At 37.2% G+C, this 143,842-nt stretch overlaps 3 protein-coding genes and 2 long non-coding RNA genes across 8 annotated transcripts in view; 4 read left to right on the top strand and 1 right to left on the bottom strand.

The window, feature by feature from the left end:
- Positions 1–9,246: 9,246 nt before the first annotated feature.
- Positions 9,247–16,011, top strand: LOC127505081 (ERBB receptor feedback inhibitor 1). Its single transcript, XM_051880367.1, has 4 exons — positions 9,247–9,425; positions 12,912–13,103; positions 13,204–13,286; positions 13,571–16,011. Exons 2-4 carry the CDS (start codon positions 13,048–13,050, stop codon positions 14,515–14,517), a joined length of 1,086 nt encoding a protein of 361 aa, XP_051736327.1. The 5' UTR covers positions 9,247–9,425; positions 12,912–13,047; the 3' UTR covers positions 14,518–16,011.
- A 15,177-nt stretch (positions 16,012–31,188) lies between these two features.
- Positions 31,189–91,475, top strand: pax7b (paired box 7b). 2 transcript variants are annotated; one of them, XM_051880877.1, is made up of 9 exons: positions 31,189–31,715; positions 32,640–32,875; positions 33,151–33,280; positions 33,540–33,668; positions 54,321–54,517; positions 63,775–63,940; positions 64,752–64,948; positions 84,743–84,992; positions 89,408–91,475. In XM_051880877.1, exons 1-9 carry the CDS (start codon positions 31,631–31,633, stop codon positions 89,521–89,523), a joined length of 1,506 nt encoding a protein of 501 aa, XP_051736837.1. In that variant the 5' UTR covers positions 31,189–31,630; the 3' UTR covers positions 89,524–91,475. The 2 variants fall into 2 exon arrangements, with proteins under 2 accessions (XP_051736837.1, XP_051736836.1); XM_051880876.1 differs by having other exon boundaries at positions 31,190–31,715; positions 33,151–33,295.
- A 34,017-nt stretch (positions 91,476–125,492) lies between these two features.
- On the bottom strand, positions 125,493–134,860 carry LOC127505499 (uncharacterized). The gene is made up of 4 exons (XR_007927723.1): positions 134,449–134,860; positions 130,341–132,080; positions 128,762–129,153; positions 125,493–125,605 (listed from the first exon to the last, which is right to left on the bottom strand). It is a non-coding gene; the product is annotated as an uncharacterized LOC127505499 (long non-coding RNA).
- Positions 125,603–132,239, top strand: LOC127505498 (uncharacterized). Its single transcript, XR_007927722.1, has 2 exons — positions 125,603–126,674; positions 130,618–132,239. It is a non-coding gene; the product is annotated as an uncharacterized LOC127505498 (long non-coding RNA).
- Positions 134,861–141,021: 6,161 nt separating the features above from the next.
- Positions 141,022–143,842, top strand: part of kcnab2b (potassium voltage-gated channel subfamily A regulatory beta subunit 2b) — a 73,851-nt gene continuing 71,030 nt past the window's right edge. For 2 of the 3 annotated variants that reach the window (XM_051879522.1, XM_051879521.1), the window contains exon 1: positions 141,026–141,242. The gene's annotated coding sequence lies outside the window, so the exon portion shown is untranslated. Of the gene's footprint in view, positions 141,243–143,842 lie in introns of all 3 variants that reach the window. The other variant, XM_051879518.1, reaches the window with a different exon arrangement.

Here is a 143,842-nt window from a genome sequence, read left to right as displayed (position 1 = left end):
TAGGATTAAGGGATGTAGAATATGTTAATGCAGAATAATGCATTAATATGTGTTTTAAGTAAACAGTCAGTTTCCTAGTTATATGGATGTTAATAAGCAACTAGTTAAAGGAATAGTTCACCCAAAAATGAATATTCTATCATCATTTACTCACCCTCAGGTTGTTCCAAACCTGTATGAATTTCTTTGTCCTGCTGAACACAAAGGAAGATATTTGGAAGAATGTTTGTAACTAAGCAGATCTCGCCCTCCATTGACTACAATAGTATTTTTTTTCCTACTATGGCAGTCAATAGGGGCGAGATCTGCTTAGTTACAAGCATTCTTCCAAATATCTTCCTTTGTGTACAGTAGAACAAAGAAATTCATACAGGTTTGGAACAACTTGAGGGTGAGTAAATGATGACAGAATTTTCATTTTTTGGATGAACTACTCCTCTAATAGTGATAGTGTTACCGAAATCTTTTGTACCATGTTTTACCACTTTTGTCTTAACTGCCACTTGACCAATTTAACGCATCCTTGCTGATTAAAAGTATTAATTTCCTTAACAAAACTTACTGACACCAAATTTTTCGAATAGCATTGTAAATACTTAAAATAAACACAAACAGTATGTGTTTCTTAATATTTCTGCTTTTTCAATGTCAGATAAAACTTAGCTGAGTTGTTGCTGGTCATGAAGGGTGACAATATATCAGGTCATTTTAATGTGTTTTTTTTTTTTTTGTGATTGCTCTTATTACTTTAGTTTACTTCACTTTACTTTTATTTGCACATTTTTTTAAATGGTGATCTGCTGCCTTGGTACTAATGTAGATGTCCTTTAAAGCACAACATTAATCTCAATGTTTTACATATAAAACAAGTGCTTTTTAGCAGTCAAAACACATGCTCCAAGTAACCAAATTCCTTATAAATGATCCACAGAAGTTTGTTCTCTCTTCTTATTCCTCAAGATCTGCCTCTTTTGTATTACTCTCTGAGTCTGAGTCTCTGGAGCTCAGCCTAAAGAAAAAAGGCACTTTTCGAGGAGATTAATGTGCTGGTCTTTTCTTCACATACTGCGGAAGCCTCCCCTCTGGGTGAACAAACCTCATGGCCTCTCTGTTGCCTGGAACCATGGGTAATTGAGTGACCCGTCCTTCTATTGCCGTATCCCAGGCAAACAGCAGTAATTACCTCTTTCTTTTCTACGGTCCAGCCTAAATGGCCTTTCATAGTTTCTGTTACCATGAAATCATTTGTTTTTTGTCCTCAAATCATTTGCTACTTCCTAGCACACTTATTCAATTAAATGACTCCCTTTGTCTCAGTTCCCTTAGCATCCTGGGAAAGTGTGCGTGACTTGAGAATGGATGCCCTTGTATTCCTGTGACTGGAGCTCAGTGTTTGTGTGTGTGTGTTTGTCCCAGACTCCTCTTGAGAGTGGCCGTTGTGATTTTTGTAAGCTAAAGTACTTTAATGAAAGGGGCAATAGATAAGCATTTTGCCTCATGTTTTTGTTATCTATATAATACAACCACTTTTTGAATGAGCAGCTGCTTTGGTATAAAAATACACATCTATACTTCCGTTTGCTCTTTGGTCCTGCTTGTCGTGGTTGATAGTGCCGCACTTACTGTCCCCGCAGCTGCTCTCGCTGCTCAAGGTCACATTCAAGTGACTCAGAGACATAGGAAATTGATCCTCCTCTCAAGCAAACCTGCTCATTCATTGAAAAAACTCCTGTGTAGATTTAAACTTCCTTTTCATTAAATTTTAAAAGCCTAATAATATGTTTTTGTATGTTAACAAGATGTTTTTTGTAGTCGTTGGACTTTTGTGTGTTTTGCAAATGGCAGTCTGACACATCCCAACAACCTTTGTTCAATACCCAGAATATGATGAAATGCAAATATTTCTAAATCAACCTTTGGGACTATTTAAATGTCCAACTTTGGTACCATTTGTCTTACAACATATCCGGAAAGTGGGGCTGTTTTCAGCATGCATGAAATGACAATGAGTAATACTTTTACAGCATTAATCCTGGTTAATTTTATCATCTACATATACTATGTATAACATTTTAAGTTATTTAAACAAAAATGAATAAACAACCAACTATATATGTTATGTATGTATTTACTATGTGCAAAAGTTTGGGGTTGGTAACATTTTGTAAAAAAAGTCAATTTTGTAAATGCTCACCAAGGTTGCATTTATTTGAATGAATACAGTAAAAAGTGTAATATTGTTAAACATTATTAGAATTTAAAATAGTTTTTCATTTCACCATTTTAAAATGTAATTTATTCCTTGATGCAAAGCTGAATTTCCATTTCTCCAGTGTTTGGTGTCACATGATCCTTCAGAAATCATTCTAATATGCTGATTTACTGCTGAAGAAATATTTATTATTATCAATGTTGAAAACAATTGTGCTGCTTAATATTTTGTGGAAACCGTGATGCATTTTTTCTGGATTCTTTGATGAATAGAAAGTTCAAAATAACAGCATTTATTTGAAATAGAAATCTTTTGTGACATTGCAAATGTTTTTACTGTCAATTTTGATCAACATAAAGGGGTAGTTCACCCAAAAATGAAAATTCTGTACTCACCCTCATGTCGTTCCAAGCCTGTGAGACTTTTGTTCATATTCGGAACAAAAATGAAGATCTTTTTAAATAAATCTGAGAGCTTTCTGTTCCTCCACTGACAGCCTACGCAACTACCACTCCAGTGGTTTAACCTCAATCTTACGTAGTGACGCGAGTGCTTTGTTTGCGCTAAAAAACATAATTCCTCACATTATTTACAAAATATTGATCTGCGCGTTCACGAGAGCACGATGACTCATGCGTGATGTGTTGACGTGAGAGCAGATGTTGTCGCGTGAATGTGCGCCAGAGATATTTTGTAAATAAAGTGGTAAATTGTTTTTTTTTAAAGCGCAAACAAAGCACTCACATCGCTTCATAAAATTGATGTTAAACAACTGGAGTCACATGGATTACTTTAATGATGTCTTTACTACCTTTCTGGGACTTGAAAGTGGTAGTTGCGTAGACTGTCAGTGAAGGGACAGAAAACTCAGATTTCATCAAAAAGATCTTCATTTGTGTTCTGAAGATAAACGAAAGTCTTACGGGTTTGGAACGACATGATGGTGAGTAATTAATGACAGAAATTTCATTTTTGGGTGAACTATCCCTTCAATGCATCCTTGCTGATTAAAAGTAATTTCTTTCAAAAAAAAAAAAAAAGACTTGAATGGTTGCATATAACAACAATAAAGCTCATCTGAGCTTTATTGCTATGAGCTATAACAATATAGTCATTATCATATTCTGAGTAGGAAATTGTGCATCCATCTAACGGCATCCTTGAATTTCCTCCTTTCACTAGATTGTGTACATTGTGTGAGTGTGTCCATACACAGACATGTAGCAGTACAGTGGTGCTATGGAGTGACAGGGGCAGCCAGTGTGTTTGCATGACACCGCCTTTCGAGTGAAGCTCACTGCTGCACTTGGTTACAAAGAGACTTACTCATAAGAAAAAATGCAGTGGGTGATCTGAGCCACCATGACCCATTAAAACAACAAGAGAGAAAGCTACTCAACAGCCCTGTCAGGTTCCTCCACCTAAACTAACTCAAGTCGATCATGTAAAAGGGGTAAAAAAGAAAAAAAAAGAAAAGTGATGGTATATTTGACAGACTACAAAACAATGTCTTTTACAATCAACAGCTAAAACATTGATAGAAAAAACAACAATACAAATTTTATTTTGCACATCTCATATCCAGAGATCTCCTCCCATGCTATAATGTAATTTCCATTCAGTTGTTTTCCTTTATTGCTCTTAGAGATAAAGAGTATATCTGGAGCACGTAATCAGGACAGAGGAAATACTATCAGTCAGCGGGCTGTTCCTTTCTCTATTGCTCTATAGAGAACATGCAAAGGATTCTCAAGCTGCCATCATTCATGTTGTGGAGAACTCAGCCGGAACATCCAGAACAGAGGGTGAAAAGATGTGTACGTCAGGGGAAGCATTCTGTGAATCGACAAAACATGCACTGAAAGCAGTCATCCTTGTAAAACATTTGCCTTGCAGTTTATGGCACGCAGTTCCTCAGTGTACACCAGTGTGCTTCAGATAAACTAAAATAGTGGATATTTTGCATCAGGAGATAGCATTCAAATATAGACTTCCTGTAGAAACGATTTGTGGTTTTCAGATATTGCTCTGCACTGTGTTCGCCTACCTGGGAGCACTTCATTTTGACCACACACCCACAGCTCATTCCCAGAAAGGCCCAATATTCCAGATAAGCTGTTTCTCAAGGCTGATTTTGGGGTTGTTAGAAGGCCCACAGGGTGCCTATTGTTCATGGCTTTAACGGGAAGTTGGTTAAATCTCAAGACTATGATGTTGGATACTGCTCACAATTGCTTGTAAGGTTATATTGTGCGATTGCAGATTTATATGCTTACATTACAGCCAGAGTTGTTATTGTTAAATAAAACTATTAAAAATCATTTTCAGTAACTAAAATAACACTGAAATAAGTTATAGATATTAGATGAAAAACTTTAACAGAATTAGAACTACAGAACTAGAACCTTGGCAACTAACGGAAATATATACATTGTGTTCCAAATGATTATGCGAGTGACATATCAGTAGGATTTTAGTACAATAAACATTCAGATTTTAGTTTTTCAAAGAAAGTGTTTGTTTTATTTCTCATATCTTTTTAAATAACTGGTATCAATCTCAGACAGGTTTGGTAAGTAGTTTGCCAGGTCTTCTTAGGTAAACGGAAAACCTACGTGTTCCACATTATTAAAGGCCCACTGAAGTGCCTTGGAACACGCAGCTTTATTCACTGTGTTGACGTAATTTCCAATGAAACAGGAAGACAGGGCGGGATATATCTAGAAGCTCCTCCCCTTTTTTCAAAATAGCCAGTTGCCTAGATCACAGCTCAGCCAGAGCCATTGAGCTCGTAAAACCCAATAATCTCTAACTGTTTCTCCACCATATTGCTTTAAAATATAGCATTGTTTGTAGAATTTAAATGTGTCAGAACGTTTTGTGGTCTGTGCCGACTCGCGCGTATGATCCGCTCTGTGCTCTTGTGTCTCTGGACCGGAGCAGACTGTGCTCGTGCTGCGGCGGTTCACGTGACACTAACGCGAAAACGGACTTCATTCGGGTCAATGGAATCGTTCCCTATCCCCTATATAGTGCACTATGTGCCATTCACCATATAGGAACTAGTAAACGTATGAACAAATGACTGATTTCAGCCGTAGCTTCAGCATCTGTTTATAGTGTAGGAGGAGGCGGGATTTCAGATTCTAGAGAGCATTTGATTGGACAGAAGATTTGATGAGAAGCTGAAGTCTGCGGTGATGTCATGAAAATCCAAAAATCCTCATTTCAGCGGAACTGAGAGACTGTAAGTTTTGAATGCTTATATCTCCTAAATGCGAATTTTGTCATTGTTTTGGAACACACCAGCTTATTCATAACCTTAAGGCTAACATATTCATACTAAAAGCTAAAAAACTTACATTTTGATTTCAGGGGGACGTAAGCAAATCACAGTTCTCATGCAATATGGGGAGGAAGAAAGATCTTTCTGAAGATGAAAAGTATGAAATGGTGCAATGTCTTGCAAAAGGCATGAAAACAACTAATATTTTGTGAAATAGAGATTGTCAAACTGTCTAAAGATTTGTGAGTGATTTAGAGCACAGAAGAACCTGGCCAGATAATTAAGGCTTATTAAGGGAAGTTTCTTTCAAATGAACTGTATTAAAAGGGCAGCAATAAAAAAAAAGCCACTTGAGCTGCAAACAGGTATTTGATGCTGCTGGAGTCTCAAGAACATCTCCATGCAGACTGGCAGTTGTGCATGAAGTTGCTTTTTGACACCCTCAGAGACCTTAAATGGACCTTCCATCTCACTTTCCAATATTCCAGCCTAAATCATCACCCGCTAGCTCCTTGCTGACATTGCATTCTTGTTGGAACGGGGTGGCCACTCGCCAACCATCCAGAAATCCATCCATCTGGACCATCCATTGCAGCACAGTGAATATAACTGTTTAAAAAGGAGCCTTCATGTATTTCTAAACTTACTGTAATGGAGAGGTTCTTGAGACTCCAGTGACTCCAGACTCTAGCTGCTCTTTTAATACAATTAATTTGTTTGAAAGAAACTTCCCTTAAAGGGGTGGTTGATTATGATTTCACTTTTTTAACTTTAGTTAGTGTGTAATGTTGCTGTTTGAGCATAAACAACATTTGCAAAGTTAGGATGCTCAAAGTTCAAAGCAAAGGGAGATATTTTCTTTTAAAGAATTCTCTGTTTAAGAACTACAACAAACGGCTGGTAGGGACTACAACAAAAAATCCTTTTCCCGGATTAGTGTCATCACTAACCCTAAAATTTACATAAACCCCGCCCCTGAGAACACACAACAAAGGGGGTGAGGCCATGTTATTGCAATACAGTAAGTCGTAAAAACAAATGCAATAGCATGTCGTAAAAGCAAGATGACAACATAAGTTATAACCGTAATTAAACTAAACTATACCTGTTCTATCTTCATGCAGAATATATTCTCTGGCTCTGTAGGATCTTACAACAGTTCCCACATGAGTGATTTATAGATTATCATGACAGAATATGCTAATCAATGACTTTAAGATAGTTAACTTCACATCAGCTACATAAATTCATCAACTAACCATTCAGAAACATCCTGTTGCATTCTACATGTTGTCACTTCTTCTTGAGTTTCTCCATCATTGTCCGACTTTGGTTTGAACATAAAAGGCTGAACAGTTTCTGACATTTTAAGTGAGTCTGCGTGAGGTAATCGGCACTGCTAACAAGAGCTCTTGAAACTCCGCCCTCTTCTTGAGAGCAGCAGCTCATTTGCATGTAAAGGGACACACGCAAAAACGGAGCGACAAACTTAACCTGCTATTAAAAATTATCTGTGGGGTATTTTGAGCTAAAACTTCACATACACACTCTGGGGACATCAGAGACTTATTTTACATCTTGTAAAAGTGGCATTATATGACCCCTTTAATAAGCCTTTATCTGACTGAAAAACTACTTAACAAACCTGTCTGAGATTGATACCAGTTCTAAAAAGATATGAGAAATAAAACAAACACTTTCTTGGAAAAACTAAAATCCTATACTGATATGTCACTTGCATAATAATTTGGAACACAGTGTAAGTTTTAAGTCAAGGTACTAACATTACTAAAATAAAAATGTATTAAAGCTACATGGAAATATTAAAAAAAGTAATAAAATACTATAAAATACTGTAATAGTATATAAGATAAAAATAACACTGATCACAATGAAGACTTTATAGCGGATATAAAATTTTACCATTATTGTCACTGATTTTAGCGATAATTTTAGTTCACTCCTTCCTGATCAATAAAACCATAACCATTTCCTGTTTACTTAGATGACGTAGGGATTGTGTGTTTTCTGTCACCTTCCTTATTTAAATATTTATAAACTTCCTGCCACAAAAAGGCAGTCATGAATGATGTAATCGTTTTGTATAGTGGATGTTGCAGTATAATATAATATAATATAATATAATATAATATAATATATAAAGATTGTCTGTAAACAATTATATTATTATACAGAAATATTCCTAGAGGAACTGTGGGTCAACTTTGATATAGTTATCTAAGGACACTGTTCACATGGGATGCATGACACCAGCAGCTGTGTGGGACCAGGGACAGGAAATGAGTTGACCCTCTCCTTGAGAGATCAGTCCCCCTGTGGCTCCAGCCTCTCTCAACAATCATCACAGGCTTCAGGGACACAAACAGCACAGCACATCAACATGCTGCTGAGGGGGTTGTTTTTCCACAATGATTTACAGTTCAAACATTCATCTGTTAAGTTAGCATGCTGTATTCTTAGCAATGTGATTGCGACTCTGTTTCCCATACATGATTTGTCAGAGTGATTTATTCATCCACCCTTCAGAGTGAATATATGTATGTCTGAGTCTGACTGTTTTATTCAATCTTATTAATGGGTTATGTAAAGCCTCCTTCTGCGACTTGAATGGACGTGATTCATCACACGTTGTATCCCTTTTCTGTAATAGCCCTAGAGTTGTTTGCGTTCTGGAGCAGTGATTCAAAACCACACATCTCCATATGGAAGAAAGATCCAGCGGAAACGTGCAACCTCCACAGAAAATTCCACCCTCACACTCCCACTTACAACGCCCACATGCTATGACAGCTAGACATGCCCACGTGTACCTCCCTATTGCAACTTGTGCATGGGGAAAGTTTAAAGAAACATCTTTACAGTGGTTTGGATTTGAGCAGTGTTGCCAGATCTTTCTAGAAAAACAAGCGACATGATCAGACAAAACAATTGCAAAATAAGTGACTTGCCTCACCAAAAGTGACCCCAGTTTTTGCATACCGCATATTTCTTAATATAATTGATCTGATTTATGCGAAGAATTGCATCTTTCTGAAAATAAATGTTTATGACACAGTTACAAATTTAAGTTTCAGTTTCATTGATGATGACTAAATCTCTCACATGAAGAGACGAGTCGATACATTTCGACTTCGATCTTAAAATTCATTCTTTAATATTTATTTATCATGACAGTTCATTTGAATCATAGGCTTCAAAATGGAAAAATGAACTGTGTCAGCAAATAGTTAGAAGCTATTTCTCTTGCTCATCTTAACACAATCAGAAATTATAAAGAGAAACATCTGAAATTTCACACTGAATAATGACCAAGAGGTCATTTTTGGTTACGCAATTGTATTCTGGAAATAATCCCAGAAAAAGGGGCAACCCTACTGCCCATATTTGGGCTTTATGAAATAAACGAGCCTAAAGTCGATTATAAATGGTAACACTGCATTTGAGCCAACACAACATGCAACATAATGTGAATATTACTTCATTGCTAGTTTATCTCAGTGTCTTAATATAGCATTTATATTCTTATCATGTGAGACTGGAATTTGTTTTTTATAATATTTTTTCCAATAAAGGGAATCAGGGAGTATTAAATAATTTAGAACATATCTGAACCAAAGGTGTTGCTTGTCAAAAGCCCTATAAAAAGTTGCACTAAACGGCGCCTTTAAGACAGTGGGCGGAGCTTACGGTCTGACGTGAACAGTCCTTATAAATAGTTTCCAGCTCGCAGCTTTCCATGATGAAAGCGACAAGTTGAGAGGCAGAATCTTCTACTACACGTGTGTTTTGTTTAATATATTGTGGTGAATGTTTTATGAAGATACGCGGGATTTCTAACAGCACTCGTCTGGCTATACTGGATATAAGAGAGCATAAATAAACACAACCCTACGAAACATTTAACCGGTAAGTAGCTAAGTATTTTAAAGTTGCTTATGTTTTTTTACACGTTTTAGAGAAATATGTCAAACTGTTCAGTGCAATTCACACTGTGTGCAACTCTTTATAGGCTAATGGTTGTTCTTTGGACTGAAATATACAGTATAAGATGAGTCGCACCTGAGTCAGAAAGGGTTTGTCAGTGGGTGTGTTTAAACAGATGTAGAAAACCTGTCCATATATCAGAATGATCTTTATATTCGCAGTACTGTAATGTCGTACTTTACAAGCAGCCCTGCGTCACCCCAGAGAACTGTTTACAAGACAACAGCCAGTTGAGTACGAGCTGTCCCGTGTAGTAGTAGTAACCTAGTTTATCATTTACCAGAGTTGTCTGAACTCTTGCACGTCTTCTGTAGTAATTCATCTCCTGTTGGCGAGTTCTCCTGACGTCCTCGTGCTCAGATCATTCTGCTTTTTTGTAGGTCTATATATTTTCTTTCTTTATATTTTTTTCCCCCATAGGTGTTCTTATTTATTGCTTATAGCCTGTCATGTATGCCTACTAATTTGGAGGGGATGGGTATCTCTTTAGTTATTAATTACAGAAGTGGGAGTGTTGTCTTATGGGCGTTAATGATATATTATTGCATATATTATTATTATTATGTAATTCCATAATTAAGGGAAATAATTAATTAAGGTGAGGTAAGATGATGTATCAAAATATTTTAAGGTAAAAAATTTGTCTGTGTGCAAACACCAGCAAGAATGCCGTTGTTCAGCATGGGAAAAATCAGCATGGATATAGTTATATAGTAGTTAGTAGTATACATTTGTAACTGTGTATATATATATATTTTTTTTTTCTCTCTTTCAAGGAAAATAGATCTAAAAGATAGAAGAATTCTTGAAACAAATCATATCTGAGCACCAGAGCTATATATATATATATATATATAATATTAATATAAAATATATATATATATATATATATATATATATATATATATATATATATATATTAATATAATATAATATGTGACCCTGGACCACAATCAGTCATAAGGGTCAATTTTTCGAATACAATAGATACAACTATTTGAAAATCTGGAATCTGAGGGTGCAAATGAAGTCCTTAGCAATGCATATCCACTCACAAAAATATTTTTTATATATATTTATGGTAGGAAATTTACAAAGTGTCTTCATGGAACATGTTTAACTTAATATCTTAATGATTTTTGGGATAAAAGAAAAAAAAAAAAAAGATAATTTTGACCCATTGGATGTACTGTTGGCTATAATATATATATATATATATATATATATATATATATATATATATATATATATATATATATATATATAAAAAACACAAACATTTTATTATTATTCATTTAAATTCAGATAGGAATCACTGTGTGTGTGTGTGTGTGTGTGTATATATATATATATATATATATATATATATATATATATATATATATATATATATATACACACACACACACACATACATATACATGCGCACACACACACACAGTGATTCCTATCTGAATTTAAATGAATAATAATAAAATGTTTGTGTTTTTTATATATATAATATATATATATATATATACACATACACATACACACACACACTTTTATATATATACATACATACATGCATATGTATCTCCTCAGGAAAAACTAGTTCTGTCCAAATAGGACCTTACAGTGAAAGCTTAATTTTGAAACCTTCTGTAGTGTTAGTTTTGAAGATGTAATTTGCACCACTGTACTATTTGGCATGTTGATGCTGTTCCTCTCAGTAGTGGATCAGTGTGTCCTTTGGCTCCTCTCCCAGTCCCTGCTGGTGACGTCCTACCTCACACCTCTTTAATGCCTTTATGGCAGGGGTTTAACCTCATGGATAAGAGCTGCCTGATGTTGAAAATGCACAGGCACTCACCCCAACGCAAACGCACAAAGAACCATTTGTGCTTTAGCGTCGCATCTGCATGGAGGTCTTTACTGGGAGAATTGACGATTGTTGGTTTCTGCCTTTCACGGTTCTGACTGAGGCAAAGCAGAGGCAGAGCATGTGATAAGTTGCATAATGTAGCCTGCATGGGTATTTCATTGATTACATTCTGACTTGTGCCCGAGCATTCCGGCACATTTCTCACTGAATGGTTTTGTTTTCTAGCACAGATGCTTTATTGTGTTTTGGTGTAATGTCTTAAAGAACTGTTGCATCACCGCAGCTTCATAGCTGAGCTGTTTGTTATATCTTCCTGCCCTTGTAACTATGGAAAAACTGCATATTCATCTAAAGGCACATGTGGCTTTTACAAGACAATGCATTTCTTCCAAGAACTGTAGTGTAATTATTGTTGTTTTTTTTGTCCTGTTTAAATGGGTGATTTAGATTGACATAAATTGCTTCAAGTGGAGATTCTTTTTGTCCGCACAAATGATTACTTTGCAAATGCTTGAAGAGTGATAGTTCCTTTTTGCTATAAGGCCAGGTTTCACGTAAAGTACACTACTGTTCAAAAGTTTGGGTCTGTGTATGTATAGGCCCATATATATTCTCACAATTTTCTTTTTTTTTTTTTTTTTTCTTTTTTTTTCTCACAATTGTGAGTTTACATCTCGCAATTCTGACTTTTTTCCCCCCTCAGAACTGCATGATACAAAGTTGCAATTGCGAGTTGTAAAGTCAGAACTATGGGATATAAACACGCAATTGCGAGAAATTAACTCGAATATAAACTCTCAGTTCTGACTTATTTTCTCAGAATTGTGAGAAACTTGCAATTGCGAGTTATAAAGAATATACAATTCTGAGGGGAAAAAAAGACTGGAAAAAAAGGAAGAATTGTGAGATAAACACGCAATTCTGAGAAAGTCGCAATTGTGAAGAAAAAGTCAGAATTGTGAGAAAGTCAGAATTGCGAGTTTATATCATGCAATTTTGAGGAAAAAAGTCAGAATTGCGAGAAGTCGCAATTACCTTTTTCATTTTTAATTCAGTTGCAGAAACAAGCTTCCATAGTTCAGTGTCACATGATCCTTCAGAAATCATTCTAATATGCTAATTTGCTCAAGAAACTCTTCTTTTTCTTCTCCTTTTATTATTATTATTAATTTTATTGTCAATGTTGAAAACAGTTGTGCTGCTTAATAGTTTTGTGGAAACTAATGCTTTTTTTTTTTTTTTTTTTTTTTTTAAGAACTCTTTAAATACAAAGTTCAAAAGAACAATTATTTGAAATGTTCACTGTCACCTTTGATCAATTCAATGCAATCCTACTGACTCGAATCTTTTGAAAAGTAGTGTATATTATACATATTAAATTTAATTATGGGAGGGTCAATGGAAATTTTAACTTCAACTTTTAATTTGTAATGGTCTTTTTTTATTTTTGGCTTTTTTTCTTACCAAAAGACTGTTGCATTAACAATAACCATTTTAAAATGACTGAAAAAGTGGCCTAATTAACCCTCCTCCCCCCTATGCAGGTTTTCCCATTGCTGTTGGAGAAGTGGAGCACAAGAGTCCTGTCTTGGTTAGCCATGGCTGTATTATGACTTCTGCAGGATCAAGAATAGTGGAGACCCCCGCAGGCCTGAACTAGCCTCCACTCTCTTAAACATTATGGCCACAGCCCAACCATATTGGGATCAACACCATGACCATGACACCATGGATAAGTGAGTGTGAAAGCAGTCCTCAGCTCAACCGACTTGTGTATCATGAGAGATGCTTCTCTAGTTACCAGATTTTGACGCTTTCCATTTTTGTGTTTTGCAGGCTGTTTTTTGGATTTGGTTCGGAGTCCATGGATCACAGCTTGAGAACGTATCAGCAAAACTCTGCAAACGTGGGCTTTGAAAGTGAGTGAGTGCTTGATATTTAATTATATCAGCTATATCACAGTCTGGTGACCCTCTGTTCTTGGAGCATGTTGCGTATGTTTCTCAGGAAGCGTAGAAGGTTATAGGAAGTTGTACGATTGTCTGATAAGTGAATCCTTTGATAAACTCACTATGTTGAGGCTGGCACCATCTCAGGAGATAAAGCCACTGAAATGAAATTTACGACAACATTGAACATGTTTGTCATATGGTAGTGGTCTGTGCTTAAATCCTCATTTTCTTTTCTGTATTTTTCTTCATAGGAAGGACATCTGGCTCCTGTTCTCCTCCGTGTCTGTCTCCCAAGACTCCAAATCCTGCACAGCTGCTGTTTTCCTCCCAGTGCCACCCACCTGTAGGAGACCAGGTGGTTCCATCCTTACAAAAACTGTCTGTTTATGAGAACATACCCCCTTGTTCACCCAGGAGAACGACAAAGCCTCTCCCTCCCCTTCCGGACATAGGCGACCTGTCCTCTGATGAAGCAGAAGACAACGAGGTGGAGTTTTTCTCCATCACCTCGGAGAGCCAGTGTCTGGTGCCTAAAACCTCATCCTTCCAGTACGGCTTGCCAGGGAGGCGCAGTTTTCGGGGAAATGGTCAGATAAACTTTGCATATCATGAAGGGCTACAAGAACATCAGAATCTTTGTGGAGTGAGGCCTCAGTGGGAGCAGGCGGTAACGCAGAACCAAGACAGACCCCAGCGACGGCTATATCGCTCCAATTCTGGCCCTGCCGGATCCTTCAAGGCCACCAACTTCAGGCCAACCAGCTTTCACCATTCTCCCCACAGCCACCCGCAGGAGAAACCCGAAGTCCCACCTCGCGTTCCAATCCGCACTCGCCACAGCGAGAGCACGGACAGCAGGCGGCCATCAGTCGATGACTTTGATATGGACAAACCTCCTAAAGTTCCACCCAGGGAGCCCATCCCTCAGGTCATACCACGTGCCATTAGTCCAAAAAGTCTCCCGATTTACGTCAACGGGGTAATGCCTCCTACTCAGAGCTTTGCTCCCTATCCGGAGTATGTCAGTAAGGCTCAACACAAGCAGAGCTGTGAGGGCTTGCCGGCTCCTCGCAGCCCCTGTATTCTGCCCATCATGGAAGATGGGAAGAAAGTCAGCAGTACACATTACTTCCTCCTCCCTCATCGGCCCGGGTACTTGGACAAGTTTGAAAGGTTTTTTAAAGAGTCAGACTCATAGTGATTGAGCAGTTAGAATCTGAAATTGTTCCCTTGTTTAAAGTGGAAATAAGGATGGCCGGATATAATGGATATGTTGTTAGACTGAACTGATTCTTCAGTGTTATGAATTACTAGTCTGTTTATGGGTTAGACAGTATGTCCTTGGACTACACACGGAGGAAAAACAAAAATAATTGGTTTACCACTGCTGGAAATTGCAGAGCAACTCTGTTAAGTGTCATTTAAGTGTAGGGCTGAACGATTAATCGAAATAGCAAAATTACTTGTCAACAAAAGAGAAGATTTAAGGACTAAGGACTGCCATAAAAGCTAGATGGTTTAATGTTTGAAAATTAAGACAACTATATGTGCACAGCAAACCTGAAACTAACTTTAATTGTATTTTAAAGCTAAATTTTTATCAGAAAATCGTGCTGCCCTATGTATTGGTGTCAATGTTTTTGTTGTTGTTGTACTATTTCCTTACTGTATGTTAAATTAGAGTGTACAGTATCCTTTTATGAAGGAATAGGATGAACTGTGTAACCTGAGTATAAGCTGGTCTTATGATTTTTTTTTTTTTTTTTTTCTTTTTCTTTTTCTTCCACTCTGTAATATGGTTTGGTAAAGGTGAATGTTGGTTTTCCTATTAAGACATTAAGCACGAACAGTATAAATTCAGATATTGCTGAAAAATGTCAACTGACTAGTATTCGCTATAAGAATTCCCTGAATTCCTGATAATTAAAAGAGCTGTCAACATTTATTGGATCATTTTATAAGCTAAGTCAAGGTCTATGCCATGCGTTTGACAGCAGTGAGAAGTGTGGTGATCAAAACTTCTTGTCTACTAATATAGTGACAAATGGAAAGGACTGGGCACAGGGGTTAGTATTCTAGTCTTCATAAGAAGATTAATCCATACTTTTTGTTCTGTCGCTTTTTTTTTCCATTCAGATGTGACACAAATGAATCCATTTGATTTTTATATATATATATAATTTTTTTTTTTTTTTTCTTCTTCTTAATAAAAATGGTACTTGCAGTTTCATTTTCATCTGTTACAAGGGTAGAAATGCCAATGCCTTGCTGTTTGGTGTCAAAATGCAGGACACTGGTTGTAAATGGGTAGTTGGTGAGTGGTATTTTGCTGTATTTTTGTACTGTTTACCATGAAGTTGCTTCATTGAAGCATTTACCACAAAGGAAAATTATGAAAGGAAGTCATGGAAGCCCATGACTGGTCCTGGTCTTGTATTTCATGTATTTCTCACCAAAAGTTGAGCACACTTGTTTTTGGTTAAACTTTTTAATCTTGACATTTATCAGACCAGTAACTGTTTACGTTTCCAGCTACTTATGTTATGTCCATCCAACAAAATGACTGTTTTCTGTGTGAAGGCTAATGTTAACTGACTTTGTTTCATCCGCTGAGGAAACGTGCACTTCTAAAATGTACAGTATTGGTGTAGTTTTTCACACCAGACTATTTAAATAAAGTAACTTATTTGTACACAGATTTCTTGAATCATTTCAATTGCAGTGTGTTGAATTTATCAGCTTTACATTTAAATTTACCAATCAGCATATCGAAGGGCTGAACCGAGATGCCAACACTGTATACAGTATATGATCAGTGAATGATATAGATTTTTCTTTGTTCAAGCCAGTTTGTTCAAGTCAAGCCTGGCACCTGCATTGTCTTATCGGTATGAGAAATATGTTGAGAGGTGATGTCAGCTTTATTGTGATTGCTGTGTCTTTATCTCTGTGCTGTTTGCTCAAAGCTGTTATAATGAGGAAACTGCCAAGCTTTTGGAACTTCAGCCTGAGTCACTTCCTTTAAAATACCACCGCATCAATGTGCGAAATGTTACAAAGAAGTGGAAGATTTCTAAAGTAAGCTGCCTTCAGTGAGTCACTACTGTCGTCTATCTCGGGTTTGTGGTGTGGTGAACTACCAAAATGAGTGCTGTTTCCCTTAATGTAATTGTCACATTGTGTGTGTGACCACATAACTACCAAAAGATATTGTATGTATGCACATGGATTTTATGGTTAACTGGTGTTAACCGCCTTCGTTTAAGTAATAACTAAATATGAAAGCTAAACGTTTATCATTCTATAGCACGTTGCGCCATCTACAGCTCATTAGCAATAGAGTTTTGAATTATGGTGAGCCTTACTGAAACAGTCGAACAGCGCCATCTCTTGTCCTAACGTGATGTGTGCGGAAAAATGGGTTTCCTGCTTAATCCTGTTCTGACAAGCCATTTGTAGCTTCTACCGAAAGGTGTTACACCACATGCCTGTTTGTTTGCAGAAACCAAGTGGTCGTCCACACCAAGTGTAGGCTATTTGTAAACTTATTCATCTATTTTATGTATTTAGTAAGTTTAATTATCATTTAAATATTTATTTAAATGTATTTTATGCATATTTTAATTAAGCATTTTACATTATTATGTATGATATTGAACTCGCATTATACTGCATAAAGTGTAAGCATCCTCCCTTCCAACAGACGTTCTCAGAACTTTGGCTAAGGTTCTGGAAACATTCTTCCAGTAACGTTAGTACAACGTTCGTTCAGTTTTTTCAGGTCTTTAATTATGTTCTTAATACGTTGGCTCAAAAACATTCTTTATACATCGTTCAGGAAATGTCTTTCCTGAAACGTTTGGACGTTTGTCTAAAACTTTTGAAATCTTGTTTCAGAATGTTCAGAGAACAATCAAAAGTAACATTCTCATAATGTTTGAAGAATTAGGCTATAAAATGAAATGTTTCTTTAACGTTCATATAACCAAGAAAAAACTTTTGTAAAACATTTTAAAAAACTGGACGTTTAAATCGTTCAGAGAACATTCAGAAATATCGTTTTCATAACTTAATGGGAACATATAGCTATATAGGTTTATAGTGCATTTGTCTCCAAGTGTGGGTATCTGCAGGTTGGAGTAAGGGGCGTGACGAAAGATGTGGGCGTGGAAGGTGAAGAAAGGGGGCGTGGTCACAAAAGCTGTCTGTCAGGGTATGGGTGGGGTTAGTTTATGTTGTAGCAATAGAGTACCTCAGAGATGACGTGTTTTTGTAGGCCAACCCGGAAGTTAGCGGCGCATGGGTTCCCTCGATCGAAAGCCTATGCATTTTTCCTATAGACTTTTGGAAAATCGCAAAAAATAAGCTCTGTGTTTAACAAAGGGTTATGACACTTACACGTTTTGTCTATCAAGATAATCTTTACAAGTTAACACAACATTTACACATTTTGAAGCCTAAATAAAGTCGTCAGATATAAAAAGCTAACAGTAGGCTATAAACGGACTACAGCACACCATGGTCGCGGATCAACATCACCACCACCAAGCTTCCTCAAACTTTATTTAAAAAAAACTTTATTTAGAAACATGCTCGCTGATTATGATCTGCGCTGTGTATGAATACTTATCAACTTTTTCATGAGAAATGCTGTCCAAATGTCCTGTTTGTCATGATGACGTCTAAAGTCCCCACCAAAGGAAGTAGTCCCTTTTAGCAATCTTTCATCTCTGAGGTACTCTATTCACCTTTCGGCACGCCCATTACTCCGACCTACAGCTATCCCTGTCTCTTATCATGTTTGTTTTTGAGTGTGCCGTGACAAAAATATGAAGAGATCGGCAATTTTGTTTTATATCAGATAGCCTACTGTGAGTTTGTCAATACGAATGTTTTTCTTTAGCAGACAAAAAGTGGAAGACCAATTTCGGAAATTATTACTGCTTCCTCTCCTGCAAAGAATGTAGCAACGCTTCTGCCACCGATTTTAGTGTGCAATGTGCATGTGTTTCAATGCTTGTAAACATGACTGTTTGGATTGAGATTTGTCTAAGGCTAAACTCTTTATCTCCGTAATCACTGTAATTGGACATTTTCACTAAAGCATAGCTGTGAATTTCTACAACTGCAGGCAGCACCCATGACTCAAAGTTATTTCGCTTGATTCTACATCTACGCCGCTAGGTGTCAGCAAATAAAACTGAGTAAGTTTAGGTGATGCTGCAGGTGCACGTGGTTGACATACCATGCACTTATCTGCGTTGGTTTTCAAGTAGCCCCTAGCCTACTCAAGTTACGATACTTTTGAAGGACATTCTACGATCGAATTAGGCTTAAAGGTGCTCTATGTAAGTTTTTGACTACACTAAAGCATAAAAATACCATAATATGTTTGCAGATATTTATTAAACATGCTGAGTTCACATACTCGTTTCTCTGAAAACCAACGCTACAGCCAGTAATTTTACTTTGAAAATTTCTGTTTTTGTTTTGGTCTGTGCAAGATCACACGTTGCCAATTTACTCAATAGTATTTCGCCACCCCAGGTTGCCAGTTGGCGGAAAACACATGCAGCGAATTGCAGCCATGGAAGCCAGCGAACAAACTGGGTCAGAGAACGCAGATTCTACCCGACCTAAAAAGCCTCAGCATCCATCTAAAAATCTCTATGAACGGGAGCATATTAAAACGCGATATCAACTCATCATAAATCAATAAATCAACTAATTATCTTACAGTGTGTAAGTCTCCTCGCCTTCCAATGTCAATTGAGCTCGCTCCTGTTGCGTGTCTTTAAACTGGCAACCCGCGTGATAGTCGAGTCTGAGGAGGAGGGGGCGGGGCAAACAATATTTTGAATTTGGACTGCAGTACCCATTTCAAACACTAGCTGTCATTCTTACATAAAGCGCCTTTAACTGTGCTTTTGTGAAAGTCCACGCTTAAAGGGATCCCGTGGTATTAAGACTTGTATGCGTTACTAGATTTCAGTTGTACCAAAACATACAGATAAAAAGTATCAAAGGCATCAGGGCTAAAGTGAAGAGAACAAAGACGCGGATCTTTAGGAAGTTTTATTCGTCCACATTCTTCACAACTTCCCATTATTTTCTCCTCTTATCTTTAGTAAAACAGTAAAGACTTACATCGCTTCTCTTGTGGCTCATCGACTGAAAATTACAACCAAAAGCAGCACAATGTGGCATCGTATATTATATTCCGAGTTGTTTTGCGGTAAAAATAGCAACGGGAGCCTCAGTAGCAACCATTTGACGTCATCGATATAGAACGCACTGTGCACCTAAACAAAATGGCGCCCCCCATTGTCCAAATATGTCATGGATTTTTTAAATAACGTAAATCTTTCATGGGTTTTCTACTATATATTTCAGTAAGAGACATCATTTACGTTATATCACACGGGACATTTTGTTGTGTGTATATCAGTAAGTTGAATCAAACCTCCAGGTACAAAGATGTTTCTTATATGTAGTTGTAGTTAATGTCTTAAATTAGATTATTTTTGTGAATGATATTATACCAAACTAAAGCTGTTGGGCAAATAAAACAAAGGATAGCTATATTATTATTAGGCTATAAGTTGTCGTTTGTTTTAAAGTTTGTAATTTGTGTTTGTAAAATTTGTAAAAAGTTTTTTCTTTGTCTTTTGGCCAAACAATAGTTTGATTCTTGTTCTCATTCTCTTCTTTCATGTTGCATGTCCACTTCTTGTGCAATCACAATATTATTTCTTTTACTGTATTCAGTAAGGTCACTGTGCAGATAGATGTATTTTTTTTCTTTATCCAGTAGATGGTGGTAAAGCATTGTTTTGTATTTAAAATTCTCATGCTGTAGACCAGGGGTATCCAATCCTGCTCCTGGAGGCCCGCATACTCTCTTGAATAGGTACTTATTTTGAATCATAGGATGGTATACACCCTTCAGAATCTTGCCGGAAGTAGTTGGCCATCCGGGTACTTTTTGCCTACTCTTTTATGAGTACTGTGAACAAAATACTTCTTACAGTGGACATCTTTTGTCACATACTGTTTTTCGCCTACTATATAGTAGGGAAGTATGTGATTTCGGATGCAACCAAAGTCTTACCAGGCATACTAGAAACTTCCAGGTAGAAGTGTTGAGGGAATCTGGAGCTAAACTCTGCAGAACAGAGTTTGGGCACCTGCTGTAGACTGTTAAAAACAATGCTAGGAGAAGAGTGACTATTAATAAAGTTGAACTTTTCACAAAGCATGATATAAAATTATGTTTTGTTTACATTTTCACAGAAATCTTTCTTCTTTAACTACAATTTTAACACTGACAATTTTTAACCTATATTTGTCTGCTACAAATGAGTGAAAATCAGCTATAGCTGCTTATCCATAATGTTTGTAAATTAATATTAAGTACAAAGAGTGCTGTTGATACAAAAGTTATAGTGATTTCATCCTGTTGATAATTTAAAATTGGCCAAACTGATGGTGTTAATACTCACTTTATGTTATGACTCTCTCTGTTCTCACATAATCAGACTTAAAACAGTTTAATCAGAGCAAATGTAACTTAATTATAGCTATATGGCCATGCAAGTTCCACAATAAATACAAACACTATTTAGCATTGATGTACTTAAGGGAAAATTCTAAAAGGGAACATTCTTTCATCATTTACTCACCTTCATGTACTTCCAAACCTGTATGACTTTCTTTTTTCTGCTGAAGAGAAAAGAAGATATTTTGAAGAATGTTGGGAACCAAACAGTTTTGGTTACCATTGACTTCTATATGGAAAAAAATCTCCATACACAAACAAATTATACAGGTTAAAATGACACGAGGGTGAGTAAATTTTCATTTTTTTGTAAACTATCCCTTTAAGGCACATAAAACTCCAAGGCCATGTGTAGTATGTATACATGGATCTTGATAAAATGACTAACATATTAAAATTATATTTACATCACTGATGGCGAACCCCTAGACTCAGTGGAATAGTCACATTTTAATTGCCAATGCATCAATCATTTGAAACTTTTTAATACTCTAAAATATTTCTACGTTGCACTCTTTTGGGAAATTGACATTAAGACATAAAAATAAAGCAAAGTCAAAGCATGCAGTAAACAGAGAAGCACCAGAAGCAATCTCACTCTGTTAATCACCTATTGTGCCAAATAAAGACTGAAGATGTTATTCAACCATACAACGTCATTATCATGCATTCTGTTTGTGTGTGAAAAATCTGCAAATGAATAGAGACTTCAGATAATTATTTAGCAAACAAAATGCATCTTGCATGGTGGATCTGCAGTTCTTGATCAACAAAATGCAGACATTGATCCCGGAGGTGGCTCAGCCCCGCATGAAGGTCTCATGCTCTTCTGGATTCCAAGGCTGTCTGTTCCAGTCATAATCATCTATGAACAAACAACTTAGAGATGCTGGGATGACCTGATAACACTCTGAAAAGCGCAAAAAATACACCACCATACTAAATTAGATATGTTTACAGCGCCTGTGCAAACACAAGACTGTGTGTTTAGTTGGCTTGTTCGCAAAAGTTAGTTTTATTACACACAAGTCCTGTCTGATTGCTATTTTCACATTGCATCTGGTGATTTCTGTCTTTACAATAAAGTGATAAATTGTGATTGTGATTAGTAATGAGTGCTGCTTTTTCAAACAAATGAATATTCACACATTGTATTGAATGATGGGATTATTCACTGTCTCGTGCCAAATATCTCACATTTACAATTTTTAAGGTTAGTCAAGACTGTAAAAGTTTATTTTATTTTATTTTATTTTACAGTCCTGACTGATATCCCAGAATTAGAATTAGTCAAGACTGTAAAAGTTTATTTTATTTTATGTTCTTCTTCAATTATTTTATTTTATTTTATTTTATTTTATTTTATTTTATGTTCTTCTTCAATTTTATATTTTATTTTATTTTATGTTCTTCTATTTTATTTTATTTTATGTTCTTCTATTATTTTATTTTATAATCCTGACTGATATCCCAGAATTAGAATTAGTCAAGACTGTAAAAGTTTATTTTATTTTCTTCTTCAATTTTATCTTATTTTATTTTATTTTATAATCCTGACTGATATCTCAGAATTAGAATGTCAAGACTGTAAAAAGTTTATTTTATTTTATTTTATGTTCTTCTTCTAATTTTATTTTTTATTTTATTTTATTTTGTTCTTCTATTTTATTTTATTTTATATTATATTTTATTTTATTTTATGTTCTTCTATTTTATTTTATATTATATTTTATTTTATATTCTTCTATTATTTTATTTTATAATCTTGACTGATATCCCAGAATTAGAATTAGTCAAGACTGTAAGTTTATTTTATTTTATTTTATGTTCTTCTTCAATTTTATTTTTTATTTTATTCCATGTTCTTCTATTTCATTTTATTTTATGCTCTTCTATTTATTTTATTTTATTTTATTTTAAAATCCTGACTGATATCCCAGAATTAAATGAAATGAAATAATTTTGAGATATTTATATATAAATAGCATCTACCATAACTCCCATCTCTAAAATAAGAATTACAGCCTACTTGAGTTTTGGGGAATTTGGGAAATGTTCTTCTTAAATCAGATTATCAATTGAACTAGCATTTGTGTTTCAGTGTTTGGCTGTAACCTCCATGCTGCTGAACAGTGAATGACACCAAATTGAGACAAATTTTGCAGAGTAATTTGATTGGATTCATTGTCGATGCCCTGTTTAATGCATGCCAACTCACTCAGACTAATTAGGGTAAAAATGAGGATTAAATCAATGTTTAGGCTTTCTAGACATATTGATTTAGTTTAACAATCATGTTTTTTTCTTTTATCGTTGTTACTATGACTGAATTTACTCTGCGTTATGTTTAATCATAAAAATTATAACATTGACAAAAAAATCTGTGAAATGAATAGATTTTAACATCCAGGTTCTTGTCTTTTCAGTCTTGGCCTTTTAAAAAGGAACTTGAGTGGTAAGGTTGGGGAAAATAAGTTGTTTAGATGTTTCAGTCAAAGGTTTTTAAGTTTCAAACAGGAACTGATGAGTCATTTGATAAAACTTGGACACCAGAATATCATACATCCTTTTAATGCCCTCGTTTTTTTTTTTTTTTTTTCCCATAACTCTTCATATGCCATTTTAAAAGAGCAAGTACACACGCAAGGGGCAAAAGTCACAGTTAAGGAGAGCCACAAGGGGCATCAAATGATTCTCTTCATGCACTAGTCTTTCAGATTGATTTAGTGAAACCAATTGGGGCAGCATGTAAAATTGGGGATGTTACTTTCATCTACATGAAACAGACCTCTTTCTTCTCTGACATTTTCTGGGAAGGTCCAGACAAACTGATTATGGCAAAAAACAACCAGTCTATCACATGCTGATAAACCTTGAGACATGTCTTGTTAGAGGAGGTACAACCTCCACGCTCACCGTACCGCTAAACACAGAAGAGATATTGTGCCGTAACATTTTTCTTAGTATTAAAATGTGACACCTGTTTGTTTTTCTGTTTGTTCTATCTGTAAATTTGATTAAAAATGCATTTGAAATGCAATTCTCCCATACAATGAAACTTGAATACCCATTTTCTATGATGATCATATATTTCATTTCTGATTTAAAATTAAATTTAATATTTTGAATATCAAAGTCTCTTAACATAAAAGATCATTTAACCTTTTATGAAAAATCAAGGTTAGTTCATGTGGCAAAATATCATGTGGTGCAGGGTTATTATATCATTAACTAAAACCATAAAATATTTTTGTGATTTAAAATAAAATAAATATAAGCTAGCTACAGCTAGTCTATACAGCTATAGTTGCCAAGGCAACACTTCTAATTTTTGTTTAGTTAAAAGTACTAAAATACCTATAAATAAACTAAAAATTAATAGTGTATAGACATTTTAAAAAAAACTAATAAAAATGACAAAAACAACTAAATTACTAAAACTTTAAAATCAAAGTGAAAACAGAAAATATAAAATAAAATCTAATTCAAAATATAAACAAAAATGATGATACTAAAATAACACTGATGTGGTGTGAGCCTAAAGCATAATTATATTTATGAATAAATAAAAAAATTATATATCCATTATTTGCAAAAAAAAAAATTCTTTGAAAAATATATTTTGTGTTTTTTTTTTTTGAAAATAAGATGTGTACATTAAAATGTATTGTTTCTTTATACTTGTTTGCTAGACCACATGACATTTAAAAACTGTATTTAAAATGGTATAAACGTGTTTTTTTATTCCTTTTTATTGAGGATTATGTGTCACTGATGTGTCGATGACCCATAAAATTCTGTGGTATTGTGCATTATTTTTACGTGATTTTTCCCTTTCTTTACTTCTCCATGGACACTCAAATTAGCCACTGACCCAAATAAGCTTGTAACTTGTCCTAATCACTGTAAAACATTTTCAGCTGGTTAAACTTAGAAATGTAAGTTCACCTGCTGCCTTAAAAATGTGAGTTAACTCAACTTGAAAATAAGCTTTGTTTCAACTCAAAAATAGTCAAGACAACGCATTACTTTAAGTTAAAATTTAAACTTAAAATAACGCATTGTCTTGACTATTTGTGAGTTGAAACAAAGATTATCTTCAAGTTGAGTTAACTCACATTTTTAAGGCAGCAGGTGAACTTTAATTTCTAAGTTTAACCAGCTGAAAATGTTTATACATTTACAATAAATCTTGCAGAAGTTATTTCCTATATTGTTCATCTAATAGACCTCTTTCTACATGATATTATCTATCAGGTTATGAGTGACACAAAGTGATTCCAAATCAGCTCAGTTACTGAGCCTGCCCATGACCCCTGGTTTGTATGTAGTTAATAGTCTCAGTGTATTCAGGTTTAAGGGAGAAAGAAGCACCCCACGCAGCATGACCTTCCTGGTCACGACCTATTCACGCTCACACATGTCCCCCCATCAGACTTCACAGCACTCACCAGCACATGAAAGAGTTGGACAAAGGGGAGCTGGGGAGGTATCATGCCAAAAGACGAGACACAAGAGTTCATAGTGCAGTGGTTTGGTGCTCCATGACAAGATCACATGCTTGGCATATGGAGGCATCCCGAGAGCCTTCATGGTGCGTTTTACGTCTGAATAAAAGATGGAAGGAGAGAGAATAATATATCTGCCATTACCAAAATTAAAATGCCATTATTTTTTTGTAAGATGAGTTTACCTGCAAGAAAATAACATCGCAGACAGTATTTATTGTAGTATTCAAATACAGTGTAACGTTTGAATTTTAAAGTAGCATTTTATTGAAATTAATGTGGTAGTTTCTTCATTGTGTACCTCAATTTAAACAGAAATTTGAAGTATTTTATCGACTGACTGACTGACTAGTGATGGAGTATTAGTTCTGTTTATTTCATGCCTTTTATTTTCATGTTTAATTTGAACCATTTGAATCTTTTGATCTGTTTTTGCCTGAAATATATGACTTACACTATACCGTTCAAATGTTTGGAGTCTGTATGACTTTTTATAATGCTCATGCTAACTAAGCCTGCATTTATTTGATCAAAAGTACAGTAATATTGTGTAATATATATTATAGTGATATTGTGAAATATTATTACATTTTAAAAGAACTGTTTTCTATTTGAATATATTTTAATATGTAATTTATTCCTGATGGTAAAGCTGAATTTTCAGCATCATTACTCCAGTCTTCAGTGTCACACGATCCTTCATAAAACATTCTATGCTGATTTGATGCTCAAGAAACATTTCTTATTATTGTTAAAAACAGTTGTGCCGCTTAATATTTTTGTGGGAATCATGACACTTTTTTTCAGTGAATCTTTGAATAGAAGGTTCAAAATAACAGTTTATATGTTAAGGATTTATGTTATTTGCAATAGTTGAGTAACTATAAAAGCTGCACCAGACCTCATCTGTTTTGCTAGTTATTTTGAAGTATCTACATTCATCTAAGCTATACTGTGCTGTGGAAATGGGCAGGAATGCCTGTGAGAAAGACAGGACTACCTCACAGACATTCCTTCCCTCGCTTTCAGTGATGTATGGGGACAAAATGTCATTACCAAGCCAGTGATTTAACACTCTTAAATGCTTCCAGCTGGAATGTTATTCTGCCCCAATGCTAAAAGTGTCATATGGAACTCAACCTTAGTCTGCTGGGCTTTGTGTGATCTGGTGCACCTGCTCTCTTTCCCTCTGCCTCTCTCTCCTTGCTTGCTCTCATTCTCTTGCATTCACTTCCTTTGCTCTTCTTCTCACTGTACATATAGGGCAGCAATGGGCCACAACACTCGTGAGATATACACTCCCCTCCAAAAGTATTGGAACAGTGAGGCCAATTCCTTTATTTCTTCTGTAAACTAAAAACATTTGTGTTTGACATCAAAAGATGAATATGAGACAAAAGATCAACATTTCAGCTTTTAATTCCAGGTATTTACATCTGGATCTGATACACAACTTAGAAAATAGCACCTTTTGTTTGAACCAGAGCATTGCTCATGTGACCAAAAGTATTGGAACAGATTGACTTAAAATAGATTAAAGTGAATAAGACTTAAAGGGTTAGTTCACCCAAAAATGAAAATTCTGTCATTAATTACTCACCCTCATGTCGTTTCACACCCGTAAGACCTTCGTTCATCTTTAAGATATTAAATTAAGTATATTTTTAATTTTGTGCGCCAAAAAACAAAACAAAATTTATGACCATATCTAGTGATGGCGATTTCAAAACACTGCTTCATGAAGCTTTACGAATCTTTTGGAGCGGCAAAGTCACGTGATTTCAGTAAACAAGGCTTCATTACGTGATAAGTGTTTCAAAATTTCAATAGTTCACCACTGGGGGGCGTGATTTTGGCAGTTTAATACGCGCTCCGAACCACTGAATCCAAACAAAAGATTCATAAAGCTTCGAAGCTTCATAAAGCAGTGTTTTGAAATCGCTCATCACTAGATATTGTCATAATTGTCTTGCTGTCAATGCAGGCCTCTCTGAGCCATCGGATTTTATGAAAAATATCTTAATTTGTGTTCCGAAGATGAACGAAGGTCTTACTGTTCTGGAACGACATGAGGGTGAGTAATTAATGACAGAATTTTCATTCTTGGGTGAACTAACCCTTTAATATTTAGTTGCAGATCCTTTGCTTGCAATAACTGCATCAAGCCTGTGACCCACTGACATCACCAAACTTTTGCATTCTTCTTTTGTGATGCTTTTCCAGGCTTTCACCGCAGCCTCTTTCTGTTGTTGTTTGTTTTGGGGGGTTACTCCCTTCAGTCTTTAGCAGGTAAAATGCATGCTCTATAGAGTTTAAGTCTGGAGATTGATTTGGCCAGTCTAAAACCTTCCACTTCTTGCCCTTGATGAACTCCTTTGTTGTTTTGGCACTGTGTTTTGGGTCATTATCTTGCTGCATGATGAAGGATCTCCCAATCAGTTTGGTTGCATCTTTCTGTAAACAGGCAGACAAAATGTTTCTGTACACTTCTGAGTTCATTTTGCTGCTGCCATCATGTGTTACATCATCAATGAAGACTAATGAGCGCGTCCCAGAAGAAGCCATGCAAGCCCAAGCCATGCCATTACCTCCACTGTTTCACAGATGAACTTGTATGTTTGGGATCACGAGCAGATCCTTTTTTTTCTCCCAACTTTAGCCTTTCCATCACTTTGGTAAAGGTTAGTCTCATCAGTCCATAAAACTTTGTCCCAGAATTTTTGAGGCTCGTTTCTGGCAAATTCCAGCCTGGCCTTCCTATTCTTCTTGCTAATGAGTGGTTTGCATCTTCTGGTGTAGCCTCTGTATTTTGTTGATGAAGTCTTCTGTGAACAGTACCATACCTTTACTCCTGCCCTCTGGAGGTTGTTGCTGATGTCACCAACAGTTGTTTTAAGGTCTTTCTTTACAGCTCTCACAATGTTTCTGTCGTCAACTGCTGATGTTTTCCTTGGTCTACCCATTCGAGGTCTGTTACTTAGTACACCAGTGGTTTCTTTCTTCCTAATGACATTCCAAATGGTTGTGCTGGCTATGGCCAATGTTTGTGCAATGGCTCTGATTGATTTTCCATCTTCCCTCAGCTTCACAATTGCTTGTTTTTCACCCATAGACAGCTCTCTGGTTTTCATGTTGGTTACACATCTAACTATAAATGTAGTCTGCACAGGCAAAACCCAAATCTGAAACTGAGCGCGGAGATTCAATGCTATTTATTGTTTGAATAATCAATATAGGGCACACCAGGGCAACAAAACACACATGTCAGTCACATATTCCAATACTTTTGGTCACACGAGCAATGCTTGGGTTCAAACAAAAGGTGCTTCTAAGTTGTGTATCAGATACAGATGTAAATACCTGGAAATAAAAGCTGAAATGTTGATCTCTTGTCTCATATTAAATTTTTGTTGTCAAACCCAAATGTTTTCAGTCTACAGCAAAAAAAAGGAACTGGCCTCACTGTTCCAATAATTTTGGAGGGGAGTGTACTATGACACCTTTTACTATAAAATTAATGGTTAAGAACCATAAACAGTATATGTTTTGAAGTCAATACTTTTTGCTTGACTGTGTATGCTGAACATCATAGGACATAAAGTCGAGTGAAATCCTAGTGAAAAACTAAGAAAATCCTGAGGAATTAGATTTTTGGTTCTTTATCGCCATCTAGTGGTCTATAAATTATAGTCAAGTCCTATAATTTATGTCAATCGTAGATGACGAAGACGTAATATACAGCATGGTTTTCACATTAGACCAGCAATGGCCACGTGTGAATCTACATAAATTTGCATACATGGCGTGTAGTTTTCCTTGTATGATTCTGGAGAAAGAAGTCAAAGAATGGTCTTCAGGACATATAGTTTTCAGCAAGTGGTGTTTCTCTTGTAGACGGTGTGTTTAGACAATATTTAAATAATATTTAATGCAGGGACATGCAACCTAATTGTAAAAAAAACAAAACAAAACAAAACAAAACAAACTAAAGTTATATTAAATTTAATCTAAAGATTGTATTCGTAGTTTCGGTTTGTGTTCCATTCAGTTCACTAAACTGATTATTGAGTTGGTAAACAACGTGTATTTTAAAAAATTGCATTTGTACTTTTTTTTTCTTTTGTTTTTTAATTTTACTGAATAACATAAAACATATCGACATGAGCCAGGCCATAGGAGCGATGTAAAATAAAAATAAAGGGACACATTAAAGCAAGTGTCTTTGAAAAGTGACAAATATGTCTCCTTTAAACCTCTGCCACAATTAAAGTAGTAGATTTTGTTACAAGCTTCATCTCCTCACTCTTTATAGACTGATATGGTGAATTCTTTGCCCAAATAACTCGTGGCAGTTCTGTCTTGCTCCGATGTCTGTTTAAGAGACCACAAAGGCATTCAAGCTACTGGTCCCTTGGGATGTGACATGCTTAGTCATGTGGAAGTTAGGCCTATGTATTAACCAGCAATGCACACAAATTAACGATACCATTGTTAACATCAAAGCGAAGCTTTCAAGTCATTACTGCATGTATGTTCTTAAAGTTGAATTCCAATGTTCCTGCACATACAGAGACGCCTAAACAATCACTGCTAATTGTAGTTTTGGCAGTGGTTAATCAAAGGGACCCTAAACGTTATAATTCAGTGCGATTCAGTGCTGACTTATAAGAAGAAGAAGAAGAAGGTTGATTTTGATCTGTCAATGGATAGCATGGATGAATTAATGATAATGAATCATCATGATTCAAGGACTTTCAATACCATTAACATTACATTTAAACAATTATATAAATAATAGGCCTATATAAAATGTGATGAAATGTTTAGTAATATTTGAATGTAAATTAATTTCTGATATTAAGAATCATAATGGTAGTAAAGATTTATTATTGAAAATTATTAATAGGCGTTTCGGCTTCAGCCGCACGTTTAAAAGTTTTCTTTTTCATCGTTTAATCTAAAGACTGTCCATTTGTTTGGTAATTACGGTATTTAAATGAGGTTCACGATCATTTGAATCTATTTCTTTACCGCAATACGAATTCTTGGCCTGTCTAAATTTTGTAAATTGTCTTTTTCGTTTAGTGCTGTTGTGTTCAGTTTCTGCTTATTGTTTTTTCAGGTTTTTTTTTTTTTTTTTTAAACTATAGGACTAATACGTTTTTTTCCTTGGGTTTTCCATCAGTCGTGGTGTTAAACTAATGTAAAATTATTAAAAATGACTCTACTAACAATAATTGCAGTGCTTAGGCAGTTCCCGGTTTGAACGTTCAAGTCCTACCGGGAACATTATTAGCTTATCTGTACTTTAATTAAAGGTTCTGTGTTACTGTAAAACAGAACAAATCAATTAGCACAGACACAAGATTTATTTTATTCGACGGACTGGGTAAACTAACCCGTGCGCCTGTTATAGGCTAATGAAAACATCTATATTTGAGTTGCAGTTGTTGGAACGAAAGGCCAAGGCTGTATACATTTGAGAGACTATGAATGAACAAAACACACTTACCTATAATTTTATATGAAAAAAAAGAGAGAGAGAATTAAAGTATAATTATCTAAACAAGTGCTGCTTTATTAGCTTATGACTTTTAGGCCTTGTCAACAAATGGCAAGCGATCAATCAAATGTTTGCATTGTTTTCTGCTCAAAGGCAATCTGATGGAGTGAATGAAAAGCTAGGCACTCCGCGTGTTCCTGCGTGTTTGTCTTACCCTGTGCTTTTTGTGATTGGTCGAAAAAAACTTACTTGTTCCCCTCCATGCCCACATGAATAAAAGAAGACTGCGAGAGCCTATCGGCGCGCGCGACACCCCTCCTACACCGCGCGCTAAAGTTATCCACTTCAACTACTCCCAACCCCTAAGCAGACTTTGTCATCCAAAACTATCAGACCTTTTAAGAAAACACTGCAAAGAATTAAGTAACCTTTGTTCACTCGAGAGCGTTTGGAGTACCCCCTCCCTGGCGCGCGCTGCATCTTGTTCTTGCGGTGGTTATTTTGCTCATGCCCCCCTCCGCACGAAACGACAGTGTTTATCTTTGTTTGATTTTTTTGGAGGTTTCACATCCCCGCGATAGTCTGACTGGATATCAATTTTTCATTTTTTTATTTTCCCCTTTTCGAAAAGAGGACTTAAGTGCATTTTTAGTCATTAAGGAAACATTCATCAACAAGTCTGGACTTGCTTTCGCAGTTTAATCATCAGCCTTACTGTGCCTCGTCATTTATTAAAAGTAGAATGTCATCTTTACCGGGAACAGTACCGCGAATGATGCGACCGGCTCCAGGACAGAACTATCCCCGCACTGGATTCCCCTTGGAAGGTTGGTTGGACAGGTGTAGGGCAGCCTACTTTGTTTTGTTGCAGTTCATTTTTGTAAACAATATCAGGCCTGCAAGATACAGATTTATTGTAGCCAAAAAGGTTTTTAAAGACTTTAAAGTGTACATTTTCACTTGCGAGAACCAAATTATCGAATGTATTTATGTACGCAAAATGTCCGAGATTTCGCTTCTGAGAGTTTTTTCTTTCTTAAAGTTCTTCTTTTTTAGTGGCTTTATTACATTTTGATGATCAGCATGCAATGCGTATTCAGTGCGTCAGAATAAAAAGGATTTTTAGGGCCATTTTGTTGCCGTCTTTAAGTGGTTCAAATAAAACTTTCAAATACTAAGCCATACCCGTCACTGTAGGATTTGTTGACTTGATCTAGTGGCGCAACTGATTCCAGAATTCACAAAGGATCATACTATTAATTGAACAGCATGCGAATAATGAAGCAGGACGCATCCAGGCCGAGAGGACCACTCAAGAGCAATCTGATAAATTACATTAAATGCAAAATTCTCTGGTAGATTTTCTTTCAGTAATTGACAGAAAACACAATTCAAAACAACTTGTCAAGAAATTCAAGCAGCAAGAACATTAAGTTCAATTTATTCAATTTTAGATTTTTGCATCTTATTTTTTTAATTAGAAGAATAAAAATAATGATTTATTAATGTGTTTTGTAAGACAGATTTAAACTAAAAAGTGTGATTCCACAGTTCAAAGTGCTTCTCCCGTATAGGCGATTTGATAGGCTATATTTGCATAAAGATATATTATTATTAGCCTATTATTTTACTTCTTTTGAGGACACTTTTCTTTTTTTCTTATTTTTTAATTTTAAGAGAGTAAAATTGAAGTCTGGATTTTTACTGATATCTAGCCAAAGTTAGATTTAATTCCCATTTCTCTACCGCAGTTTCAACTCCTCTGGGTCAAGGTCGAGTGAATCAGCTTGGCGGAGTATTCATCAATGGCAGGCCTTTGCCAAATCATATCCGTCACAAAATTGTTGAAATGGCTCACCACGGCATCCGTCCCTGCGTGATCTCCCGACAACTTCGCGTTTCCCACGGTTGTGTGTCCAAAATCCTCTGCCGGTATCAAGAAACTGGCTCAATCCGTCCGGGAGCAATAGGAGGAAGTAAACCCAGAGTAAGTTTATTATTGTTGTTGTTAGGCTATTATGCAGGGTATTTTGTATCATTTTAATTGTGGAGCTTATGAATGATTTCATTTTAAATACGTTTGAGAAAAGATGATAGCCCGTAGCCTAAAAAGAAAAGGAAGGAAAGGTATTTATACTCTAGGCACGTTCATGTACAATTTGTACTAAAATTTGTTCTGCTCTCTTTTTTTCCCCTCTTCACCCAACTTTCTATTTTTCCTTCCTGTTTGAATCTCCTCGCCTTCTCAATCAAACACAAAAGCAGGTGGCAACACCTGACGTGGAAAAACGAATCGAAGAATACAAGCGCGAAAATCCCGGCATGTTCAGTTGGGAGATTCGGGACAAACTGTTGAAGGACGGTGTGTGTGACAGAAGTACAGTTCCCTCAGGTGAGGCCGCATCTGGTAAGCAACCCCCTTTTTTATCATGTCCTCCAGCGTAATTTCTATCACAATGATTTTGTACATAATTTAACAAATTGAACAGAAAATAAAAGTAGGCCTAATGATAATTGATTGTTATTTGTAGAATAGCCTAATTATATTAATTGTAAATTACAGGTAGGCCTCTGGCTAATGTTGACGTTATTATTATTATTATTTCCCTACTATAATAATAATTATTATTATTTTTAAATTACCCCATCAGTAAGTTCTATCAGCCGGGTTCTACGTGCGCGTTTCGGCAAAAAAGACGATGAGGACGATTGCGACAAAAAAGATGACAGTGGGGAGAAAAAAACCAAGCACAGCATTGACGGCATACTGGGAGACAAAGGTAAATCATTTAAATTGTCTTCTGATTGTATGCTGAAAAAGCCCACCTGACTACTTGTTTAAATAAACTTTGCGCTTGAGTTTATTGGGATCTGTTAAATCTGCACATTAAATCGGTGTGTGCTTTTTGTGTCAGTGCTCAGCGTCTTTCCCAATCGCTTGAGATTTCTCTGCTTGTTCAACTGTCATTTAGTCATTTGATTTAGTGTGTATTTATACTGGCTCTGACGGATGGTATTTAGGCCTTGATCTATTTGTATAACAGACTCATTTGATTTGACACCGAGGAAACGGTCCCTTGAAAACGGTAACTGACAGATGACCGATGTGGCAATCAATATCAATTACAGCCCATAAGTTCAACATTGCCCGCTGGTTCTCGCGATAATTCGGCACGCTTATTCGCACGTTAACAGACCTTTCCATCTGGCAACGAGTAATGAGCATTTCCCCTAACAACACTGCAATAATACGAATAATTTTAAGGTGGTTTCGATCATTTTTATTTTATTTTTGTTCACTATTTTGAAATAGTAAGTTTGAATAGTTTTTTAGCTATTGGCTAGTCGTGTCCTATGTTTTATCTCGGCAGAAAAATTAACTCAATAAGACAAGAGTCGTATTGTTTGCGTAAAATAATACTACAAAACATTTTCTTTTGTGACAGTCTTTTTTACACTTGAAGATGAACCTCAGTCCAAAGATCTCTGCTTCACTGAAGTTCTTTTGGAGCGAGGAATCTAAAGCAAAGCCTAAAAGCAAGGCTTCGAAAGAAGGAATGAACCCTTCCTTTCACATTCAAAAATCCGTAAAGGGGGGAAAAACTTTTAACAAAAGGCCAAGAGGGGAACTATAGAGAGATGAATTATTCAATACACCCTGCTGGTAGATAGTTTTGTAATATTATGGCATCGTCTGTTGGAATAGAATGAGATTTGGAGGGTGCAAAATGTTTTATTCTTGTTTGGAAATGCCCACTGCTCTTTTTGGAATCACTATTGTGTTTCTTAGCTGACATTTAGAGAGGTGGTTTAGATAGGAGGTGCTCGGCCCGTCATTACACTTATGTTATTTCAACATTAAAATTAATTCAGCATTAATCGGTTATTATATAAGTTCGTCGTTTTAAAATGTTTTTAACGTGGAACAACAAATGGAATGTTTTCATTTTTGAAATATCGCAAAGGGCTTTTCTCTATTTAGAGGATGCGTGCTATTCTGCACTATTTAAAATGGCCTTTAACATGACTGTGTACAATTGATCTAAAATGTGTATTCTTTTCGAAAGCATGTTTGTGTTTACGCTTATGTGTGCTTGCGCGCGCAAACTCAAACCCCTCATACAACCTCTCTGTGGACATTATTCAGAGGCCAGCAGGAGCCACAGCTATTGGATTACGGATATACGAAGTGACAATCCGTGATTAGAAATTTTTGCCATTGCCCTAAACGCTGTGCGTTTAGAATGTGAATAGGCCTATTTCAAACTTATGAATGCATGCATTTCTGCTAGGATTCATGAGTAATTTGTGTAAATATCAGTAATGTTTATTTACATCTCCACATTTGTCTTACATTTTGTGAAATGTCTTTTCACATTTTAGCTTTATACAGCGTCATGCAAACGAGATGGGGCTAAAATGCAATCTTTTTCAAGACTTAAAAAGATTTTTCTCGGGGCTTGTTTCACTTGATCATCGAACTGGCATTTAATAATGTTAAGACTTATTAGAGTTCGTAATGAAAACGTGTCTTTTGAACAAGCGGCTGTGTTGGAGATGGGTGTAATAGCTCACAGGCATAGCAAGAAACTTATTTATCCCCAATCAGCTCTCACTCCTTGAGTTCCAAGCACAACGTTATTTTGAAAGGTTTTAAAGCAGATTAAATTGAGCCTTTTCTTTCTCTTCGCTTTCATCTTTAAACGGCCCTCACCAGCTAGCCTTCGGCACAATTTCTTGAGATTTTACATTTTTCTCACACTTGTTCGTATGTTTGTTTTATTGTATTTTTGGTCTATTTTAGTTGATTTGACGCACAAACACATGGCAAATGAAAGAGACCCCAAGCAGACTATTTGTGGACAAATTGGGCAGTTTTGTATTACTATGGGTGTGAAATTATTGAACAAAGAGAAGTGACTCCTAGCTTCATAACCAAGCCAAAACTCCACTCTTTGTTCATAATCATGCTGGTTTAAAACATAAGTCTGTCTATTTAGTAACTTCTGAAATTAGCTGTCCCCAAAGCTGTCATTTTGTATTTAACGAATTTTCACAGTTGTTGTGCTCCTATTTTTCATGTTCTGACATTCACTGCCCTCCTTAACGCACAGTGTTTGTATCCGAGCATGAAAGGCGGGCGCACATGTGGTGCTTTACTCGACCAATAAATGTCATTTGACCCAGAGAAAAATTTGTCGGCCAATTAATGGAGATTGACTGATTTCCCAATTTGACAGGAGTTGATTAAATCAATTGGCGTTTAGGGGACTAATCCTACAAGAACGAAAACGATCGTTTAAACAAATCGGTGGATTAGGCTATACGGGCATTTCTTACCTGTTAAGTGGTAGATTAGTAAATCCAAAACGATGACTCTTTCAACACTACCACTACAATTAATCACTTAATTCGTTAAGTGACCACGCTGAACGTGAATCGTTTGGCTGGAGAAGAACACTTTCAAAAATACGATATTTATAGAAAAATCGAATAATATCGAATGAAGTGAAATGTTTTGCCGTGTGGCGGTTATTTAATGAATGTTTATTGAGCATTGGTCATTCGTTTCGAGAATTCTGCAAAAGACCAATTACATCGAGAGAATGAAAAGTGTTGGCAAGCGGGTGGTTCCCAGATATTTGTAGAGAAACCAAAGTTATATACTGTATATTTGAGACTTTGAAATAAGCCTCGTTTGAAGAAAGAAGACCATAGGATGAGTCGGGAGACCACTTCAAACAAATCCATCTGGAATGGGGAGAGAGAGAGAAAGAAAGAGAGAGAGATTTAGTGAAAGTATGGGGAAGTTATTTAGCTATTAATATTTTTTCCTCAGGCATCGAGAGTCACTCCATCTGCACTTTCTCGCAGCTATTTGGCTGGGCTGAAATTGAGGGAGACCCAAATGTTGGGAAGAGATAACACAATCATCACAGCCGCGGTCCTGCGCTCTGCATCAATGTATTAAACTCGGATTAACCTCCCCTTTCCCCTACACTGCTATACCCAACACATTTCATTGGAATTTTGATATGGGGGCGTTTTGTAATAATAATAATAATAATAATAATAAAAATAACTGTTATTATGTATACAATACAGTATTCAAATAAATGTGTATTCACAGAATTACAGTTTAATACAAAATAAGTTACAATTAGTTAACCTGCATGTAGCTTCTGGTAGCTAAATATACATTTTTCTTTTCACTGTAGTATAATTAATCAAAGTAAAATGTAATATGTTGAAACACTTCATATTAGCATTTCCTGCTATTAGGCTATTGGTCGAATGCTACTAGCAGCTGTAATTAAAATGCACATAATATGATAAAACTGTTGTTGGACATGAAATACAGTAACAATTCTGCCGATTAATAGAACAAATCTGACGTTTGTATAACCAATCTCTTTGCAAGGTCATCGTCTAATGATGAGACTATATGCTGTGAAATATGCTAATCCAGAGATCATGACACCAGAGCGCCTGTTTAGTGTCAACGGCGTTGCCTCGTGAAACATTTGCAGTGTAACTGAATTACATGCTAGTTAACTTCAGTCCTGCACTTTGCTGAGGAAATTATTTTCCAAACGTTCACCCAGGATGTTCATACAAAAACTAGGCTTGCACCAAATCCAGGTCCTTAATTCGTGGAACGAATCGAATGTCGGAAAATGTCGAATCCAGTAGTTCTGTTTTTCCTAGCATTTTTTGACAGCTTTACACCGCTCTCTTTGAATTCGTTTTGGAATAGTTTTGACAGATTATTTCCGTCTATCATTGATTAAATATTGTATGTGGATTGTTTAATATATAATTCTAAATATTGTGTAGGACACGACAAAAGTAGTCGTAAATATTCGACTCAAAGTGTCTGAATAGCGTCATCACAGCCAGTCTTTACGAATATTTGACGTTAATCATTTAGAAAATGTCAAAAGATTGCGTAAGTCCTCTTGAACAGAATATTAATATGCAATTATTTTCAACAGCTTTGCTGACCTGTTAACCTGGGGCGGATCCAATAGATGCAATGAAGAGGATTTTGTGTGTTTCAGATGTTTAAGGGAGAGAGGAAGAAAAAAATAGAAAGTAGGTGCAGAAAAGTAAAGGCGTCTGGAGGAAATTGAGAGGCTTATAGTCTTTGATCCTTGGGTGCTTTTTCTTATCGGAAACATTTGTGGTGACACCACGACAATGGGAGTTCATCATATTACAGACTGCCAGTGCTGCTTTCAAGACGGCCTGTCTATTAATTAAAATATTTCTTGCCATGTGGGACAAGGACTATCAGTGCACATATAACTATGCGAATGGCTTTTGGATATCAGCTGTTCTATCCCTTTTTTTGGTTAAAGGGAAAAGTCCACTGTAGAAGACATGCAGATTTTTTTTCGTTTCGCAAAGGAAGCGCATAATCCTTTTCCACTCAGTAACTAAAGATCCCCTTCGTTGTCGCCAGAAATAAAATGAAACCAACAAGTTTTCAATTAAGCCCTGACATACCTGCAACCTATGGGATGTTTTGGGCAATCATACAATTAGATGGTCAAAAATGCATGTCAGAGATTTGCACTGTGCTGTAGAGTAGGGGGCATCCTGTTAGACCAGAAGAACAAAACGAACAAACGACTATGGAAAACTCCTGCTGACACTAATAAAAGTATTGGCCTCCGGGCTTCCTATGTAATGTCACAAAAGTGTTTTTGATGCCCTGGACTCACCATCGCTTTAGTGCTGTATACGGTGCCCTGTATAAGTGAAAGAGCACGGAACCCTTGGTGACCCCATAAAGATGTTTCATTCTTTATAGTCCAAAAAGACGTTAAAATACCGTTCGAAATCAGCAACGCGGATTGGTTGCGAACTATATAAATAAATCAAACTAAATTAAGCGAAGCATATAGCAGGCTAAAAGGAATAAATATTCTAATAAAATATTAAGAATGTATCGAGTAGCCGCGAATAAAAACAACACGACTAAATTCTACCAAAATAAACGCATTTCAATCCACACTATAGGATAGCTATACGAAATAAATCATACTGAATTAATGAAAAAAGGGAATTAATATATGTATGCTTTAATTGCCCCTTATGGGTGTTCAATTTAAGGAAAGAAGCAAAGACTAGCAAACGTTCGACATACGACTCGACTTGTTGATTTTCATCTTATTGTTCGTATCGCTTTCAAACCAGCTTTAATGGCCTCTTTGGGAATACAAATATACGAAAAGAGGAGTTACCAAAGTGGAAGAGGGGGGTTTGAATCGGGGGAATTGCTGCCCACTCCTTTACCATGGAGTGTTCAGTAGCCATTCCTTAATCCTTCTTTCATTTTTGCCGACAAATGCCAAGAATCCTGTCTGGAGACCCAATGGGAGACTGATCATCTAACAAAAGGGAATCCTTCCACAAAGAAGGAGTGCCAAACGTGGTTCAGGGCACTCATAAACAGACCAAAGGAAAAGTAACCTTTTGCCGATAGATCTTATAACGTTTTGAGCACAAATTTTGAAACCTATAGGTTCACATATGTGTTTGTGCAAATGAGAATTTGCTCCGGCAGTTTTCATCCACTGCAGGTGTCCGTGTACAGATACGTTAAATAAACACTATTAATGTAGGGTCATTGAATAGACAAAAATAACAGGATGGGCTCAATAAAAAAATGGATGTCGATATAGCCTATTGGCCATAATGTGTTTATTAATTTTTAATTAAAAAGTGAGACAAAAAGTAGGATCCATGTCATATTTTGGAGTGAATAAGGTTGAAAGCTATTTTAAATGAATTTTAAATTAACAAAAATGAAAAAGCAGAACATATTGTCTATTTCAGTGTTGTTCTTGTTTTGTAGTAAACCTTTTTACTTAGAAGACAAAAAGTTATAAATAAAGTAGCCTGCTTGAATTTAAGCTGCTCTAAGATCCCATCAAGATTTGCATAATGCAGGCCATTAATTATCATTTAGCTCATTAATTACTGTAGGAACAAATCTACCATGTGATGTTAGAGAGTTTAAACTATGTTTCAAGGTGCACCTTTATCAGTTTCCTTTAAAAAGTCAGGTCCTCCATTCTTCTGTGAATTAACTTTTGTTCCTTCTGCGGTTTGCTTTTTTGTTTGACCAAAAATTATTCTGGTGTCTGACAGCCCTCTTTCCTGATTTAAAGACAGTCACTTCAAAAGGGAGAAAGAAAAGGGGAAAGCCAACCGTCTGTTATTTTGTGTCTTTGGCCTCTCTGCGTTGGCTATTCAGGCAAGTTGATGAACTCCTCCAAAAGTTTATTAAGAGGAGCAAAACAATGGTGTCTAAAGCCTTTAGGCAGCCAAAAGAGACAGTTTATAAACTAGCTGCCATTGTTCCTCAAAAGCAGATGCATGAATACCTTTGAATGGGCTCCCTCAAACTGACACGATCAAGCTAGACAACAGCATGTTAAAAGGAACTGCCTTTCTTTCTGCTGCCCAGATTTGTATTTTTCCTGCATTAATGTACATCTGCGGTAGGAGGGATCCAAGCTGGACGAGCTCAGTCCCAGTCAATGCCCAAACCCACAGCCCTTTGGGCTGTTTGAAGTAAAGTCCTATGTTTTGCACGCCCTCAGTGGGCTGCAGGTGTCACAAGCCTGAGAGAAATATGGTAATCTAAGAGCAAAAGAAAAGAGTCACCCTCCTTTTGACGTTTTAAACAGAGCATTTTCCAAGTGAATGACTTGAAATTGCCTGTTTGTAGGGTTTGAATTTTGTCTTAATGCAGGCAATGGGATTTATAGGGCTTCCATGTAAAGGTTTAAGGTTTCAAAATGTAGACAGGAGGTGTGTTTAATTTTTCAACTTTAATGCCATATCTGGTTAAATAGCACTGGTTAAAAATAATTGTAAAACTAAATTTTATTGCTTTATTTCTTTCTTATTTGCAATTAAAAGAGCAATTAAATGTTTATTTATTAACTGGCTTAGATTATTGGCAATGTCTAATACTTTATTATGATGTGCTACCACTAAATATTTCAGCTGTGAGTTTGCAGATCAGGCTGAGGCAGTCAGATGTTGAAAACAAAGTAAGGGCCAGATTAAGGAAAGATTACATGGTTAATAAAAATATAAACAATTTTTTTCTTCTTTGTAACTTTATCTTTGTTTTATACTAGCATTCATTCATTCCATCTGCTTGTCTTCTCTTTGTCGTTTTCAAGCAGACTTGTTTACTTGTCCCTTTACACAAACAACATATCATGTCTATAATGAGTTATTGAAGACCCATAAAGAGGCTAGTGAAAGCTGAGGGAGCATGCATTGCTTTCTGTCTGGCACGAGAAGTATAATTGCATTTTCCTCCGGTCCACAATGTTGACTCTGTTTAGACATGAATAAAAGCAATTTAGTTTTGGCTGAAAATGTACTTGGAGAATGCTTTCACATTGCCAGCTCCAAAAACAAGTCTTTCAGAAGCAGAGCAGTGTACACAAACAAGTGATTCCTATGTTTTCCTCATTACTGTTCAAATTTTAGCAAGTTACACTGATGATAAGCTAGTTGTTTTAGTGTTTTGTGTAATTTTGTGCTATGTTTGTAAAAGAATTGATATTGAAAATCTCACTTCATTGCAGCACTTTGTTTACATCAGTATAATTTAGCTGTATCCACTAACAAGTTGATGAATCTCTCTGGGATGAAAATATAACACTATATAGACTATGAGAATATAAGACTGTTGATTTGATTGTTGTTTTAGTCTTGAGAAATAATTTAGTCACTTGTGCTTGACTGTGATTGTTCACAGCTTGTTACTCAGCCTGGCGCAAGATAAAAAGTCAGTACAGTGATATAAGAGTACGCTTACACGACAATGATGTACAAAAACGTTTTTCCATTGAGTTTTTAGCATACAGACGACAACGTTTAATGGATTCTCAAAAACAACTAAAAACGCTGTATTATGCATGCCAGGCCAGTAGATGGCGATGTCACTTTGTAAAAAACACTACACGCCTGAACATGTAATACGTATGCGCATGATGCTACCATTTTCACAAATTTATGTTTTTGTAGTTTAGATGATAACAGTATTAATTTCAAAAACTTGCACTTTGGAAACCGTTTCCAAAAGTTTGCGTTTTCACTTGACTAAGCCCCCAAAACGCTGTTGTTCTGTAAATGAATGGCCAAAATGCATAAAAAGTTTTCTGTTTTTAAGTTGAAAACGGTGTTATGTAAACACCCCCTAAAAGGTCCTTAACCCTAAATATCTCATGGTGGAAGTTAGATTTTCAATCTAAAGACCATGATTACGAATAACTTGGAATTTCTGTAACAAAAATATGCTTAGAAATCTGTCCGGTTTCGATGACTAAAGAAGCATGGCCCATTTTATAGGTAACAGTAATTAAGTGAGGAGGGCAATTGCGCTGCATCAGTCCTACGATTAGTGCCGAACAACATGGTCCAATGGCTTAAAAATCACCATCAGCCCATGCTACTTATGGCCATAAAATTTCTCATTTTATGCTCTTTAGTGGCTTCACCCCGAGACTCTTCATTAGCTTTATTTATAAGTGTGTTTTGCACTCACACAAAGACAATAAACATGTTCCTAGAGTGTTGCAAATCAGAAATTTGCTCAGATTTTTTCCACCAACTTAAATGGTGAATGTGCTGGGCAGTGTGAGAGCTGCAGAGGGGCCAGGCAGCTGTGAGGGAGTCTACCCCGCTCCCCTCTCCCCACACAGGCTTCAAACAGGGCACTTGTCGTACATTTTTAACTAATGGGCTTATTTATGCAGCCATTGTCAGTTTTTCTTCAGGCTACTCTTTCCACATTGACTTTTTTTCTCTCACCCTGCAGTATACAAAGGCAAGTGCTGCTCACAGTTTTTTTGCATCTCTTGATATGAGATTTGTCATTTAAAAACAACTGGGTGCAGCGTTGAGTTATTACGGCCCCCAATGAATTGTGTTCAGCAGGTTTGCACGTTAAGACATCAGAGCCCCTCATTTATGTTATAGGGTCTGTGTTTTGACAGACCGCTCAAAGAAAAGCTTACCTCTTCTTTAAGATGCGCTATATGAAATCACTTTTTCTTCATCTCTGACTATTTATTTGCTTTTCTTTTGGAAATATGATTATGGATTTTCTTTATTATTTATTTATTTTCACTTTTGGCATTTGTATTTAAGCCCTAGGCTGTCCACTTAAAGCTCACGTTGATATATTAAGATTTATTTCCCATAAGCTAAGTCAGTGGTAAAATTGACATTCAGCATTTTTTTGTTTACGCAACTGTTTTATCTCAAGAAGAGACACACGCCACCGCTGTGGGAAAAGCGGATAAAGGCTTTGCATTTAATAAATGGTAGTTTGCTAAGACATAAAGCCATGATAACACAAACATCTTTGTGAGGATGGAATTAAGTTCAGCTGCAGTTTTACTCTAAGTATTTACAGGGAAGGCCTCACATGGAGAAGCATAAAGTTTTCTGCAAATTTACTTTATTGCAGTAATGCAAGAAAACTTTTATCTGAGGCCAAACCATCTCAGCCCCCCCCCCCCCACACACCTTTTTTTTTAAATAGATCTGTAATGGTTTTTCAATTCAGCAATTCATTTGACACATTGACTACAATGGATATTAACAATGGCATTTTGTGTCAGAGCTGCTTCTAATATTTATTTCTGTATGTGGAACATCTAAACATAGTTCACTCAAAAACAGAAAATTCATTTATTCACTCTCATATCATTCCAAACCAAACCTGTATGACTTACATTTTTCTTCCATGAAACACAAAAGAAGATATTTTGAAGAATGTTTCAACTGTTTTTACACTTACAATAAAAGAAAATGGGCCCAAAATGACATTGACTTTCATTGTATGGACAAAAAGGACAGATTATTAGAGTATGTTTTACAAGAAAATAATATTTCAGTCTTTCAAGTTTAATTCACTGCATTACTTGCCATTTCTTTGTAATTATTTGTGAAATTTGCTTGCAATTTCTGAGTGAAAATTGTAAATCCTACATGGCATGACAATGAGTAAATTAATTTTCTGCTTGTAATGTATATCATGTTAAAATCTTACATAGTTTACACACTCTTGTTCCAACTGAAATGTGCTGAAGGATAAATTATGCTCATCTTTTTGGGTCCTCTCTGACACACACACACACACACACACACACACAGTTTAATAAGCTATAGGCATGATAGTTTAAATGGCTGATTTTGTCGTCTTTCTCACCTTTTAGATATTTGATTAAGTTCCACGGTGCTGATTGCTTTTGACCTCAATTAGCGAGATCTCAATCCCAGGAAATGAAAACTCAATATGAAAAAGAAAGAATGAGACGGGAAGTAAATGGACACCTGCCTTTCAGTTTCTTGCAGCTAGAAACTAAATTAGAGCTCTCTCCGGCTTCACTTGACTGAGTTAAGTCAGCACTTCCCACCAAATCGACTGCGCTGCACATATCTATAAAGAATCCACCCCCCCTCAATTGCCTAAAGATATTTTAAGAACCATTTCAGAGTTGTTCTTAAACAGCAATGCAGCGAAATTCAGCTAATACAGCAGAACAGATGTGATCTTCACATTCATGTTCTGTGTGGATCTGATAACTTTAGCAAAACATGATTTCTTTAACATGATGTGCAAAGTAGGTCTTATTATCCTAACATATTCTATCTTCAACATTCTTTATCCTGTCTGTCAATAGTTATAGTTTCGTTGTCAAAACTCCTTTTCAGTCACCACATTCCAGAACTTTCAAAACCCAAGAGACACAAGCCATCCTTAGAGTCTCCCTCTCGCTGTCTTTCTGCACTGCCACCCCCTTTCCACTGCCCTTAAATGGATTCATATTCAGGCAGCATTTTCCAGTGGCGCTTGGGCACAGAGAGTCAATATGTCAGCATTTATTGATGCCCTCGGAGCTGCACAGGGTTGTCAGGCCTCTTTTCAGGCTTAAATGGCCCCCTAAGGTGCGTCTTCTATTGGGCCTGAAAGGCCATGGAGGCCCCCGAGTCTCTCTGTTGTTTAAGGTGAGCACACTCTCACACAGGCACGGTGGACAAAAAGCCCACTGAGCCTTCATACACATGACAAGACCTATAAAAGAGCATCACCCATCACCTCTCCTTCACATCTTCCCTCTCTTTCTCTCAAATGTTTTTGAATGCTACAAAAAGAAAGGAGGGCTAATTGTTTGTTGTGGGAGCCAAAATTACGCCGCTTTCCCTCCTTTATTCCATGGAAAGAAATTAATGAATGTGGAGCAGAAAGCAGGACTATTGTGTTTTGGTTTTGTATGTAACATTTGGTTTCATTCTAAAACAAATCTGTACTCATTACGGTTAACTGTGTTATACTGAATAATAAATGCTATTAAGTTTGAGCCTCATCAGTTTTTCAGCATTGTCAGGTGTTTGATTTATTGATTCATCTTTGGAATAACCCAAATTAATTAGTAACATCACCATTAATGTACTTTTGCTCATACTTATGTGTTTAAATTCCTAACCATAAGTATTCAACTTTGGCACATAACTCTGGTACAAACATAAATGATTAATTAAACTGTGTGTCTTTTTTAAACAAATTTATGATTATCGGACAATAAGGCAGTGAAAACAATCCCTTTGACTATTATTGAAGGAGGGTCCTGAGTCATATGTATGGCCCACAATATCATAGAGACTTGGGGATGTCATCTTTTGACTTGGGCCAGTAAGTAAACCACTTACAGCCAAAATTATATATATTTTTTACCTAAACACCAAACTTTACGTATTCTTTTAGCCAAAAACCTGTTTAAATTTGGGTGATTGGGTTACTCCTTATGCTGTTTAGGGTGTCGTATAAAGATGCTAAACCAGTTGTAGTACAGTTTTTCAGCAATAAGCCACTTCTCGATATTTCTGCTAAACAAATTTTACTTATTGCTAATTTTTGGTCACTGTTTAGAGCATCTATAATGCTAATATGTTTACTTGTTGGACCGTATCCATGTGTGCACAAAATAGACACTGATACAGTCCAAACATGTCATTGATCACTGTTTCGATCAATGATTTCGGCTGAAACCGAAAATTATTTTTTGTTGTTGTTGTGGTCAAATATTTTTGGTTACCAAAATTCAGTGTTGGGGGTAACGCATTACAAGTAACTTGAGTTACATAATCAGATTACTTTTTCAAGTAACTAGTAAAGTAACGCATTACTTTTTCATTTTACAACAAAATATCTAAGTTACTTTTTCAAAGTAACGCAAGTTACTGTTTCACATTTATTTACTGCTGACCTTCAATGATCTAATTCAACCATACTAATAAGCAAAAATGACTTTAGATTACATTTAGAAATAAGAGTGTTGAACTTCCTTCTTCTGTATCCTATTCTTCTTTAATCCAGAATGGCAGCACAGCTGAAAGGTTTGTTTGAGCTGCACCCTCTACTGTACAGACGTGAATATGCATTTCCTTCAGCCTGAGGCTTATTCATTTCACTTTTGGTGTAAAAGGGCCTTAACAATAGCCAAAAATATAACTTTTTTTTTTGTTGTTATTAAAAAACAAACAAGCAAGCCCAGCCCAGGTGAGAAAACGTAACGCAAAAGTAATGTAACGCATTACTTTTCATAAAAAATAACTAAGTAATGCAATTAGTTACTTTTTTAGGGAGTAACGGAATATTGTAATGCATTACTTTTAAAAGTAACTTTCCCCAACACTGCCAAAATGTAGGTGCATCACCAATAGTAACTTCCTAGAACCTCCTTGCATTGCACTGTAAACCTGAATAAGTTGGGCTTATAAGTAAGCAGAACTATCAAGTTTTAAGCTTGTAGTACTCATGCATGATAATTGCTCCTAACTTGAAATACTTAGTTTGCTAACTCATACACTTTGATAGCAATTAACATAAAATATTTAGTTAATTAACTTTTTTTATTTTGAGGTCTTCCAAATCAAATGAGTTATTTACTTCACTGTAAACCCTAAAAAGAAAATTCAAAAAATGCCAACTTGCTAATTTGCTAACATGTTAATAGCATGGTATAACACTTACTGAATGAGTACAGCAACTTAAAACATGTAACTTACCTGCTCTCAAACCAAGCCGCATCCGTCACTTGTCACCATGATGGTAACCCTCTAAAAACCAACATTAACAGAAACTCTTCTAAATTAGCATAACAAAACATTAATCACTACTAAATCTCCCTTATCCATTAATTTTGCACAAAAAAACATTATATAACACTTAATTTTAGCATTTACTCTCCCTTTCGAGTGCCATGAGCAAAGCATGCTGGGAAATAGAAATCCCAGCCCAGTTTCAGTTAAACTTAAGTCTAAATTAAAAGAAAGGAGTTCATACAACTCAAAACAATAAAACAGTTCAGTTTACTTAAAATATATCAGTTCTGTGAACTCAAAAGAAAAAGAAAGTTGTAAATACTCATAACAATTAATTTAACTGAACTAATTTGTTAAATTTAAGTTTGTCCTACTCAAAACAATTAAGTATTTTGAGCATTAGGGTTTACAGTGTGTGGAGACCATTGATATTTTCTTTCGAAAATGGGAAATATAGTTTTTATAGCCTTGCAACTCTTAAATCACAGAGATTGTTTGGAAGCAAGTGCAAATGAATGTGTAAAATAGATCTATACAGTGTTTCATTCATATGGCCCGAGAGTGCAGATATGTTTGGATGACAGTTTGAATGATACAGTAGTTGTAAATTGATCCACATATGAATTTATACCTGTAATAATTTAAAAAATAAATGGGACAGTCATTGCTGTACCTTCACTGTGATTATCCAGTTGGACTCTCAAAGATGAGTATGTGTCGGAAACAATGAGGCCAGTTGTGCGCCTCAGCAAATACTGGACCGACCTGAGTATAATATTGTTTTGAGAGCCAACTCTGATGAAGACAAATGTGTAAATACGTGCTACCATGCTAAGCTTAGTGGAATGTGCAGCTGTGGGCGAACACTTTACCCCAGGCCCTTTAGCTCTTTACACAGAGACTGTGGCAGGAAAGGTTAAGGGGAGAAAGAGCGAAAACGAGGGAATGAAAATAAAAAGACAACAGAGAGGAGAAAGAGGTCTGAGTGTGGCCGTGATGATGAATATCCCATCTGCTCACAGGCTCATCGGTGATGGAAGTGGTCTGAAGGCTTATGTTGGGTGGTCATGACTTCTCTTTGGCCTTAGTCACTCCTCACCCGTAGCGGTTAATCACTGTCCGCCGTGTAGCCTCTCGGAGCCTCTTGCCCAGCTGTCAACAAAAAGCTCAGTCAGGTTGGCTGCATGAAGCAAATCTATGTGAATCAGTTTGAAAGTGTTACAGCGACTCTTCTGGTTCAGTTTCACCAAAGGGCTTTTAATCGAATTCCTTTTCAAGATATATTAGGCCAATTCTCCTCTGATTAACTGCCTTTGATGTGTAAGTGCTACAAATCAGGTTGATCCCATGGGGCACGTTCACTCTTAATAACTGATGGGATGCAAAGAGACAATTTTAAGTTCGGAAAATAATAGGATTTGGGTACTTGTCAGAGCTTGTTTGAAAGAAAACATCGCTCATTTGCTGTCAGATTATCTTGTTCGGTTCGAAATTTATGCCGTGTTTTTGCATCCTTTTGCTTGAAACATATTGAATTGAACAAAACCATGAACCCTGGAGGACTACATGGATAAAGGAGTAATATTCACAGGGAATTTTTAATTAAGCCCACATTTTAAGATAAAAACATTTAATCAGCATTCCTTCAACTTTTTAATAGATTTAAGAGTGTCGTCTTATTGTAATTAAGTGTTCCCTGTTCTTTTCTGATTAGTCCAAAGAGCTTTTTATTTTGTAAAACCCAGTTTTTGCTCTATTTACCTTTTATTCAAAAGCTTTCGCTGCTGTCTGCTCCAGGCCATCTCAGACAAAATGTGTCATACTCAGTTATATTTATGCCGCAGCACATTCGACAGATCTGGGTACTTGCCATGGTCTCATTCGTGTGATGGGACCCAGCATGTCAATCGTGGGATCTCGCAGAGACAAAGATGAGGTCCAGGTTTAGACGCGTATCTGCATCAGCGTCTGTTTCATTTCCATAATCCTGTCCTCATTATACTACGAGTAGGAGAGCGATAGATGCTGACCTTTAGCAGGAGAGTACTGTCAAACTTATTCTGGTTTTATCTGTCTCTGCAGGGCTGGCTGAGGAGCAGCTTGTGGGTTTTCTGTTATGGCAGCTAAATGATTTTGTAATTGTTGTGACAAGGGAAGAATGAGATGTGGCAGAATACATACTCATCAGTCATGCAGGGACCACTGCATCAAGCTTGTAGGCTTTCAAATTGCGTTTCTTAGATATGTCCCCTTGATTTTTATTCATCTGTCTGAAGGTAACAATGTGGGGAAATTGAGAAGTTGATCGCTTGTCTTGAAACAAATCTGTTTTGGTAACTGGGGCTGGATATACACCAATTTTTACAAGTTTGGGGTCGGTAAGATTTAATTTTTTTTTTTAGAAATCATTGTAAAATGCTGATTTGCTGCTCAAGAAACATTTCTTACCAATGTTGAAAACTGTTGTGCTGTTTTCAACCTTCACATATGGGATTTTTATTTCTGTGCCCCTGAGAATACAGTCCCACATATGGGATTAATGCTGCGTTCCAGGCAGGTTTTTGAGCCTTTAAGTCATGACTTCAAACCACGACTCATGACTTTGTAGCGTTCCAGGCGAGTCACGCCAAACTGCCTGAGCGCAAGGAATTGTGCTAGATGTAAACAAACCAGCATGGCGGACCGTACAGGGCTTATGCTCATTTACAATCATTTCTATCGCCAAAGGTGCTTACTCCTTGCTTATTTGAGGGAAATGGAAGAGGAAAAAACGGTGCATAAGGCAAGAAAAGCTGTTATACCTTTTATTTTACGTTATTTGTATATTTGGAAATGTATTTGGTATTCACGAGTTCACACTTACAAATAATCAGATAGTAAATAGTATGAGTAGTACGCGTATTTGGCGTGCTGTCCGAGGAGAGGGCTCCGAGCTCGGTATTTTGGCCCGAACCCAGAGTACTCCCCCCGTATTCTGGTTAGGAAAGTAACCAGGCAAGTGTGAGGAGACGGGGTGGTGGAGGGATGCTGTAAAACTGTTGAGGAATATGGGTGAGTCGACTGTGTCTATATATATGCTTTCACTCATGCTGATTGGGTAGATATGTTGATTACTGATTGCTAACAGCTGGCTGAAATGACGTGATTAGTCAGATTATTTGAACGTTGTTCCTCCCGAATTTTGTTAATAAAACATCATTTAATTTATTCTTGCACTCAATGGACTGAAAACTAGCTAACACTAGAATTGCTGCTGATAATGCATAACATTTGCGGATATGTGTACCGCATGCATAAACAATGCATCTGTAGGGGCTGCCATTGTTGTTTCGCAGGCTATGTGACGTCAGAGCGCGGAACTGGGAGTACATCGATCTAGTATGAGTTCACGGGTGGGAAGTCACGGGGTTGACTGCCGTTCCAGTGCACTTTCACGGGTAGAAGGTTGGAAAACACGGGTTAGGTTGCCTGGAACGCGGCATTAGAACGTTCAGTGACGTCACATAACTGCCAGATTTAAACTGCTTTCGCGCTTTGGCTGCGAGACGGACGCGCTCAGCGCTTGTCATATATCACAACTACGCAGTGTTTTCAGCCACATAATGTTTTTTTTAAGGTTTCAGACATTTAAATACACATAAGCACCAGTAAAACAATACATTTAGAGTTTATAAAATACACACTGATGTAAGACATCAGTGGAAGCAGCAATAACAATCCATTCAAATATAATTTGCTGACGTTTATTCATATCAGACACACATAGTGGGCTTAAGTAACTATAAAGTTTACTCTATTATTCTTCCAGTTCACCAGCCACTTACTCGCATGTATTTCGGGAGAAACTGATGAATCACGTGCTGTAAATCCGACTGACAAACTAAGATGGCGGCGCCCATCTCGCGTTATAGATCGAGATAAAGATCATTTATAAAGGCTTTTAAACTACAAAACACACTCACTTACGCACATTTGAGCATCGGAATATCAGATAGTTGATGACATGGTAAGCAAGTTTGTGAATATTTTAAATAAAAAAGGAAAACAAAATAATAGCGATCCATCTGTCATACAGTGTTATTGTTGCTGCGGTCTGTCACGTGACAAGCATGACGCGTCGCCATGGAAACAATAAGGGCAAACGTTCTAAAATAATGGTCGCCTAAAAAAACTCACTTTGGGGGGGTCAGCTAGAATATTTTAAACTCATGCTTGAAATATTTTTGTGGAAATTTGATGAAAGTTTAAAAGAACATGTGTTTGAAACAGAAATCTTTTGTAACATAAATGTCTTTACCATCACTTTTGATCAGTTTAATGCATCCATTCTGAATAAAAGTAATCATTTCATTAAAAAAAATAATACTGACCACAAACTTTTAAATGGTAGTCAAGTTTGATTTTCTACCACATGTAGAGGGATAGTTCATCGGATCATTTATTCACCCTCATGACTTTTTTTCATTTGGTGAAAATAAAAGATTTTTTGTTTATTTTTTTTGTCCCCATTGACTTTCATTGCATGGACAAGAACTTTCTTCTTTTTGTGTTCCATAGAAGAAAAGAAATACAGGTTTGAAACAGCATGTGGGTGAATAAATAATGTCAGAATTTTCATTTTTGGGTGAACTATCGCTAGCAGTGTAGGGAAGAAAAAATAAATTCTATGTTGTGTCTTCAATGAAAGTGGTGGCTACCTTTTGGAAAAACAATCAGTATAGATCACTGCACCAGCCTTAAGTGGCCGTCATGGCGAGTCAAAACCAAATCACTTTGTCACAATTTCTCCAAAACCAACAAAGAGATTTAAAGAACATGAGTTCCAATATATATGTACACTTGAGTATGTTTTTAGCTGAGTGTTTGGATGAGGGGAGAATTCTGGCAAAATGAATCTTAAAAGAAAAGGCAAAGGAATTGATTTAATTAATGCGGCCTCATGTCCTACGGCCATGTGTAATCCGTCGAGAATTCCTGAGCGTGAGCTCTGGGAGACAAAAAGACATCTACCAGAGGACTCCTCAAGTGGCCTGTAATGAGAACCTCCCTGTAATCCCATAATTCCTTGTTTAATTAAAAGACAGAGCTGGCCTGGAGTCGAAGCCACTTTGATGACTCTTTCATTGTTGTGCTTTTGTTTGGAGGCTATTTTTGGGACTTTCTGTCCAACCGTCCAACAAACAAATATAGTGACGTGCAAACATATTCATTCTGTAATCTGGTGTTGCCCTTGGTTAGCATTCGTTGTTGTAACCAAACCAATGTCAGGTGACAGAGGCATTTTTTTCACATAAAAATACAGAAATGTAGAATCATTCCGAATCTTCTGAACTCATATCTGGAGAAAAATTTTTGGTTAAATGAATGAAAACCAATTTTTTGGTTTTATTCTGGAATAAAACCAAACATTATGAGTTTGTGTAAGAATGTATATTTCTCTAACTTGCCTCAAGGTACCGTATGGTGAAGAAATGGAGTGAAAAGATCTGCTGTCATCTACAAGTTTTACTGTCATTGAATTACCTCTAAAACCCCTCTTGTGTTTCACCTAGCCTGAAAAACCAGTTCTGTACTGAGTCTTTCCAATGACCCTGGTAAAAAGCGGATGTTTAGGGTGTAGAATATATGTTCTGAATCTCACTGTTAAATTGTGTGTAGGGCTGGGCATTGATACAGATTTCCTGTTCAATTAAATTTTGATTAGATTCCAGATTCATCACAGTTATAATGTCCATTTTGTTTACAGCATTAGCAGAATGAGATTTTCTTCAATCTTTTAAAGTATACAGGGAAGAGTTTTAGGCAACACACACTCTTAAACAAAGGTTACAAAAGAGGGTTTTCACACCAAAGCCATAGAAGACCAATTTTCAGTACCCTAAAGAACTTTTCAGTGAACATTTCTTAAATAAACCCTTTTTTCTTAGTTTGAAGAAAAATGTAATAATCTGAAGAACATTTTTCCACTATAAAGAACCTTTTGTGCATTGAAACAGTTCAACGAATGTTAAAGGTCCTTTAATTTTAAGAGATTTTTTGTTGTTGTTGAGATTTTAAAAATCAATATCAGAATCATTTAAATGAATCACGATTATTGGGGGAAAAAAACATCCCTAATGTATAAGGAAAGGCAGAGCGCAGCCCACTCGGCTCCTAAATAGTCAACCATATTCAGAGGGGCCAGTCTTGGAAGCCCACAGCCAATAAAAAGCCAGGGTTCAGCCATCACTAATGTACAATTGCTTCAATTTAGCGGGAAGTCATGGCCTGGATTAAGGCCAGTGTCTGCCGAGCTAGGCCCCCAATGCTGCTGAAGGGATTTTCAAGGATCAGCCCAGTGCCAGCCAAACTGGAAATAAATAAGGAATCAACTCAAATGAAATGATAAAAACAGGCTTCCCTTTTATATGTGGAAATGGTCTTGATCTGACTAAAGAATGGGCTGAAGGTAGATCTATAGAATCTTTATTGCTAGTTATTGTTTTTTTGCCAGCATACTTATCAATCTTTTATCATACAATATGTTTACACCTATTAATATTAATGCCTGCTGCAAATATTTGCAAAGTTAGCAGCAACATTAACACACCTGTATAAAGGTCACTGTTTTGCACAGCACGGATAAGCTAATGTGTCATTTTCGTTTCATCACTAAGCTACTCAGCTTGAATTGCCACCCACACTCCTCTGGTTTGCATTAGATCAGATTTGGGCTCATTGTTTCTCATCTTTTCTCCAGCTAACCACTAAACAGAAATGCTATAGTTGACATGGCTGCATTTGACAGATAATCCACCGCTCTTATTTTAAAGATGGCAGGAATATTTTGCGGATGGCATTTAATGAAATGAACTCAATCGTATACATGAGTTATTTGCAAAGTGCCAGTTTTGTTTCATTTTAGCACAGAATACCAGTACAAGGATCGCTAAGGTGGTCTGTGGAGATTAACTCCCCCCTTTTCCCTCTATGGCCTCGGGGCGAACTGGGATGCGCACTGATGTGGGATTGTATTTACAAGAGCTTCGCTTATATAAATAGCCGTGCATTGAAATAATATTCGCTTGAAAGCCACATGAATCCGTATCATTTCACCATACCGCCATCCATCTGTTTTTTTTGGGTCTACATTCATTCACACATCAAAATCAGTATGATCATGACAGTATTCATGAGCAGAGAGCTTTCTGGGAAGTGCGTCTCTATGGAAAGTAGATGTCTGATACTGCTATAGTGGCGTTCACATCGCACTCAGTTTTCTCGTTCTCTATTATCTCTGATAGGTCGAATGGACGAAGGCTCGGACGTCGAGTCTGAACCGGACCTGCCCCTGAAGAGGAAGCAGAGGCGCAGTCGGACCACTTTCACAGCCGAGCAGCTGGAAGAGCTGGAGAAGGCCTTCGAAAGGACACACTACCCAGACATCTACACCAGAGAGGAGCTAGCCCAGAGAACCAAGCTTACCGAGGCCAGAGTACAGGTACGACACTATCAAATACTAAAATAGTTTCTGGAGTTGCGAGATATACACATGGTTTAACTGAAATGCGGTTCAAAATGTGTTTTATTGAATCAAGAGCCATACATCATTCTGTATACAAAAGGAATAGTTCACCTAAAATGAAATCATTTACTCTCCCTCATGTCATTCCATCTTTTTTGATCCTAGAACACCGTTTTAATCAACCAATCAGATTTGAGGGACAAGTTTACAGTTTAGGTCAAGTTTAGGCTTACAACCAGGGTTAGATGATTCCACATCAGTGTTATTCACCTATCATTTCCCTCTGATTTTAGGGATAAGTTATGGGTTGGGTTAGTTTAGGAGTAGGGTTAGGACTAAATTTTCTGATGGAATGTTGTTCCAGGATCAACAAAATCTTGGCAAAATCATGGTGATCATGAATGCATACAATCAAAGTCAATTGGGTCCAATGTTGTCTTTTGAAACAATAAAATCATTGGAATGATACGAGGGTGAGTAATTGACAAAATGTTCATTATTTTGGGTGAACTATCCATGTAGTTGTGCTCATCTATGAAGTTTAAAGTATGGTACTCGTAAGACTGATGCTCTCAGTTGGAGATGTAGATGGCACAATGAGAGCTCAGTAAGAGTTCAGCTATGTGCTTTGAGGTCTATAGAGCTCTAAAGTGTCACTGGATCTGTTGGACTAAGGTCCTCTGATTGATGATGCGTGTAACAATGCAACTGCTCATCTCAAAGAAAGTGCTAAAAAACACAGCGGGCCTCTTCCTGTCAGCCATATCGGAGAGAAACACGATCAGGTGGCTAACATGGCACTATGTCTGTTAAAGTTGCCATGAAGGGAAAATTCACAAGATCTATTTTCTAAATGCATGTAATTGATCTTATTGTGAACGATTCATCCATGCATGTTTCGTTTAAATTAAACAGAGTTTTTGACCTTTGAATTTTTAATCAAAATCTTCCGGTGAAACAACAGACTTCTCTAATCATTTGGTTTTCATAAACTCCTCCTTTTTCTTACAATCAACTGCAAGTTTACATTCACATCTGTCTCCATCCAGCCGATGAATTGAAGTCCTGCCCTACATTTATTTTCTTTTTGATGATCCGTTTCACTTTGATGTACATCAAAATATGGAAGAAAAGATCTTCGATTACATCACAACTTTGGACCTTTTGGAGGAAAACTTTTTGAACTCTTTTTATATTTATAGAAATAATTTTAAAATACATGTTGGAGGACGCTAAACATTTGTAGACAAAATGACAAAAATATTTTTTAAAGATTATCTAAGGTATAAAAGTATGCCTTTTCAATCAAAGTGGCTCATTTGTTTGCATCTAACAAATGATACAGTACGTATGTTTACGTGCACAGTTGTAATTGAGCTACAGCAGTTATAGTCTTCATCTTTCTGTCCAAATATACATGATCCAATGCATAACTGTATATATGGAAAAAAAAAAAAAAACATTTCAAGTCATTTCTGACTTTCATAGCATTCACACAACACTCAGACCAATTGTAGTCCATGCAAATGTGTACTGTATGTATACATGGAAAAAACTCTGCAAAGAACGGACTGGTGTGATTTCAGTTGAACTAGCGAGTTTACATGATGAATTGCTAAATGAATTGACTAAATTTGAACTTTTAAAGTGCATGTAAATGTACTTATTGTTGCAAAGGATAACAAACATTTACATGCAAAGGCTTTGGCTCCTCCCACCACTGGCCCTGACAGCTTGTCAACCATGTGGATAGTTGAAACAATGAGAGGGGGAAAATACAGTAGAGTTATGGCAGCAGCTGTTGGGAGCAAAGGGAGGGGGATAAAAAGAGCGAGAGTGCATTCCTGATGGATTTCTCACTTCAGCTTTTGGCTGGGATCTTTTCTTCCCACCACTTTCAAGCCCACCACCGCTCCTTGTAAAATTTGCTGCATATCAGAGAGCATCCCACACACTCTCTTGGGAACCCCTCTCCACCAGTTACATTAATCAATCAAGAGCTTGTAAAAGATATGACCGCTCGCCATGCCCCTGCTGCCTGCTTCACCTCTGCACTGATACAGGATTGTGCTCTTCAAATGCTAATGCTCTGGACGCTACATTAATGTAGTAATGTATAGTGAAATGGCACGTATGGTCAATCTGACTTGGTTATTTGATTTTGTGATACAATATTATCTGTAAACACTGTATGTCAGATATTTGCAAGCTGCCTAAATGACATCATTGCGTAATTGAAATGCAGCTGTCTCTCTCTTTTTCCCTCTCAGCCACGTTTTAGGGGGCAAAATTGCCATCACCACCTTTCAAGATGCCAAATGTCTTACTCTTTCTGTGATTAGACCCCTTAATAAAGCTGTAGATGCTTATTTTGCTTTGTTTTAAAGGGGTCCTTGATTATGATTTCACTTTTTTTTACTTTAGTTAGTGTGTAATGTTGCTGTTAGAGCATAAACAACTTCTGCAAAGTTACGACACTCAAAGTTCAATACAGAGGGAGAAATTTTCTTTTACAGAAATCGCTTTTAAAAGGACTACAACAAACGGCTGGTAGGGACTACAATGAGCTTCTTCCTGGGTTGGTGACATCACAAACCCCAAAATTTACATAAACCCTGCCCCCGGGAACACGCAAGTGGGTGAGGTCATTTTGGGCTGCTTTTGAAAAGATGAAGAGTTGTTGTAGTAGAGTGTTGTTGCCATGCGGCCATTTTACGCCGGGCTGCGTCACAAACGAGGGTCAAATTAAAGGAACATGCCACTATTGGTGCAGCAGGTGTATCGGCCTAGAAAATCGCAACTTTTCATTTTCCGTCAGTCTTAGTACACAATGTAAGTACAGAAGAGTGATGTTTTAAATAGGAAAAATATTGAAACTCGAAAACGGTAAAACTCAACTGTTTAACTCTAGGGGAGTTGGAAAATGAGCCTATTTTCAAAAATAGTGGCGTGTTCCTTTAAACGCTGGATTTGCACAAAAGATTAACATGATGGCACATGATAGTCAATGAGTTGAATCAACTCCACAGCAACATAAATTTATCCACAAACCGTTCAGAAACATCCAGTTGCATTCTAAAAGTTGGAACTTCTTCCTGAGTCTCTCCATCATCTGCATCCATGTCTGACTCTAGTTTGAACAATGTAAGGCTGAACGCCGTTACTGAAAATCGTGATTTTGGCTGCGTGAGATTCTCCAGCTTTGTTATTGTTGAGCAAGCGAAGTGTGAGCTGTTAAAGCTCCACCCTTTTTTGGAAAGCAGGCCGGGAGCGGCAGCTCGTTTACATTTAAAGAGACACACACAAAAACGGCGTGTTTTTGCTCACACCCAAATAGGGGCAAATTTGACAAGCTATAATAAATGATCTGTGGGGTATTTTGAGCTGAAACTTCACAGACACATTCTGGGGACACCAGAGACTTATATTACATCTTGTGAAAAGGGGCATAATATGTCCCCTTTAACTTAGCAGCATTTGGATTTATGAATTGTGTTCCAAACAATCAAACAATTAAAATAAATGTTGGGATAAAAAGAATCTAAAACATTGAGGAATGACTCAATTTTGGAAAAAGTTGACCCATAGTAGCCTTGTGGCAGGCTTTAGTAAAGAGAAGATCTCTCGCTGGCAGTGTCAGAGATCATGCTGATTTTTCTGCCATGTCAGTGATTCGGCTCTCCCTGAAAGGAGCCCCATGGGACATTTGGCCCTTTTGTGTGTTTATGGTGACTGATGCTAATTAGACAAGTGAATAAACATTATATCACTTCTGACCTGCATATATCAGACCTGAATTATATTTGTAAATATTGATAATCCAATCATGAATGTAAATTGAAATGTTCTTTTGCACCATTTTGGCACCATTTTGGGTGGAATATCCAGATCATTCTCGATAACCACCACATCCTTGATATATTGGCCCAACAGCTCATGTTTTGTTTTCTCAACCCTGTCACAGCCAAGCAGTTGGTTCTTGAGAGGCCAAGCAGATGATGTGTAAGGATCTCTGGCTCGAGATAGCTCACATAGAGATGCCAGGGCTCTGGGATCATTGCTTTTGTGGAGGGGAAGGTGTCTGACCCTGTTGGCTTTTGGCAGACCCCGCGGCCTCAGTGTCAACCCACTTGAGTGCAGCTGCGCTGACACAGTATCCAGATGTCTGAGAGAGAGAAACAGGGAGAGAGGGAAGGAAGAAGTGTTCCTGCTGCCAAAGTGAGGAAGTCAGACATGGATCAGTGATGATGTCAAAGGTGTTAATTTATGTGTTTGGTGCTTTTCTATTAGGTGTCATCTGTCTTCATTGAGCACTGTCACTGTGGTTATTCTTAACCACAGACATGTTATTCATGCTTCCACTGTTTTACTGCTCCGTATGACAAATCAGAGGAAGTGATCCATATCTGACTAAGCACAGGGATAAGTGCTTCCAGGTCTCACAGCACTGCTGCCTGTCTGTCTGGTTTACTGCAGTTTGTAAGGCCAGAGGGAAAAACAAGATGAATTAACTGAGATTTACAGGAAATTTCATAGGCAGTGGCAGTTATGTCACTTTAAACTCAGTTAGACATGAAATCTTTGTGATGTGCTACAGTATCAGGTTTGAAGTTGTGCTATGATATGAGGAGGATAGACAGATGGAGGGAAGAACCTAGAAGTGCTACATTATCACAATGAAAACTTCCTCTTTAGATTATATTATGAATAATAAATTAAGATACTATGACATAGGTTTGACATATATTAAGATTTATTGAATGTTTTCTTATGCTCACCAAGGCTGCATTTATTTGATTAAAAAAATACAGTAATATTGTGAAATATTATTCCAATTTAAAGTTTTCTGTATTAATATATTTAAAAATATAATTTATTCCTGTGATAGCAAAGATGAATTTTCAGCATTATTACTCCAGTATTCAGTGTCACATGATCCTTCAGAAATCATTCTGATATGATGATTTGGTGCTCAAGAAACATTTCTTATTATTATCAATGTTGAAAACAGTAGTGCTGCTTAATATTTTGTGGAAACTGATACATTTTTGTCATCAATTCTTTGATGAATAGAAAGTTCAAATGAACAGCATTTATTTGAAACAGAAATCTTTTGTAACGTTAAAAATATCTTTACTATCACCTTTAATGCCTCCTTGATGAATAAAAGTATTAATTTCTTAATTTTTAAAAAAAATTAATATATATATATATAAAAAACACTTTTGAATGGTAGTGTATACTTGTCAGGCATGGAGTGAGAAGAGTTAGTCCTTCCACATGTTACACACAAGCAGGTTTGAAGATGTCTCCACTTCCCTTTCTATAATCTTTCACCCTTTGATCCAGTCTGGAAACAAGACTTCCAGGGCACAAGTGTCAGTCCCCTGATGTGGAGTCATATCACATGCATTTTGATTGATGCTTGAAAAATCTGGAGCCAATAATTCAGTATTATGCTCCTGACCTATATAAAAATGTGGGATTTCAATAAATAGATCAAATAAATATATGCATACATGTATGTTTATGATTACAAAAGGAAGAAAGAGGATATGCATGTACTTAACAGTCTTCTATAATTCAACCAAGGTATCCGGGTGTAGTAAAAGTTGAATTTGGCAGATGTTTCTGCTGAAGAGACGCCCCATTTTTGCTATACTGTTACCTTCAGGGCCCAGTCCAGTCCAGTCCATCTCAACTCATCCTGTCCCACTGTCCATCCAGATTCCCTAAACCCCTGCATGGAGCCATGCACTAAGATTGATGCTGGCCTTTTTTACGCTTCTCAGCCACTGTTATGTTCTTTTTTGCTGTGAAATTCAATCACTTTATCCAGGTTTTACTCCTCGTCTTCCTGTCTGTTCACCAACCGCCCTGCGCATGGCAAACGGTAATCCTAGGAAGACATATAACCATCGCCATCCGAGAGAGAGGGCGAAAAAGAAAGCAAGAGGAACTGATAGGGTGGGTGATTGATATTGGATGAGAGCATGAGATGCTGGCCGAATGTGGAATGTGAAATCGTGACACAGTCCACAATCAGATTTGTCTTCCATTTACCTTCCTTCCTTTTGTCTCTCCCACTCCCCCTGTACACTCGGAGATTGAGAGTATATTGAATTGAATTTTTCGACTTCCATTCCCTCTGAAACGAATGCAATCAGACAACAGCTCCTTCAGCCACACTCCACGAAATCTCCTCTCTTAAATGTTTCGCCAAGTGACTCCGTTCACTTTTAAGGAAATTATTTGAACTCTTTCAGAAATACGAAATGAGTTGGCCATCTCAGTTGGGCAGTGTGCTTTGTGTCTCGGCTTGAGCAGGGAAATGAGAAGAGTGGGGAATTAGAAGGAGCGGCAGAGAGAAAATCCCTGCTCAAGGTGCCTTTGCCATCGGGTTCCAGAATGGCGCATTCAGAAGCCCCAGCTCGCAGCAAGCCTCTTAGGAGATCCATTGAGCGTGGAGCGGCAGGCACTCTAGCCTCTAACACTGAGATACGTGCCTTCTAATGCCTTGTGCTACTCTCCGGTTCTCACTAATACCAGAAGCCATCCTAACCTAAGACATGTAAAGTAATGGGGCTTGTGTCAGCGGGACTTGTGGTTTTATGAGAAGGGTCATTGATGCATGGCATTGTTGAAGGAGCAGTGTGGGACAGCTAATGGGGGATAGTTGAGTACTTTTAATTGATTTAAACTGATTTTTATTGCGATTTATTGATTAATACTGAAAAAGAAAAACTCTCTTGAGGAAAATTCCAGTAGTCTCATCCAAGTGGATGCTGCACACTGGTGGTGGTTGAGGAGAGACCTCCTGATATGACTGTAAAGCGCTTTGGGTGTACAGTAGTACATAAGAAAGCGTTATATAAATGCCTCATTAATTCATTCTTTCTAATGTTGAGGTAAGGATGGGTGTTGGGAATGGGCTTACTCGAGGCACTTGCTAACCATGTGTGTAATTAGTCCCCCACGGTGTGTTAATAAGAGTAATTATATAGGTCTTATAGGTGTTTCCAAAGTCTTATAGGTGTTTCCTAGGTTTTGTTTAGATATGGGAATGGAACAGGAAGTTTTAAAGGAATGCCAAAAATTGTTGCTTTTGTCCCATGGGTGGGATTTTAAATAAACATATTTTTTATTTATTTTATATTATTTTATTTTATTTTATTTTAATTGTTGCTTTTGTCCTATGAGTGGTATTTTAAATGAACATTTTTATTTTATTTATTTATGTTTTTTTATTTATTTATTTTTTTTAATTGTTGCTTTTGTCCCATGGGTGGGATTTTAAATGAACATATTTTATTTTATTATTTTATTTTATTTTTAATTGTTGCATTTGTCCCATGAGTGGGATTTTAAATGAACATATTTTATTTTTATTTTATTTAGGGTCCAATTCTCACTATTAACTAGTTGCTTATTAGCATGCATATTACTAGGATATTGGCTGTTTATTAGTAATTATAAAGCACATATTAATGCCTTATTTTGCATGACTATATTCTACAATACATCCCTTAATCATAACCAATTCCTACCCAATACCTAAACTTAACAATTACCTTACTATCTCTTAATAAGCAGTAATTAGGAGTTATTGAGGCAAAAGTTATAGTTAATAGTTATTTAATAATAGTGAGAATTGGACCCAAATCTAAAGTGTGACCTTATTTTATTTTATCCAGTTACCACAAAGACATATGTTTAAGAATCAATTGCATTTATCAAAAATATCTTGCTGTAGAAAGCGCTTTATTACCTGCATATGCTACAAGATGAATTTCAGATTTTATGAAATATAATCAGACTTTTTATCTTTCTTTGTCATGTTGTATACAAAGACTGAAGGGCAGCCTGGGAGGATAAAAGAGAGAGGCAGAGAAAGAGTGTGTACTCATACAGTATGTCTACGCCAGCCCCTTGATCAATGCCCAGGCTGAAAGCGTCATTCTTGAGGAGCTGTTTAAAAAGGGACGCCCTCTCTTTGTGGTCTGATTCATTGAAGGGCCATTGTCCCCCTCTTTCACTTCCACTCACAATGGTGGGGACCATTTGAAAAACAACAGTAGATTAACTGCACTGCCAGTGTATTAAAGTCTGAAGAATGGCCCCTCTGAGGCATAGATCAATGTCATTCACTCTTTTGCATACACAGGGGCAGTGCCTCGGCCCCAGAGAGGTGCAGGTTACTGGCCGTGCTCCCCCTTTCAATGAGTCACATTAGAATGAAACTTTGAAAATGTGTCTTAATGTGGCAGAGGCATTTCTCTTTCTTTCTTTCTTTCTTTCTTTCTTCTTTCTTTCTTTCTTTCTTTCTTTCTTTCAATAGAGGCTTTTTGTTCATTTAAAATTTCTCTGAAATGTCATATGCAGATATGAGATATTTCATTTTTCTGTTTGTCATTTTAAAGATTTCTTTTATATTGGTTCTTGGCCTATTTTACCTATATGTTTAATTTATCAGTATCTGTCATTATTGGATATTTATTGTACGATTTTTAGGTTTAGATTTAGATCATTTTGGCCAGTATAGCACTAAATTAATGGGATAGTACATTTTGGCAAAGATTTTACCCTTTAAGGGTTATCTCTTGAAGTGCGCTTAAAAATGTAATGCATATAACCCTGTTATATCCCTTCTCTAATATTATGAGTTTTTTCCCCCCTATAGTGTTATTTGAGTAACTGTAGTTTTATAGTTATTATAGTTTGTTAATATTTTGAATTAGAATATATATATATATATATATATATATATATATATTTATTATATAATTTTTAGTAATTTTGTTTTGTGTGCTTTTATTTTTTATATTTTTTAAAAGACTATGTATTTTTTATTACGTTTTAAGACACATGTTGCCTTGTCAGCTAACTGAAAAAATTTAGTTTAGGTTTTTTTTATGTTTTATTATTTTTTTTTATTTCAAGTAATGAAAATAGTTTTTATGGTTTTAGTTTTAGTTAATGATAATAACCTATATAGTTTCTCATTCAAACAGATTTTAAAAGAAATATTTGTCCATCTTTCATATTGCACTTTGATAATATTGTGGTGCCTAAATTCATACAATCTATTTAATTTTCTTTCTTTTTTCAATAATCAAATAGAATAAATACATTTATAATATCACCCGTTTATTGGTTATCGGACATGAAAATAATTCGCCTATCTTATCGACCAGAAATTTGGTGCACTTATTATTATTCTTTTTTTATTCTAGGTTTGGTTCAGCAATCGACGAGCCAGGTGGCGTAAACAAGCTGGAGCTAATCAACTGGCGGCATTTAACCACCTGTTACCTGGAGGATTCCCACCCACAGGCATGCCCACTCTACCAACATACCAGCTTCCTGAGTCCACCTATCCTTCAACAACATTACCACAAGGTAAGCAATGTGTCTGGGTCTGTTTACACCTGGTCACTTCATGTGTTTTCTCTGATTGGATAGCTGTCTGATTGTGAAAAACCTGGTGTAAATAAGCGCATTCGAGATGGATTAAAATCTGACTTCAGGAGGTGGTTTGAGACGCATTCCCGGCGAAACTTTCACAGTTTTTGAAGACACATATGTAAATTTTACTCCTTCAAAATTGGCAAAAAGAATAAATGTGTGAGCATGTCAGAGGCTACCGGCTCCCATATAGCCAGATATGACAGCGCTACTCGCCACAGATAAGGCCCATTTCAGATGAGTAGCTGACGCACAAACTGCCGCTGAAAGTTCGGCATCGCATCCAGAAGCGCAACACACAATCATCTTCATTAAAAGTATAGTAAGACTAAATTATCTTATCTAGTGGTGCTGATGTTTCTTTCTCTCCTATTACGGTCTTGATCTTAAAATTAGCTGATGATAAACAAAATGCAACTTTTGCTGATGTGAACTCCATTAAATTTGCATTTAACGTGGGAACTGAAGATCGGATATATATTCCTTTTGCATTTATGTGGCTGAATGTAAATGGACCAGTTTTAACAAACCGGATAGTTATTCAATCAAAAGTAATAAAATAAAAGTAATAAAAGTAATAAAAATGCATGAAGTGACAGGCCCTTTGTAACGAATTTTAACTTTTTTTTATGTTTATTTAATACTCAAAAAACTTATCTAATACAGGAATGGCAATAAAATTAAAGCTTCCATGATGCACTTGAGAATAGTTTTCTGATGTAATCTAACATGCTGTTTTTCCCAGATGTCAGTGGCACAGTGCATCGGCCCCAGCCCTTGCCCCCCTCCACCATGCATCAGGGCGGGCTCTCGAGCGACAGCAGCTCCGCCTATGGCCTCTCGTCCAACCGTCACGGTTTCTCCAGCTACACCGACACCTTCATGAGCCAGTCAGCGTCCAGCAATCACATGAATCCTGTGAGCAATGGACTATCTCCACAGGTCAGTAAGGGTCACTGGCCACAGTGTTTAAATACTCTTCTCTATAGCCACATGTCAAGGAGTCTTTCAAGTGGAATTACGAGACCTCTCTGAAGATAAAACAGCATATTCTTTGTGCGCTACTGTGTACGTTTGGTGATTAGATGCGTCTCATGTGTACTGAGCAGACATGTTTTGGAGAAATCGTCTTCTAGTGGTTGATACCCCCCTTGTGCTTGTGAAGTGTTCATAAGATAATGTTTTCTAATTAATATTCCTTTGTTTTACCCACTCTCCTAATTAAAATAAAGATTTAATTGTTTGATTCTAAGAAAATTCGTTTCAGACAATACAGGATACCCTAAAGAGAATAAATCCCATATGCAGTCAAAGAGCTGCCAGCACTGTGCCTTGTTCAGAAAAGAGCGTAATCTCAGCAAACTAATGGATCTGTATGTTTAATTGTCTGGAAGTAATTTTCAAGAGTTAACAGATGCTTAAATAAGTCAGGATGTTTTAATTAACTGGAACAGAGCAAAAAACTATTGCCTTGTGTGGCTCTGATACATCTTTGAATCAGTATGCCATAGAGGAAAGCATAAAATGAGAAGCCAGTAAATTCAATTTAAGGCCTGTAGTATTTTTTTTTTTTTTGTATTTGCTTCAATAGGCAGGTTTTGTTTCAGTTTGACTGCGTGTTTCTGTGTAAAGGTTCTTGTTATAGACATTATATATCATTGTTACCTGCTACCTTGAAGAATGAGGGTAAAAAATAAGACTCTTTGCTTAGGGTTGATTGAGCTAAATAATAGGAAAATGGCTGCTATTGATGCACATCATTGGTGAAGAGTATATTACAAGCAATTATTCACCATTAGTGGGCAGTTCTGCCCACCATAACCAAGAAGATCTGACTAACAGGCAGAAAATAAGATTGAAATGGTGTGTAAGGAGTTGAAGATGAAATTCAATACTGCATTTGTCCACAATTACCCCCTTGTTCACACGTTTTATGGCCACTTTCCCCCTCCTCACCAAATATTTCTCAAAGCAGATTGGAAACTGGTATTACTCCTTTTTTTCCAAAAGAGAGGAAAGAATTAGGGATTTGATGACAAAAAAGAGATTTTCTCTTGTACTGCGGAGTTGGGGATAACATAAGGGTTTCTCAGCATGTTTGATTGTTAATCGTGGTGGAGGGGCTTTAAGTACTAATGCTCTCGCTGCAAACCTGCATAAATAACATGGTTGGAGCATTTTTGTGCATTTTTGAGAGGAGTACTTACAGCCGGAAATGGATACAATTTATTTCTACAGCATATTTCCTTGCTTTTTATTGATCAAATTATGGTGCACTGCTTCCTCAGTGAATTTTCTATACATTTAAAGAGGATAAAAGAGCAATTATACTTGTTAAAATTATATTTTTCTCCAAGAATTTTTCTATTGGTTTTGTATGAATCTCTCACTAAAATGAAGATGGTTCACCCTCCATCCGACCCCTCCTCAGCCCCCTAACCTCCCCACCCCTGTCCAGCCCCTCTCACCCATCTCCACATGTCACATGTGGCTATTCCATCAGGCCCTTATTGTAGGAAAAATTAATGTTCTTTTTGACAGGAGTATCATAGTTCAACCTCAGCATCACACTGTGCCTCAATGTCCATGAAAGGGCCGCCAGTGCCCCACAAGGCAAACCCCCCCCCATTCTTCTCAGCTACAGGGAGTCCACATGGCAGTCCTTACAAGCTTGTTTTTGTACATCATGATTTTCTCCATCATTTGTCTATTCTACTGTCTTTCTTTTACTTATAATCCCCCCTCGACTAATTTATTTTAACACATTAATTTTGCCTTCATTGAAGACAGTTCATGCAAATCAATGCAAATAAGCTGTGTGCAAGATTCTGTAGAGTAATGTAGTGCAGTTTGAATACTGAGAGTGCAGTTGTCGCTTATTTTTCCTAATGCTTGTCAAATAGTAGAGGACTGTGGGGTTGCACAGAGAGCTTTTTGTTTGGTTTATTTGCTTGGGAAATCTTATCAGCCATTTTTAAAAGCTTTATAGCCTAAAGTTGTTGTCATAGTAGTGTAATAGCCTTCTCTCATTTGTCTGGACAAACCCTTCTTTGAACTTGAATTTTCACTGCTTCTTTGAGGCACATTTAACTGACAGTTTCAAAATAATCCTTCTTATTCTTTTTCATTTACCTCAATTTCCTTCTGATTTCTTTTTTTTTTAATTTAGTATCCTGACTTCTGAAGTGCCTGACTCCTTTGTAAAATGACTCATGCTTAGAAATGGACATAACTAAACAAATATTTCTGTTTATGCCACTGGTCTGGTTTATTCCTATTATGCAGTACCTTTTGAGCTCTGTTTCTGTAGACATTTTTCAAAATATTCTGGTCAAGGTCATGCACATAAACATTATTAATTGAAACTTGATTGTTTACACAATGGCAAAAAAATGAATCGCATGATCTTAAAAAAAAAAAAAAAAAAGCTAAAATCCGCCATTGCTCCATTAGTGTCCATTAGCTTAAGTTTAATTATATATTTTTGAACCATCATTTTGGTCTCAAATGTATGGAAGTACTTATTTTCTGCCACTAAACAAAAAATAAAAAGGTAATTGCAACTTTTTATCTCACAATTCTGACTTTTTTTTTCTCACAATTGCGAGATATAAACTGGCAATTGCGAGATATAATGTCAAAATTGCGAGATATAAACTCACAATTATGAGAAATAAAGTCATAATTGCGAGATATAAATTTGCAGTTCTGACTTTTCTCACAGTTGTGAGTTTATATCTTGCAATTCTTACTTATTTGATCAAAATTGTCAGATATAAACTGACAATTGTGAGTTAAGTCCAATTCTGAGGAAAAAAAGACTGACTTTTTTTTATCAGAATTGCAAGATATAAACTCATTCAACTCAAACTTTATAACACGCAATTGCGTTCTTTATATTACACAATTCTGACTTTATAACTCGCAATTCTGACTTTATAACACGCAATGTTGACTTTATATTAAACAATTCTAACTTTATAACTTGAAATTGCAAGTTTATATCACACAATTTTGACTTTATAACTCGAAATTGCAAGTTTATATTACACAATTCTGAGAAAAAAAGTCATAATTGTGAGATAAAAAGTCGCAATTACCTTTTTTTATTTTTTATTTAGTGGTGGAAACAAGCTTCCATACAAATGTCACATCGATTTCTGTAATTTTATAAGTGTAATTTTATTAAGCAGGATAAAATGTTTTACAGTGAGTCAACGCAACTAAAGCAGCAAAACATCATGTTTGTTTGTTTTTTTTAAATGGGTACTTCATAGAGGATGATGTCATTTAAGAAAATGGCTATTTTGAGAAATTACAAAAGACAAATAGGATGCAATGTAAAAGTGAGGAACCTATACACCAATTAGCTATTAAGACAATATTTCCATAACAGTTTCTTTTAAAACATTTAAAAAAAAAATATGAAGAAACAACTGGAAAATTTCATCTAGTCTTTTTTTATTTTTTATTTTAGAAGAGCACAAAACCTGGGGTCATAGCAAAAATGGCAACATTCACTCAAAGAAGGTGGTGAAATGCTTTAAAATATACCACTATAATCATTAAGTTTAATATTTTATCCGTTGTATTAAGATATACATGAAAATGTACTACATGGTAGGAATGACCTGGCTTTTAGATTGGGAAAATGTGAGAGAGCTATGCTCATTTTTAGATGCGCTTTTGTACAATTGTGTGGATGGACTGCTTTACAGCCTCTATCGAGTGGAGAAAATGTGCTGTGAATCAGTAAATGTGCTATGATGGCTGTGTGCCAGAATGAAATGCAACCCTGCTGTGGGTTCACAGCACCAACAGGTGCACACTCCTCTCTCACTCTTCTCATGTGCCAGCAGAACCAGAGCGCTTTCTCACTGCAACCTCTGGAAAACACATTAAACAGCACTGCAGCTTAGTTCGGATGAAAATTATGCAATGCCAGACCTAATCTCCATTAAGCCCACTTTTGGACCGGGTCAGAGCTATGGACAGATTTCAATGGTCTTGAATGCATGTCTTTTCAGTGTTTCATCCTCTGGTGGACATTGAGAGCAGTCCAAACATTGGACACGTGGAGAAGGAATGAATGCGGTAATAAAGCTGTAGGCTGCTTTACTATTACAGTCATTCCTCCTCCTACAACAGATGCTTTGTGCAGGTGGGTGATTGTGTTTTACAACGGGAGACATTCTGCTATGGTGTGTCTGATATGTGCAGGTTTGTTTTGTTGTTGTTAGATGTCGTAACTGGAGAGAAAAACAACACACACCCGTTTAATGAACAGGTTTTAGTAAAACCAACCATTCAGTATAATCAGTCATGCTTTTTGTTTTGGGCCTCGTAGCAACAACTCCACCCCTCAAGGCACTCGAGTCATCTAGTAAAGCTTCTAGTGTGTCTCAGTATTAATAAGCATTACTGCAATTTCTCTCTGCAATATTAGTGTCAGGTTGATTTGGCCATAACTGGTAATTATGATGTCTGGATGCAATATTAACAAAATTAACAAATTATTTTGTTATTTTAGTAATTTCTGTTTATTCTTTTTGAAGTTTTTTATATTTATGAACATTTAAATTTTAATACATTTTATATTTATTCTTTTAGACTTTTTATATTTTCATTTTTATAATTTTTCATTTGTATTTAATCTTTTATATTATTTTATATTGATTCTCTTACAAGATTTTATATTTATTAACATTTATATTTTATTATAGCAGCACATTTTTAGTTAAATTTTTTAACTGTTAAATGAAACTATACAAGTGATTCATCGTACACTGTAAAAAATTATTTTCATAATTTATCACAACACTTTTTTCTTTTGTCAAATCAATAATTAATGTGGTTCAGATAACATAATATTTTGAGTTTCTGTTGATTGAACCAATTGCCTTCATTGTATTAACTCAAATTTTTTAAAGGGGTGGTATAATGCTACTTTTACAAGATGTAAAATAAGTCTGTGATGTCCCCCGAGTGTGTATGTGAAGTTTTAGCTCAAAACACCCTACAGATAATTTTTTATAGCATGTTAAATTTGTCACTTTTTGAAGGTGAGCAAAAAACGCTCCGTTTTTGCGTGTCCCTTTAAATGCAAATGAGCTGCTGCTCTCAAAAGGGGGTGGAGTTTCAGGAGCTTGCATTAGCACTCACATTACTCACTGAAAATGTCAGAAACTGTTCAGTCTTTTATGTTCAAAATGGAGTCGGACAATGATGGAGAAACTCAAGAAGTGACAACATGTAGAATGCAACAGGACGCTTCTGAACAGTTAGTTGATAAATTTATGTAGCTGATGTGGAATTAACTATCTTAAAGTCATTGATTAGCATATTGTGTCATGTTAATCTATAAATCGCTCATGTGGGAACTGTTGTAAGATGCTTACAGAGCCAGAGAATATATACTGCATGAAGATAGAACAGGTATAGTTTAGTTTAATTACGTAAGTACTGTAATGCAATAACATGGCCTCACCCCCTTTGTTGTGTGTTCTCGGGGGCGGGGTTTATGTAAATTCTAGGGTTAGTGATGTTACCAACCTAGGAAGAGGCTTGTTGTAGTCCCTACCAGCCGTTTGTTGTAGTCCTTAAACAGAGAATTCTTTAAAAGACAATATCTCTGTTTGCATTGAACTTTGAGCGTCGTAACTTTGCAGATACCGTTTATGCTCAAGCAGCAACATTACACATTAACTAAAGTTAAAAAAGTGAAATCGCAATAAAACCACCCCTTTAAATTTCAATGAACTCAAAATTTAAGGCAACCAGGTAACTTACTTTTTAAAGTTAAACCAACAATTCTTTTTACAGTGTAAGTAGACAGTAACAAAATTTAAATACACTATAAATGTAAAAAAATTCTAGTAATACTGCACGCTTGTCCATTTACACGACAACGATGTACTAAAAACAAAAATTTTTCCATATAGATGACAAGGTTGTCAAAACTATCTGCAAAAACAACTAAAAACGCTAGCATGCCATGCAACCAGTAGGTGGCGATGTCACTTTGTAAATGAACACTATAGACTGAACATGTAATACGCATGTGCATGATATCACCGTTTTCACAAATTCGCGGTTGTATAGTATCGTTGTCAAAAACTTGAACTTTGAAACCCGTTTTCAAAAATTAGCATTTTCAGGCCCTCAAAATGCCCTCAAAATTCCATTTCATTAATTTTGCCTTTTTTTTTTCTTTTTTTTTTTACACAGATTTCAATAAAAAAAAAAATCCAAATATGATATGTATGAATTAAATGAGTATTTAGAACATAAATAAAAAAATTGGTCCTCTATTAAACAAATTCATCAACACACAGAATTGAAAGAAAAATGGCAAAGGTATCTTTTTTTGTGTGCGCCACTTCATTGCAGTTGGAAGATTTGTGTTTTGGAATGAAGGAACTTTGGCTAGCATTTGATGTTGGGAAGGGAGAGCGAATAGGCTGGGTTTCAGCACTGGGGGATCAGAGGCAGAGCAGTGCTCACCAGCACTCCCTTTGATCCGTATCCCCAGGCCTCCCTGCCTGAGCCACGCGCAAAACTCAGGCCTCACCAGTGATTCCTGACAACTGTCTGCTAGAGATAAGGGAGGGGGGACTCCATCCTCTCTCCTCTCCTCCATTAGCACAGCAGCCACTTTAAACTAGATGAATTATTTTTAAGAAGCCTGCACAGGGGTTGCCAAAAAAAAAAAAAAAAAATGAGCGAGAGAGAGGGGGTGAGAAAGAGAGAGAAAGAGTGAGAAGAGAAGAAGATTGAGTTTTGGTTCACTCCTTTTCCCTTCTTTTTTGCTGATTTTTGACTAGACATTGTGCACCTGAATGTCAGTGAGTGAATCTATGTGCCGTCTCTGCTTTTATTAAGACTGCGGTATTAAGCCGCTCGCCCGGGCACGGTGTCAGCTGGCACGTGTCACCATCAACAAATCAAAAGACTAAATAAATGCATATTTACATCACCCCCGTGCTCCGAGAGCAGAGGAGAAATACTTGTTAATTAGAACCCGTCTTAAATACAGATGCTGTTTCAATTTGGCAAGAGTTAAAAAGTAAGAGGCTTTAAAAAAAAAAAAAAAAAAGATGAGACCTGCTCTGAAGCTGCCAAGAAAATCAGGGGAATTTAAATCATATCCACTGGCAGAATGTTTTCTGCATGAATTTATTTAGTTTCTCTCTCTCTCTTTCCTATCTTTCTTTTCTCCCCTCTCTAGCTCAAGCTGAGTGAAATTGGAGTCTTGTGCATGTGTTAATGAAACATAGCAGGTTTCTCAGGTCACACAAATACATATGTAAATTTCACATTCAATATTTTCATTGACTCTAGATGGAAAATAGTTTTTCAGGGGGTCTTTCGTTTAACTGTATGTGGGTAAAAACAGAAAAAAAATATTAAAAATGATTTAATTATGATCGCCACAACATAGGCAAGTTTCAGCATTGGGGTTCAGAGAATATTAAAAATCTGGAATGCATGAATCTGATTATTTTGTAATTTTTCATGAATGAGAACAAGGCTGTAATATCGTAACGTTTTTAACTTTGCTGTTTATCCCTTGTTTTTGTCTAGTTTTCATTCATGAAAAATTAAATAAGGCATGTATAGTATGATCCAGACAGTCTCATTTCTCCTTTCCTATATTTATTTTTATTCATTTACAGCATCTATTTCACTCTCTCTTCTCTTTTACCCAGAGAAGGGTTTTTATTCTCTTATATAGATGAAAGGCTACAGAAGGCAATAAAAGCACAATTTAAATTCAAAAGTGTTTGTGTGTGAGAGAGAAAGTGAGCTGTTGCATCCTGATAAATAAGGGATATAAGAGAATGTGATTTACATTTATCTCACAGAGGCAGCGCAGGAGATGAGGATTTAAGCGAGGCCAATACTCACTCACTGCATTGTGGGTGAAATGCAGGAGAATTAACTGTTGGATTGAAAAATACTATTACCTTTTAGTATTAGCTCAGCATGTATTCATGCATATTGTATATTTTTCTATAAGATGGATTCCATATAGTTTTAATCTCATTTTCTTATGAAGAACAAGGAAATCCTCAAATATTTATATATTTATATCTATTATTTATAGCTATTAAAAGTGCCTGAACAATATGAACGTACATTTCTGAAGTATATCATTTGGTTTGTTTCGATAAAAATAAAAGGCATACTTTGCAGTGTTTACATGTTTCTAAACAAGGAACAATGCATTGCACAGAACACTAGGCATGCTGGGAACAGAATTTGTTGTAAGAATTGTTGTATATCTCACCAATAGACTGGGAGTTTCCTTTATATATATATTTAGGAGTCATGGAATATATCATGAGCAGGCCAGGATGAAATTTGTGGATTTTGCATTTGATGTGTTGATTTTTGGTGTGGATGGATTTAAACATATAGCTTTTATTTTATTTTATTTTATGCAGAGTGTGCAGGGTCACTGGGTATGAACAGAAGAAGTTCCAACAATTATGAACCTGCTCAAAACACCATGGATTGGGGGGGGGTCAGCTTTGTGCACATGCTTCCTGTTAGTTCCAGATGCCAGTCTGACAGGTGTGAAGTTATGATTAATACTACAGCCTCGCAAAACTACAAATGCCACTCACCCTGCTCGCTCTTCAGTTTATGACAGACTTTTGTACGCTTGTCTCATTGTTTTGGATTTTGTATGTAAAGCTACAATAGTTTTACAGTTTCTGTGATGTGGTTTTATAACATCGGAGGTTTTCCGCCTCCGTATCCTTCCCTCCCCCTCCCTCACGCTCGCTCACCATCCTTAGCGATGGAGTCCCCAGCTGGCTGACACTAACTGCCCCACTCTCTCCTCTCAGACTCCAGCTGAGAGCTATTTCACTATTTATTTACATGTAATTATCCCTATGAGGTGCAGATATTAACTCTGTCAAGAACAATTTGACTTGACATTCTTCACTAGGCCTGCTCCCTGCTGTTTTTAGCAAACAAACACCACCCCTACTCCCGCCTCCTTTGCCAACTCTCCACCTTGCATTATTCTTGGACGGCGTTAGCTGCTGCCGAGCCGCTCCTTGTGAAATCATTTAAAGCAGACGTTTAATTTGGCAGAAGCGGAGGCGGCGGCAGCGCGAGGCGTGAAAAGACTGGCGGGTGGGATGAGAGGTCAGAGGGGGATGTTTTTTTCCTTGTGACTGAATCTATCTCACATATCCGCAAACACTGAATAAAATAATCAGATTGCACCTCACACTTTTTCCTATATCAGCTCATTAACCTTTGGTTAACTCCAGGCCTTGTAGCACTTTGGGACATTTAGGGTCCAGTGGTACTGAAAAGCCTTCTCCGTATTTCACTAGAACCGACTAACGGTAATTGTTATGCAAGATATTTCTAGAAAAAAGCATTTTTTTGAGGATAATTTAAAAACAAAGGGTCGTATAGCCTACACTCTAAAAAATGCTGGGTTAAAAACAACCCAAGTTGGGTTGAAAATGGACAAACCCAGCAGGTTGGGTTAAATGATTGCCCAACGTGCTGGGCAGTTTTATTTAACTCAACTATTGTTTAAAAATTACTGTATGTCTGGCTTAAAATGAACCCAAAATTGGGAAAAAAAACAAAAAAAAACAAGGTTGGAAATTAAAAATCAGGCACATAATTACTAGAGGCAACAATAATAATCAAAAGGTGAACATTTATTAATAAGCAATTTAATAAATGTTAATTTATTAAACATTAATAAATGTTAATTTCCAACATATTGTGTGTTAATTTTAAGCAAGCAATACAGCAGTTTTTAAATAATAGTTGAGTTAAATAAAACTTCTCAGCAGGTTGGCCAACATTTAACCCATCCACTGGGTTAAAACAACCCGATCAATGGGTTTGTCCATTTTTAACCCAACCTGGGTTGTTTTTAACCCAGCATTTTTTAGACTGTATAGTGACACTGGGCAGAGAACAAGACAAGGCTATCCATCCATCCATCCATCCATCCCACTCTAAAAAATGCTGGGTTAAAAACTTGGGTTGAAAATGGATAAACCCAGCGGTTTATGTTTGTTTTATGTAACTTTATGTACTGTCAACTGTCAGTGTAAGTGATTTTTAAGTGATTTAGCATATTGATTCCTATCATGTACTCTCAGAACCCTGGGTTACTATACAGGGTTAAAAGAGCCATATGCATAATATTTCCTACAGATAACATGTTGCGAGAAGTGACAGCTTGTCTGGTTGCACGCTAATCGTTCTCATCTGGGCCCAGCTTGTCAATGCCCACTTTCTGTCACTGTCAATCACATGCCTAATTTGAAACAATTAAAGACTCCCCAGCCGCCTCACCCTCCGCATCCACTCTATATCGCAGTCTGTGCCATCCCCTCTCACATTCAAACGCCCACCCTCCCACCTTCTCCGTTTTTGGCCGACTCTTCTTTTCACTTTCAATTAATGTGCTGTGGCCAATTAACGCAGTGACATCGAGCCAGGAGAGGAAATCATCTATGTCATCTGCTCCCTGCCACTAGGGGAGAGAGAGATCCCACAAAGGTCCCGCTGTAAATAGACGGGTCTTCTAATTACCCACCTCTGCCTCCAGCCGTGACAAAACCTCTAATTGATTTTATGCAATAGTGTTTATTTAAAAAATGGCCATTCTGTCTCTCGGGTGGGGGTCTTGTGTTGTGTCTCAGGCTGCTCACCTTTCAAGGCGACTGCACTGAGGTTATGATGGTCTGATTCTGATGTGTGAGTTCATGTATGTTTAAGAAGACTCATAGTGTCTTCCCTAGTAATGTTGGTGATGATATATGGAAACAAATTTATATTGCATGATTAGCCACTTGATATCTCAAGGTTTTATATTGAACAATATCACAGAAGCTACTTTATATAGAGTCTTTATAATGGTTAATGCATGTTTAAAAGTGAATGGTGTAATTTCTGAAATTGCAATCTGTTTGTTTGAGTGTCCTGAGTGGATTCGACATACACTACCGCTTTTTTATTTTTTTGTTTTGTTTTGATTTTTATTAAAGAAATTAATACTTTTAAATTGATGAAAAGTGACAGTAGACATTTATAATGTTACAAAATATTACATTTATTACATTACATTTTGAAATATATTAAGAAAAAATATGAAAGAAGAGACTTCTTTCAAAGACATTATAAAAATTTTACTGACCCTCAACTTTTGGATGGTAGTGTAACAATATTGTCCTATGGCGTGAATTTGGGGAAAAGACTTAATTATAAACTCAATTATGAAGATTATTTGATTATTTTTTTAAATTGTTTTATTTAGTGTATTATTATTATTATTATTATTTGTAATAAATTATTTTTTTCACAATTGTTCACCTTGGAATTATAAGGTTCTATCTGACATTTTTTGTCAAAATTGAGTTATTCACACAATGTAAAAAAATATTTTCATGATTTGTTATCAGAACATTTTTCTTTTGTCAAACCAACTTAGATAATGTGGTTCAGATAACAATATTTTGAGTTTCTGTTGATTAAACCAATTGCCTTCATTGTATTAACTCAAATTTTTAATTTCAATGAACTCAAAATTTTAAGGCAACCAGGTAACTTTTTAAGTTAAACCAACAATTCTTTATTTTACAGTGCATATTCTTATTCTGTGACAACTTATTTACATTTTGTGATGTTTTTTATGTGGTGTACATTTTGGGACTTTTTATTTAGAAAACAAAAAGATTCTATCTACAAAGTCTTTGCAAATGCAAAAACTTTGAAGCTCAATATCTCAAAACTGTTCAGAATGCAGATAGAACCCTATAATTCCAAGATGGTGAATTCTGTATGGTTTCACTTGTGCAGAAAAACACACTTTACCTTTAACTAATCAGCATTGAGTCATGATTGTGTTGCCCAAATCTGGGTGGAATTACATCATTCATCACATCATTCTAGAACCACCACGCTCAAATGTCCACATTTCCATTTATGTATTTGTCTGTTTGCTATCTTGCCTCTTGACATTGTTTGCTAGTTGATTCTGGCATTGTGGGTGTTGGGATGTTTGAGGATTATGGCTTCTCTCTGGAAAGCGACTTCCAGAGAATGGCAACGCTTCTTTAATTACGGCGGCATTGCATCAGATATTGCCCCTGAAATGTAATGCCGAAGTCGGTGAGTGTTTTCATACTCGTGTCACTCAAGAGAACATTGTGCTCTGTTTCCTAATCCTCAAATCCAATATCATTTTTGGAAGCAATGTCTTTTTTATGTAATGTATTCATACCACATACATCCCCCTTAAACCAGTTTATGTACAACAGCTGATTTATGTAAGTATGATATTAAGACTTGAGGTCTAGAAGGGTAGGACATGTAACCTTTAGCTGTGCAGATAGCCTTATGACATCACCCTTGTAATTCCAGCTTTCTGCACAGGTGACATTTTCCCAACATGCCTGTGTATATTCCAGTGAAATGAGAGCTGCTCTCTTATACACCAGCAAATCCAGTCTTGGACAGATTAAGCTGAGTGTGAATGTGCGTAAAAGAGAGATTTTGTGTGTGTGCAGATACAGGGCTGAGTTAGCTGGCACATAGACACACACTGTCCTCCTAGAGTCTCCACCCACATTTGTCCTACTGCTCTCTCTCTCTCTTAGAGCAGGTGGACAGGCCAGATTCAGGGCTGTATTGTCAGGGATTTTGAGTGTCTTTTTATGCTATTATACAGACAACACACCTACAGAAAAACCTATAGCACTAATAACACTTCTCAGACAAATGAGGTTAAGGGTGTATTTTGGTTTAAATTCAACTTATTATCTATTGACATAATAACTGGCAGTATGCTGTTGATTACCACAGAAAGCAACTTCTTTTGATTGTAAAAGTACAAAAACAGATATTTTATATAAATTATATTACAGTTATATTAATAAATGTTACATGTAATATACAGTCAAGCCAAAATGTATTCAAACACCTTGAACATTTCATTCATTAATACAGTTTATTCACTATAGTTTAAAAAAAAATGGTAATAAAATATGACAAGATCTCAGAGTTAAACTGTGTCAGAAAAAATTAATCTTAATTATGTCAGATAACACTTAAGCAAAACATGGTCAGGCCAAAGTGTCTGAATAATTTTTGGTTCCAAATTGTTATCAATTTTACTGGTAGTCCACTGTATGAAGAATTTTTGGGTATAGTTTATTTTACATAAATGAACTATAGTGTCCTGCACCCACTAGTAAAAATATATACAAAAAAAATTTCGGAATAATTTTTGGTTTGACTGTATATGATATACACTTTATATTAGTATAACATAATAAAATGCATACACAGATCTGAACAAAAAATGGTGTACGAATTAATCAGAAATTGCTAGTAAATTTCACAAATTAGAGTAAAAATTGAAATGGCAAACAACACATTGAATTACATGTGAAGTTTTAAAGTAGAAAGAATGAAACAGTATTTTCTTGTAAGACGTACTCCAATAATTTCTGTTTTATTTACAACTTTGAATTATTATTTTTTTTTTTACAATGTATGTTTAAAAATAAAATGTATATTTTAAGTATTTATTTATAGATTTTGAGTCAGTTATTTTCTATGGTTACACTGTAAATAAAGAATTGTTGGTTTAACTTAAAGTACGTTTACCTGGTTGCCTTAAAATTTTGAGTTCAATGAAATTAAAAATTTGAGTTTATACAATGAAGGCGACTGGTTTAATTAACAGAAACTCTAAATATTATGTTAATTGAACAACATTATTTTGAGTTTATTTGACAAAAAATAAAAAAAGAAAAGAAAAAATGTTGTGATAACAAATCATGAAAATAATTTTTTACAGTGTATCATTTAACTTTTATTTAACATGGAACAAGGTTGAAATCCTGTAACCCCCAAATTTACCATAACATTGTACCATTTCTCCAGCAAGCCCTAAAAAGCCATTCTTTTAATTCCCCACTTCGCAAATTACAGTAGTTTATGTAGTGATTTAATGATTATTGATATATCACATTATTAATAGTGTACTGTTATTAAGCCGCCTTCTGTGGAAGTGTTTAGTTCCAGTTTTGTTAAATTAGCCTCTCTGTTTTCCCCCTTTTAGAGACCAAAATCACTGTCATCACATTTTAGTTTTGTTCCAGCTAAGCATGAGCCTGGTTCCATTTCGACACAAAAAAAATTTCCAACAAAGAACCAAGTCACGTCAAACATTGACTCAGACAAAAAATATAATTTGACAGTTAAGGAAATTATGGTAGTGTGAAAAGCTTTCCTTTTTATTGCCACTGCACTGTTTGTTTATCTGAAAGGATGCACATTGTATCAATTTCCAGTTTTACATTTACACTGCTGCAGGCTAGAGGGCTCTGAAGTTGAGAGAATTAATTACTTTTTATTATTATTTATAAAGTAATCTATCTGTCGAGAGACAGAAAGTGAAAAGGAGAGAAAGAGAGCAAGAGGAGCAAGGGAAAGGAGAAATGCCTGCAGCTATGTCCTTTAAACTGGATCCTGCCTGGCATTATCTGCACTAGCAGCTCTCACACAGACCGACAACAAATGAAAGCCTAGCTACTGGGGGGATGCTTCACAGAATGAAAGAGAGAGCGCGAGTGAGAGAAAGAGGAAATAGTTGGGTGGGGGGCTTGAGGGGTGTGGGGGTGGGGGGTTACTTTGAAAGGGCTCAAGAAAGTTAAGTGTGTCTCAGCCGGGGTGTACGTACTGTGTGCTTGTGTGTGCCGGGCTGGATTTGTCCTCTAGTGTTTGTGGGCCTGGAGAGCTGCACTGCCTGGGGATGTTGTTTGTCAGCCAGATTGATTGGCAAATATTCCAGCTTCCTCCCACCAGCCCTATCAGATACAAAAAAAGGTTACACATGTGGAAAGGATATTGATTTTTACTTAGCAATGGTAGTATGGCAGGAAATAATAGATTATAACTCTGCATCTGGCTGGGCTGTCGGTTATAGTCTTAGGTTCTAACTGCAGGCAAGGTTATCCAAGTTATTATTTATAATTTTTGACAGAATCTTCGACTGATATTAAAAGTTTATTTACACAATATAAATGAATACAGATAATTATGCCAAATGATTACCACATTTGGCATATTTGTCATTCTCCCAAACCCTGCTTGTGAAACATCTTGGTTTGAATAACCATAAAAATACACATTGATAGTTACATGAAATATCTATGGGGGCAAATTTACTATTTTATTTTATTTTATTATTTTTGTTTTATTTTTATTTTTTTAAATTGGATTTATTTAGCCTTTTTTTTTTTTTGCCTTTTTAACCATTTTATTTTATTATTTTTGCCATTTTTTTTATTTTTATCATTTAATTTTACGTTCAAACTAAGGGCCAAAGTTGTTTTCTATGCTAGTCATCTAACTTGTATTTATCCTGGAACATTTAATTTCATCCACTGAAAAATATTACAGCTTCTAAAAAGATCTGTATTCTTAAAAATAGTTATAATTTAGCACGACGATTCCCATGACAGAATTGTGGCTGAGAAATGAGCCCTTTCTAAAACAGAGCCAGACTCTGTCGTTTCTACCCCTTCTGTTTTGCGGTTGTCCCACTGTGAGTGCAGTAGCCCATGTAAAGAGTTCACAGGCAGTCCTGCTGTTTGTTAGTGTTTGTGTTGTGGCTCCATGTGCACTTTAAGTTGAATGTCCTAATTACAGCTGGCTGGGCGCTGCGGTTTAAGGCAGGCGGTGCACTGTGTGGCGAGAGGATTGAGCTGACAATAGCCTCACCACGTGCTGCCTCTCGTGATAAAAGCCAGGCTCTACCTCTCACCGTGCTGGAATATTCTCCGTTTGCCACTTTAATTGATGTCAATAAGGTTATGCTAAATTTGAAGATTTGAATAATTTGTCTTCCAGCACAATAATGGCATCACCCAGGCTACAGGCTGCTTAAGTGCAGGGCTGAATGGAGGTGTCAGGCACCCGGCGCTCTCCCACCTCTCTGCCCACATTCTGGGCTGACACCCCTTGTGTTGGCGTCCCCCGCTCATCTGATTAAAACTCCACTCCTGGGGAGATGCTGAACTTACATAGGCTCAAGCTTTACTATTAGCTCAAATTACCTCATATTACAGTGAAACGTCAGTATTTGTGAAATACAGAGGATTACAGAATTTCATGACTTCATTGCGGATTGCTGGAAATTCTTGGTATTCCTAGTTTAAATGGGCAGAGGTATAGATATAAAAACATTAAGAGTATTTCACATAAAAAAAATAAAAAAAATCTGTTTTACTTTATTCACCCTGATGTCTTTCCAAACCACTTTTGCTGTTAATTTCCCATGAAACACACAAAAAAAGAATTAATGAAGAATCTTCATGCAGCACTTTTTCATAAAGCCATGGTCACACTAGACTTTGAGCACACAAAATGGACGCTGTAACAGTCATGATATGACGTCACACTTTTTTTTATAAACATGAATTCAACATATAACAAATAGTAATACATTCAAAATATATACAATCTACTTAACTTTACTGCAAAAATATGCATTCTTTTAATTTAGCCAAGAGGTCATGCCATGAAGTATGGATCTTCTACTGGTCACACTTCTTTACGTGATATGAATTTGCAGGTAAGAGTTCACCAAACTTGAATTTTGGAATGCAGCGAAATGCGACACTTTTCGCATTAAACTTACGTTTCCAATCTGACACATTCGCATGTATGAATGGAAGTCAATGTAATGAAATGTGTAATGTGACCGCCCCTTACGTATGTTTATAGTGACCATATCTGTCAATCTAGCTGTGATCATCACAGTCATGAGGACATCTTAAATTTCGCAATTTAAAAGCTATCCGAGTCATATGGCCACCTTTATGATGCTTTTATGGTGTTTTTGTATTTTTGGAAGCTCCAAAAGCATAATAAAAGTGTCCATTCGACTCAGGAACTATGTTCCAAGGCGTATAATAGCTTTTTGTGATAAACACAATTTGTGATAATTCGTTAAATCAGACATGGCACCAATGGTGAAGGTTGGATGTCAGTGCTTGTCTAATGACTAAATGTCATTAGACTATAATATGTCGTCTAACATCAAAGAAAAATAAGACATTACTCTGTCATTTAAAGTCGCGATAAAACGTAAGTTCGGACACATCTTTTCTTCAGTATTGTGATGTATATCTGAGTGAAATGGATTCAATGTGAAAAATGTGCGGTGACATGGTTCAATCCATTGGTTGTTGATTGGATGGAGGCAGATCTGAAAGCAAGCTTGCAGTTGGCTGTAAGAAAGGGGCGGGGTTTAAACGATGGGAAGTCTGACATCAATAGAGAGAAATTTGTTGTTTCATTTTTATTAAGAATTACGAGGTCAAAAAATAAAAGAAACATGCGCGGATTAAATGTTCACAATAAGATATAGGGTGAATTTCCTTTCATACCTACTTTAAAAACTGCATCCCACACATTCAACACAATAGTACTCAATACAGAGCTGAGAGTTTCATTTAACGGCTAGAGCTGAATATAATCAGACCTCAATTAAGCGCCTGTTAAGTCTGTCTCCCCTCCAGCTGCCCATTCAGCCCCTGTCGGGCAGGCGGTTTGCCCCTGACCCATCGCCCCGTGTCCAGGGTCAAACACCAGCGCTCAGCGGCGTGACAGCCCGCCATGTGCTTCCCCATTAATTAACACATTTCCCTCTCTCTCCACTACCTTCATCAGAGGAAGTCTGCTTGGCCTGCTCATATCATATATCACATGCAGCACGACTGAGAAGAGGGACTTTCCGCACTCGAATAGCCCAACATGCTCTGTTTCAAGTGCCCTTTTATGTATTTAATATGTTTCAAGTGCTGCATATTTTCCTGGAAGCTTTGGGAGGATATTAGTCTAAATTCACTTATCTGTTTAGGCCATGCATCTGAGCATGTATGCACACTGGTGGGTTGTTTCCTTGCTGTAGTACATTGGTTTATTTCCCAATGTGCAGCTGACCAAGTCCTCAGTCAACTCCTGGGTTGTATCAGACTTCAACAAATAGCCCATGGATGTTGTTTTGAGCAGTGCATGTGGGCTTGATTTTGCTCGCAGCAGCTCTGTGATGGGCTAATTGGTTTAGCAGGTTGGGTCCTGAGACGGCCAAAGGGCAGCGGGGCGTAGCGAGCCACAACGTGAACCTGATGTTCAGGAGGATGCTTTGTTTCAGTCTGCGGATGGGGAGCATGTGGCAGGCAGAGCAACCTCCTTTCACACACTTTCCCCCCCCCCGTCCACACACTTTTCCCCCTGTCTCCACCCCTTCTATCCGGTAGCTTCACATTGGTTTTTTTGTGAATAGGTACATGTGAATAAGTGTGTGTGTGTGTGTGTATGTGTATATATATATATATATATATATATATATATACACACGAAATTTCTTAATGTTGAGTAGTTTGCATCACTGGATATTACTGTCAGTCACTGGATATTTCAATCATCAAAAATTGTCAAATATTAAATTTTTAGCTACTTACCACATACTCTTTCACTGCTTCGCAAATGTCACATTGGATTTCACACTCATCTTCTGTGAACAGTAAGCCCCGCCTTCTTTGATTTGATTGGCCAGCTCACTCATTCTGACAGTGGTAAGCGATGTTAGACCGCTGAGGTAGACCAGCCTAAAAATGTAACTTTTAAAACTTATTTTGTCATCCTAACTACAAACAGAGCAGTGCGTAATGGAGTACAGCAGAGCAGCATCAATAATTTTAAATATTGGTGGGAACAATTTGGGGGGAGGGCTTGTCCCCCTCAATGTCTATGGTGGTTACGGCCCTGCCTTGATCTAATGCATAAGGCAAACAACTGAATGCAATGGAGTACCCTGCATGTTGAAAAATTACACTAAAGGGTTACCCTGTGCGTTAAAAAGTGACAACATATGATGAGTTGGGAGTGAGAATTTGTTTCAACGACTGATGTGATGGCTGCTGAAAATTCAGCTTTGCCATCACAGGAATAAATTACATTATATTAAAATAGAAAACAGTTCTATTTGAAACAGATTTGGAAATATGACTGTTTTTACTGTATTTTTGATCAAATAAATGTAGCCTTGGTGAGCATACGAAGCTTTAAAAAAAAAAAAAAAAAAAAAAAAAAAAACCTTAATGATTCCAAAATTTGGACTGGTCGTGTGCATATTTTAAAATATTACTATTGTTATTGCACAGTACTATTGCACAGTTTACTGGGTTACATTTGCTGTAAACAATATTACATGAAACAAGGACAGACCTTGTCAAGTGTCTAATCTTCCAATCTCTGGGGGCATCTACTGTATATGAGTGTTTATTATTTTAATTATTTATGGGGTTTGAGACTGTGGGATGGCTGAAGGCTCCAGATTAAATTCTCCCTGGGAGCTTGTTATAAAGAAAAGCCTTAGGACAGACAATCCTGGCACTCTCTGAACACCCCCCTCAACCACCCAGCCCTACACTGGTCCCTTCTGTCTCTGTTATTTAGGCTGACACTGTTTTCAGGCTGGTAAATGCTCCCTTGGGATGCAGGAAAGGGGTCGCTGTGAAGATGTTTAACCCCTATCAGGGATGAGGCCTTGAACTTTGAGTGACGTGCAGTGACCAACAATGATTTGTGACACAGATTTACTCCTATGATGAAGTGTCTTCCATGTGTTTTTGCTGACCCTGCCTCTCATTCCTTTCTACCCACCAGGTGATGAGCATCCTCAGCAACCCCAGTGCCGTGGCCCCTCAGCCCCAGCATGAGTTCTCCATCTCCCCTCTGCACAGCAGCCTGGAGGCCTCCAACCCCATCTCAGCCAGCTGCAGCCAGCGCTCCGAGCCTATCAAGACCGCCGACAGCCTCGCTTCCACCCAGTCCTACTGCCCTCCTACGTACAGCACCACCAGCTACAGCGTGGACCCCGTCACTGCGGGCTACCAATACAGTCAGTACGGCCAGAGTAAGTGCCTCTCTACTTTTCTTACTTAAATTGCTTTTTTTGTCATATTTAACCCCACAGCCCCATCGGTAGGACTTGTACTCCTCATTTGTTGCTTTAGATAAAATAAGCATCAGCTAAATGAATAATTATAAAAATATAAATGTAAGTTACCCGTTCATTGACACCAAACTTGAAATATGTTCCTTTAAACTCCTAATAGTAACTTCTTTTTAATATTATACTGCAGTGATTTCTCATCCAGGGTGCTGAGACCCACTATGGGGCCTTAGCAAACTTGTAACACCATGTCTACACCAGACGCGACTTTGCCACATCACATCGCACTGCGCCACAACAGCTAAAAGCTGTCTACGCTGAACGCGATAAAGTGACCGTTGCAAAGCACTTGGACTACATCAAAAATAGAACGGGGAATCTGTTTACTGTCGGGAATTTGTTGTGTCGCGTCGCGCCACTTCCAGTGTAGACAATATCACTGATTATAATTCTGATGCGTCACGTGCGTCACGTCGCACCGCTCGTGTCCGGTGTAGACACGGTGTAAGGGGGCTTTAAGATGACTTAAAATTATTTAAAATAAGACAAAACAAGACAACATCTAAAAATCAAGATGTAAACTGAAATTATATTGTTCCCTCAACAACTGTCATTTTTATATAACAGTCAGGATTCCCACATCCATGATTGTTGGTTTAACTTAAAAAATAAGTTACCTAGTTGCCTCAATTTTTTATTTTAATTGAACTCAAAATGTTAATACAAAAACAGAGATTGGATTCATCAAAAGAAACTCAAACTATTATGTTATAAGAACAAGATTAGTGAATCCAAATTGATATGACAAAAGAAAAAACAGTGCAAGGTCTTGGATATAAGCTGGATGGGAATTTTAAAAGTGTGATATACATATGTCTAGTCATGTCAAGCTCAAAATAAACTGCTATTTGTCTGTAAAAAAAAAAAAAAAAAAAAAACAATTAAGAAAATAAAAGCTATTATGAGCGACTAGAAAGGTTATGTAAATTCATTGGTAATAAAAAGTGTAAACCCTGAAGAACATAAAGTTATTTTCTGTACTTTTAGTTTCAGTAAATAAGAATTTTAAAAAGCATAAGTACCAGAAATATCTTAGGGTCCTTTGAATATTGTCTTTGACAGTGGGGGGCTTTGGAGTCAAAAAGTTTGAGAACAGCTGTTATAGTGGATTTTTTTCTATAAAGGAACTGAATGAAGGCTAAAAAAAAGAGAGGAGAGCTGTAAAGTCCACAATCTCCATTTTAGTTGAGTTTAGTACAGAATTTTGGGTTAACTGTTCCTTTAAATGCTCCCTGGGGTGCGAAATCACTGATTTAGCCCACCTGTCTAATATTTCATTGAAATTCGGGAGACAGCTTAGGGGTGCACTTTGTAGAGGCGCGTGTTTGCGTGTGTTCGCTGTGACCGTGAGTGTCAGAGAGCAGATTCGGTGCTTCTCTTAGGGAAGGTAGAGATTCATTCTGAGCGGGATTTAAGGAGTAAACGGTGCTGACAGGAGAGGAAGTCTTCCTGAGGGAGAGAGGTTAAATGAGCTGTGATTACTCTCTCTGCTAGCTGTCAGCACCAGTGTCTCCTGTACAGACAGCTAGCCCACCCACAGGTATGCGGCTGCTACCGTACGTGCCGCCGTTCCCTGACAGCTTCCTTTCTGCTCTTGCTTACAGACGCTAACGTGCGGCGCTTACTGTCACAATGACAGATGTCTGGCACCGTCCGCACGCACCCTCGCTCTGCCCCGCCTCGACACTTCTGCTAATGATGAATAAAGGAAGGAGAGGTTCAAATAACACCTCCTCGACTGGGGTAATCAAAGGGCCTCCGACCAAAAAACATCAGAGAGACTTGACATCCCAGCAGCTAATGCCAGCGTGCTAATGCTCACCTTCAGAAGCCTCTTTTATATCCATTAGTCATAGACGTCTCTGTCATGATGCATTTTGTCATTATTGTTGACATTTTGATCAAATGATCACTGTGTTTACCGCTTGTCGGAAAAGGAGTGGCTGTGTTCGCAATGCCAACTCCAAAAAACAGTCAAGTAGTGAAAACTCAATCCTGTCAGTTTCAAAATGCAAAGCCCTCAGGTTTAACCTCCTCCGCTCGACTGTTTCCACTTTCATTTTTTCCATTTCGGCTTTGAGGATGTAGGTGGGAAACGTCTATGCAAATAATTACCTGAAGGTTACAGCTTGCGCAGTGCTAACTTAATAAGTTAGCCAATTCCAGTTGGGCTCAGCGAGGGTTGCTTTTCTGTTTTAAAAGGGAAGTGGCTAGAGGGGTTAATTGGAGCTTCCCCGGTTTTTGCGCCGTACCACTTCCATCCTGTCCTGTCCTCGCAAACCCCAAACTCGATTCACCATCTTTTTCCACCCATCAAATGGCCCTAATGTCTTTAGCTTGTGTATTTAAATTGAAACAGTGTGAGATGGGAGGCAGATCAATGCTGAGGTCCTGGGTTGCGAGCGGGACTCGGGGTGCCCTCTGACCCTGGATTAGCCCGCGGGATAGAGTCGACACGTGCTCCTGATAAAGATCTCCCAGCAAAGCCAGACTCCAGATCAATCCAATGAGAGTCGTGCCCTCAGGTGATATGTTAGTCACCCCATTTTGTGTGCTACACCTATCTGGTGGGAATCTCTTCACTCTTTCTGCCATCTCTCCCCTCTCTCAATTGCATTTTGCGCAGCCGTACAGATACATATCTCGATCAACAGTAACAGTTTTCACAGGCGTAGAAAATCGAGTGGACTCATTATCTAAATCTACTCGGTACAGCTGAAAAAGTTTTAGCTTCACCAACTTTTTCTCCCCCAACCCAAGTTTAAAGTTCTGCACTTATTTATTTACGCTTTTTATTGTGTTTTGGGTGGCATTTTTTTTAAAGAAAGATGGATAGATGGGATAGACTGGCGTGTCACAATATGATGTTATATGATGGAAAGTGTGGAATTCTGAGAACAGGGATGACAGACATAATGAGGAATGTGCTGAGGAATACTTACTGTGACAGGAATGAGTGACAGTGGGGAACAGGTGCTCCGTGTCTCTGGAATCAGCAGTGTGTTCATGAGAGCTCAGTGTCTGCTCTGAAACTCAACCCAAAACTAAACCCATAGTAGTTTGCTTATATGGATCAATGACAAATAAAAATGTCTGGGATGAAAATGTAGAAATGTCTCTTTTGTATTTGGATGGCTTAATGCATTTTGGGGAGGAAAAATAATCAACATAGAGGTTTTCTTTTCTTTTTTAAGAAAGACCACGATGTCAAGTGGTGTAACCCTGAAGTAAAAGTGATAAAATATTTTCCTAATAATAATATTAGTTAAAAATATTAGTTTGTTCATATGGATCACTAACAAATAATGATGTCAATTTATAAAAAAAAAAAAAAAAAAAAAAAAAAAGGATGATGTACTGGCAGAAAATTACCAGGACATTCTCCAGTAATTTTACAGACATTTCCGTTAGCCCTAAAACACAATGCAATGAAGTTCAAAATTCAGGTAAAAAAAATAAATACGGAAAATCCCATCAAATTAATACAGTACTTGTGCCCTATTTTTATGGATTTTTGTGTGTGTGTGTGTGTGTGTGTGTGTGTGTGTGTGTATTTCAACACATTTTTTTTCTAAATGTCAATGTGGTATAACTCTAAATTATTTCATAAATTTTCTTAACCTTAATCATTATTAAATATATCTATTTATAAAATATATTTATATTAATATAATTGTTTTCTCTGAGTTAATCAATTTGACAGTTACTCATCTAAACTTCCTTTTCCATACAGAGCATCATTTCTCTGATTTATGGTTTTCAAGTCACATGTGTTGGCTATACCACACTGACTTTCACGTTTAAAAAAAATATGGCTAGTATTTATCATTGCTTTTTTTAATATATAATATTATATAAATATATTTTAGTTTTGAAATGAGATCTTTTAATGTGATCAGACGAGATCATATTTTCATATTTTGTTTTTGCGCACAAAAAGTATTCTCAACGCTTCATAAAATTATAGGAGAAAAATAAGAGAAAACGGCTTTTGTGTCTCACAGCAAACAAACTAAATATTACAAAATGGTTAAACAATTACAGAGATGTTATTCATTTTAAGGTTTTAAAGTGTAGTCTTGTTTAACATTATGCAATCCTCCGAAACGAGTCACGAACAGATCACCTACACATTTCCTATTATAGAAGTCCCAAAAAAGCAAACAGAATTTGAATGTGTTCATCGTAGAACCAGATGTATTCAAGTAATTATCTTGTATGCACTTTACAGATCCAGGTAAAAATTGTCACTTCATTAACTTGCACGAGTTTCATATCTCTGAGAAATAATGAGTTGTTTTGGTCTCTGTGTGCAGCTGCGGTGGATTACCTGGCTAAGAATGTGAGCTTGTCCACGCAGAGAAGGATGAAGCTCGGAGAGCACTCGGCTGTGCTCGGACTGCTACAGGTGGAGACGGGACAGGCGTATTGATGGATCTCGAACTGAACATCCACCCATGTGTTTCACCAGCATCCCTCCATTCTTTCTGCAGCGCCCACACGCGGACCATCTGACTAGGAGCGAACAAGACGAGACCAAGAGAAATTTTAAAATCATAGGCAGTCTTAGACTTTCTACCTATAGCAGTGTGAATACAAAAGCCATTCCACATAAAAAACAGACACTATTGTGCCGCATCTCCTTATTCGTCCCGATCCTTTCTCTCTTCCACAACAAAGAGACCCTTTCAGGGCTTCAGAAAGAAGCCGAGGGAAAATGAGCATCAATTGTCTGATCCCAAATCACTAAAGCCCTGCCTGTCGGCATCCAGTGTTAGCACACATAGGCTACTGCTGTAGCCGCTTGCCCATTCCAAACTGATCGGACCATGTTGTTTATAGGACTGAAAATGATGGTATTATAATTATATTTGTTATTATAAATGTGGTTGTTCCTATTGCTGTTGCATTTACTATTGTAATTACTCTTTGTTTACATGTTTCATTTTTATTTTTTCTCATGTTTAGTTCCTGTTTCTATTTTAACCACAAGGCCTTGCTCTGCAACATTACTTTTCTGATGGATATACACGGAGAAACGCTGACAGCGTGGCAGGCTGTTTGCAAATCTACAACGAACATATACAGTTTGCTCACTGAGATCTTAAACCTGACATTCCACAAAACCTGGGCTAGTCGTTGGGGCCTTGATATGGGGCAAAACAGCAGTCTGTGTCCTGCTCTATATGGGTAGAAAGTGTTTGAGGGTGAATTATCAGTGTTATTTATGATCATTTCATTTTAAAAGCATACATTGTTCTGGAATATGACGACCAAATGACAAAAATACATAGTTTTGATTCTAGGATTTTTTTTTTTTTTTTTTGCAATGAACACAGGCTAATTCTTCTCTGTGGTTACTATAATTACCATTATAATGAGCCCTTATGGGCAAATGCCATTTTTAGCATTTTATGGCTTTTTATATACTTTCCCATATGCTTCTTGGCTATTCATGGAAAGTATAGATATAGCGTAAAATTTATCCAAGAACTTAAAAGCAATCAGATAAAGGCTGAAGGGCGATTTGTGAATTCATGTTTCAGATATTTTGAAAGGGGATGTACTAAATTGGTAGCACTTTTTTATTCATGAGGAACTTCATTTGTCTCTGTGGTCACTGTAAAATAATGCACTGAAACTGTACAATGGGAATCCAAATCTTATGCCAAGTTACATTTCAAAAGTGTGATGGAATAATTGTCTTAAAAAATGTCCAAGATATTACATTGAGAGTATGGAATATATGACCACATTTATGGATTCCGTGTTTACATTCAATGGCTCCTTATTCCACCTTTTCTCAGCTGTGTTTTTAACCTCAGAGACAATTTCTGTGGCTAAGATGAACTGAAACTAAACTGCTCCGGTGTCGCTAAAGACGTGCCCTAAAATGCCATATATATATTCAGGACAATAACTGAAACATGAACACATGACCATGTGCCAACTTAAGACTGAGGACATTTCCATTTTAACACTTAAAATATTTTGTAGTAAACAAAAAAGACAAAAAAAGAAATGTGAAAAAAAAAAAAAATCATGTTTTTAGTGTGTAGCACTCATTTCTACTGCAATCATTAATCTACCTTTGGGATATTTAAAGCACTATCCGACTAGGCGATACACCTTTCCCAAATATCCTTTCAACCTCAGTTGCTCTTTATTCTTTCGTTGTTTACCTTTTTGCGCATATGTATTTTCCTTTGATTTATTTCCGTTCAGCATGTGTGTATATTATCATGGCATAATTTATTCAGCTGTATGAAATACTAGCGTAGTGGGAACTTGTATTGGCATTTACTACCTTCAGCCTGTTGGTGTCTTTACTGTAGCACTGGCATATCTGTTATGGATTAAAGCTCAAAAAAGTGGACAAAGAAACACAGACTGCTTCTTTCTTTCTAAACACTCACTAAGTGGATCATGCAATAGTGAAATATATGTTCATATCTGTTTAAAAACACTCAAGCATTTTATTGAGCATTCAACTCGATGATATATATGGCCAGAAGTAGGCTATCATGTACGCTTGCTTTACCATCTACTAAATTTATAAAGAGCTTGTTAATCTGAAATGTTCATTTTCCGTAATACTTAAAACATGAAAATCTATTGGCATTTATCATATACACTTTTTTCATTGCTTTGATGTCGCTGTCAACTATAATCATGATTTAATCCCCATCCTAACAATGTTGTATTTTTATAGCCACTTTGAAGTCAGGAGCATCATGACAGTTGTGGTGATTTAAGATACTAAAAATATCAGTTTCCAGTAATTGAGTTGCGCTGGAAGTGAATAGAGTGAAGTGTTGCAGACAGTGTCACAACAGAGACTCTCAGAGCAGTGCATTCAGAGAAGAGCTGCAGGGCCTGAGGGAATTTACTGCACTTCTTATGGGGGCACAGGCTGGGCACTGAATACCAGACAATGTGTAATGGCATTAATGTCGCAAGATGGGGAAGATGCAGGCACCTCTAATCAGAATGAGCACCTCTCTGATGATGGATTTTAAACTCTCGTGTTTAATTAGGAACTTTAAAGGAATATTCATTAAGTTTGAGTGCGGCCATCTGGGTTCATTTAAAGGATTCACACAGTGAGGGAATGTCTCTGGAATGTGATTTTGCACTGAGGAATCCTTTTTATGATTCAGCTGTCCTCAATGTAATGTGATGTCATAAAATGCAATTTCAGATATTTCCATTATTACTATGGGAGCAGCTGCTCGGATGATCTGATAAACAAACTTGCATTTTGGATGGGCATGATTTATTTGTCCTCGGTTATAGATGATAAATTATTTTTTTTATTAATTTCTTTAATTAACTATTTATTATTACATAAAAATACTTATAAATAAAAAATAAGGTCATTGAAATACTGAAGACACAACATTTATTAATAAATTTAGACTATAATATTATTATATTTTTTTCAGAAAATCTGATCAGTATTTGATGTCTGAAATATATATACTGCAAATGTATTTTTGAGATTATTTTCCTAATAATATTATGAACACAAACTGATAAATCTTTTCTTAAAAAAAAAAAAAAAAAAAAAAAATACATCTATTTATTTAGTTATTATGTATAAATAAATGGCCAATATCATCAATTGAATTAAAGAACTGACTTTCCAATGGGGGGGAGAGTTTTTTAAAGAATTTCTGGGACGTGGTTCTTTCATGATAATGAGTATTTTGGGTCACTCACACATTGTTATTTTGAGGTAAGAACATGCCACGAGGAACATACTGATTAAAACATGTCTGAAGAATTTCACCACCAGACCCCCGCGCCCCTCCTTTGGCTGTTATTATTATGTTTTAGAAACTCTGCGGTGTCAACCTCTCGAAAACGTAACAAAGAAAGCACTTACAAAGCCTAACATCTCCTTAAATCCCATAATTATTCCAGGATACATTATGTACCTGAGCCCGGGTGTCTGATCTTCACCGAAGGGATTCCACATTCCTACAATCAGCTTACACCGACAGATCGCATGATTGCCTAATAACCTGGATCGGTAAGTAGAGCGCTTAGCAGAAGATTGTTACAGAGAGAAGAATGTTTCCCTTTGACAGACTCCATTGTTCGACATATTCTGCTTCTTGGAAGCATTATACTCTTCTAAAATGGATTTTTTTTTAGTACAGATGTCAATAGGGTAAGACAATTTTATTTCTCCTTGCAATTCACACGAACTTTCCCTTTTTAAACCCAGTCTTTCATTTGCTGTCTCCAGGCACCTAATACAAGATTATAGTCCCCCATAGTAACCCTGGCATCCCTCAACCAAGCCTCCGTGTGCCCCTCCTTGCCCCCAGACTCTAATCTCCACACTCCAGCATCACTGCAAAATTAAGCTGTGAGAGAGCTGGGAGTCGCTTTAACCCCGCTCGTTCTAAAAGGCTCTCAATATACCCTATTGAAAAAAGTCTCGGAGCAGTATTTTTCCTATCGATATGTCTCGTATCTCCCTTTAATGTTGCGCGCCGTCTATTTCTCTCTGTCCTCCGTGCCATTTCACCTCAGTGAGGAAAAAAGGCGGGATTTCAAGGTGAACATGCAGGTATAAATCCAAGAGATAAGTCGTGGAGCCTGTTTACAGGTTGCTCGCGAAATCTACAGTCAGCTTGCAGACTTATTCATAGTAATAATCCAAAATGGAGGTGAAATACTACAGAATGAAAATAATGAGCATGCGCTGCTGCATTCTGTTGGGAGATACATACATAAACCTTCTTTTTGAAAGCAGTCAGCTCTTAACAAGCGTGACGCCTGGGTATAGACTCTAATACACAAAGACAATTTTTCTAGATAATAGCCTATCACGCAGGATACAATTTAAATTAAAAAATGCAATTTTCACCTTGAAATGAACAAATGATTACAATTTCTATACAAATTAAGGCATCCAGGCAGCGCCTCAGTGCACAGCTCAGGCCATGAAACCTGACATAATTACCATGAAATACATTCTCAAATATTTGTATTTTGTCCATCGCTTTAAAACACGCCAGTCAGCCTTCTTCTGATCTCACCTTCTGGGGCAAACGCAGAAAAAAAGAGTGGAAATCATCTAAGATGAAAAGCACTTTAACAGGCCAGATAAAAAATGTGTAAAAAAGGGATAGGGAAAAAAATAAAACAACAGTAAATTGCTGCCGTTCAGCATGACAGCCCCTGGAGTTATCTCTAAAAGCCAAATTACAGAGTCTTATCATGGGAATCATATCTAATGGTTATCTCTACTCAGATGTTTCTCTCTCTCCTCTCTGCACCCCCTTCTTTGCCAGAGATTGCATTTATTTATGATTAGGAATATCTTTAAAAGAAAAGATGTTAACTTGTGCATTTCGTTTGGAAAGTTATGGTGAATTGCAAGTGGCACAAAAGAACAAGGCATGTAATTCAGAGGTGAGTGAAGCCTCTGAGGATGATGAGAGAGATGCATGCCAATGACCAGGTGGCATCTATATGCAAATACAGACTCAGGAAACATACTTTATATCATCAGGTGTACAAGTCTGAGATTATTATGGCTATTTTGGGTAATTAATATAATATACACTCTAAAAAAATGCTGGGTTGTTTCAACCCAGATTTGGGTGAAATATGCCCAACCGTTTGGGTTAAAAATTGAAATTAAACATTTAACCCAACAGTTGGGTTTGTCCATTGACCCAAATTTGGGTTGAAACAGTTTTCAACATTTTTTAGAGTGTACACCCAAGTTGGGTTGAAAATGACAAACCCAGCAATTGGGTTGTTTTAACCGGTTGGGTTAAATGTTTGGGCAGTTTTATTTAACCCAACTATTGTTTAAAAATTACTATATGGCTGGCTTAAAATGAACCCAAAATAGGTTGAAAATTAAAAATGAGACACATAATTACTTGAGGCAACAATATCAAAAGGTGAACATTTATTAATATGCAATTTAATAAATGCTTATTGTTTAATTTTTATTCATTAAACGTATTAATAAATGTTCATTTGTTAAACATATTAATAAATGTTATTTTCCAACATACTTTGGGTTCATTTTATGCAAGCAATACAGTAATTTTTAAACAATAGTTGAGTTAAATAAAACTACCCAGCAGGTTGGGCAAACATTTAGCACAAACGCTGGGTTAAAACAACCCAATTGCTGGGTTTGTCCATTTTCAACCCAACCTGGGTGTATACTCTAAAAAATGCTGAGTTGTTTCAACTCAAATCTGGGTCAATGGACAAACCCAACCATTGGGTTAAATGTTTAAGTTCAATCTTTAACCCAACGGTTGGGTTTGTCCTCAATTCACCCAAATTTGGGTTGAAACAACCCAGCATTTTTTAGAGTGTATATTATATTATATTAATTACCAAAAATAGCCATAATAGTCTCAGAGTTCTACACCTGATGATATGTTTTTAACCCAGCATTTTTAGAGTATAATATAATATAATAGTGTAGGTTGATATAAACATATTAGTGACCACCCGAAAACAGAGTGAGTGTGCTGCTGTATTGTGTGACAATTTTCTTCCCCAAGCAAACCGAAACATATATTACAACAGCACTTCACAAACAACATATGGCCTTGCTGACCTTTTCCTTGATAGCTTTGCATCTCACACAGTTCTGAATATTGCAAAAGGAGAACAGCAGCAGTTGTCTTGGAATGATGGAGGGTTTTGTGGATTTGCTCTCTCTCTTCTTCACGTGTGAAGGCTTGCTTCATGCCCACTGAAGCCCTTAACAATGCTACGAGAGAACTTGTAAAGACTTTTCCCTTCCTTATACCTCCTCTCCCACTCCTCTATCTATCTCTGCGCACTGTCTGCCTGAGAGGCGCACATCAGATTTCAACACTTGACCTCATAATGCTGGGGGTCAGCGCCACACCAGCAGCAATTTCACACACAAGATGAAAGGGAAATTAACATTGAAGTTGTTTGAGGCGGCAGCTCTGGGCTCTGGCCAGCTCAGGCGGCAGTCTGCTAACCCCACCACACTGTGAGCCACAAAGAAGGCGAGTGAAGAACAGGGCTGCTGGAAGCTGGAGGAATGCAGACGTCCTCCTGCTGGAGGCTTAGCCCCTGACCACCTCAACTCAAGGACCAGAAGGCTAAAGAGACCGAAGGAGAACACAGCGCTGCGGCATATCAGAAACAAGGTATTAAAAACAGGGCTTTGTGACCTTCAATTTCAACCGAGCCGTGTTTTTGATGGCATCCTGTGGAAATTCAATTTTATTTTTATACCTTGACAAGTGCATGAGGAAAAAAAAGAGAAAAAGTCATGGATGTAAGGAGTAAAAAATATATATATAGAATATATCATAATGAATTTTACTTGACAATTGTGATTAACAAAATTCTGAGAAAAAAAAGTTGATACTGATCCTAAAAAACATCTCTTCTCTCCTCTATTCACATAATGCAGGTGGATCTTTTTTTACATTCCTGACCTGGAAGATGGATAAACTAAAAAGTTCATTACATTGTTAAAGTGTTACTAATCACATGTACCTGCCACTGAGCACCTCCGAAAATCTAATGTGACACACTGAGATGGAAAATCTATTCTATTCGTCAGTGTCCCTGACTGTGTTACCGGTGCTCAATGGTAATTTCCCTCACCTTAACCAACCCTCCCCCAAAAACAATTTACAGCTCTGTTGCCATTATGTCCTACCAAGACCAGTGCAGATTCAGTCACGACCTTCATATTATGTGAAAATTGGACTTTGCAAACTTGACACATGCAGGAGAGAGCAGGCAAAATTGCTTTTCGCTCGAAAAGCCCAGCATGAGTTCTTCAAAAATCAGCTTCCTATATGAGGAACTGCAGTGCACACTAATTTCACCATCCACTAACAAAACCCTAGTTAACTTAAAGCTGCATTCCGTAATTTCTTTTTTTGGTTAAAAATGCTCCAAAATCAATTTATGAGCAAGTACATAATCAGACAGTTTTCAAAACTATCTCCTTACCTTAGCCCGCTTAACAATGGTAAGCTTGTAATAATGTGTTCTAATTCGAGTGGTAATGGTAGGTTTCCGCAGGAAATTCGAGCATGCTGCCATTCGTCTTTGCGTCATTACGTCACGTCTGTTTACATAAATAACCAGACCCAGCTAGTAGGCTACAGGTAACGCTAATACACACTAAATACACATAGTCACGCAATGCTGATGTTGTAACGTTAACAATTTGAGAACAAAGTATAACAATAATAATAATTTGCACGGTTTGACGTGATCCGAGCTAAGTGATCGTTAGATTTAATCAACATTGGTAGCGCAATTTATTGTAATGCTTTTTTTTCTTAGTTGGTCAGAACAAAAGTGGCAGATTTGTTACTTAATTAATCATTTTTAATAAACTTAAAATTCTTATTTTGGTCATACTTCCAAGACTACAATCTGTGATCCTGAAGTAAAGTATCCACACCGGTGCGGTGACTGACAGCAAACATTAGATTCATCCGCGTTGAGGAGCCGAGTTTCAAACAGAGATGGCGACAAAGAGGCAAAACTTACGGACTGCAGCTTTAAATGTAGAGATACATAGAACAGAATATTTTAAATGACTTAAATTTGAAATAATTTTAAACGATTTATTGATATCAATTTAAAGCATTATATTGTTCACATTGTTACATTACCATTAAAAATACACTCTAAAACGTGAAAAGTTTTAGTGCAGTTGTTTTGTTAAAGGATTAGTCCACTTTAAAATAAACTTTTCCTGATAATTTACTCACCCCCATGTCATCCAAGATGTTCATGTCTTTCTTTCTTCTGTCGAAAAGAAATAAAGGTTTTTGACGAAAACATTCCAGGATTATTCTCCTTATAGTGGACTTCAATGGCCTCCAAACGGTTGAAGGTCAAAATTACAGTTTCAGTGCAGCTTCAAAGGGCTTTAAACGATACCAGACGAGGAATAAGGGTCTTATCTGGCGAAACGATCGGTCATTTTCGAAAAAAAATGTAAATGTATATGCTTTATATAAACAAATGTTCGCCTTCTAAGTGCTTCCGCCAAAACCGCATTTCCGTATTCTCCAAAAAGTTTACGCTGTATGTCCAACGCCTTCCCATTTCTACTTACGTAACGAACGCAGCGCCAGTTACATTTTTCCGTAAGTTGAATAGGGGGTAGGCGAGAATACGGAAATGCGGTTTTGGCGGAAGCACTTAGAAGGCGAACACTTTTAAATAAACTTTTGCTGATAATTTACTCACCCCCATGTCATCCAAGATGTCCATGTCTTTCTTTCTTCAGTCGAAAAGAAATGAAGGTTTTTGATGAAAACATTCCAGGATTTTTCTCCATATAATGGAATTTAATGGACACCAAACGGTTCAAGGTCCAAAGAACCTTATTTATTTATGTATGTATGTATGTATGTATGTATGTATTTATTTATTTATTTATTTATTGCCATAACCTTGTTGTCTGGAATTTTTTAGACAATACAACATAATAAAACATATAGATAGAAAAATGAGAAAAACAACATGCATACATAAATTTTATAATATAAAGTAGGCTACCTTTTGTGGAATGGAAAGGTTCCATGGATGTTACGGTTTCTTTATGGAACCATCAATAGCAGTTTATTTATTGTCCAATGAATTTGATGGTAATGTAATTCCTTTTTCTACCAGGGAACACTTCACCATTTTTAATTCAGGTTCGGTTTGTCTGTCACAAAGAAAAGTAGACAAAAATATCACATGAAGCAATTTATGTTGGACATATGGATATTGAAAAGTGTGAAATATTCAACAACGATTTGTCCAATTATTGTCTGAGCATCATGTTCTGATTCACACATTGTGAGAGGATCCATTTACCTTTTGCAGCCTGTGACATATATTGAGGTGGACATTTCCCGTTTACATATATATTTTGTGTGATATGCTCAGCGTTGACCCAGCTGGGGCTCAAGAATTGTGTCAAACATCATTGAATGTTTCTGTGTTTCATTTTGTTTTGCCCCCTACAGCACACTAGCATTGTTTATCCTCCAGCATGTTGATTGTCACTTCTTCAGCTTTCTAATTTAATCAGTAGTCCCATCGGGCTGGAGGAATGAATCAAGCGTTTGTTTATCCAACATGTCTGTGTGTTTGACTGATGTTCTGCCTTGTTTGTGTTATCCCAGAGCTGTGCCCACTTTGTTATTAATTGAGCTCTTTTTGGCCGTCATTTTGCTTTTTCTAATTCCCTTTAAGGAAACAGGCTTCTTTTCAGATCTGCGGCACTGTGGGTCATTAATTATGACGGTAATAAAAGGTGCTTGTGTTGTGCCAGTCAGCCTCTGCCAGTGCAAGGAATCTTTCTCTGTTAACCGGAGGCTTGTCTTTCTTTGCATTCAGGCTGGAGGGACAGTATTGTATGTAGCACCAACAGGCTTTTGGACATTGAGGCCAATTGCTACGTCTTCATGCAGTTTTTTTCTTTTGTGGAGGACAAGTTTGAATGGAAGGAAGAATAATTATGACAAGGGGTCCCATACGTCGTGTAAAGCCTGCAGTCTTGAGAGATGAAGAGTCTTAAGTATGGTTTTATTTTGCATAGATCTTCATTCCACATTTCTTGCTGAGCCATTGTTTTGATGTTCTCACAAGCTTTGATTGTGTAAATATTAGATAAAGAATAGAGGCTTACAAGTAATCTTAAGAACGTGAATTCTCACACACATGAATACTACTGAAGACTTTCTTGTTTAGCATTTAAAGGCTTAATCTTCATTATTTGTGGATGCAGTGATGGGCAATACTATGTATCTTTCTTTATTATGCGGCAGTCGGTCTATACAGCATTGCCATGGACCACAGAGAATTTTAGCAAATAGCTGAATGCTGCGATTGGCCAGGCAAAATAAAGTATTTCAGAAAGTTTGAAACTGCCAGTCTGTGCTCTCTTTTTGAAACAGATTGTGGCCGAATGACAAATATATTAGCTGTATACCTTAAAGTCGATGTGAAATGGAAATTGCAATAATGTTTCTTCCTATTGTGACATATTTCTGAGTGAAATGGCTTCTCGGACAATTAAGAAAAATGTAGGGCGGGACTTGACTATGTCCATCGGAAATTGATTGGATCATTGTGGTATGCTATTGCTGTGATCTCATATGAGTGACAGGTTGTCCCGCCCTCGTGCCAGTAAACAAGTTTCTCTCTGGCTGTCTGTCTATACTCCCTCTTTTACCCCGAAGCGAAGAACGAAAAAGAACTTCGCAGTGAGTATATCTGGGCCTTTAAGCAGCAATGACTCTTTATTATGAAAACATATTCAGAGTGTCTTGTGGGACTGTCCATCACTTTTTGAGAATATGTTAATCCCTGAGACGGCAAATCAGCTGCCGTCTGTCTCGTATGCTCAACACCTGTATTAAATCTATTATGCTCTCTGGAGTCTCATTGGGATGAAAATAAGAAATCCCCCTCTCATTGTCCCCGCATGCAGTCAGGGGAATAGTGAACGTCTGCAACAGACCTGTGTTTGGGAAAAGGGCAATTACAAATGAATTTAACATCTAGACGAGAGTGGGATTACAAGGCCTTATATCAGTTATAGAATTCTCCTCCCTCATTACAATTGCACACATAGGCATTTGGTACTGATCTAAGAATAGCACAGAAGGGGGAGAACATTTTAATTTGAGGGATTAGAGCAACTCAGACCAACTTGATTGTATATGATGTCGTCAAATGTTTCAGAACACAGTGGGATGACTGAGATTTAGGTACTTATTTTTAAAGAATGAGGGGCTCAAACCTAGACAGCAGCTCTTTGATGAAGAATATCATAAAATGACTATACCTTTTGAAGGAGAGGCACAGCTGAATTGCTTAGTATAGTGCATAGTTAACTGCTTAGCTCACTCTGTGAAACATCAAATATTTTAACCACTTTTTTCACACAAATCTCATTCACATTTCTTTCAGATTCTAATTTAAATGTATTTTAGTTATATACTTGAGCTAAAACTAGAAAATATACTATATAACTCCTATTCTTCTGCAAGTATCGATACGCCAGTAGGTGGCGGCAGTTGACTGCCTTTATGAGCAAGTCATTTGAATCATTCACTCAACCAATTTGTTTAAAAACACTGATACATTCAGAAACAAAACACCACGACTATGTGTTGTCGACAATGCCCAGAGATATGAAAGCTCTAGCGTAAGTTCTGCAGGGAAGACTCAAATGTTACGTCGCTAATTATGTTTAGATCTAACCAATCATTATCTAACACTTGGAGTATAAAAGATCGGTACTTACACGTGTCTGAGTTCGCAGATGATGACGCCAACTTTCCCCCCCCATCCTCCCCACCACCACCATGGTCCCTGTCCATACCTCCCGGGGGTTGGCTGCGCCCCTGCCTTCATCTTCAGGCAGGAAATACAGAGTCTGCAACCCTCAGGATGTGAGCTACGGATGGGGCCTACGCCAAAGAACTTCTTACAATATTTCGCTTGCATATGCGGATTTGTTAATAAATATCATTGTTATGTTATCTTGTCCCCCGAGTCTTTCTGGTAGAAGTGGAAGGCTTAATGCAGCTGCATGTGGCTTTATTTAAATTTTTTACAGAAAATTGTGGTGTTTATTATAAATATGCCTAATTTAACAAAAAACATTAACTTTCTCTCCTCGCATCCTTTTCAAAATCAAGTCCTACTCTACATTTTTTCTTGTTCAAGAAGCCATTTCATTTGGATATAGATAAAAGATGATCGCAATTTCCGCTTCATGGAAACTTTAAATTATAAGTTACTCAAACTTAAAAAGTTGCTGTTTCAGCAATTATTTATTGTAAGCTACAGCGCTGTGTGGAATTTTTCTTTTCTTTGTACCTCTCCTACTTTTTTTTTTTTTTTTTTAGTGTTAAGACAGTTCATATGAGATCGCAGCTATTAGCAACCAACAACAATCCAATTTATTTTAGTGTTAAGGCAGTCAGATCGCAGTTATTAGCAACCAACAACAATCCAATTTTTTTTGTGTTAAGACAGTCATTTGAGATCGCAGTTATTAGCAACCAGCAATCCAATCAGTTCACGATGGACAAAATCAAGTCCTACTCTACATTTTTTCTTGATCAAGAAGCCGTTTCACTTGGATATACAGATAAAAGATAATTGCAATTTCCGCTTCATGACAACTTTAAAATGTAATTTACTCAAACTTAAAAAGGTGCCGTTTCAGTAATTATTTATTGTAAGTTACAGCGCTGTGTGGAATTTTTCCCTTTTTTTGTACCTCTCTTACTTTTTTTTGTAGTGTTAAGACAGTTCAAGTATAACTCTAGCTCTCCACCTCAGTTGGTTTTACAGAACAGTACATTCTTATGTGTAGGCTACATAAGACAACAGCACTGACAAAATGTGTACAGCTGTAGCAACCATCAAACAGATCCGCCTGTTCAAACTGAGGTGGGATCAACATCACAACTCAAAGCAGAACACGCAATCAATCAAATTTAAAGGGATCTCGTGCCTCAGTATAAATGTTCCTCTAAGCCCTTTGGTACCTCTCTCTTTTCCCTTACTGGGTCTTACTTAAAATTATGATCAGAGGCAAGTCCTCAGGTTTCAGGGCATCAAATATGAGTCGGGGGGAAGGGAAGGGAAACAAGCGATAGGGAGAGAGGGCATAGAAAGAGGGAGCAAGAGAGGAGAGAACACTTTCCCAGGGTTCTGACAACTAGAACAGCTGAGATTCCGTCCTCCCCCATCCTTTAGGCCAGAGACAGCTCATTGTGCCCACAGATGTGTGTGAGGGAAGGTTGTGATGTTGTGCCAGAACGGGGAAAGTTGTGTAATGAGAAAAGTGGGGAGAATGCCCATTCCTGCTTAATGTTTTTTCTCCCACATGCATAAAGAGAGATTGGCTGAACAGCTGCGGCCCTTCCATGTGTCGGTACGGGTGCCCAAGCAGTTGGGCTAAAGCTCAGTTCTCTGAGGTTTCAGTGTTTTAGTGTTCACAGATATATATATATATATTTTTTACAAATGATATGTTAATAATTTGTGTTTTTATACACGAGACAGAATTGATTATAATCATTTATGTTTTATGTCTTGATTGGGTTCCATTACAAGGTCCACAACAGTCTGTGGTGCCAATCAGGACTCCTGCTAAAATTTGTAGACATTTTTTATGGTGTACCCTGACTATTTTTTTATTTTATTTTTTAAACAAAACATCTATAAAATACTACAACAAAAAAAAAAAAACTTTATTGTGCTCCCTCATCACAGGACCCAGGACAACATTCCCAATTTTCTCTTTCAACTGATGGCCCTGATGCCAACAACAGTGATTTTGTTTCAATAGCAGGGTTAAAAGAGGATACAAAAGGTCATCTGCTGCTATCATTTGCTTAATATAATTTCAGTTTGCCTAAAGCAGGTCATTATCAAACCTTGAAACCCAAATAAATCCTCCTGTCATGTTTTCTTAATATGGATAATAAGATTCATATGCTCAGTTTACATACAATATCAGTTTGGACCATGTGACTCTTGGCACGTTGAATGCCTTGACTATTTTAACTGCATTTTGGGATGCATCATGAGAACAAACTTGACTTTATAGTGGCATCAAAAATGAAATGCACTGGACGTGGCAAGCTGGAGGGTGGTTTCCCACAAATTTAGTCCTGGCCAAAGGCTTTATTATGAGTGAAATGCTGAGAGCAGATGTCAACAGTACTCTTGGCCCTGTAACTGGAGGTGGGTAGAGAAATTTGTGGTTGTCCGAGGACAGAGGCCCCCCCAAAAGCCAACATCTGTTCCTATCACCATCAGTACTGCAGCTGGAAGGGTGTGTGATGTCATCAGAGGGCAGCTGGCCCCCAGTAGACGACACAGTGAGAGGCTGCGAGTGTGAGAGCGTGAGAGAGATCTGTATGTCAGGAAAGGTGAGGTGGGTGGATTCGATTTTGCTACTGACTATGACATAATGCTCATTTTTTACTGAGTTATTAAAAAATTGAATCACCCCTGAAGATCCTCATGACAGTATGTCAAGTTTAATTAAAATGAGGCCCACTGCATTATTCTTTCTAAGTAGATGTTTTCATAGAGTAGCTATAGACACCTTAATGATCATCATAGTTCCCATCAAAAAGCAGTGTCTTTATAGCTTATTCAGGAAATTGAGAAATTCAAGTAAAGAGTGGACTTTACCTTAAACATTAAGCCTGCATTTGCAAAGAGAGTCCATAGATCTATATCATATAAGTCAGAGGAGATGTGATGTCTGATAGGACCCCACTGTGATGTGAGCACTGAGAAGGGGCCCTCTTTTTGAGAAAGACTCGAAGGCTTCGTTATGGAGCTTAGATCACCGTCCATGCTAATATGAACCACGTAAACCAAACATCTCCCTTTCTGTGCCTGTGTGTATAGACCATACCGAGGCACCTCAGGGACCCCAGCATTGCTTTTTAATAAGTGGGGCATTACAAAGCAGCTTCCTGAGACTGCGAACTACCCTTCGGTCCTTAACAGGGAGAGAGGGGTTTTACTGCAATCAAATAGGAGGGATGAGACTCTCACTGGAGCTAAAGAGAAAAGGCATTACTTTCTATGAATACTGACTTACAGAGTCATAGAGCTTTGTTTTTCATAGATGCAATTTTCAGTAATGTAGCCCTTTGAAACCCCTTGACTCCTTCATCACACAAAGTCACTTTGTTTAAATGTTTAATGCATAAAACACTGTTTAAAATGACATTTAAGGGAAAAAAAAAAACTCGTGCGCACAAAACATTTTTGCGTGTCCACGAAAAGCATTAGAATATTTGAATGATTTCTGAAGGATCATGTAACACTGAAGACTGGAGAAATGATGCTGAAAATTCAGCTTTGCCATCACTGTAATAAATTACATTTTAAAATATATTTAAATAGAAAACAATTTTAAATTCACAATATTATTATTACTTTTACTGGATTTTTCATCAAACAAATGGAGCCTTGGTAAACATAAGAGACTTCTTTCAAAAACATTTAAGAAAAATGTAATTATTCCAAATTTTTGACTGGTAGTCTAACTGTTATGTCACGGCATGATAATTATTATGGCATGATAATTATTATGGCATGATAATTGCACTAACTGTCGCATCTTGTGCAGTTTATACCCACAAACAACTGCATACAAACCACACCTGAAATGAAGTAGACAAAATCACCAGAGCCTCAACTCATTTTCCTCTAATTTATTTCAGATGTATTTCTTATAGTAGTAGAGGTGGTGTGCAATTTTTTTTGACTTTGTTTTTACCTGACCTTGCTCATATCGCCACTCACTCTGTGGTACATGAACCAAAATGTCTCACACATCTCACACCATGTAGTCTAAAAGTAAAAACAATTTGTTGTATCACGTTTGAGGAAACTTGGTCTGTTTATTCTGTTTCATATTGACGCTTAAGGTTACGACACCATCAAAAGAAAAGTTGTAAGTACTACAGATACGCTTTAGATGCCGCCAGCCCTTTTGGGGCTTTGTTCGAACAAATTGGGTTTTTACACTATTTGTCGATCTGTTCTGCGGTAGCTGGTTGAAAAGTTTTGTTATACTTCTTCTAGACTTTTCACCTCACAAATTTTTCACTCTCCACCCTCATCCCTAAAACATTTATCTTCTTCAATCTCCACCTCAGCTTTCCTGTGTTAAACGCTTACTGGAGCAATACAGTGTAAAGAAAATCCTGTCATTTTTACAGGAAAAAAAACAAACAAACAAAAAACTGGCAGCTGTAGTTGCCAGAATAATTCTGTAAAAATATGGTAAAAATGTAAACATATTTATAGAAAAACCTGTAAATCAAAGTTGATCATGAGTAGCTTTTCCACAAGATGAGATAAATACTAATAGAAGGTACAAACAGTGTCATGCACAAAAGTACAAAAACACCATCATGGTAAAACATCTGACACTAAAAGAATGCAATAAACATTAATTTAACAACAAAAGATGTAACACAAAACCTTAAAGGATTAGTTCACTTTAAAATGAAAATTACCCCAAGATTTACTCACCCTCAAGACATCCTAGGTGTATATGACTTTCTTCTTTCTGATGAACACAACCGGAGTTATATTAATAAATATCCTGATGCATCCGAGCTTTATAATGGCAGTGAACGGTGACCAATGAGTATGAAGCTCGAGAAAGTGCATCCATCCATCATAAATGTACTCCACACGGTTCTGGGGGGTTAATAAAGGCCTTCTGAAGTGAAGCGAAGCATCTGTGAAAGAAAAATATCCATATTTAACAAGTTATAAAGTAAAATATAGCTTCCACCAGACCACCTTCTGACCAGTAAAGGTTCAGTGGGAAGCAGAAACACATTTCCACTGTAAATTTTAAGATTTGTTCTTTTTTACTTCCAAAAATAGTACATTTAACAGTATTTTACTGTAATTACATGAAATGTAACTATTACAGTTTTTCCCCATAGTAAGAGAACTTATTGTTATCCAATTAAGTTTTTACTGTAGCATTTTTGCTGTCTTTTACATTTAAAATTTTCTTTACAGTGTATTGTACAGTCTGTTAAAAGAAATGAGCGAACCATTGACATACAAAATCAATCTCCCTTCAGCTAATTTTTTGGACTGTTTTTGTGTGTAAAAATCATATCCAGCATCTATTTGTGTCCCACAATTATTTTACATGACCTTGCTCACATGGCCGTCTCTCCAAACTACCACTCAAAACGTGGTGTCTCACATTGAGGAGTCTGAAAACAAGTTGTTGTATCTATAATAGGACTAGTGCTTTGTGGCAGACTGCTCTTGCCCCAGGAGATATTTTCCCCTCGGACACTGGGCTCACAAAAGCAGCCAGTGTACTGCGGCAATTCCCTTCCTAATCTTCAGTATCCTCTTAACCCCCCACCCTCCTTACCCAAACCCTCCCATCTCACCCTCCTTCATCTTCTCCATCAATATAATAAGTCTACAGTGCCCATAATTTGGTGTCATGTCTCTGACCTCTGGCTCATGAACAGCCACAGTGAGCACCACGCTGATAAGCAGAGGGATCCATTTTTCTGCATTGGATTTGGCTAATAAAGATAGACAAGCAGCTTGTCGATAGCCCTCCGCTCATGACGTCACGCCTGAAAGGCTGTGCTGGGTATTTGCGCAGGGTTTCTCTATGTCACTTAAACACAGAAGGCTGGGGTGTTTGTGACAGTTTGTTTGGTGTGAGGATATTCTCATGGAAAAATATCAATGAAAATTTACTGTGTGATTTGACCAAACACCTGCTTGAAGTGCAGCTGTTTCTACCAGTTATCCTTGCATTGTAAATTCCCTGTGATCAGACAGTAACACATTTTATGTCTGGAAAATGTGTACCACACACATATATTTTGTGAAAGTCAAAAGAGTCAAAGTGTCCAGTGAATGTAGAGGATTAAGCCTGAAGACATTTTATAACTTGAAAATCCTGTGAACAGAATGCTGTAGATTCTGTCTTGAACTATACAGGGAGCATATTTTAAACATTTTTAATGCAGGGTGTAATCTTCAGTCCTAGCTGATCATATTTGGGTCATACCCACTGCACTAGCATATATCTTTGGAGGCCCCTATAATTGATAAGGGTGCCCTCTGTTGACTTGATATTGTATTGCACCTGTTTAGGGATAAGAATTGTACAGAATTTCATATTATTCTTAATGGTTCCATTAATGATTCGTAAAAAATAAATACTTGGAAAAAGGAAAAGCAATTCCATTGCCAAATGATGAGAATTCCAACAACAAATATGCTTCATTTAAAACAAATCTGTGTTTACACAGCTTTAGAAGCAGCATTAGTGGAATCCAATAATTGGCCTTTAAAATTTAACGACAATAGTAAACAAACAGAAAATGTGGTAACATTTAGGCTTATAATTTCATTTATAAAATCCCACAGATAAAATGCATACGTATCTTTTATTTGTTTTTGACTCAAGAAAAAAAAAAAATCATAAATCATTCATTCAGGATACACTGGTTCCGATGTAGGCTATATGGCTGCATCTGAAATTGCATTCTTATCTACTATAAAGAAGGCAAAAAACAGTATGTGACAAAAGAAGTATGTAGACAAAGAGTACCTGGATGACCTACTTCTTCTGGAGAGATTCTTAAGTGTGCATACGATCATTATGATGGACACTGTACTATCCTATTAAATCACGTGATAGGATTTGTGAATGGCAGTGGAGCAATGCAACTGATGCTGGTAGGTCCAACGCTTGGTCTCATGACCAATTCATACATATTTTACGAGGTGGCTATTTCGTACGACCTCACTCATACGAATTCATATGATTTGTCTAAACCCCATGAAGGGTAGGATTAGGGCTTAGGGGTAGGTCATTCGTACAAATGATTTAGCAAAAAACTTACAAATTCATACGAATTAAATATTAAATACCTCATAAAATATGTACCTCAAAAAATATTGCCATGAGATCGTGTTGGGTAGGTCACATGACAATGACAACATGGCAAATAGGCTTTGTTCGGATTACTACACACATTCATACTATATAGAACATACTTTTTTTAGCGGTGATGAAGTAATTACTTATGAAAAATACTCAAGAGAGCATGCGATTACAGACGCAGCCTATGTTATTCATTCAGTAAAAGTAACCGGCTCGTAAAAGTAATTTGTTTGCAGTGTCAGGGAAAGTTACTTTTTAAAGTAACGCATTACAATATTGCGTTACTCCCTAAAAAAGTAATGAATTGCGCTAGTTACTTTTTATGAAAAGTACTCTTGCGTTTCTTTTTCTCACATGGGCTGTCCTTGCTTGCTTGTTTTTTAATAACTGCAATAACAACAAGTTCTATTTTTGGCAAATGTAAAGGCCCTTTCACACCGAAAGTGAAATGAATAAGCCTCAGGCTGAAGGAAAAGCATATTTACACCTGTACAGTAGAGGGCGCAGCTCAAACAAACCTTTCAGCTGTGCTGCCTTTCTGGATTAAAGAAGAATAGGATACAGGAGAAGGAAGTTAAACACTCTTATTTCTAAATCTAATCTAAAGTAATTTTTGTTTATTAGTATGGTTGAATTAGGTCATTGAAGTTCAGCAGCAAAGACATTGGTTAATAAAGTGAGATTAAATACATAAAGTATATTTGTGTGATTTAATGTAGTTTATTATAGGTTTGTGTAAAATTCTGAGATTACATTTCACTGTTTTTATTCATTTTGAGGAATACTGAATGTTTTCGTGCAAGTAAGATGAGTAAATGCATGTTAACATTTAGTCTAGAACTACAATAACCATCATGTTCACACAGCGCACACAACACCTCTGCAGTTTATTTCTCTCAACATTACTTATTTGAAAATGTAACTTAGATATTTTGTTGTAAATTGAAAAAGTAATGTGTTACTTTACAAGTTACTTGAAAAAAGTAATCTGATTACGTAACTCAAGTTACTTGTAACGCGTTACCCCCAGCACAATAGGTGTGTTCGACCTGAAGCGGTGCTGCACAGACAGATCGGTGAATGACATTATTTGTTTGTTTGTTTATTTATTTAAAATGGATATAACTCAATATAATCCAGTTCTCTGTTCCCAACATACTCTTTAATCTTCCCATAGCCACATATAGACAGTATAGCCATGTAATGGTTAAATCACTGACAGTAGCCCACAGCAGACATCAGGGAGCAACTGGGTGAGCAAATCCTGTGGAAGCGGAGGCGCCATGCACAGCACAAGTCTTAGATAGCAGCTGAATTCCGCTGCCCTTCCACCGCATCCCACAATGCACACGTAGCTGGCTACCGACACGGTTTGCTTTGCACGTTGTGTGAGAGAGGCCTATGGATGGACACCCAGCTCCACTGACCTGCATTAGAAAAGTTCAGCCAGCCTCTCCAGCTGTGACGCATGGACAGTGACTGGATGTCTTCATTGGTCAATTGGCTGAAACATCAATTTTCACCCTTTTAAGAGGGACAAATAGCCGTTCAAAATTAAAACAAACTGAATCAGCGTGAATCATCTTCTGAGTTCTTTTTTCAGAGGCCTTTCCAACTGTGATTAAAGCAAAAATAATGGGATATTTTCAAACATAGACAGTGAGCTGTAGCTATTTTTGAGATAATATATATATATTAAATTTCCTCCTTTACATTCCATGACTAACACTAGAAAAAAAATTTACTTTTACATTTACTTTTGTGAATTTGGAGAGCATTTAGTCACAGTTAAATGTGTAGGTTGCATATACAATCTGCAAATTGTAAATAGCATTTTCTGGATCATCCCACTGACATCCATCTTTATGATGCAACTCTTTGGACAGCCAGAGAGCAAAAGATGAATGTTTGCACTCAGTTCACTGTGATGGTTAGTGACTCACTGAAGACACACATTTGACTTGTCTAATGAGTCATGCAGAATCGAACAGAGGCAAGAAAGGGATGTAGATAAAGAAACATCGTTCCTGTTCTTGAACTCCTGTCCTATATGGAAAAACCTGTTTCTCTGTGCACATTTGTTTCCAATTCATTAGTGTTCAGTGAAAGAAGCTGAATTTACACAGTTTGGTTTTTGAAGAACATTGAATATCACTGTTTAGTGAACTGTTTAGTACTTTTGATTATCAGATTATTTAGATTTTCATTTCAAAAACATGATCACACAGTAATCTTTCCCTCGTTTAAAAAAAAAAAAAAAATTAAAACAAATTTTATTAAAAAAGAAATTAACTGTGCTTTTAGAAAATATTTAGAATCAAGTAATCAAATGTTAAATATTCAGAGGGACCAAATGTAAAAATCTGTAATTGAAAAAAAAAAAAACGATATTTATAGACCACTAATTTAAATATTTAATATAATATGTGTCACAACCTGTCACGTTTTTATATATATTTTTAGTGACCAGGGGCGTAGCCATCTTTTCAGAAGTGAGTGGGACAGAAAGGTCAAATGTAATGTCAGTTTTTTTTCTGACCTTTGTGTAATAGACAGGTTTTATTTTCTAATCTCTTGCTTTTAATCGGCTGAGAAATCAAATACACTGCTGAACAATAACCACTAATTTGTATTCTGTAATATTTTTACTATAATTTGTTTATGACAATTTAATGATTAGTTTATGTAGCCTACCATAAACATTTACGCATTATGGATTATAAAAATAATTATCACAGAATAAGTCAGAAAATATATTTTATAGTTTCTATAGCCTACTGTAATAAAGACTAGGCCTATGTCAAATAGCACTGCATTATTCATTTACTTCACTGTTATGAAAACACCACGAAATGGTTTTAAAACACACATAAACCATATTGTCGCAGTCGTTTGTTTATTGTCTTCATGTTCCATCAGTCAAAACGGTTCTGCTTTTTATTCAGCTTCCAGTATGAATAAAACAGACATTACATGAGAGTGTTTAGCCATCGCCTCGTTTTGGATAAGAATAAAACATCAGGTCAGGCATAGACTATCTTGTCTCTTTGAATTAAAATCTAGATTTATTCACACTGGCCCATGAAAACCTGTACGTGAAAACACTTGCCCGAAAAAAGTCGTATTATGTTTTAATACATGGAAATTGAAATGACAAGACATAGATGTCAGCGTTGATTTTAGACAAATTATCCAAGGCTCCTTACAGTACTGTGATATGCGTGAATGATCTCATGTATTAATGATGTTTTTGTATAAACTACTGTATGTTTTGAGCAAGGCCTCTCAGTTCTGGCTAATGAGGTGTTACAAACATGTAAACCAAGCCAAGTATTAACAGAAAAACCTCTGTTCTCCATTTCCATTGCTATGTGAATCCACAGCACCATGACCAACAGCCCAAATGCAAACATGTTGGCAGAGTATAAAAGTCAGGGAAAGAGTACGAACAAGAAAGAGAGAGAGGGGAAGGGAGAAACATTATACCATGATGTTTTGGGTGTAAATCTCCCGTGTGTAAGGGGATTTTGAGGTTTTCAGAGGAAGCGATGGTATATCGATGGAGTCCATATGTTAACGGAGGTCAGGGTCTTCTGTAAGTGACATTACACATTGCAAAACCAGAGCCAGCTACCAGATGAAGGCAAATTCAGCCTGTGTGGAAGCTACCGTGTGAAACAAGGGCAAGAGATTGCTATTCGTCATGCCGCGGAAGCACATTTGTACATGAATATCTGTCTTTAGTCCAGAACACTGACCTGCACTAACAGTGACTAAACTCTATTCTGTAAATTTGACTCATTTCCTGTAAGAAGTATCTCAAATTTTCACGATAAAGTTCATCTCCATGGTATGACATTGTGTCCCACTTGATGCATAGTGAAGTGGTGAATTTCCCTCTCCCACTACCAAATAAATAGCCTGTAAATCTAATCATAGGCTTATCCAGCCCTCCTCAGATTCCTCCTCAATGGCTCCTCTTGTTTCCCCATTCGAGAGGATCGCGCTATGCAACATTTCATCACCATCGCCTCATAAAGACATCAGTCTCTCCCATGATGGCGGGAAGAAGGAGGGACACTGTGAGCAGTGAAGCTGTGAGTCATTGCTATAATCCCAGTGTCTTTATTACATCGTATGGCAACATTTCCTACAGCTGCGTGCTGCCGCGGGATCAGTTGTCTCCTCAGTGCAAGAGGAGGCTCTTTCCTGTGGGTGTTGTAATGGAGGCCGAGGGCAGCTAGCTGAAGGCGTTGATTTGACGTGAGGTGTGAGTGATACAAGGCATGTGGGGCTGGTCTGAGGACAGCAAGAAGAAACTCGAAAACCTCTACAGGCGTACATGTCATGCATATTGCATCTAAGACATGTTGAAAGCATAATAAAAACATCCCGTTATGTGGAGCCACACAGTGGTTCGCATTGCCGCTCTAAAAATTGTGCAGTTTAAGTTATTTTAGAGGCTCTATATAATATATAGTATGGGAGGTGCTGCTTATTGGCTTTATTTTGTGTGGATTTTCTTTTTATATTTTTTTTTTAAGCAAGAAATGCTGTTGGCCCAAAACCACTACATTTTATATTTAAATTTTATTAATATTTCCATAACAATTCAAAAGTTTGGGGTTGGTAAGATTTTTCTTTATGTTTTTGAAAGAAGTCTCTTGCTGAAAATACAGTAAAACAGAAATATTGTGAAATATTATTACAATTTAAAATAACTGTTTTCAATTTTAATATATTTTAAAATTAAAAAACATATTTTTACATTTTTAAATTTGACACGCATGATGACATTTTGTGAAATAATTGGTCAAGTGGTCACCATGCAAAAATTTTTATTCAGCATTATTCAACATGACATGTTACATGACAGATTTATTATGTTCAACGTTCCATTTAAAATGAACCTAACACTGCAGTTGATCACAGAGACTGACGTTTGTCATCAGTTCATCGTTTTATAGAGGGAATAAGATATTAATCTGGTATAGATAATCTGAGGTTGGCAAGCCAGCCATGATCATCTTTAACAAATCAGACTATTATTTTTTGTACTTTCAGATGTTCAGTATAAGTATAGAGAGCAAAATAATATACTGCATTTAAATTGAAATTAAATGACAGTTTAATGCACTTGTAAGAATAATTTATTTTAATTTATTATTATCCAGATTTCTGAGTAACGAATTTTCCAGGTCATGTCTAATAACTCTTTAAATGTCTTAGTAGAATTGTTTATTTTGATGAGTGAGTGTTATTGTGAAATAACAGTTACCATTACGAAAAAAAAAAAATTATTCAAGTGTGCTAGTAGTAGGCAATATACTTCTTTTAAACTAAAAATAAGAAAGCATACTTTCAGTCTACTTTTTATGTATGTATACAGAAATATACGTAAAATTACACTTAAGTAGCCTATACTTAATGACAGTATATTTGTATTTATATTTATATATACTTGTACTCAGTCTTTTAATTGAGATATACTTAAAAGTATAATTAAGTATTTTAAGTATACTTGGCCTGTAGTTTTGTTTACTCTTTTGATTGAGCTGCTTAAATACTTTTGTCACGTAGTTTTACTGTCTTATAAACTTACATTGTTTGAAAATATTGATTTATAAAGAAAACAGATATGCTCCTTATTAAACTAAACTAGTATGTGAATCCGTATGAATTGAGCGGTTTAGTCCAAATTTTCTGAAGAGACACAATCACTTTATATGATGAACAGATTGAATTTAGGCTTTTATTCACATATAAACATTAATCAACTCACACATCAGTTGTGGTAAACAGAAGCTTGTTTGCTTGATGTGCGAGAACTAATGAGGTTCATTCTCTTGTGTTATGCAGCACGTTTGAGCTTCCGGAAGAGGTTTGTTCTTGCGCGTAATTCAAAAGACAATAGAATCCATTATAATCAGTGATATTATTTACACTGGACGCAATGCAACACAACAAATTCCAGGCAGTAAGCGGATTCCCCGTTCTTTTTCTGACTTAGTCCAAGTGCTTTGCAACGGTCGGTTTGTCGCATTCAGAGTAGAGAGCTTTTAGCTGTTGCGGCGTGGTGCGATGCGTAGATACGATCGTTACAGGTTTGGAAGGACATGAGGGTGAGTAATTAATGACAGAATTTAAATTTTTGGGTGATCTATTCCTTGAATTCTTTCCCCGCTATTGACGGAATTTTCAAGACAGGGATAGCTGCAGGTTGGACTAATGGGTGTGCCGAAAGGTGAATTGCTACAACAGAAAAAACATAACCCTACCCTACCCCGCCCACACCCAGCTTTCGTGACCAATGATAAGACTTGGAATCATGCCCCTACCTTTTCGGCAAGCCCCAACCTTTCGTCATGGCGATAAACTTACATTGCAGATACCCAGACTTGAAAGATCCATGTTTTCACTGTTATACAGTAGGGGGGCGCTATTACGTATCTTCTGAAAGAGAATCTCCGGGTCAAAACACTGGCAAAGAAGAAGCAGAAACAAGAGATAGAAACATTACTTATGCATTTGTAAAATAGCACGATCATCAAACATTAAACAGCATATAAATAAAAACGTTACTGAATGAAATGTCGACCCAGGAAGAGGTACAGGACTGTGCAAGCTTTGGGGGTGTTGATGGACGAGATCTTCTCCATCTATGTTTTGATCATCGTTCTGAATCCAAACAACAGGTTGACAATAACATGATTTTCTCAGATTTTTGTTCAAAATGTTGCTTTTTAAAAATGAAACTTACCCACATTCAAGTGTTAATGAAAAAAAATGATGCATGGAGCTAGAATAATTTTTTAATAATTGTAATAATTAAAAAAAAATGTAATAATTGTTTGTTTAAAAGCAGAGGTTCTGTTCTTTTTTTGTGTTGCATATTCATACAACAAAATATTCTGGGAGTTATGAAAGTTTAGTGAAATTGGTCAAAAATTTTGGCAATGGCTGGCAAAAAAAAAAAAAAAAAAAAATGCTGGCGAGGAAAGAGTTAAACTACAGTTAAAGATATATTTCAAGTATAAAAATTAATACCTAAATAGGAACATAGTATTTTCTTAAATTGCAAAAATAATATATAAATAGCAAATTATAAGTATGATGTTAGGTTCACTTAAAGTAGTAGTTTAGTATACTTAAAAGTGTACTTTCATAAACTAAAAAATGTGCTACAAGTATCTAACTAGAATAAACTATCAGCAGTATACCTCTATGTTCACTTGTAGTATAGCTGCAGTACAAACAGTTGTAAACTAGTTGTGTACTCAAAGTTTATTACTTTTACACTTAAAGTATACTTAAAAGTATACTAGTACATTGATGTTATTATACTTACTACATAAAGTATACTTAAAATATACCTGAAATTTTCTAAAGTATATTTAATAAAATGAACCTGAAATATACTTATTTTTTGTATAGTTCACAAAGATGATTATAAACTTCAGAAATAACTGCCTTGCAAAAGAAAGTTTTAAGGGATGCTGCATAACACCATGGATTGTTCATTTCTGCTGTGTAGGCGAAGTCAGATTCATTGAGAACAAATCTGAATTGATCATAAAAAAATATGTTTTTATTTGCAGTAGGGAAAAGAATAGCTCAGAGTAATTAGTTTACAAAAGGCTTTTTGTTCTTTCCCTCCTTACGTCTGGAGCGGCTTTCCCCTGCTTTACGACAACAAAGAGGGCTGGAAAAAAAGTTGGGTGTTTAGGAAGATACTGTGCTATGGCTGATTTAAGTTTGCAGCGTTTCACAGATGGCACAGCGGGTGCATTTGCATCGTTAGTGTTTCTGAATCTAATCCCCATTCTTACGAGGTTACCTGGTTTACAAGCAAGTTTAATAAGCGTTCCCTCACTATGATCATATGCACATCATAAGCTTCTTTTGTGAGAAATAAAATAAATAAATAAAAACACTCAGACGCCTGAGTATAGGGGAAATAGCTGGCGAATCTCTGTGGTGAGACCCTAAAGCCCAGCTGCATATTTGGGTAATCACCATAGTGGCTGGTGGATTTGCACACACTCATAGAAATAGGCTGGCTCAAGCCACCCAAATCTTTGTTTAATCCGTTGTTTCAAAGAATGCTTTTAAGGCACCCAGCTATGAAATATATCAGTGTAACATAATGCAAACTGCTGCTTTAAAGTGCCTGTTTATTAAATGTTCTGGGATACAAAATAAATACTGGATGAGTGTTTTATGAATGATGCTACTTTGTGACCAGTTATCCTCTCACCCCCCAACCTAGCCTTAATTTATATGCACTCTTACAGTATGTGTATCCTTTACTTTCTATTTTATTTACAAAAAATAATAATTTTTGTGAAGTAAATTATCCAGCAAATGCACATCATCTCACTTTAAAATAAGCAAATACTACCATCTAGTGGCAGAGTTGGAAAATAAGATGAACAATGAGTGTTTCTCAATCTTGGACAACAGTCCAAAAAAGACAACAGTCTTTTTTTCTCCGTTTGTCCATTTTTCTTTTTTTCTTTTTTTTTTTTTACCTTTCTACTAGGCAGTCAAGTTTTATTGAAGGCCCATTTTGCCAGCGGTAAGGTACCCCTTTAAAATCAGCTTCCTATTGGGCCAAAACTCATTGTAGGCTAATGCCTGAAAGTTGATATTTTGAGAACTGGTTGTCAGACATGAACTAAATAAAGACTTTGAAATTCCCTTTGACATGACATATACATTATACAAGTTTGGGTTAATAAATATTTTTTTATAGATTTTTATAAAGATTTTTTATTTTTATGCCAAACAAATTTATATTTTTATTCAGCAAAGATGTGTTAAATGGTTCAAAAATGTAATTAAACAAATGTATAATTTTAGAAAAGATTTTTATTTCAAACAAGTTTGTGTTCAAAATCTTGGGATAAGAAATGGTTCAAAGAATGAAAAATATTATTTTTTATTTTATTTTTGAGTAACAAATGCATGGCAGAGCTGGTCATGTGACCTAAATAAATTTATTTTCAAATTAGTTTTGTAAAATTGTTAATTTTATTAGAAAGTCTTGAAGTCTTCCTACAGAGCAAGACTTCCTAAGAGCAAGACTTTTTGATTTTGTAAATGACAATGTAGAACAACTTAAAGTCTGGGGCAAGACAGACATTTGATTGTTCACTAAATCTTAGACCCTAATTTCATTTGACTATGCCAGCAAAATATAGAAATACCAAAATAATCCATCATGGTTCTATTGAAACAATTCAAATGCATTTATTTCAACAGTTTTGATGTCATAAAGTGTTTCTGACTGCATTATACTGCATTAAAACAGTGATTACTGTAGTGACTTACCAGATATTTCATGTTTGTGGCTGAGGGGGAACACTTCACCAGACAAATCAGGTGTCGGATACTGGATTCAGCCTTCAAAAGCCAAGATCATTTATCTTTGACCACAGACAGACAGAGAGAAAGACAACACACAGCAGACAACAATGAATGCAACTTTCTTCAGGACTCAAAAAGCAAAAAATTATATTTTTTAGACTGACCACAAAAAAATATGTCAACAGAGAGTGACGCTGCCATGAAGACTGGTGTGCTGGGGTCATGTTTTGCCTAAATAGGGGGGAAAACGCTGTTTAAAATACATTTGAAAAATGTTATATAATAGTTTTACAAAATAAATTGAAAGTTTACTTTAGCAGGTATACACAGGCCGGTTTTAGGTTGTTGCTTTAATATATATCTACTAATACGTTCACATTTTTGTAATGTACGAAGCTGGAAGATTCCTTACTCCGCCAAAAACATGTTTGTTTTTGATTATCATCTCTATCGCGGTCACGCTCACGTGACATTGTTGTAGTGAATCGGCCACTCATGAAAGTTTGTATTATTTGCATGCGTTTTAAAGACATATTAGTTTAAACTAATAGTTTTCTGAGCGAACACAGAAAAAAATGTAAATATAGTAGCACATCCTTAGCTGCGTTTCTCAAAAGCATTGTGAGCTAGACTAAATGATGCCTTTTTTGGGGAAACGCAGCCCTGATAGGTAGCACGCTGCTGTCTATTCTGTTAATGAGAATCCAAAACAGAAAATCGCTTACTGCTCTTGTTTAAATAACTTTAGTAGTACCAATTTCTTACCCAAATATGCTCTAGCGAGGAGATAAACGCGACGAACTGTAGTATACAGCCAGCGCACTCAGGGGAGGAGCTAATGCTTTCTGTCGTCAGTTGTGGGCGGGGCCTGTTTCTATGTGACGTCACAGCAGAAAGCCTTTATAAACAAGACGCTTAGAACGTCTCACTGTTGTTCGCTTCGGAGACGGTTTCTCGGCGTCGTGTACATATAGATCACTTTCACAGGCGCTTATAATTTGCGTTTTGTGCATATATTTTTGATTTTATTCAAGTGGGTGCAAGTGGAAAGTGCGAAATAATATCTCTACAAAAACAAGACAAGCAGGCATGAGACAACGGATGCCAGAAGAGTCACCAACTAGTAAGATTTGACAAATAAGTTGTCAGATAAGTTGTAGTTAAAGGTACACTATGTAACTTTTTTGTTCAAAATTTGCAGAATAATGAGAGAGTACATCATGAATCCATCTACCAAACCATGTTTTTGCACAGACATTTTCGGGGGCAGGTGCTCAAATGAGAAAAAATGCCACCCCTCTTATAATTACTTAATTACTATTAAAAAAAAAAAAGTACAGTTTTTACATACTGTAGTAGTTACATACTGTGAAACACCTTTAAATTACTTTAATAAGTATTTCTTTATTTAAATATAATAATCCTTTGTTGGCATTATGCTGGAATTGGTAAATGAGTGAAATCAATGTGCATTACTGACAGAAATTACTATTTATTACTATTACTATTATTATAATACTATTATTATTTTACACTGCAATTACAGTTGCAAGAATAATGTTATGAAATTAGTGTTTTAAATGTAAAAAGTTAAGTTACATAGTGTACCTTTACTTTTGAAAAACACATTTAAATAATGGAAACACAATCAAATAATTTGATCAAGTTAGCTGCATTTACATGGACCCGAATAATCAGTTTGTAACTGGACTAGCATAACTACATCAATTGGAATGAATTAGCCAAATCCAATTTAAATTTCATCCAAATTGTAAGGGAAACTTTTTCTAATCCATCCGATAGGACATGTAAACACTTGATCAGTTATGACGCCTGATGCACGGAACATGCTGTAGTTGTTGAATATAATGTCATTAATGACTGTTGTGTCAATCTAAAATTCTCCTTCCACTCATTGTCTGTAAAGTGGTGCAGGATAACGTCCCACCAGTCCTTTGCTTCGGACTCTCATTCACAGTTGGTGCCTTGTTTTGGGCACAGGAAGGGGCCATAAACTGCTTGATGAAAATAAGCAGCATGGCACAAAGCTTAATGTGCTCGTCGTCTCCTAATTAGGACCTGAAATGGATAAATATTAAGTCTGCTTTTTAAAACAAAGCAAAGAAGCAGTGATAGAAAGAACATTAGTATTCGCCAACAGGGGGAACTCTGTTTAATCGTGTGGTGTGCGCATGTCAAAAGCTCAATTCTGATTTGAATGTGAACATCAACCCGATCACTTTATTTAGTGTTCATGTAAATACCAGGTTCGGATTCATCAACTGGAATGATTTTATTACAACTGAAACAAAAGTTGTCTGTGTAAATGCAGCTATTGACCAAAATGATAAACACATTGCGGGGTGACTAAACTAATGCCCAGATATAACACCCTAGGTTGCCAAAAAAAAAAAAAACGACGACAAACTTAAAAAAAAACAAAAAAAAAACCCCCAAATGAAATCTGAAATAGTTAAATTCATAATGAAACACAATCAAAAACATTTCTAAATGACGTAGCAAAACTAATGCCCAGATATAATTATTTTAAAATACGAAATCTGTAGTGAATTGGCCTTTTTGTCGTATTGGTTCCTAGCTCTGGTGCAGCACTCTGGGCGGGACTGACCAGCTACGTGCCGAAAGCGCAGTCTGTTGTAGACTGCATCCAGAAAACCCTTAACCACCTGTTAAGGGCCTGTTAAAGCTATCAGTTCACCCCAAGTCAGCACTTGGAGATAGGACTAGGGTGTGTCCTGTAAGGTGGTGGGTGGGACACAGGCCACACCCTAGGTTGCCAAAAAAAACAAAAAACAAAACGGTGATGAACTAAAAAAAAAAAGCTAACTGAAATCTGAAATCGTTAAATCCATAATGAAACACAGTCAAAAACATTTCTAAATGACGTAGCAAAACTAATACCCAGATATAATAATTTTAAAAATACGAAAAATCTGTGATGAATTGGCCTTTTTGTCGTATTGTTTCCTAGCTCTGGTGCAGCACTCTGGGCAGGACTGACCAGCTACGTGCCGAAAGCGCAGTCTGTTGTAGACTGCATCCAGAAAACCCTTAACCGCCTGTTAAGGGCCTGTTAAAGCTATCAGTTCACCCCAAGTCAGCACTTGGAGATAGGACTAGGGTGTGTCCTGTAAGGTGGTGGGTGGGACACAGGCCACACCCTAGGTTGCCAAAAAAAAAAAAAAAACGACGACGAACTTAAAAAAAACAACAAAAAATACCCAAAATGAAATCTGAAATAGTTAAATTCATAATGACACAGTCAAAAACATTTCTAAATGACCTAGCAAAACTAATGCCCACATATAAGTATTTTAAAAAACAAAAACTGTAGTAAATTGGCCTTTTTGTCGTATTGGTTCCTAGCTCTGGTGCAGCACTCTGGGCGGGACTGACCAGCTACGTGCCGAAAGCGCAGTCTGTTGTAGACTGCATCCAGAAAACCCTTAACCGCCTGTTAAGGGCCTGTTAAAGCTATCAGTTCACCCCAAGTCAGCACTTGGAGATAGGACTAGGGTGTGTCCTGTAAGGTGGTGGGTGGGACACAGGCCACACCCTAGGTTGCCGAAAAAAAAAAAAAAAACCGACGACGAACTTAAAAAAAAACAACAAAAATACCCAAAATGAAATCTGAAATAGTTAAATTCATAATGACACAGTCAAAAACATTTCTAAATGACCTAGCAAAACTAATGCCCACATATAAGTATTTTAAAATACAAAAACTGTAGTAAATTGGCCTTTTTGTCGTATTGGTTCCTAGCTCTGGTGCAGCACTCTGGGCGGGACTGACCAGCTACGTGCCGAAAGCGCAGTCTGTTGTAGACTGCATCCAGAAAACCCTTAACCGCCTGTTAAGGGCCTGTTAAAGCTATCAGTTCACCCCAAGTCAGCACTTGGAGATAGGACTAGGGTGTGTCCTGTAAGGTGGTGGGTGGGACACAGGCCACACCCTAGGTTGCCGAAGAAAAAAAAAACGACGACGAACTTAAAAAAAACCAACAAAAAATACCCAAAATGAAATCTGAAATAGTTAAATTCATAATGACACAGTCAAAAACATTTCTAAATGACATAGCAAAACTAATGCCCACATATAAGTATTTTAAAATACAAAAACTGTAGTAAATTGGCCTTTTTGTCGTATTGGTTCCTAGCTCTGGTGCAGCACTCTGGGCGGGACTGACCAGCTACGTGCCGAAAGCGCAGTCTGTTGTAGACTGCATCCAGAAAACCCTTAACCTCCTGTTAAGGGCCTGTTAAAGCTATCAGTTCACCCCAAGTCAGCACTTGGAGATAGGACTAGGGTGTGTCCTGTAAGGTGGTGGGTGGGACACAGGCCACACCCTAGGTTGCCAAAAAAAAAAAAAACGACGACGAACTTAAAAAAACAACAACAAAAAAACCCAAAATGAAATCTGAAATAGTTAAATTCATAATGAAACACAGTCAAAAACATTTCTAAATGACGTAGCAAAACTAATGCCCAGATATAATTATTTAAAAATACGAAAGTCTGTAGTGAATTGGCCTTTTTGTCGTATTGGTTCCTAGCTCTGGTGCAGCACTCTGGGCGGGACTGACCAGCTACGTGCCGAAAGCGCAGTCTGTTGTAGACTGCATCCAGAAAACCCTTAACCGCCTGTTAAGGGCCTGTTAAAGCTATCAGTTCACCCCAAGTCAGCACTTGGAGATAGGACTAGGGTGTGTCCTGTAAGGTGGTGGGTGGGACACAGGCCACACCCTAGGTTGCCGAAAAAAAAAAAACGACGACGAACTTAAAAAAAACAACAAAAAATACCCAAAATGAAATCTGAAATAGTTAAATTCATAATGACACTGTCAAAAACATTTCTAAATGACCTAGCAAAACTAATGCCCACATATAAGTATTTTAAAATACAAAAACTGTAGTAAATTGGCCTTTTTGTCGTATTGGTTCCTAGCTCTGGTGCAGCACTCTGGGCGGGACTGACCAGCTACGTGCCGAAAGCGCAGTCTGTTGTAGACTGCATCCAGAAAACCCTTAACCGCCTGTTAAGGGCCTGTTAAAGCTATCAGTTCACCCCAAGTCAGCACTTGGAGATAGGACTAGGGTGTGTCCTGTAAGGTGGTGGGTGGGACACAGGCCACACCCTAGGTTGCCAAAAAAAAAAAAAACGACGACGAACTTAAAAAAAACAACAAAAAATACCCAAAATGAAATCTGAAATAGTTAAATTCATAATGAAACACAGTCAAAAACATTTCTAAATGACGTAGCAAAACTAATGCCCACATATAAGTATTTTAAAATACAAAAACTGTAGTAAATTGGCCTTTTTGTCGTATTGGTTCCTAGCTCTGGTGCAGCACTCTGGGCGGGACTGACCAGCTACGTGCCGAAAGCGCAGTCTGTTGTAGACTGCATCCAGAAAACCCTTAACCGCCTGTTAAGGGCCTGTTAAAGCTATCAGTTCACCCCAAGTCAGCACTTGGAGATAGGACTAGGGTGTGTCCTGTAAGGTGGTGGGTGGGACACAGGCCACACCCTAGGTTGCCGAAAAAAAAAAAACGACGACGAACTTAAAAAAAACAACAAAAAATACCCAAAATGAAATCTGAAATAGTTAAATTCATAATGACACTGTCAAAAACATTTCTAAATGACCTAGCAAAACTAATGCCCACATATAAGTATTTTAAAATACAAAAACTGTAGTAAATTGGCCTTTTTGTCGTATTGGTTCCTAGCTCTGGTGCAGCACTCTGGGCGGGACTGACCAGCTACATGCCGAAAGCGTAGTCTGTTGTAGACTGCATCCAGAAAACCCTTAACCTCCTGTTAAGGGCCTGTTAAAGCTATCAGTTCACCCCAAGTCAGCACTTGGAGATAGGACTAGGGTGTGTCCTGTAAGGTGGTGGGTGGGACACAGGCCACACCCTAGGTTGCCGAAAAAAAAAAAACGACGACGAACTTAAAAAAAACAACAAAAAATACCCAAAATGAAATCTGAAATAGTTAAATTCATAATGACACTGTCAAAAACATTTCTAAATGACCGTAGCAAAACTAATGCCCACATATAAGTATTTTAAAATACAAAATCTGTAGTGAATTGGCCTTTTTGTCGTATTGGTTCCTAGCTCTGGTGCAGCACTCTGGGCGGGACTGACCAGCTACGTGCCGAAAGCGCAGTCTGTTGTAGACTGCATCCAGAAAACCCTTAACCGCCTGTTAAGGGCCTGTTAAAGCTATCAGTTCACCCCAAGTCAGCACTTGGAGATAGGACTAGGGTGTGTCCTGTAAGGTGGTGGGTGGGACACAGGCCACACCCTAGGTTGCCGAAAAAAAAAAAAAAAACGACGACGAACTTAAAAAAAAACAACAAAAATACCCAAAATGAAATCTGAAATAGTTAAATTCATAATGACACAGTCAAAAACATTTCTAAATGACCTAGCAAAACTAATGCCCACATATAAGTATTTTAAAATACAAAAACTGTAGTAAATTGGCCTTTTTGTCGTATTGGTTCCTAGCTCTGGTGCAGCACTCTGGGCGGGACTGACCAGCTACGTGCCGAAAGCGCAGTCTGTTGTAGACTGCATCCAGAAAACCCTTAACCACCTGTTTAGGGCCTGTTAAAGCTATCAGTTCACCCCAAGTCAGCACTTGGACATAGGACTAGGGTGTGTCCTGTAAGGTGGTGGGTGGGACACAGGCCACACCCTAGGTTGCCAAAAAAAAAAAAAACGACGACGAACTTCAAAAAAACCAACAAAAAAACCCCCAAATGAAATCTGAAATAGTTAAATTCATAATGAAACACAATCAAAAACATTTCTAAATGACGTAGCAAAACTAATGCCCACGTATAATTATTTTAAAAATACGAAGTCTGTGATGAATTGGCCTTTTTGTCGTATTGGTTCCTAGCTCTGGTGCAGCACTCTGGGCGGGACTGACCAGCTACGTGCCGAAAGCGCAGTCTGTTGTAGACTGCATCCAGAAAACCCTTAACCTCCTGTTAAGGGCCTGTTAAAGCTATCAGTTCACCCCAAGTCAGCACTTGGAGATAGGACTAGGGTGTGTCCTGTAAGGTGGTGGGTGGGACACAGGCCACACCCTAGGTTGCCAAAAAAAAAAAAAAACGACGACGAACTTAAAAAAACCAACAAAAAATACCCAAAATGAAATCTGAAATAGTTAAATTCATAATGACACAGTCAAAAACATTTCTAAATGACCTAGCAAAACTAATGCCCACATATAAGTATTTTAAAATACAAAAACTGTAGTAAATTGGCCTTTTTGTCGTATTGGTTCCTAGCTCTGGTGCAGCACTCTGGGCGGGACTGACCAGCTACGTGCCGAAAGCGCAGTCTGTTGTAGACTGCATCCAGAAAATCCTTAACCACCTGTTAAGGGCCTGTTAAAGCTATCAGTTCACCCCAAGTCAGCACTTGGAGATAGGACTAGGGTGTGTCCTGTAAGGTGGTGGGTGGGACACAGGCCACACCCTAGGTTGCCGAAAAAAAAAAAAAAAACGACGACGAACTTAAAAAAAAACAACAAAAAATACCCAAAATGAAATCTGAAATAGTTAAATTCATAATGACACAGTCAAAAACATTTCTAAATGACCTAGAAAAACTAATGCTCACATATAAGTATTTTAAAAATACGAAAAATCTGTGATGAATTGGCCTTTTTGTCGTATTGGTTCCTAGCTCTGGTGCAGCACTCTGGGCGGGACTGACCAGCTACGTGCCGAAAGCGCAGTCTGTTGTAGACTGCATCCAGAAAATCCTTAACCACCTGTTAAGGGCCTGTTAAAGCTATCAGTTCACCCCAAGTCAGCACTTGGAGATAGGACTAGGGTGTGTCCTGTAAGGTGGTGGGTGGGACACAGGCCACACCCTAGGTTGCCGAAAAAAAAAAAAAAACGACGACGAACTTAAAAAAAAACAACAAAAAATACCCAAAATGAAATCTGAAATAGTTAAATTCATAATGACACAGTCAAAAACATTTCTAAATGACCTAGCAAAACTAATGCCCACATATAAGTATTTTAAAATACAAAAACTGTAGTAAATTGGCCTTTTTGTCGTATTGGTTCCTAGCTCTGGTGCAGCACTCTGGGCGGGACTGACCAGCTACGTGCCGAAAGCGCAGTCTGTTGTAGACTGCATCCAGAAAACCCTTAACCTCCTGTTAAGGGCCTGTTAAAGCTATCAGTTCACCCCAAGTCAGCACTTGGAGATAGGACTAGGGTGTGTCCTGTAAGGTGGTGGGTGGGACACAGGCCACACCCTAGGTTGCCGAAAAAAAAAAAAACGACGACGAACTTAAAAAAAACAACAAAAAATACCCAAAATGAAATCTGAAATAGTTAAATTCATAATGACACAGTCAAAAACATTTCTAAATGACCTAGCAAAACTAATGCCCACATATAAGTATTTTAAAATACAAAAACTGTAGTAAATTGGCCTTTTTGTCGTATTGGTTCCTAGCTCTGGTGCAGCACTCTGGGCGGGACTGACCAGCTACGTGCCGAAAGCGCAGTCTGTTGTAGACTGCATCCAGAAAACCCTTAACCACCTGTTAAGGGCCTGTTAAAGCTATCAGTTCACCCCAAGTCAGCACTTGGACATAGGACTAGGGTGTGTCCTGTAAGGTGGTGGGTGGGACACAGGCCACACCCTAGGTTGCCAAAAAAAAAAAAAACGACGACGAACTTAAAAAAAACAACAAAAAAACCCAAAATGAAATCTGAAATAGTTAAATTCATAATGAACACAGTCAAAAACATTTCTAAATGACGTAGCAAAACTAATGCCCACGTATAATTATTTTAAAAATACGAAGTCTGTGATGAATTGGCCTTTTTGTCGTATTGGTTCCTAGCTCTGGTGCAGCACTCTGGGCGGGACTGACCAGCTACGTGCCGAAAGCGCAGTCTGTTGTAGACTGCATCCAGAAAACCCTTAACCTCCTGTTAAGGGCCTGTTAAAGCTATCAGTTCACCCCAAGTCAGCACTTGGAGATAGGACTAGGGTGTGTCCTGTAAGGTGGTGGGTGGGACACAGGCCACACCCTAGGTTGCCGAAAAAAAAAAAAAACGACGACGAACTTAAAAAAAACAACAAAAAATACCCAAAATGAAATCTGAAATAGTTAAATTCATAATGACACAGTCAAAAACATTTCTAAATGACCTAGCAAAACTAATGCCCACATATAATTATTTTAAAATACGAAAACTGTAGTAAATTGGCCTTTTTGTCGTATTGGTTCCTAGCTCTGGTGCAGCACTCTGGGCGGGACTGACCAGCTACGTGCCGAAAGCGCAGTCTGTTGTAGACTGCATCCAGAAAACCCTTAACCTCCTGTTAAGGGCCTGTTAAAGCTATCAGTTCACCCCAAGTCAGCACTTGGAGATAGGACTAGGGTGTGTCCTGTAAGGTGGTGGGTGGGACACAGGCCACACCCTAGGTTGCCGAAAAAAAAAAAACGACGACGAACTTAAAAAAAACAACAAAAAATACCCAAAATGAAATCTGAAATAGTTAAATTCATAATGACACTGTCAAAAACATTTCTAAATGACCTAGCAAAACTAATGCCCACATATAAGTATTTTAAAATACAAAAACTGTAGTAAATTGGCCTTTTTGTCGTATTGGTTCCTAGCTCTGGTGCAGCACTCTGGGCGGGACTGACCAGCTACGTGCCGAAAGCGCAGTCTGTTGTAGACTGCATCCAGAAAACCCTTAACCGCCTGTTAAGGGCCTGTTAAAGCTATCAGTTCACCCCAAGTCAGCACTTGGAGATAGGACTAGGGTGTGTCCTGTAAGGTGGTGGGTGGGACACAGGCCACACCCTAGGTTGCCAAAAAAAAAAAAAACGACGACGAACTTAAAAAAAACAACAAAAAAACCCAAAATGAAATCTGAAATAGTTAAATTCATAATGAACACAGTCAAAAACATTTCTAAATGACGTAGCAAAACTAATGCCCAGATATAATTATTTAAAAAATACGAAGTCTGTGATGAATTGGCCTTTTTGTCGTATTGGTTCCTAGCTCTGGTGCAGCACTCTGGGCGGGACTGACCAGCTACGTGCCGAAAGCGCAGTCTGTTGTAGACTGCATCCAGAAAACCCTTAACCGCCTGTTAAGGGCCTGTTAAAGCTATCAGTTCACCCCAAGTCAGCACTTGGAGATAGGACTAGGGTGTGTCCTGTAAGGTGGTGGGTGGGACACAGGCCACACCCTAGGTTGCCAAAAAAAAAAAAAACGACGACGAACTTAAAAAAAACAACAAAAAATACCCAAAATGAAATCTGAAATAGTTAAATTCATAATGAACACAGTCAAAAACATTTCTAAATGACCGTAGCAAAACTAATGCCCACATATAAGTATTTTAAAATACAAAAACTGTAGTGAATTGGCCTTTTTGTCGTATTGGTTCCTAGCTCTGGTGCAGCACTCTGGGCGGGACTGACCAGCTACGTGCCGAAAGCGCAGTCTGTTGTAGACTGCATCCAGAAAATCCTTAACCACCTGTTAAGGGCCTGTTAAAGCTATCAGTTCACCCCAAGTCAGCACTTGGAGATAGGACTAGGGTGTGTCCTGTAAGGTGGTGGGTGGGACACAGGCCACACCCTAGGTTGCCGAAAAAAAAAAAAAACGACGACGAACTTAAAAAAAACAACAAAAAATACCCAAAATGAAATCTGAAATAGTTAAATTCATAATGAACACAGTCAAAAACATTTCTAAATGACCTAGCAAAACTAATGCCCACATATAAGTATTTTAAAATACAAAAACTGTAGTAAATTGGCCTTTTTGTCGTATTGGTTCCTAGCTCTGGTGCAGCACTCTGGGCGGGACTGACCAGCTACGTGCCGAAAGCGCAGTCTGTTGTAGACTGCATCCAGAAAACCCTTAACCACCTGTTAAGGGCCTGTTAAAGCTATCAGTTCACCCCAAGTCAGCACTTGGAGATAGGACTAGGGTGTGTCCTGTAAGGTGGTGGGTGGGACACAGGCCACACCCTAGGTTGCCGAAAAAAAAAAAACGACGACGAACTTAAAAAAAACAACAAAAAATACCCAAAATGAAATCTGAAATAGTTAAATTCATAATGACACTGTCAAAAACATTTCTAAATGACCTAGCAAAACTAATGCCCACATATAATTATTTTAAAAATACGAAGTCTGTGATGAATTGGCCTTTTTGTCGTATTGGTTCCTAGCTCTGGTGCAGCACTCTGGGCGGGACTGACCAGCTACGTGCCGAAAGCGCAGTCTGTTGTAGACTGCATCCAGAAAATCCTTAACCACCTGTTAAGGGCCTGTTAAAGCTATCAGTTCACCCCAAGTCAGCACTTGGAGATAGGACTAGGGTGTGTCCTGTAAGGTGGTGGGTGGGACACAGGCCACACCCTAGGTTGCCGAAAAAAAAAAAAACGACGACGAACTTAAAAAAAACCAACAAAAAATACCCAAAATGAAATCTGAAATAGTTAAATTCATAATGACACTGTCAAAAACATTTCTAAATGACCTAGCAAAACTAATGCCCACATATAAGTATTTTAAAATACAAAAACTGTAGTAAATTGGCCTTTTTGTCGTATTGGTTCCTAGCTCTGGTGCAGCACTCTGGGCGGGACTGACCAGCTACGTGCCGAAAGCGCAGTCTGTTGTAGACTGCATCCAGAAAACCCTTAACCGCCTGTTAAGGGCCTGTTAAAGCTATCAGTTCACCCCAAGTCAGCACTTGGAGATAGGACTAGGGTGTGTCCTGTAAGGTGGTGGGTGGGACACAGGCCACACCCTAGGTTGCCAAAAAAAAAAAAAAACGACGACGAACTTAAAAAAAACCAACAAAAAAACCCAAAATGAAATCTGAAATAGTTAAATTCATAATGAAACACAGTCAAAAACATTTCTAAATGACGTAGCAAAACTAATGCCCAGATATAATTATTTAAAAAATACGAAGTCTGTGATGAATTGGCCTTTTTGTCGTATTGGTTCCTAGCTCTGGTGCAGCACTCTGGGCGGGACTGACCAGCTACGTGCCGAAAGCGCAGTCTGTTGTAGACTGCATCCAGAAAACCCTTAACCGCCTGTTAAGGGCCTGTTAAAGCTATCAGTTCACCCCAAGTCAGCACTTGGAGATAGGACTAGGGTGTGTCCTGTAAGGTGGTGGGTGGGACACAGGCCACACCCTAGGTTGCCAAAAAAAAAAAAAACGACGACGAACTTAAAAAAACCAACAAAAAATACCCAAAATGAAATCTGAAATAGTTAAATTCATAATGAAACACAGTCAAAAACATTTCTAAATGACCTAGCAAAACTAATGCCCACATATAAGTATTTTAAAATACAAAAACTGTAGTAAATTGGCCTTTTTGTCGTATTGGTTCCTAGCTCTGGTGCAGCACTCTGGGCGGGACTGACCAGCTACGTGCCGAAAGCGCAGTCTGTTGTAGACTGCATCCAGAAAACCCTTAACCTCCTGTTAAGGGCCTGTTAAAGCTATCAGTTCACCCCAAGTCAGCACTTGGAGATAGGACTAGGGTGTGTCCTGTAAGGTGGTGGGTGGGACACAGGCCACACCCTAGGTTGCCGAAAAAAAAAAAACGACGACGAACTTAAAAAAAACAACAAAAAATACCCAAAATGAAATCTGAAATAGTTAAATTCATAATGACACTGTCAAAAACATTTCTAAATGACCTAGCAAAACTAATGCCCACATATAAGTATTTTAAAATACAAAAACTGTAGTAAATTGGCCTTTTTGTCGTATTGGTTCCTAGCTCTGGTGCAGCACTCTGGGCGGGACTGACCAGCTACGTGCCGAAAGCGCAGTCTGTTGTAGACTGCATCCAGAAAACCCTTAACCGCCTGTTAAGGGCCTGTTAAAGCTATCAGTTCACCCCAAGTCAGCACTTGGAGATAGGACTAGGGTGTGTCCTGTAAGGTGGTGGGTGGGACACAGGCCACACCCTAGGTTGCCAAAAAAAAAAAAAAACGGTGACGAACTAAAAAAAAAAAAGCTAACTGAAATCTGAAATAGTTAAATTCATAATGAAACACAGTCAAAAACATTTCTAAATGACGTAGCAAAACTAATGCCCAGATATAATTATTTTAAAAATACGAAAAATCTGTGATGAATTGGCCTTTTTGTCGTATTGGTTCCTAGCTCTGGTGCAGCACTCTGGGCGGGACTGACCAGCTACGTGCCGAAAGCGCAGTCTGTTGTAGACTGCATCCAGAAAACCCTTAACCGCCTGTTAAGGGCCTGTTAAAGCTATCAGTTCACCCCAAGTCAGCACTTGGAGATAGGACTAGGGTGTGTCCTGTAAGGTGGTGGGTGGGACACAGGCCACACCCTAGGTTGCCAAAAAAAAAAAAACGACGACGAACTTAAAAAAACAACAACAAAAAAACCCAAAATGAAATCTGAAATAGTTAAATTCATAATGAAACACAGTCAAAAACATTTCTAAATGACGTAGCAAAACTAATGCCCAGATATAATTATTTAAAAAATATGAAGTCTGTGATGAATTGGCCTTTTTGTCGTATTGGTTCCTAGCTCTGGTGCAGCACTCTGGGCGGGACTGACCAGCTACATGCCGAAAGCGCAGTCTGTTGTAGACTGCATCCAGAAAATCCTTAACCACCTGTTAAGGGCCTGTTAAAGCTATCAGTTCACCCCAAGTCAGCACTTGGAGATAGGACTAGGGTGTGTCCTGTAAGGTGGTGGGTGGGACACAGGCCACACCCTAGGTTGCCGAAAAAAAAAAAACGACGACGAACTTAAAAAAAACAACAAAAAATACCCAAAATGAAATCTGAAATAGTTAAATTCATAATGACACTGTCAAAAACATTTCTAAATGACCTAGCAAAACTAATGCCCACATATAAGTATTTTAAAATACAAAAACTGTAGTAAATTGGCCTTTTTGTCGTATTGGTTCCTAGCTCTGGTGCAGCACTCTGGGCGGGACTGACCAGCTACGTGCCGAAAGCGCAGTCTGTTGTAGACTGCATCCAGAAAACCCTTAACCGCCTGTTAAGGGCCTGTCAAAGCTATCAGTTCACCCCAAGTCAGCACTTGGAGATAGGACTAGGGTGTGTCCTGTAAGGTGGTGGGTGGGACACAGGCCACACCCTAGGTTGCCGAAAAAAAAAAAAAAACGACGACGAACTTAAAAAAAAACAACAAAAATACCCAAAATGAAATCTGAAATAGTTAAATTCATAATGAAACACAGTCAAAAACATTTCTAAATGACGTAGCAAAACTAATGCCCAGATATAATTATTTAAAAATACGAAAGTCTGTGATGAATTGGCCTTTTTGTCGTATTGGTTCCTAGCTCTGGTGCAGCACTCTGGGCGGGACTGACCAGCTACGTGCCGAAAGCGCAGTCTGTTGTAGACTGCATCCAGAAAACCCTTAACCACCTGTTAAGGGCCTGTTAAAGCTATCAGTTCACCCCAAGTCAGCACTTGGACATAGGACTAGGGTGTGTCCTGTAAGGTGGTGGGTGGGACACAGACCACACCCTAGGTTGCCGAAAAAAAAAAAAACCGACGACGAACTTAAAAAAAAAAAAAAAAAATACCCAAAATGAAATCTGAAATAGTTAAATTCATAATGACACTGTCAAAAACATTTCTAAATGACCTAGCAAAACTAATGCCCACATATAAGTATTTTAAAATACAAAAACTGTAGTGAATTGGCCTTTTTGTCGTATTGGTTCCTAGCTCTGGTGCAGCACTCTGGGCGGGACTGACCAGCTACATGCCGAAAGCGCAGTCTGTTGTAGACTGCATCCAGAAAACCCTTAACCTCCTGTTAAGGGCCTGTTAAAGCTATCAGTTCACCCCAAGTCAGCACTTGGAGATAGGACTAGGGTGTGTCCTGTAAGGTGGTGGGTGGGACACAGGCCACACCCTAGGTTGCCGAAAAAAAAAAAACGACGACGAACTTAAAAAAAACAACAAAAAATACCCAAAATGAAATCTGAAATAGTTAAATTCATAATGACACTGTCAAAAACATTTCTAAATGACGTAGCAAAACTAATGCCCACATATAAGTATTTTAAAATACAAAAACTGTAGTAAATTGGCCTTTTTGTCGTATTGGTTCCTAGCTCTGGTGCAGCACTCTGGGCGGGACTGACCAGCTACGTGCCGAAAGCGCAGTCTGTTGTAGACTGCATCCAGAAAACCCTTAACCTCCTGTTAAGGGCCTGTTAAAGCTATCAGTTCACCCCAAGTCAGCACTTGGAGATAGGACTAGGGTGTGTCCTGTAAGGTGGTGGGTGGGACACAGGCCACACCCTAGGTTGCCGAAAAAAAAAAAACGACGACGAACTTAAAAAAAACAACAAAAAATACCCAAAATGAAATCTGAAATAGTTAAATTCATAATGACACTGTCAAAAACATTTCTAAATGACCTAGCAAAACTAATGCCCAGATATAATTATTTAAAAAATACGAAGTCTGTGATGAATTGGCCTTTTTGTCGTATTGGTTCCTAGCTCTGGTGCAGCACTCTGGGCGGGACTGACCAGCTACGTGCCGAAAGCGCAGTCTGTTGTAGACTGCATCCAGAAAACCCTTAACCACCTGTTAAGGGCCTGTTAAAGCTATCAGTTCACCCCAAGTCAGCACTTGGAGATAGGACTAGGGTGTGTCCTGTAAGGTGGTGGGTGGGACACAGACCACACCCTAGGTTGCCGAAAAAAAAAAAAAACCGACGACGAACTTAAAAAAAAACAACAAAAATACCCAAAATGAAATCTGAAATAGTTAAATTCATAATGACACTGTCAAAAACATTTCTAAATGACCTAGCAAAACTAATGCCCACATATAAGTATTTTAAAATACAAAAACTGTAGTAAATTGGCCTTTTTGTCGTATTGGTTCCTAGCTCTGGTGCAGCACTCTGGGCGGGACTGACCAGCTACGTGCCGAAAGCGCAGTCTGTTGTAGACTGCATCCAGAAAACCCTTAACCACCTGTTAAGGGCCTGTTAAAGCTATCAGTTCACCCCAAGTCAGCACTTGGACATAGGACTAGGGTGTGTCCTGTAAGGTGGTGGGTGGGACACAGACCACACCCTAGGTTGCCGAAAAAAAAAAAAAAACAGACGACGAACTTAAAAAAAAACAACAAAAATACCCAAAATGAAATCTGAAATAGTTAAATTCATAATGACACTGTCAAAAACATTTCTAAATGACCTAGCAAAACTAATGCCCACATATAAGTATTTTAAAATACAAAAACTGTAGTAAATTGGCCTTTTTGTCGTATTGGTTCCTAGCTCTGGTGCAGCACTCTGGGCGGGACTGACCAGCTACGTGCCGAAAGCGCAGTCTGTTGTAGACTGCATCCAGAAAACCCTTAACCACCTGTTAAGGGCCTGTTAAAGCTATCAGTTCACCCCAAGTCAGCACTTGGAGATAGGACTAGGGTGTGTCCTGTAAGGTGGTGGGTGGGACACAGGCCACACCCTAGGTTGCCAAAAAAAAAAAAAAACGACGACGAACTTAAAAAAACAACAACAAAAAAACCCAAAATGAAATCTGAAATAGTTAAATTCATAATGAAACACAGTCAAAAACATTTCTAAATGACGTAGCAAAACTAATGCCCAGATATAATTATTTAAAAAATACGAAGTCTGTGATGAATTGGCCTTTTTGTCGTATTGGTTCCTAGCTCTGGTGCAGCACTCTGGGCGGGACTGACCAGCTACGTGCCGAAAGCGCAGTCTGTTGTAGACTGCATCCAGAAAATCCTTAACCACCTGTTAAGGGCCTGTTAAAGCTATCAGTTCACCCCAAGTCAGCACTTGAAGATAGGACTAGGGTGTGTCCTGTAAGGTGGTGGGTGGGACACAGGCCACACCCTAGGTTGCCGAAAAAAAAAAAAAAACGACGACGAACTTAAAAAAAAACAACAAAAAATACCCAAAATGAAATCTGAAATAGTTAAATTCATAATGACACAGTCAAAAACATTTCTAAATGACCTAGCAAAACTAATGCCCACATATAAGTATTTTAAAATACAAAAACTGTAGTAAATTGGCCTTTTTGTCGTATTGGTTCCTAGCTCTGGTGCAGCACTCTGGGCGGGACTGACCAGCTACGTGCCGAAAGCGCAGTCTTGTTGTAGACTGCATCCAGAAAACCCTTAACCGCCTGTTAAGGGCCTGTTAAAGCTATCAGTTCACCCCAAGTCAGCACTTGGAGATAGGACTAGGGTGTGTCCTGTAAGGTGGTGGGTGGGACACAGGCCACACCCTAGGTTGCCGAAAAAAAAAAAAAAAACGACGACGAACTTAAAAAACAACAACAAAAAATACCCAAAATGAAATCTGAAATAGTTAAATTCATAATGACACAGTCAAAAACATTTCTAAATGACCTAGCAAAACTAATGCCCACATATAAGTATTTTAAAATACAAAAACTGTAGTAAATTGGCCTTTTTGTCGTATTGGTTCCTAGCTCTGGTGCAGCACTCTGGGCGGGACTGACCAGCTACGTGCCGAAAGCGCAGTCTGTTGTAGACTGCATCCAGAAAACCCTTAACCACCTGTTAAGGGCCTGTCAAAGCTATCAGTTCACCCCAAGTCAGCACTTGGAGATAGGACTAGGGTGTGTCCTGTAAGGTGGTGGGTGGGACACAGGCCACACCCTAGGTTGCCACAAAAAAAAAAAAAAAAAAGGTGACGAACTAAAAAAAAAACAGCTAACTGAAATCTGAAATAGTTAAATTCATAATGAAACACAGTCAAAAACATTTCTAAATGACGTAGCAAAACTAATGCCCAGATATAATTATTTTAAAATACGAAATCTGTAGTGAATTGGCCTTTTTGTCGTATTGGTTCCTAGCTCTGGTGCAGCACTCTGGGCGGGACTGACCAGCTACGTGCCAAAAGCGCAGTCTGTTGTAGACTGCATCCAGAAAACCCTTAACCTCCTGTTAAGGGCCTGTTAAAGCTATCAGTTCACCCCAAGTCAGCACTTGGAGATAGGACTAGGGTGTGTCCTGTAAGGTGGTGGGTGGGACACAGGCCACACCCTAGGTTGCCACAAAAAAAAAAAACGACGACGAACTTAAAAAAAAGAAAAGAAAAAAAAGCTAACTTAAATCTGAAGTAGTTAAATTCATAATGAAACACAGTCAAAAACATTTCTAAATGACGTAGCAAAACTAATGCCCAGATATAATTATTTTAAAATACGAAATCTGTAGTGAATTGGCCTTTTTGTCGTATTGGTTCCTAGCTCTGGTGCAGCACTCTGGGCGGGACTGACCAGCTACGTGCCAAAAGCGCAGTCTGTTGTAGACTGCATCCAGAAAACCCTTAACCACCTGTACAATTAGGAAAAAAGCTGCTCTTTCAGGTCAGGGAAGTAGAGAAGTTTAGGCACTGAACGATATGCAGGACCAATAGCGCATTCTGCGCATTACACAGCTTGGCCAATTGGATATTTTGGCAAAGCTATCAGTTCACCCCAAGTGAGCACTTGGAGTTAGGACTAGGGTGTGTCCTGTAAGGTCGCGGTCGGTGGGATACAGGCCACACCCTAGGAAGCCAAAAAACTATGAATAATTATTCAAAACAAACCAATAAAAAAAAAAAAAATAAATAAAGCTGAATGAAATCCAAAACATAGTTATGTTTATAATGAAACTCAGTCATGGCACATTTCTGTGCAATACCAAAGCCAAAAAGATTACAGCTCATACAAAAACAAATTAATGCAAAATAGATTGCAAAGTTTTCAAGTTGTGAAGGTCCAGGATGGCCTGCATGGCACTGTCAGTGATGGCCCTCTTGCCTCGCTGTCTCTCCACCATCCAGTGTCCGTCATCATCCAGGTACTTATCCAAGAAAATGCCAAGATCTGTGGCATTATACAGTACCATGGCAAACACACTCTGGGTGACCAGCAGGAGAGAAAGCCCCCTCAGTAATGCAGAGGTTAAGTGACCCATGGTGGATGAGTTCTGATGATGACATCTGAGAATGTTCAGATAATAAAGCTGAAATATAAAAAATGATACAAGAAAGAGAAAGAGATGGGGAAGGGCTTGTAAAGAAAATTCTGAAAATTCAACCAAGCTTTTGTTAACATATTCAACATCAGTATGAGGATACTACAAGGAACGTCATTTTGCCGATTAATGTTTTATGGAGTGTACAAAGAGCACACTTTTAAAGGAAAGTTTAATTATTCAAACACAATTAAAGGAAATTCTAATTAACAAACTTAATTTCAAAGAACTGAATCAATTCGGAACTTGTTTTGCATCACGTAATTACGCTGTTACATCATCCCTGACATTCTGCCGTTCCAATAAAATTACACATACAATATATTGCTGTTTGTCATGTTTCTTTCAGTTATGTTTTATTTTTAAGGCTGTTGTATTTGTGTGTATTGTGCATTTGTATGTGTATTGTGCAACCACAATTCAGCTAATAAAAGCATAAAGTTTAACTCAAACCTAAATATTTGACATGTTAATCTATACAAAAATTAATTTACATCTGTTGTCTGAAAAAGTTGTTGTAAAAAGTAGAAATGCAACTTTTTTTTTGTTTCGTATGTTACGTAAAACTGCAATAAAATCAAGTTATAATCATATATCTGCTTTAAAAAGCTATTTTAAATTAAAAATTGACGTCCTCCTCCACTCTCACTACTCTCATTTAAAGAACTGCACGAGGGTAGTTCTGAGCTGGGGTTGATGCAGAAACTGCATACGGTGACCAACTTTGCTCTCCGGGCGACCAAGATGATGTCCACCTTGGTGGTCTAGGAACGCCATCTCTAGGTGAACCTTGCTGAGATGCAGGATGCAGACAGAGTGTGCTTTCCTGACACCCCCATCTCGCAGGGCGGCCTCTTTAGCAACACTGTTGAGGACTTCACCCAGCAGTTCTTAGAAGCCCAAAAGCAGACAGAGACCATTCAACACATCTTTCCCCAGTACGATACGACTGCCACCAGGCTGCCGCAGGCTGGCCCTTAGTCTGCTTGTCACCAAGGGCGTCCCCCTGCAGCTTCAACACCTGCTCCAGCGCTGCCAGAAACAACATCCCGACTGCAACGTTGAGCACCCTGCAGGAAGGCAACACAGCCCGTCCCTCAGGTCGCTGCTAAACCCTCCAAACGTCCGTCAAAGTGACAAAGAGATGGAGGGAGCTGCTCTGAATCAGGAGGACTCCTTCCATCAGAGGAGGGCTGGGCAGAGAATCTTTTGTTCTAATTAAAAGAGTTTATTTCTGCACCCAAATTTTCAACGAAAGAACGGTTTCCTCAGTCTCTGGGTCACACTGGGCATGGCCTGGCAGTGGCCTTTATTTAACAAATGTACAAAAATATTTTCAATGTTTTCACTGACCAAGTGTATTTCGATTTTGATGGCTGCAACACACTCCAAAAGAGTTGGGACAGAGGCATGTTTACCACTGTGTCCTGTCACATCATCTTTCCTTTTAATTGTTCAGGAACTGGGGATACTAATTGTTGAAGTTTTGCAAGAGAAATGTTTGCCAAATCTTGCCTGATACAAAACAGCTGCTCAACAGTCTGTGGTCATCATTGTCTGATTCTCCTTTTCATGATGGACATACATTTTCAGTAAGAGACAGATGGACTGCAGGCAGGTAGTCAAGCACATCCCTTCTACGAGTGTAGCACATGCTGAATGAGACCGGCATTGTCTTACTTCCCAGGAAAGATGTCATCTTGATGGCAGTATATGTCTCTGTACAATCCCGATACATGCCTCTATGTCAATGATTACTTCACACATATGCAAGTCACCATTGCCCCTTACACTGATGCACCCCCATACCATGATAGATATTTGCTTTTGCACCTTTTGCTTTTAATGACACTTTTCATGAGAAGTCATGCTCAGTAATTTTCCAATGTGCTGTAAAAGAAAAGTTTAATCTTTTTTGTTTCAAGTTTAAAGTTGTGTTTTCTGATACAATGCATCAAAAATGAAATATTTCGGTAACACTTTGGTATGGGGAACAGATATTCACTATGAACTACGACTTTTGCCTCAATAAACTTATTATTAGTTATTAATAGTAAGATAGTTGTTGAAGCATTTAAGTTAAGGTATTGGGTAGGATTAAGGGGTGTAGTATATGGTAATTCAGAATAAAGCATTAATATGTGCTTTATAAGTACTAATAAACAGCCAATATGCAAGATAATAAGCAGCTGGTTAAAAGTGAGAATTGTTGCCCATACTAAAGTGTTACCAATATTTCATCAGAAAAAAAAATACCATCTTCTCTGTTTGTATTAATAATTAATAAATAGGCTACATGATTCACGTGTGTCCACTTTACATTAAGGTTCACTTTCACAGGTTATTAATGTTTGTAACTCGTGGATAAATGGTTCAGATATGTCCACTACATTAACAGGTAACTAGGGGTGTAACAATACCCTCATGTCACGATTCAATATATATCACGATATTGAACTCACGATACAATATTATTGGGATACTCCAAGACACAAGGAAAAAGGTTAACAAAAAATTAACTGTTGATTAAAATGCTAAATCTGGTATTAAATTGGAGGTGGAAATGTATAGGCTAGCACTTGGTGCTGGTAACCCTGTGCACAAGGACAATGGTGACACCAGAATAAAAATATTAATTGTTCTGAAGCTGAAAATACATAAATATTTACGGTAACATAAGACATTTAGCATTATCAGGACTCACAAACATTGCCTCATTGCACATCTTTCCCTCATTATACATTATATTCAACATTATATATAGTAGTTTAATGTAGGGCTGACACTAAAACTCTCACACAGTAATCTTCATTTTGGGTGAACTATACACAATATACATATTGTCACTATTCATGATTTAGATTGTTGCATTTTTGTTTTGTGGTATATTGTGGCACAATATATTGTTACACCCCTACAGGTAGCTAATACTGGAATTAAATTTTTATTTTTATTAAATTAATAATATCTCATCAAGTTATGGTTGTGCTCTTTGTTTTTATTTTCAAAATAAAGTTTGAATTTCATCTTGATAACAAGAAATCAGTTTTATACACTGCTGTGGAAAGGCATCATGACCTTTTTGCAGAGTATCATGGGTAAGACAGCAACTTCTGGTAAGCGACATAATAAGAAACGTAGCAGTCATCATTAGATATTAATGGGAAAACCACAAATACAACACCCTTCAGCCTCACTATAATAGTCAATTTTTGCTGCATCATGAAATAAATCACAAGTCTGGTTTTGATTTAGTGTGAATAAATACATTTATTAAGCATTTAGAACCCTTTAATGTGTTTTGAACAAATTAGTTGAGTGAATGCATGGTTCAGTGACTCAAATTCCAGATGCACACCATATTTTTTCCCACATTAGTTCCAATGTGGATGTCCACCAAAGAGATATCTTTATAATGTAGAATTAAAATGGTTTCAAGCATTTTAGCATAACAGACCAGCTAACAGTTCAGAACTTTACTTGCTACTGTTCTGGTAAGGTTGTCTCAAAGTTATGAATGTTCTTCCAGTAAAGTTAATAGAACGTTTGTTCAAAGTTATCTGGTCTAAATGTTCTCAAAACGTAAAAATATTATTAATACATCATTCATGGAATGTTTTTTTTTTCTCCTGAAACGTTTTAGTTTTAGTTTTTTAAATATTACTTGGCTCCTTGTTTCAGAAAGTTCAGAAAACATTCAAAAGTAACATTCCCATAATGTTTCATCATGTGTCTCATCTCTATCTGCTGCTGTGAGCCTCTGAAATATTTTTAGACCTTTTCTTGAATGAGTATGAGAATTAAACATGTTTTAATCTGTCAAGAAAAACTTAACCGAAGTCACGTGAAAGAATTTGCCAGTCACTGCATTATGACCATCACTGGCCACCGCGGTGACGTAATGTCATAACGTTGAGTGGATTAGCCTACCTCACGTACAGCGATTCTCACAAATGGCGTCATAAACACCGGTTTGCTTCCTACCAATGCACTGATGCCCAATGACAGCTGCTTGCGTCTATGTGTGGCGCGTAGCTTTGCTTTAGAGGTGTTCAATGTCTCTGTTGTTTTGTATTAGGAATTCCCCGACATCATCTCGCAGCGCGAACGCATGTCTCAGCATTGACAGGTAAGGCAGCGCGCAAGCACGAGAACGCAAATATGTGTTTAGAACTCTCAGCGCGAGCACATATTTGCAGAAATCAGTCATACTGTTAAAACATAAACGTAAAATGTATGTAGCATTATATATATAGAAATATAAACAGGTCCACCTGTGGTGCATTCCTCTCTGTCAAGGACAGTTACGGATACTCAAGAAAATATGAACCATGATGTTACATGGTCTATAAATCAGCGCGCGCTCCCGTGCTGCGTCGTCCTACTAGTCCTCCTCGTTGACCCTGATGACCTGACCTTGTCCATTACTGAGCATTTCATGAGTTTATTTGTATTTCCTAGCTTTTTCATAAGCACAAAAGGAGCTTCTTCAACTTTTGCATCATCATTGCATATTTTACACAAGTAGCTAAAATGTAAACAATTTTACTGAATGAGGGCAGGGAGCTTTAGTGGTAGCCTATGTGTGGGCTTTATCCTTCATTAAACTAATGCTAAGCTCACCTGGATGTTACCCCATGACAAGACAAGGTAGCATTTCCTTAACCATGTACTGTCCTGTATGATGTTAAGCATCACACCGGAACTTTATCCTTTTTACCTTTTGACACTTTGTATTGGTTTCCAAGGTTGTCATTGCATTTCAGTTGATACAAAATACCTTTTACGTTATCTGTGATCTCTGGAGACAGATAAACTGGTCATTTAAGTCGGTATTTTAATAGATAGGATGAATTATGACTTTAGTTACATACCTGTGATTACCTTTGCTGTCATCTAATGCTTACTTAGAGTTAATCTTTAAAAACACGAACAATTTTAAATTTAATAACACTTAAATGTAATATATAGCTAATCTTAAAATAAATATATTTTTTTTCATATTGTACAATATAATGATGTTATGCAAAGAAAAAAATTAATAAGTGATGCGTCAACATAAAGAGATTTTAGAGCATTAAAGAAAATTTTCCTGATGTTTTCCTGATGCTTTTAATAATTTTAATTAAATAATTTGATTGAATGTAACTATTTTTCACAGTTACCAACTAGGCTTCAGATTTCTATTTGACCTCTAGATGAAATTTTATCTCCATTGTCAGAGAACACTTGAAAACATTGCCAGTCATTACTTTTTTTGATCAATGGTGTTGACCTTGGTAAAATGACACTTGTTCAAAACATGGTCCAGAGAAAGTATCTGTCCATTCAGCACCTTGTATCCTTTTTTAATGCCAAATCCAATTCATTGTTATGAACTTTGAATAAAAAAAATTGGCAAATGCATTATGCATGATAACATAATACATCTAAACTGAAGATGCTGTCATTTTCCATTGCCTTACTCAATGACATTTTGTCCGATTTTAGTCCTCATGAAGTTAACAAGACAGATATGAATACATGAATATACATAAGAATATGAACATATGTATTTGGCTTTATATCTCCAAAGGTTGTATCATAACGTAAGTGGTGTGACATAAAAGACTTCAGCTGCTCTAAGCAAGTCTATCACCACAATCTGTAAGACCTGAAGTGACAGAGAGGATGGAAATGTTCCTGTCTCTATACTTTCAAAGGCAGGGCCTGTAGCTGAGCTTTGCCGTCACCTACTTCTGCAGCTATCACCTCTATTTCTAGTGATGCTCTTTGAGCTTTGGGTGCGAGTTTCAGTAAAGTGTTGAATGTTTAGTTGGATGGAACAAACCCTGCGATGCAGCGTTACCTTATACAGCCCAGACAGAAACTGGAGCTTATCTATAGAAAGTGTTCCTTCACCTCTGTATCCCTGGCAGCAAAGTGATAATTTAGCCTAGTGGAACCTGTAAGACGATGAGGTATTTCACAGTTCCATGTTAGCACACACATATTGTCTTTAAAGTGTATGAAGTAGCATTTTAACCTTTTCTTTTATTCCGGTGTTTTCTTATTCGAAGTGATTTACAGTACATTTTTACTCCAAGGACAGTAAGTGGCTTCCTGAAGGTGACAGCTCTTGAATTTTAGTGTTTAAAGCTCTGAAAGGTTGTAGGTTCGAACCAGGCCAGTCCAGACTTTCATCACCCCTACTATTAAAAATAAAATGATAGTTTTTGTCTAGTTAGAAGTGGATAATTACTATATAGAAAACAAAACAAAAAACAGATGGTTTAAGCTAACATTTTTGGTTTAAGCTAAAATCTTACTTTGGTACTTGATGAGATGTATTATGAGGCGTATTAATGAGGCGTATTAATAACATTCTACCAAAAGACACAAGTTAAAAAAAAAAATAACTGCATTGATAACAAGCATTAGAAAAGAACAGAAAAAGAACATTTTCTTTTTAGCTATTATTTACTGCCTGTAAATTTATCATGATCCCAGATAGAAATCCGGAAATGTTTGGAAGTTAAATTTGAATAAAATGAAAACTAAAAGACTTTCAAATCACATGAGCCAATATTTTATTCACAATAGAGCATAGATAACATAACAAATGTTTAAAAAGAGAAATGTTACACTTTTATCCACTAAATGAGCTAATTTCAAATGGTGCCTGCTACAGGTCTCAAAAAAGTTGGCACGGGGGCAACAAATGGCTGAAAAAGCAAGGAATTTTGAAAA

Source organism: Ctenopharyngodon idella, chromosome 22, assembly GCF_019924925.1.
Source record: "Ctenopharyngodon idella isolate HZGC_01 chromosome 22, HZGC01, whole genome shotgun sequence".
Lineage (NCBI taxonomy): Eukaryota > Metazoa > Chordata > Actinopteri > Cypriniformes > Xenocyprididae > Ctenopharyngodon > Ctenopharyngodon idella.
This window is presented reverse-complemented; position numbering and strand designations above follow the sequence as displayed.

Bases quoted from the DNA above. Each gene is read 5' to 3' on its own strand.
- LOC127505081 (XM_051880367.1), top strand. From the start codon at position 13,048: ATGGCCACAGCCCAACCATATTGGGATCAACACCATGACCATGACACC. The intron at 13,104-13,203 runs GTGAGTGTGAAA...TGTGTTTTGCAG, and splicing joins GACCATGACACCATGGATAA to GCTGTTTTTTGGATTTGGTT. The intron at 13,287-13,570 runs GTGAGTGAGTGC...TTTTCTTCATAG, and splicing joins TGCAAACGTGGGCTTTGAAA to GAAGGACATCTGGCTCCTGT.
- pax7b (XM_051880876.1), top strand. From the start codon at position 31,631: ATGTCATCTTTACCGGGAACAGTACCGCGAATGATGCGACCGGCTCCA. The intron at 33,669-54,320 runs GTAAATCATTTA...TATCTCTGATAG, and splicing joins CGGCATACTGGGAGACAAAG to GTCGAATGGACGAAGGCTCG. The intron at 84,993-89,407 runs GTAAGTGCCTCT...CTCTGTGTGCAG, and splicing joins ATACAGTCAGTACGGCCAGA to CTGCGGTGGATTACCTGGCT.